At 39.3% G+C, this 144,179-nt stretch overlaps 1 protein-coding gene across 2 annotated transcripts; it reads right to left on the bottom strand.

The window, feature by feature from the left end:
* Positions 1 to 16,228: 16,228 nt before the first annotated feature.
* Positions 16,229 to 110,225, bottom strand: LOC131436505 (knirps-related protein-like). Of its 2 annotated transcripts, none has more exons than XM_058605246.1 (3): positions 108,951 to 110,225; positions 32,722 to 32,799; positions 16,229 to 19,940 (listed from the first exon to the last, which is right to left on the bottom strand). In XM_058605246.1, the coding sequence occupies exons 2-3, from the start codon at positions 32,797 to 32,799 to the stop codon at positions 18,633 to 18,635; spliced, it is 1,386 nt and encodes a 461-aa protein (XP_058461229.1). In that variant the 5' UTR covers positions 108,951 to 110,225; the 3' UTR covers positions 16,229 to 18,632. The 2 variants fall into 2 exon arrangements, with proteins under 2 accessions (XP_058461229.1, XP_058461230.1); XM_058605247.1 differs by lacking the exon at positions 108,951 to 110,225 and adding an exon at positions 32,904 to 33,150.
* Positions 110,226 to 144,179: the final 33,954 nt, after the last annotated feature.

Here is a 144,179-nt window from a genome sequence, read left to right on the forward strand (position 1 = left end):
TCACAACTATCTCTGAAGAGCAAAAAGCATCTGTGCCAAGTGTGATAGCAATCCGCTCAGTTGTTTCGAAGTTATGCCGTTGCATCCGCCTTTTTGAAGGCACTTGCTACATCCAACCCCCATATATATCATACTTAAGGTATGGAAAATTTTTGCTTGGTCTTAAAAAAAATCTGTTAATGATACTTGCTACGCTTCTTCCCCTACAAATATACCCTTTATTATTATTTCTGAAGAGCAAGAAATATCTGTGCCGAATTTTGTAGAGTTTAAAAACAAATTACGTGGTAGAATATGACAAAGTCATCAGTGATTGAAAGTTGATAACAGAGCTTATTAAGAGTAGTTTTAATTGACTCTAAATATACGAAAAAGACGAAAAATAAATGTCACTCTCAGCTCCGCTTGCAAATTATAAGAACGAGATCAATTTTCAATCTACGACCAAAACGGAATAGTTTTTCAAAATGGTTATATTTCTTTCGCTTACTCTTTCAGTTATCTTCGGTTTGCAGTGTAAATTGTATACGGTACAGTATTGATATTCAACCGAAGCTTTGAGAATCGTTAATGACAGAAATCGATATACAATGATTTTTACCTGTTCGTGTTCCTTCCTATCTATAGTAGTTTAGGTTTCAAAGATAATAAGATAATAAGACAGTATAATAATCTTGGTTTATCATACTTTAGACACTTTCCATGTCCAAATTTCACAACTATTTAATATATTGAAGAAAACATAGTAGTGCAATGATGTCTCTCTCATATCAATCATACGGTGAGATTCTTCAAAATAATTTTCTTCGATTCTTGAAAAGATAACCGAAATCGGTTTGTTTGACCGTCTACTGACAATGACTACCGATTAGAGTAGTTTTAAGGCCGATTTAAAAGGTTGTAATACGGTTTTTGTTTCGCCCCTTTAAATGGTATAAAATTTTTAACACACTTTACAATATTATTCCGAAACCGGAAGTCGGATCCAGATGTAATTCAGAAGTTTTGTATAGGATGGTTTTGTATAGGAATCATTTGAATCTAAGTTTGTAAAAATCGGTCACACAATCTCTGAGTAAAGCGAGTAATTAATTTGAAATTGGAATTTTTACACTACCCAAGTAACATTTTTAATATTATTAAATACTTGTAGCTGTCTTCAATGCTACATAATAAATCTTGCAATAAAACTTCAAACTCCACGAAAGCCTACTGAAAACCTATATAAGAGCATGTTCCTGCCAAGTGGACCATTCTTCATAAGGTTTATAAATCAAAATGAAGAATCAGCATAAACCTGCTTGAAAATTCCAAATTCAAGAAAATTTTGAAACCAGCTTTACGATCAGCATTAAATTTCTTTGGATGGAATGAATTCCGTTATGAATAAACTGTCGTTTTGATGATGTTTTTCATGACTATGTGTGTCATGTCTACTTTGAATGCACTCAGTAAGAATATATTATATTTTAATTACGAGTTTGAGACCTTTTCCGAACGTAAAAACATCATGCACTTTTATTTTTATCGTGAATGTAAGGATAAAAATAAGAATTATTACTAATCGCCTTGAAATAAATGCGGTTTTTGCGAAAGTCTCCATAATTTATGAAAATAGGCAAAGGGTTTTATAGAAGCTTTGGAAACTATGATATTACTGGTTAAAAGAGACACTTATTATAGTTGTCATAAAACAGGTAGTGATTGAAAAATCAATTACAAAACTCCTATAAATTATAATCAAAACCATAAGGCATTCAAATTGTTACTTGGGTAATCACCCTATAATCCCGGAACCGGAGGTCAGATCCAAAAGCCTAAAGTTCTAGACAGAACTATTGAACCATTCTTTTCAATCTAAATTTGTGAAAATTGGTGACGCCATCTCTAAGAAAGGTTAGTACACATATTTTTAAAGATTTTTTGCACATTTTACCCCAGAACTCTGGGACCGGAGGTCAGATTCAAACCAAATTTAGGAATTTGGTTTCGAGCCATAAAAACTTTCATTTGAATCTAAGTTTGTGAAAATCGGTCCAGCCAGCTCCGAGATAAGTTATAGCAATTCGTGCAGTAGTTCCGGAGTTATGCCGTTACAAACATCACATTCCCTTTTTTATAGGCACTTACTACACCCTTCCCCCACCGAATATTCTTATAATCATATCTTAGTTGTGCAAAAAGTATCTATGGTCTTCAAAGGGTACCGATTCGTCAAATTAGATAATTTTTTTATGACCTCCTTTGTTAAGAGCACTTGCTACGCTCCCTCCCTCCATGAAAATATTCTTATAGCCATCTCTGAAGAGCAAAAAGTACATGCACCAAGTTTGATAGCAATCCGTTAAGTAGTTTCGGAGTTATGCCATTACAAACATTACACCCCCCTTTTTAAAGGCACCTGCTACATCCACCCCCCGTATAGTCATATCTAAGGTATGCAAAATGTTACCATGGTCTTCAAAACGCATCGATTTATGTCAAGTTATATGAATTTTTTCATGACTCCCACTTGTTTGTGACCCTTTCTACGCACCCTCCCCTATAAAAATACCTTCTCTGAAATGCAAAAAGTACTTGTGCTAAGTTTGATGACGATCAGTTTAGTAGTTCCGAAGTTATGGCGTTACAAACATACAAACTTACATTCATTTTTATATATGGGGCATTCCACGCAAAATCAGCCATCCAAATTTTTTTTTCCATCTAATTTTTTTTTCGCTAAAGAACTCGAAAATATTCGAAACGTATTTTTTTATTTCAATATGGTACGTGGAATTTTCGAGATATGATTTTTTGAAATTTCGCTTTTTCAAAAAAGAGCCTTTTTTCAACAGCCTATACTGTAAAATCTAATAAAGATACAAAAATTCGTCCAAGACATGGAATGTGCGTTTTTTCCTTAGCTTTTAAATAAGCGATTCCAAAAAAAAATTAAAGTTAACGTAACGAAAAAAGTTAAAAATTTATAAACAAATAAACTAATTTCAAACTTGGGCCTAATTTTTTTCTTTTTTTGTTGTTGAAAAAAGAAACCTTAGGGGTTTAACTCAATCTTGGCAACGTTTCAGAGTGGAAAGATCAATACTTCCGGAGCAGTAAATTTTTCAATTACGACCCGCACTCACGGAGCGTACCGCAGCGCGTAATTTCGACAGATGTCGCGCCACAGATCGAATCCTAACTTTGTCAGTTTATTGTTAGCAACGTTTCAGACAGAAAACGAGTAAAATTGGGACAAAGGATTTACGTGAGGTTTACAAAAACTCAATACTTCAAATGTGTCGTGGGAAGAGAAAACTTTCATTTTCAATTCCTTGTCTCCATGCGGCTCGACTTAGTGAAACGATTGTGTTCCAGAAATAGTTTTACATTTTTCATATGTACAATTCATTCGCGGTCGAAATTTGACAATCATTGATCATTCGTAAACTTGCGCGACGTGCCATTCTTTTGATATTTCCTTCAGCACCGTCGCATGACCCTCTGTGAAAACGATGAAAATCATGCTCGTGATGAAAAATATTCGCAGTGTTTTATATTTTTGAATTGCTGAGGAGCGCCGTCAGAAAAATAGATGCACTTGCGTATATTTGGATAGTATTGTGAAAAATATTGATTAAGAGTTTCGAGAAAAACATACACAGCTGTTGCGTCATGTTTCTTGCAGTCAGAAATAATTACTAATGTTTTATGATCGATTTTGATGTACATTTTATAATAGAAAACAAAATATGAAGTTTGTTTTCGAGCAATGAAAGAATGCATGTGCAGCTCATTCATAGAAGAAGGAAAAAAATCAACACCGGAGAGCTCGGATCGGTCGGATCGGTATAATGCGGATAGCCTTTTAAGTCCGTATCCGAGCGAATTGCGCTGCGGTACGCTCCGCGGTTGCGGGTCGTAATTGAAAAATTCACTGCTCCGAAAGTATTGATTTTTCCACTCTAAAACTTTGCCAAGATTGAGTTTAACCCCTAAGGTTTCTTTTTTCAACAAAAAAAAAGAAAAAAAAATTAGGCCCTAGTTTGAAATTTGTTTATTTGTTTATGAGTTTTTACCTTTTTTCATTATATTATCTTTAAAGGTTGTTTTATAGAATCACTTATTTGAAAGCCAAGGAAAAGACGCGCATTACATGTCTTGGACGAATTTTTGTATCTTCATTAGAAAAAAGGCTCGTTTTTGAAAACGCGAAATTTCAAAAAATCACATCTCGAAAATTTTACGTACCATATTGAAATAAAAAAATACGTGTCGAATATTTTCGAGTTCTTTACCGAAAAAAAATTGTTAGATGAAAAAAATTTTTTGGATTGCTGATTTTGCGTGCAATACCCCAAAGATAGATTATTATAGATTTTTTACCCGAGAATCTTATTCCGATTTGTTCACGTTTTGCCTTCGGCTCATCAGTGTTCTAAGCAGTTCAATCAAAGCGTTTGTTAGTCGGATATCAGCCTCGCAGCTTTTGATTGACATCGACGGACTCTTGATTTTAGTTTTTTTCATGGAACATAAGCAAAGAAGAGTTCAGATACCCGGCGAACGATCAAAATTAGGTTAAAGCCGGGTATAAATAAACGATATAAAAAAAAGAGTTCAGATATGTATTCAAAACAAATAAACGGAATTTGCTCCACATACCCACCTTCTTCGTCCCATCTGGGCGGAAACTGTTCACCTGGGCGACGATACAATCCGAGCGGTGCGAATTCCGACCTGTTGTTGCAAGGAGTGAAATAGGGGCCGGAAACCTCCAACGCCACCGTGACAGCCGGTGTGACGTCGACCGTGGTTTCGATTAGCAAGAATCCTTCCCGTGTCGAGTTGAATCGCATCGTTGTTGTTGCTGTTGTGGTTTCTATCAAAGACTCTCTTATCTGAATGTCCGCGCAGCATCTGACAGTTGCTGTATGGCAATTAAAGCACAGGTAAAGTGCGCACTAGATGTTGGCGATGCCTCGCCACAGTCGGTGCAGGTGAAAGATGCAATTAATTTTCAATTAAAATACTTTTATTACACTTTTCATCTGATTGTAGATTACTGGTTGCTCTGTCAGGTTGATTGCAGTGGATATGAGTTGTAGAAACAAGCACCCAAATGGCATCCGGAACGACGAGTGGGAAAAGTTGCTGCTGACCTCTAACCCAGGCGGAATCTCATACGATTTCCTATCTTGAACGAATTCTTGTGCACGTCTTCACACAACGTTTGCAATAACGGAAAGTGCCCTGCCGAGGCCGCGGATATGTATTTATGTAGTAGCTGCAAAATCGTTTGCACGATCGCACCAAATGATGTCCTGGGGCCTTTTCTCGAGCAGGACGGTACATAGTCGATCGAACACAATGCTACTAATGTCTCTATTTCCCACCGAATTGGTGCAGAATAAAGGTCGTACCTACTACCGTCACGCTTTTTCACTTCATCGCATTATCAAAAGTTTCTCATCAAACTTCAGGCCAAAAGATTATTATATCTTTTGTGGGATCGAGTGGGCTATCCAGTTCAGTGCTAATTCTTAGGACATGATTTGTGTTACATCTCGTACATTTTGATTTAACGAATATCGAATTGTAACAATTCAATCCATTCGTACAAAACTGAATGGTTTTGCGGATCCCATTCGCAGATATACGCAGAAGATGCATTATGATAATTCACGAGAATCACCCGAGTTCAGATCGTCAGATAATGGAATAACCAAACACTCGACTCTCGGCATTGGCGAAACGTTGAAAGCTAATGATTGCAGCGGTAATGCACTTGCAGACCCGACCGAGAAAACCTTCATCATCCCCTATATCTCAATTTGTGGTGTACTCGTCATGTTTACACGTTCAAATATGTTCAACACTCCACTAAGGGCAGAAAGTTCCGACAGGGAACAGAGGCGACTTTGCTCATTATTTCGATATTCGTGCACCAGTCCGTGCACGCCTTTCTTTCATCATTAAAAATGCTGGATGCGTTTTACAAAGGTCGGTGTAATGCGGGTCAAATCAAATTTAGCAGATTTTCCGCTACTACTCGATATTACTGCGAAATTTCTTCGGTGTATACAATCATGGATGAATTTTCGCATAGCGAGCAGCGTTAGAGCCGGAGTTAGACACGGCTTACAATCAAAGGATCAAATTGGACATGTCATATTTATTCTTCACATCGGTCTGTGCTTTGAAGTTGGATTCTGTTATTAGTTGTATCATAGAAAAATAATTTGATGAACCTTCACATGAACGTGTGTGGTAGGTTCATGCTTCGTGTCATGTCGATATGCAATCCTATTATCATGATTATCATCAATAAGACCGCACCAATCTGCGGTAAACCACATGATTTTCCACGGCATCAATGGTATGGTTTAAAGTTATGCCATAAAATGTATTTGATAAACTCGAGCCTTGTGAGATACCAACTTACAGTGTATTACGAACTAATGTTTCAGAATCGGCTTGTGCGGACTTGTGAGTATTTTCAGTCTGAAACTTCAGTTCCATTTACGAGTTTGATTCATTTCAGATATCTAAATTTAATTTATACATTTCAGCTTAACCGATGCAATATCCAATTGCAAAAACATGCTGTCCCTTGTATCATTAGTTGTTTAGTTGCTCCAGTGCCGTAGTAAGGGTGAGGCGAGTGAGGCATCCATGGGGCGCCAACATCCAAGGGGCGCCAACATCCAAGGGGCGCCAACATCCATGGGGCGCTAAAACATGATAGCATTGGTAAAAATTAGTTGTATTAATTTACGATTTTTTTCCGGGAAACCCATTTAAATTGTATTAAGTTTCAGATAATTCAGATAGTATCACCACTGTTACCAGCAGCCATTAATAATACAGAACCGCCATTCAGTGACCACCGTAACAATTAATTTTCATGATTGTTATTGTACACTTGGACCTTCCCAAAGAGCAAACCTGCAAACCTATTGAAGAGCTTTGATTTTCTGAATGCAAAGCAGATAGGTGGGTAATGTCGTGAGACATAACCGGATGGCATGAATACGAATAAAATTGATGGTTCAGTTTCTTTGATATTAAGAAATCTGAATTCCAGGACTCGTCCACATTTTCGAACCAATATGCTAGAGCTGAATTCTAAATCTGAGCTCTGAAACTCAATTTTGTTGCTACACGGAGAACCCTTTGATCATAAAATTGCGATATCGCAGTTTTTGATTTTTACGATAGTTGATTTAACTAATTTTTTTTTATTCAACCAATATGGTTTTCGATTTGCATATATTCACGTAGTTGAAAAATATGTTGTTTTGAATGCTGTCAAATGCCGGAGACAGTTGAAAGCAGAACAATAATCGCATTGCAAAATCAACAACTTTTTCAGTTGAAATCTGTTCGCGTCGCTTCAAAATGTCAATGAAAACAACATCGATGATTAAAGCGTTTGGTGAAATTGTGTCCATACGATTTGAGAAATTTATGATTCCATAACAAGTGTTTATTTAACAGCGGTGTTGTGATACAGTTATCCTTGTTTAAGATGAAAAAGATTTGGTGACAAATTAGAACATGTTAATGAATGATCATCTCGTAATCTTTCAGGTATGCGCAAAAAATTTATGCTTCAAATTCGATAATTGATTTACTTCCAGCAGACAGTTTTTTACTTCCAGCTGTTTGATACCGATGATGATGTTCATGCATTAGCAATAAAACGTTTTTTGACATGAATTTTATTTATAAAAGTAACAGGAGCGAAGGGTTTCAAACACACAGAACGCGCTGCGATTGAATGGCGCGTTTGAATTGCCGTCGCAAAATTCTAATTCCCAAGCTCATATAAATTGACTAAAATTATCAGTGCATAACTTTAGTTCAACCGTTTGGAGGCATCATCTTTAAATACTCATTTTAGGTAAATTTAATAATTTCGCTAATTTACTCGCCCCTCCGGGCACTTTTGCTGATTAAAAACGTTTTTTTTTGTTTCAGAAGTATTTTTTTAGAATTTAGATCTTTACTGATCTCGACTTGACATGATCATGATCATACAAAAATCAAAATCACTTAGAGATCAGATCAGTTCTGATTCCTTGGTTAAGATCACATGAAATCAGTAGTGATCGGTGGTTTTCCCAGCCCTAATGATATTACATGTCAATATAAAATACTGTTTATATTTTAACAGCGATATTTATTTCATGAATCTCAACATATCGAACTTATTTAAAATAGAAAACGTGTATCAGTAAGTATATTTTGATTATTTTTGCAAATCAATAACATTGTTCGAGTTGATTAAACTATTTGCAATGTCTAAAACAAAAAAAAAAACGGATTTATTTTTCAAATAACAGAATTTTGTTACAATAACAACACCAGTTATTTCAACTAAAATATTTGTTGAAATTGAAAGGTATGTGTCTTCACTAATTGATAGCATATTTTTCAAACAGTTAAATTAGTTGTTTCAACCATCGTTTCTGCTAATCGAAAAACAAAAATGACAGTTTATAACACAACAATCGATTAGTTGTACCAAAGGCTATAGCAGGATAAGCATGTAAAATTTGCCCCCAAAGGGAATTCATATTGTTATACCACATTCGAAAGGTCATAGACTGTATACAATTTTCTCAAAGTTTCAACCCTTTAACTGTCATATTGACGGAGCTAGGGTGGTTCTATTGATTTTTATTTCATTTGATTTTTGAAGAAACTGCTTCTCCGAAAAATTTGAAAAAAATCAGGCATGTTTAAGGCATTATGGGGATGCTTCACAATTTTTTTTCAAAATTTTTGAAGATGTATTTCTTTCATTAAAAAATACTAGAAAATTTTGAAACATATTTTTTCCCTCTTCCAATTTTTGCACCACCCTGGATTTTTTAGTGATAAATAAAGAATTTTTGGACATGTTAAAGTGGTATGTTTCCATATTTTTTAAAAAATGTGGACGACCAGAAAATTTGATTTTTTTCTAAAAAATTAATAACAGTCGACCATGCGTCCCCATCAAATACTGAGAGAAGGAAACGCATGGTGCTTTTTTCTAGTAGTTTATGCAACTCAAGCGCAGGGCTTAGAAATCAAAGTAACGAAAAGGAGGAAATGAGTTTCAACCTTAGCATAATACATACACGATCATACTTCGGGTACAACCTAGAAAGCTACAAAGCAAGAACTTACTGTTATGTGATTCATATATGAATGGTAGTAATATATGAAAGTCGCGAGTATCACACATATGCAGTTCGGTTACGGCAGTCAAGAACTAGAGCGGGTGTCAGTTTTTTATGTGTTGCTGATGGATGTAATGAAAGAATAGTGAAAGAAAGAATGAAGATTTCATTACAGCGTCAAAAGTTATCATAAAGATATGTTATCGAGGGATGTCTATAGTTTTCTGGAAAAATGTGTTATAAAGATAAAGTTGGAATTTTGTATTTGAAAACGTCAATCGAATATCTTCATGATGGTTTTCATTGTTTGTAGACTGATAGCGCTATATATTTTTATATTTATTCTAAAATTTGAAACAACAACAGATATAAAAAAAAATAGTGATGCGTTATTTTTCGTTTTTGAGTTATAACCTTTGCCTAATTTCAAATCAAGCATTTATCGACCATGTCTATTAAAAACTTGATTCGCTGAATCGATCTCTTTAATTTTTGGGCATATTGTGTTGAAAGCTCCATATTTTCCAGAAAATATCTGAGAATACATAATTAACTCAGTAAGTGATTTTCACTCTCAGAGGAACGCTTCCAGGTTTTTACAGGTTTAATAATTTTGTTCAAATTGCGAACGGGAAGTTCTAATAAGATAATATTATCAATCCGAGAACGAGAGCAACAAGTATCGGAATATCGTAGCTCTGGAATAGAAGCTTTTGAAAAGGATGTTCTGCCAAGTAATTTTGGATTTAAAGCTTTATCACGAGATGACCCAATTGAGACACATAGATCACAAAAAAACTATTCGGGCCGGTAATAAGTCTAATTTTTAAAAGCTTACAAGTACTATATCGAGTACACTACAAATTCGACTGGATATTTGGGAATCTAGCGCCGTTGCTGTGAATGCGTTATTGGCAATAGAACTGTTGGTTGCTGTTCACACGAGGCCGCCATTATTCACTACCTTTCCTTATGCTCGGTTTTTATCCAGAATTGTAAGACCGGCGAAAATATTGTCAGAAATGCTTAAATCAGAATAGCTACCAAGTGACGATGATAATTCTATAGAATAAACGTAAAGAATCAGAGAGAAAATGTGTGTATTGAAACAGCAATGTATTTTTATAACATTTTTATCCCATTTCCTATTTAAATGAAAAATACAGTCAATAATTTACAGAAATTTTTTCGTGACCTTTCTTACATGAAACTTCTTAATCATTTCATAAAGACAATTGAAGTTTCAATTTAATAATTGACCCTTTTGAGTCTTAGTTCTGACTCCTACTGCGTCCATTAGTTCATCCAGAAGCAAAATTTTATTAAAAATGATGTGCTGATAAAAAAAAACTCCAAGTGGGTTATGAAATCAACCACAAAATGTATAAAAATTTCAGCTTATTTTAAAATTTATAGCAGTTCATCGTTTGGTTTAAATAATATGATATTTAAAAAATAAGAGGAATATGCTTTATTAAACTCAAATTGATGTGACTATATTAGTATTATATTAGGATGAGAATTCTATGTAAAAGTGATGCTACGGCGAAGAACAACTTATGTAAATTGCCTTAAAAAATAAACGTATTTATGGAAAAACAATTCTAAGAAATCTATTCCAACCTTCATTAGTGGCCACTTTTGTTTGACACCAATATAAAAAAAGAAAAAATTAAATTCACTGCTGTTTCAACTCGCTATGTATTTAGTGAAATGTACAGAGCTGGTAAAAAGAAAACCGCGTTGTACGAGACCCAACAGTGCAAAACGATTTGAACATTTCATGAAACACTATCCAATCATCGAATTATATACAGTCACTCGCTCTAGTTCTTGACTGCCGTAACCGAACTGCATATGTGTGATACTCGCAACGTTCATATATTACTACCATTAATATATAAACCACATACCAGTAAGTTCTTGCTTTGTAACTTTCTAGGTTGTACCCGAAGTATGATCGTGTATGTATTATGCAAAGGTTGATACTCATTTCCTTCTTTTCGTTACTTTGATTTCTAAGCCATGCGCTTGAGTTGCATCATAAACTACTAGAACAAAGCACCATGCGTTTCCCTTTTAAGAGAACTTTATGGGAACGCATGGTCGACTACTACTAGAAACTGCTAAGATAAAGCACCATGCGTTTCCTTCTCTCAGAATTTGACGGGAACGCATGGTCGACTGTTATTGATTTTTTAGAAAAAATGAAATATTTTGGTCGTCCACATTTTTAAAAAATATGAAAACATACCATTTTAACACGTCCAACAATTCTATATTTATCACTAAAAAATCCGGGGTGGTGCAAAAATTGGAAGAGAGAAAAAATATGTTTCAAAATTTTCTAGTATTTTTTAATGAAAGAAATACATATTCAAAAATTTTGAAAAAAAATGTAAAGCATCCCCATAATACCTTAAACATACCTGATTTTTTTCAAATTTTTCGGAGAAGCAGTTTCTTCAAAAATCAAATAAAATAAAAATCAATAGAACCACCCTAGCTCCGTCAATATGGCAGTTAAAGGGTTGAAACTTTGAAAAAATTGTTTCCAGCCTATGACCTTTCGAATGTGGTATAACAATATGAATTCCCTTTGGAGGCAGATTTCACATGCTTATCCTGCTATAGCCTTTTAACCAATCGAATTCAGAAAATTAACTAATATTCTGGTTGAAATTGGATCCGTGTAGGTAGATTTAATTTGATTTCATTATTTTCACATCAACTGAAATTATACAATTGCTAAGTTTTTATTTTAAAAAAAATCAGTTATTGCGAGTTCGATGTTGGTTCTAATGTCAGTTTAAACATTAATTATGGGGACGGGTTTTCACGCAGCCCGCCTGGGTTCGATTGCCAACCTCGCACATAGGGTCAAAAAGTTGTTCTGACCCGAAAAAGCGGGTGTCCTAAGTTTTGATACGATATCTAGATTCTCCGCGAGCAAGAATTTGATTGGTTCTTTTCGGCAAGCACTAATTGGGAGAGGCGAAAGATATGAAATGAAACGACGGATAGGTATTCTAGATTGAATCAGTTATAAATTTAGAACGAAAAAGATAGCCTAGATAGGCTCATAAAAGTATGATCAGAAGAAAGAATTGAATTTTATTTTACCTTCTGCTAGAACGGGTCGAACGATCTCATATCTTTTGCGCTTTTTTCAGTTATCTTAAGATTCGGCGCCCTTCTGTATTCAATTTTATTTTTTGTGAAACTTTGTAGTTTAGCCCCCCAGTTCCTAAGCATTGGATTATGAGTTAGTCACTTCATCTTGACTTTTAACGGAAACTAATGCATATTTTTCCAAACCGCAAATTGTAAATAGTTGAAGGTTGAAGCTAAACGAAGGTATAGATAACTTTGGTAAAAACTTAGATGTAATAAATGAAAAGGAATTCAATATAGAGGAACGGGTATAGCGTTTTGGGTAAGTGGATGCCCTTTACGCAACTCGCCAGGGTTCGACACCTAACCCCGCATATAGGGTCAGAAACTTTTTCTGACCTGAACAGACGGATGACCTAAAGTTTTTATAATCGACAAAAAGAATTTTATGAAATATATCCAAAATAAAAAACACCACGCGGCGCTTTTCAACATTTGTGTAGATTCTTTCAACCACAAGCGGGTCAGTTCGATCTATCAGAACTCCAGAATTGTAATAATTTTTTTTAAATATGAAAGGTAAATTATGGGGATTATAGAAAAAGTGTGATACCATAGATTATCTCTATCAAATTTCATAAAGACTGTCCCAGAAAGTATGTGCGCAACCAAAAACCGCTGCCATTTCGCAATGGTTCAGAATCTGTCAATTGTTATGGTTGCGTCCTGTTGTTTACACTCTTCTCTAACCACTTGTGCAGTTGTTTATTCGTTTTCATTAGTTTGTTTCTAAATGCGTGGACTTTCAGCTGAACAACGTCGAAAAATTGTGTACAAATGGTGCACAGAACGCGGACTGTCACTGAGAAAGATAGCAAAAATGGAAGGAGTAAGTGAAAAAGCCGTGCGAAATGCAATCAGGAAGTTCGGTGATGATAACACCTTTGAGGATAAACCGAAAACGGGTCGAAAAAAAGGTCCTGCTAACCCTCAGTTGGATAAACGTATACTGAAGGCGTTCGAGCAAAAGAAGAAGGTTTCTGTTGGGGTTGTGGCCAAAAAAAGTGGTCAAATGTTATTCGTGCTAAAGAACGGTTGAATCTTCGAACCTGTAAGAAGTAGAAACAACCAAAACGTAGTCCGAAACAAGAAGCATCGATCAGGCCAAGGGTTCGATAGCTGTACAATACGATTCTTGCTGGAAATTTGAACTGCATAATCATGGACGACGAAACCTACGTGAAACTTGATTACAAATCCTTGCCGAGACCACAATATTATACGATGCGATAAGGGCAAGTGTTAAACCAGTTCGAGACATCGATTCAAATCTAAAAATTTGATACGAAAGCTATGGTCTGGCAAGCAATTTGTAGCTGCGGTAAGATTTTGAAACCCTTCATCACCACTGCTTCAATGAACAGCGAAATATACATCAAAGAATGTTTACAAAAACGACTTCTACTCATGGTTCGAAGCCACAAGGGTCCTATTGTGTTCTGGGTAGATCTTACTTCTTGCCACTACTCGAAATCAACGGTAGAATGGTATACTACCAAAAATGTCACTTTCGTCCCAAAAGACATGAATCCACCAAATTGCCAACAATTTCGACCAATTGAGGAATTTTGGGTATTAATGAAGGCACATCTTAGGAAACATGTCTCGGCAGCCGAAACCATTCAACAGTTCAAAAAAGATTGGAAAAAAATGTCAAAACTTGTCGCCAAGAAGTCTGTACGGAATTTAATGAGGAACGTTCGCAAGAAGATGCGCCAGCTAGTCTACAATGGCTAAGCAGCAAATGTTGAGAATAATATTCTGTTTTTGTAGTGTAATATTATCAGTATATCGAATAAAATTTGAATATCTAACACATGTGAATTATTTACAGCGAAATCAAAGTGCGTTCATACTTTCTGGGACAGTCTTTCTACTTATTCCTATTCATGAATTTGGGGGAGAGGGAGGCATGACCCCTCCATTTAAGTTTTAGGGTGGGTAAAATGTGCCTTGCCCCCTAGTAGCTTAGTTGCTAGAGCATCTCCACGGTAACGAGAAGGCAACGCGTTCGACTCCCTGTCTCTGGCGATCTTTTTCGCGAATTTTGGTTCTTACTACTGCATCCAACGATCTCCCCTTTCGGTCTGATTCCCTTTGTTGTTGTTTTGTTGTTCATAAAATAAGATTCAAATAAAAGGTCTCATGGTCCCATAGCCTACTATTGAGTTTTATCCCGATCGGAATTCTGGTTCCGGAGTTACATGGTAATTTGTGAAAATACCCCCGAGGTATAATGCACCTTTTGCTTTTCTCAAAAGTTACGAATTTTTTCACTGAAATTTTAATGAAACTGAAAGTCCGCCATAACAACAGATTACTATAAAACTTATCTAGCGGTGGTTCAATCATATCTGAAAAAAATATAAAAAACCAATTATGTCTCTGTTATTAGTAATTTTTGATGTTCATTCCATAGTAATTTTCTAGGGTGAGGAAGACCAGTATGTAACCAGTGAACTTCTTTGCCAATCAATCGGATTTCTAAATTTAGTTCCAATACAGACGATGTATTGACAATTTTATGGAAAAATCGTCAAATTTATCGTCTCATATTTTTGGGGGCAAAACGACCCGAATTGTGTGAGGCAAAATGCTCAAGTAGTCGTTTACAAAAATTATTAGTTATCAATTTAATGAATAATTGTGACCAATTTTCCACCTGGCATATATTTCGTCAACGAAAAGTCTAAAGCTTTCATTAAATAAGAAGAAGAATCTTTATTTGGGTGCATATTGCCCCGTGGTTGTCATGAGCTTTAATCCGTTGTTTTGATGGATGTTTACCCGTTGTTTAAGATCATCCTGCCTCTATGTTCAGATAATCGCACTTCGCACTTTTCCACGATCGGGCGTCATGCCCCGCATATATTTCAATAGAAAATTTTTAAGGGTTTTGGTAAATAAGATATTTCATGTATTTGTCAATGCATTCAGCGAGTATTTGTACGTAATTTTGAGAAATAATGATTACGGAAGATATTCATGCATGAAACTTTTCCGTGTTATTATCTATTGTTAAGATATAGCAACATTTCCTTAGGGGGTACGTTTTACCCCATCTACCCCTAGATTGAAAATATATAACACCGAAAGAAGAAGTAAGAACACAAAACGAACGATGCGTGCTTTGTTCTATTTCGTACACGCTATGAAGAAACGGTTACGGATGTCTGCTGCTGGTGTGTGATATTGGTAAAAGACGGTGCTGCGGTTGATAATAATTTTAGCTATTCCATGATAAGTGCGACCGAAAGAATAAACGAATGTCATTGAATTAAAAATTCTCATTCTACCGTTCCAGTTCCGGTTTCGGAAGAATTGGAAATGGTGATTAAAAACTGCAAAAAGGATCTAACTCGCTTCCCTTCATGATGGTCAAATCGATTTTCACAAACTTATAAATTCATAGGAAAAGTCTTACAGTTTCATGCGGAATTTCTAAATTTCTTGTAGATACTACTTCCAGTTCCGGAACTACAGAATTTGTAGAGTTTGTGAGATTAGGTCCGAACAAACTTTCCTATTTCTATTCAATGAACAATTGTTTTAGCGAATTCCTTAGTAATATTTATGATGTTATGAGTAATATGAGAAAGGCATCATTACACCACTAGGTGGATTGAAACAGGTTTTTATTGAAGGCAATATTTTGCCTAGATTATATTATACTTACGTTTTTGAAAAGACACCGAAATTCGAAGTGTCCATATTCTCAGTGGAGCAGAGATTAGCATGCTTTCGAGGAGAACATTGACACAACTGAATTATTTCAAGATTGTCGCAGACTGCAATCTTGAAAATCAAACATGGGTTTTCCGGATTGTTCAAGCATAGGGCAAGAAGAAGCACCAGTTTCAAATTAAATACTTTCCTTCAACAGGACGTTTATTTTCATGTTCGATAACCTTCAATCGATATGGTAAATAGTTTTCAAAATTTTTCTTTCTTAAAATTTATTTCTTTTTACAACAATCAACAATTTTTTTTATGTTAAACCTTGGCTTCACTAAATCTAGGACTTGATATAAAATATTGTTACGATATGCATCAACGCTATACTATTGATTAAAAAATAACCATTTCACAACAGTAATCGTTAAGCAGTTTGACTGAGCTTTCTCGTTTGCGAACCAATAGATCACTTTTTTTCCTCTTCGTTATGCATTCGAACTTGTTTTCACTCTTCTGCTGCTACGATTGATTGTTTATGAGGCGAATTCTCACACACCGCAGTTCGTGTTGTTTTTTTTCATTATTTTCTGTCTAGCAGTTTTCTTCTCCTGTTTGCGTAAAAATTGGTCCCAAATTAAAACTGTACCACATCTCCGTGTGCCTTGCGTATGTGTTTTATGGGTTCCACTTAAAAACGAAATTAACCTACACATTGGACTAACTAACCTTAATTTAACAACTCTGTTTTTTTCTTCTTTTTCTTACTTCGTTCGTTCATTTCGCATTTCTCTGCGCTCTATTGCTAGATGTTTGTCTACCTGTTCGGGTTCCTTGGTCATTTCGAGCAAGTTTACAGCTTTTATTTTATTTTGCAGCACATGATGAGAAATTGGACTATTAAACAGTGTATGTTGTCATTTGTGTGTATAAGCGCTTACGACAGAGAGAGAGAGAGAGAGAGAAAGTAAGAGCAAGCCAGTTGGCTACAGATTTGTAAGATTTGTGTTTTTCGTATTCGGCTAAATGTGCGATTTATGTGAACGGACGTATTTTAATTTAGTGTAAGCGAGATTTTTTTCCGTTCGTGGAGATGAGTAGCCTGTAAGATAAACTGGATCTGGTCGTGAAGTTTGCAACAGATTTACCACGGATACTGCGGGAAACAGTCTCGGTTTATGATGAGAAAAGCAGGCTCTCGGGGTCCAGTGAGTTAGTTTGGCTGTCGCTTAGCCTCTACTATGCAGATTTATTAGAATTGATGCCCTTGAGCGATTTTGGGATCTTTGCTCGTTATATGAGGATCAAGATGCTTTTATGCTTTTTGCACACTTGTGTTTTCTTGTCAGTTCGCACCTTCGGACCCGGAGGAGATTTTACACGGCGAACGGATCGAGCTGGAAGATGCGATTAGCTCGAGATGGACCCCGGTGGAGGAGGACGAAAGAAAAATTATGATTATACTGAATGAGAACTGACATTAATTTGTATGTGCTTAATCAGCGGGGACCAGTTCTCGGTTGGCAGCACGAGAATTCCAGTAGCCGCAAAAATGGTGCACAGACACGCAGACAGCAGCAGCTGTAGGGTTTTTTTTTATATGTAATATGTTGCAGTTAAGTACGTCGGTTACGATGACAGAAATGACTGCAGTAGGCAAACATCTTGGACATCTGACGAGTTAAAGTGGGGCCCACCTTAGAGGACGCCTTCGCTCTTCAAAGGATTGAAGAGTCGATGAAGTGCTTAGACGAGTGCATCCGTAGACCAGTTAAACTGATCGAGAGGGACCCCATGAGGAGCTTTGTTAGGAATATACAATATGAGGAGGTGTTCAGCATGAGGGTTGTCTGTCACTGCTAGCGAGAAATAAATATTTGGACTTAAACATGATACAAACTAGTTTGTTGTTCAGTATACTGATGCATTGTACAAGTTTCCCTATCTAGATAAAATTTGGTTGGTTTGTCGAATCCGTTTGTCGCGGAAAAAGGAAACCGTTTTCTTTTTTTCTACTGACCGTGTTGTCCTTTTGTCTTTTTATTTTGATTTCTTCTTTCATCAAATCAGATCAAATTTAATACTACAAAACTAGACTGTTTTTCATATATAAATTATGCTACTGGCACATATTTTCGATCGTTCGTGAACTGCTGGCCGAGAGCTACGAGACTATCTTTTATAATACAATTTTCATTTGCAGTTTGCCATTCTAACTTCATGGTCATGGGATTCTCTCAGTTTTAAACTCATCGCACTCATCAATGAGTTCGATACTATTTACAAATTTAAACTACATCTTACACGAGGACTTTTATTTCTCATTCCAGTCATTTTGTGCGATGACAATACTTGTTCGTTTATTTGGTTGATATGTCATTCTTTTAATCTCCTAACAAATAGATATGTTCAGTTGTGCGCAGGTTCGGGCTACGTAACCGGAATGGTGCCATCCCGTGCCAAATTGCACCGTATTTCGAGCGGCACATTAGTGTACTAACTAGTTTAACAAAGAACACTAGCCCAACGTTCCGTAATATTATGATTATGTTTTGGTGGGTCCACACGACTTTTGTCACAGATTCTGATTGTTTGTTTGTTTTTCGAGCACTGGATAGCGAACAGTTCGTCTCAGACTTTCGTTGTCAGATCCAGTGGGGTTGTACCCTGCAGTTTCATGCGTTTCACTTCCCGTTCGTATTCGGTTTCGGTATCTTCCATATCTGAGTCACTCCCGCTCCCTCGCACCAGTGACGAGGAGCTCTGATGTCGCTGGTGGTGATTGTTGTGATGCTGATGATGATGATGATGATTCAGATGGTGGTGATTGTGGTGGTTGTTGTTGTTACTCGGAAGGCTATTGTTATTCGTGTATTTCGGCAGCAACGAGGCACCCACCGGTGGAGAGTTTCGATCGTTGGAGACCACCACGAGCTGTTCGTCGTCGCTGTCTACGCCGGACATGGATGTCCTGTGGTCATCGGAGGAGCAACTGCTGCCAGTTTTCATGCTGAGATCAATCGGATTATCCTGCTGAACTGCACGGCTTACCGTGGGTGATCGTGGCGGAGTCATCGTAACTGGAACTACCTCCTCGGGTTCGGGTTCCAGTTCCTTAGCGCTTCCTGCGGTTTCGTTGCTTGGACACCGCTGGGACTCCAGAATGGCATCCAGGTAGAAGCGTTTGGAAAACGAGTCCGGCGATTTGGTTTCTGTCGGAGTGGAGTTGCTGTTGTTGGTACTAGTGTTGTGATTTGGTGTGTAGCGACTGTTGTTGTTGGCAAGCGGTGAGCTGCTGAGAATTGTTGGATCTGCTGGTTTCAGCAAACCCTGATGATGGGGGTACAAAGCCGGATGGAAACCAGGAAACATTAGATGAGACGGCGGAAGGAACCCTGGCGGTGGCATTAGTGGCAGTCCTCCGAAAGGAATTGGTAGGAACAGCTCTTTGTTGATCGAAGGCGAATCATGGAGTTTACCTTGGCGCAGCAGCGCGTTCCGACGGTCGTTTATTTCATTTGAACTGTCTGAATTGTGACTGTCGGGTGAGCTCACGGACGGCGATGCCGACGGGTGCTTTCCGTATTCTTCCAATCCGAGGAGCATCAGTTCTTCCTTGGTGCAAGGCGGCCGATACATCGCGTGAGGGTACGCACCGGGAGGACCGAACATTCCGTGCACCGGTGGTTGACCAGCCTTCTGATTGTTTGCAGCCTGCTGCTGGGCGGCTTGCTGTTGCTCCTGCAGTAAACAGTGAATCTTGAACCAGTTCGATCGTCGTCCATAGCGGGAACCACTTTTGGACATTCCGACCATGAGACACTTGCGCAACCGGCAGGCTTTGCACGCCGTGCGATTCTTTTTGTTGATAATGCATTCTCCGTTGTTTTTGCACTCGGATATCGACGAGAGGTTGTTGTAGGATCGACCGAAGAACGACTGAAAAGAAAGGCAGGGGAGAAGATACAATGTAAGTGTTTGGTTACGAATGGTGTTCTGGTAGGAGTAAAACTATTTCTGTTCCTTATTAAGATTCGATGTAACAGTCGCTGGGTTCCGATTTAGGGAGCAATGGTTCAAAGGCAAGCAAAAACGTTGGAGGCTCATCGCCACCCAACAATTACCCCGCGAAACTTACGCAATTGAGTCATTTGTCAGTGCTTGTAAGCTCTTAATACCGCTCTAGCGAGGCCCAGCAGGGGTTCAAGTGCTCGGCACCGTACCGGCAATAGCCAGTCCATCAGTCAGACCGATTTCTAATCAACCAACCTGCGTTGCACTATTAATTACCCACGCTGAACCTCTTCCGAAGATGCACATAAAACATACACCTCCACGAACGGTGAGGATTCCAGCACCGGTGCCGGCAACGGCTGGTGCCTTCGATTGCGCACTCCAGTGACTCTCGATTGAAGAAAGGAGAGAAATCTTACAGTTTATAAAGTGTCTCTAATTTATCACCACTTGTATGCACTACCATGACGGCGACGGCTGCTGCAGGGTTGCGTCCAGGAGCCCAAGAAGTAAAAACGAGCAGCCGTTCTCATAATTAATTGCTGATCATGGTGCTCATTTGCGCCCAGCTGATTGTTGCTGAACTCTATGCATACCAAATAGCTCTTGAGACCCCAGCAGCCACCGTCCATATCGCTCAAATTCGCTTTCGTAGTCTGGATATTCTGAAGAAATCCGTTCCGACCGACAGAGAATACGGTCGGGCACACAAGATGAATAGGGCGCTAGCACGAAGAGCGCTAAATACCGAATCAATCAATCACTCAACCGTGTTCGAACGGCTCGGCTGGTTGGGGCTCAGTGCGGCCGTCATCCGTGCACTCTTCTCGACAGAAGCTAAATTACACAAATCTGTAATTATATAGCTTCGAAGATATTGAGCGCTGGCGTTCCATTGTTGCTGCCGACCTGGGGACCGGCAGGAGTAGGCGTTCTTTTGTCTCTAGTCACATCCGAAACGAGACTGGAAATGGCTAATCGCGAGGCTTACTACATATCGAGATCACTGGATCGGAAATAGCTGACCGAACGAAGGGAAATTGCAACAAAATACCGGCCTTGTAGTTGAGGGCCTTTACCATTACAGCCGGGCATCCGCCCGCACTCTTAGTTTCACAATTGACAAACCAGAAACCCATACCCGCGGACGTACACGTGCAACCCTCGGTTGAATTGGGTTGCGTTCTGGCGGATCACCGATCCGCCATGAGTAGTGAATCACTCACACCCGTAAGCTACTGCAGCCGCAAAAATTTCATAATCATCATTGTTAAATACGCCTAAATTAAATTTATATACTTTCCGACATCGCGGGAACGCTGCGAACGAACCGAGCAACGAAGGTAGGACACGAGTTTCTGACTTTTCGAGATCATTTGGCATGGCATCCGACAAAGGTGTGGTGCGCCCTCTCCGATCGCTGCCGAGCAGAGCAAAGGAAGAGCACTCCGAAGTTCCGAGCCGGTCGGTTCGCGCCCAGCAAAAGTAAAGCACTCAGCACAGTCGATGGTGGAGGTGGTGGTGGCGGAGGATGGAGTACTCGAAAAATAATAATAACAACAACAAAAACTCTATTGGCTCGTACTACCAAGAAGCAGAACGATCCCTCGGAAATAACGAGTGCAAAAATTATAATAAATTACGATCTTTAACGATACTCCTTCGATCGCGTAAGTTTAGTTGTTGTGGTGGGCATGTAAATTTTGCTTCCCGGTGAAGGGAAGAAGTGTGATTTGAAGGCAACAGAAGAAAAAAATGGAAGGAAGAGTATTTCTACTTTTTGCGATGCGCAGATTACCAAAATGGATAAAATGAGGAATGGGTAAGTAAGTGAAAGTTCAGAATAACCGACAGAACTTGAGCGTGATTTGTCAGCTTAATTATAATTTGAAGTATTAAATCATAAATTTCTTTAATCTAAGAACCAGACCAATCTATACTAGAATTATTTAGTACGTTGAATTGCAAAACGCGCTTCAGAAAACCCACTACACATTCTGAAAACTTACACACCATTCGTAACCAGGTCATACCGTACTCCATCCAACTCGAGAAGCCAACGGGTGACGAACGACACCTTTTGTCTCATTACTTATTATAATGATGAGAATCAGAACACCTTTGCCCGGATTTGGAGCATCTGGGAGCGTCGTCAGCTCGGGCTGGTAGAACGGTTGGTTCGAAATGGATGGAAGGATGAATCATCGTCAATCCGTTGCACAGGATCGACGAGCGACACGTTCTCCGTTCTTGTGCAGGAATGACAATGAATGCAATGTAATGGTGCAGGCAGCACCTCGCGTAGTATGCACCATTCTGACATCCCACTCACAGTGCAACAAAAAAAATAAAATAAGAGTCAGACGAAATCACGCCAATCATTGGGTAACCCAGCTCTAGCAGCTCCTCTAGACTGTTTGGCCGCGGAACCGTTCGCGATACAATCGAAATGATGAGTTCATTTAAATCGCTAATTAACATATGAATCCTTGCCAGGCGAGCATGCAAAACTGCAGCATGTACCTTTTCGGGGTTACACTTTTTGTCACTCACTAGATCGCGTACCCGTAAATCAAAGTTCTAATTAACATTTGTCTTTCGGTGGAGTGTTCGGCGGACCGACTGCAAAACAAGCCGAACAATCACTTTTCGCAGGCTGAAGCTGGTGTGTAGTGTTTTATTAAAAAGTCGTGAATGCAATATCATATTTATTGAACAACCAACCGAAGACGAGGCCAAGCACGGAGGAAATCTTTTCCTTTTTTGTAGTGCGAACTACACCGGTCCGTGCTGGAGAACAAACGACGACAGATGCGATGCGGACACAATGTTTCCATAAATCATAACAAAATCCGCGCGGAAGGTGCCGCGAAAAAGAAAAAAAAACCATAGACAAATAGATCGACCTTTACGATCAAATCTCCGTGGACGATCCGGGGGCTCCATGATACGAAACCAAGAAGGGGACGGAGAACAATCGGCATCGAATATGCAACGTTCGACAGTCCGAAAAAGGGGGCAGGAAAAACGTGCAGAAAAATATCAACTCCATAGCCTGAAGGTCGCCAGACCAGAGCTACGCGTTCAGTCATCAAGTCGAAAGGTGATCTTGATTCATTCGTCTTTAACAGGTGATATCTTTATGAGATCGAGTTTAACGGAACGGAACGGTGGGCTTCACTTTGGTGTTGGTTTGCGGTGATTGGAAGGAAAATATGGGAATGAAGCCAATTAAATCAAGCAAAAAATTATTTTCTTGGAGACTACTAGACATGAACGCAATTACATTTTACGTATAAAACAGTTAGTAAACTACGTCTTTTAAATTAATCTATAATCTTGTATAAACGTACTGGTAGTAGGTCTACACACTGAACTTCGTTTGGTAATTCTAGCATTTCGTTAACGAGATTTGATCACCTGAATTATCTTATACCTATATTCAAGGATGGCTTTTATCGTATCAAAAAACGTTCACTGGCAACTTTTCAACGATTGAATCAGTGCCATCAAAGAGAAACGGAAATCATCGCAACAACAAAAACCTGGCATGGCTCATTTAACATAGAATCGACACCAGTGCGAGAGCGAATTTCTCTCGATGACATTTCTGAGAATCAAAGGTTAGCACACTGCTGTGGGGATCCTCTCTGAAGCAACAAACGGTCGCTTATTCTCGTTTCGCGATCCGATTCCATACAGGCAGTTGACAATTGCGATAGAATCATTTTACTATTGCCGCTTATTTTAACTATGTGCATATAATCTTTGTACGAGTTGTGTCTATGAAAATGTCTATGAATGCTCCAAACAAGGATTTTGTAATATTGCAACCTAGTATGAGAATCATCAAGTTGAATCATCGATTCGATTTTCTGCGATAATTGTCAAATTGCGATTCTCTCTTGGGAAATTCCACACAGCAACGATCATTATCAGACTGTAAATTTTTTTGAAGGGCGTGAAATACTCAGAGTATGAAGTGGAGCGAAGAAATGTAGCAAAATTCTCTCACAGTTGATGCATTGAGAGACTCGAGTTATTGTAGCATCTTCTACCGGATTGAAAATGTTGTATACAATATAGATAGCAATAAAGCATTTTCTGTCAAATTTTCGGCAATCACCAACATTGCCTATATTAAATCTACTGATATGTTAGCACAAATAAACATTGGTTGACAGCAGTTTTTCATGATACCACAGTGGCGAAATGTTATTTTTACTAAAAAAAAATCACGCCAAGAGATTTACAGCTGAGATCGTTAGTTCAAAATAAGTGGATACTTATCTTTTTTGGTTCAGTAAAAGCAAATATGTTGTTATTTTACGCGAAATACAGGTATGTTATTGTTTATTTGAAAACAAACGAACCGGCCTTCCGTTGGACGATTTATTAGACCGAGGGAAAATTTCCGTTGGACGTTTTATTCTTAGACGGTAATATCGGAAGGTATCGCAGAAACGAAACGCCATATTCTGCGGAGAATTCGGCTGAAAATTACTAGTCGCAACATCTAGGATCGGCAATCGAATTTAAGTGTGTACATATCGGAATAATACTTGCATTTCGAGGATTGCGAATACTGCGAGTTTTGAGAATCTAGCACTAAAAATTTTGACCGGAACTTTTTGCCTACACGCTAAATTCATTTTCGCTAATCAGTTTAGCCCTGGTTTGCAGTTCAATGCATAGGGCGCTGGTTTTACAAGCCCGTGATCATCTGTTCGAGCTCCGTACTGATATGATGCATAGTGTCAGAAGGATCGTATTACTAAAGACTGTCCCAGAAAGTATGAACGCACTTTGATTTCGCTGTAAATAATTCACAAGTGTTAGATATTCAATTTTTATTCGATATACTGATAATATTAGACTACAACAACAGAATATTATTCTCAACATTTGCTACTTAGCCATTGTAGACTAGCTGGCGCACCTTCTTGCAAACGTTCCTCATTAAATTCCGTACAGACTTCTTGGCGACAAGTTTTGACACTTTTTTCCAATCTTTTTCGAACTGTTGAATGGTTTCGGCTGCCGAGACATAATTCCTAAGATGTGCCTTCGTTAATGCCCAAAATTCCTCAATTGGTCGAAGTTGTGGGCAATTTGGTGGATTCATGTCTTTTGGGACGAAAGTGACATTTTTGGAAGTATACCATTCTACCGTTGATTTCGAGTAGTGACAAGAAGCAAGATCTGGCCAGAAGACAACAGGATGCTTGTGGCTTCGAATCATAAGTAGAAGTCGTTTTTGTAAACGTTTTTGTGTCTTGCCGCAGCTACAAATTGCTTGTCAGACCATAGCTTTCTTACCAAATTTTTCGACTTCAATCGATGTCTCGGACTGGTTTAACACTTGCCCCTCTCGCATCGTATAATATTGTGGTCCCGGCAAGGATTTGTAAGCAAGTTTCACGTAGGTTTCGTCATCCATGATTATGCAGTTCAAATTTCCAGCAAGAATCGTATTGTACAGCTTTCGAACCCTCGGCCTGATCGATGCTTCTTGTTTCGGACTACGTTTTGGTTGTTTCTGCTTCTTATAGGTTCGAAGATTCGAACGTTCTTTAGCACGAAGAACATTTGACTTCGAAGTGCCCACGTTTTTGGTCACATCCCGAACTGAAACCTTTTTCTTTTGCTCGAACGCCTTCAGTATACGTTTATCCAACTGAGGGTTAGCAGGACCTTTATTTCGACCCGTTTTCGGTTTATCCTCAAAGGTGTTATCCTCACCGAACTTCCTGATTGCTTTTCGCACGGCTTTTTTACTTACTCCTTCCATTTTTGCTATCTTTCTCAGTGACAGTCCGCGTTATGTGCACCATTTGTACACAATTTTTCGACGTTGTTCTGCTGAAAGTCAACGCATTTCGAAACAAACTAATGAAAACGAATAAACAACTGCACAAATGGTTAGAGAAGAGTGTAAACAACAGGACGCAGCCATAAAAATTGACAGATTCTGAACCATTGATTTTGAAAATTATTCCATTCTTTAACATATTAGACATGAATATGTACTTCACTTTTATTATAACCAAAAATATAAGTGCCGGGCCAAAATACCTCCGATACCCTATTTGACTCAATTATTCCGTTTGCCAACAATACGGATATGGGTACACTCAAAAAAATTCACACGTTAACCTTATGTGAAAAATCACGTAGATTCCAAAAAAAGGCTTTGTCATCAGGGTTCACGTGATGTTCTTACCAATCATCGGATCATGATTGAATATGAAATGAACCATATGTCAGAATTATTGCTGTTGTCACATATATTTTATGTGTCACGCACTTATTTGAATTCATTTTGTCATGTTCATTTTGTGCTCGCAATATGGCGTCAGTTGAAAAACCTAGAACAAACAACATAGGCCAAATCCCTTTTGACCCTTCTACGGTATTAATCACAGTGATTTTAGGGTAAATAATTGCTTATTAATTTTATCGACAGTTATGAAATCTAGCTAATTTTTATTATACTTTCAGATCTAATACTAGTACCAAGCAGAAGTATAATTTATAAGCAAATGTACCATTTATTGAGTTTACTAAATGGCTCTGCGAACTCAATCCTCAACAACTTATTCGCATGACCAATTGGCGAATTACGCGAATTCTGTGCACCAAAAATACGGAACTGAAACACAATTCAATTTTGTTTTTTTTTTCTACAGCGGAGTTCAAAAGGCAAAACCTCTAGATTGTGTTCCAGCACATCAATCGCATCTTGAACTACTAGTTCCAGCTGAAGGCATTTCTTGAAGGGAACAATGTTTGCTTCAGTTTAGCTGCTCCGGAGAAAGGATCAGATCGTAAATTTAGAACAATGCATTATGGTTATTTCTTATATTTTTCTCCAGTGATTCAACAGAAACGTAAAATTTGCAGAATATCTGCGTGCAAATAAAATTTATCGCAATTTTATGTCCAACAGACTATGTAATCTATTAGTTTATAGTACCAATATACATTATTAAGATTTAATATAGAACTTTATATACTTTAACAATTACATGAAAATAATGTGACTATTATGTAAAATTCTGGTCAAATCTAAGTTCAGATGATATAAATTTTACAGTATAATTTAAATGAATTTTGTATAAATTTCACAAAATTATTCTATAGAATCTACGAAAAAAGTGACGTAGATATTACGTGATACAAATGTGGACTAAGAGTTCATGAGTTCATTATGTGCTATCTATACTTCACATAAGTATTACAAGAAAAGTTCGATGGATAAAAATCACATACATTTTCTCGTAGCAATGAAGTGAGGATTTTTCTGAGTAGAGTATTTAATCCAGTTTTAAATGTCAAGAAGTATCCTACTTTTGATCAAATCGAAGTCGGAAATGGGTATTTGTGGTACTAATAAATGGGTGTTTTTACATCAACCGTGTACAGTAATATCGTCTGTCAGAAGGTTCGGATGTGAAAGTTACAGCAAGTGCAGCAGTGCTAAATTCTGTGTGGGAGATTGATCATAGAACTGAAACTTAAACAAACGTGTCGAATTGACGTTCTATCAGAGCGAATAGATATCCAAGTTGAGTAGCCCAGCTATCGCTTATGGGCTCGTGTATGCAAGTTTGCTTAAAATTTTAATTCATTTTCATTTGTATGCTTCACATAGGTTTTCTTGAAGATGATAAAAATAGGTTTAACTTATTCTGTCGTTTTCGATCCACAGCTTGAATACGCTCTTGAATTCTAAGCTTTGTGATTCATTAATTAACTTGGTTGCCCCTTCGGAAGTGAATTAGTGTCCAGTTAATATAGGTTACCTGTTGACATCACTTGTTCAAGACAGTAAATAGGCAATCTGTTCCTTAAATACCGATCGGAAAGGATTCAATCTAAAACAAAAGACAAAAGTCATCATTTTCAACCTTCTCACTGGAAGCGCAACCTCATTTGTGCATTCTTGTTGATCAATCGGCACCTTTCATAATCCGTTCAGACTAGTGCACCCAAGGTTCGGAAATCGTATTTTAATTTAATTAACATGGCAAGCCAATGCAGTACATTGGTTCGTTCAACACACACCTCAACCTGATTTTCCACGGGTATTCATCGGTGTTATAAGAATAACAATAATTCCCCCAGTTGTAGTGACAGAGCGATCATGCTTTACGACGTCGATACTCCCATAATTGCAACGATCTTGCAGCCTGTCGCCATGATCATCGTCATTTAACTTACACAAGTTGAGCACACCAACAACATAATCGTATTGCGCTACAAAGAAGGCATTAGAATCACTGCCTGTTTGCTGTCGAGAGGTCCGATTAGAGTGTGGTGAAATTTATATATGTCACATCATGGACGTGTTTGGCTTTCAGTTTGCTTCAACATACGCCGTCACACAATGCGGGTGGTTGTTGCATAAGCGGCACCTAACTGCGGCTGTCCACGGGCTTAACCCGCACCGTCAACGTATCATAAACGGACGACGTAGGGCATTAAACAGGTATTTGCGGACACAAAGTTTGCTCACATACGAACATCCACCGCCCAGGGTACTTGTGACGAAAAAGACAAATGGCAACCGTACTTCGAGTCGGTTTATTGTTTGACGGTTTTGTCACTCCAACTACCGGGCGGGCTTCTTACGGGTAATTGCTCGTAAACTTGCCGGCTACACATGCAAAGTTTGTTGCTTATTCTAGGCTTTGGCTAGACTTAACCAGTGCAGGCAGGGAAATCGGTGAAAATAATGCTGTCATATTATACCGGACAGTTTTTTTTCCCCTCGGAGACACAGGCAATTGATAGTGTACAAAGTTTTGTCGCTAAAAGGGCCAATTTTCCGCTAGCAATTTCCTAAGTGATTGCACCACCATCACGCGCGCCGGGCTGCATCGGTCGCCGGGGGAAGGTTATATGCACACAAATACACACATTAGCACTGGGTGGTTTGTTGTTTAGCTATTACTTTTTTGCTGTTTCATTGTTCGCCTTAGATTACTCAATAGTAGATCATTACAAAGGTTGTAGTTTTGAGTAGTTTGCGGCTTGAGGAAAATCAAGGTCTTTCATTTGTGGCCAACAAGGGGAGAAGGGGGAGGGCTTTACGGTTCGGAGGTTATGTGGGACACCAATTGTCAATCGGTCGGAAATGAGTTTGAGATTCACTAGAACCGGAACGACATGATTGAGTTCTTGTGAGTGACACGCGATACGCGGTAATGGCAGTTGAAAATTAACGATTCGATTATTATTATATGCAAGTATTTTTTTAAATATATTTGACTAATTGAATTGCTCTTGAGCAGAATCTTTATTTTTACATCTGTTTGATAATTGACTTCAAACGGGAGTTGTCATTTTACTACCTCCATCGTTGCTTATCAAATAGAAAACGCAGCCAAAAGGGTGACAAATAAGAAATAATAATTTCCCGACAGCAAAAATATCACAATTTTCTGGTTAGTTCTGTTTATTCATTGCTATTTTCATTAATGAGAATTCTGTAAAGCATTAACTTTCCCAAATAGAACAAGTTTTTCTTATATTATCTGTCCTACTCTTCTCCGAACTATTGTGTGATTGGAAAAGTGCACTTTGATTGGATGATGTGCAAAAATCTGCTTGTTTCTGAAAGATTTAACGAATACCAAATGTGAAACTACTCGAATCAACATATTGCACAATCGCATTCTGAAACCGTTTTTAGCAGAACTCATTTCGACTTTTGAATAAATTTAGGCAGTAATATGAACTTGTTTAAAAAAAACATTCGAAGAGGAGTTCCGAAAAAATTTGGTTCGAAACAACTAGTTTCACGAGCGTTACAAATGCACGTTAAATTATTTACCAAACGTTTCTAATAACTACAACTAGTCTGAAACAATTTTGAAACCTACAATTTTCAGCAAGTTACATATGCTAGCTAGCTTTTCGTCTGCTTAGCGGTTTATGCTGAATTTTGGGGTGGCATTGGCAGGTCATCGGATACTGCTAATGCACTGATGAGTCGAAAACGAAACGTTCATAAAATCTATAAATTTAAATAATTCTGAGATCGGTTCTGAAATATTTGAACCAATTTTGTGTCATTACTTGTATGGCGGTTCGAGTTAATTTAAGCTAGAACCGGACGTCGTTTCCAGATAAAATGGAACGGCAGTCAAAAGGACTGTGGAGCGTTTCAGTTTGAAAAAATCAAGTTCGCCTCTGAGAAATCAATGCTAGTTTCGTTCTGAAACATTCAGGCCTACTACTTCCGGTGCTTCCAAAACTAGAAATGTATAGTTTATTTGGCTATCAACTAACAAATCCAGTGAACTAGAAGAATGTGCGCTATGAAATTCGTTCCCATTTACATCGATACTTATAAGACTGAGTTTTTTTTAACACCGACACTGTATTTTCGCATCCAAAAGTTCGTAGAAAAATCTCCTGAGAAAATTGATATTATTTTCATATGCCACCCTGAAAATCTGAAACCGGAAGTTGGATCTAAACGAAATTTAAAAAGAAGACAGATGGATTGTGTCAGATATACAACGCGAATACGAATAAAATGTATGGTTCAGTATTTTTGATGTTGAAGAATCTGAATTCTGGAATCAAATTTCGGAGTCGAGTGCTAGAACTAAATTCTGGACCTTGATTTAGAAAATGAACTCGGGATCTAAATTACAAATTTTGGAACTGAGTTCCGGATTTGAATTCTGACACTCAGTTTTTTTTCAGGCCGATTCGCGTACAAGCTTTAAGTGGCCGATTGAGTCATGTTTTTATTAGATACAATAATTTTTTTACAATTGGACCTCGTTGTCACCCTTTTTCTAGGGGGAGAGGAGCTTCCAATTTTATCTTGCGATGATTGAGGGACACTTTGTTCGTGGCTCGTCTCGTCATCCATTGCCGCATCGGTTGGATCGTTGTTGGTTTCCGTTTTTTTCTTCGGTTTTCTTGTAATTCGCAGTCTTGAATTCGTTGTTAGTTGATGTAGACGCGCCTTGTTGTACATTAATTGCAGTTGCTGGTTGGTTTGATGGTGAAACAGGAGTACTGCGCTCACTAGTTTCCGTTGTTGGGCGGTTGTTCTTGTTTTTGTCTGAAGTTGTCCTTTTCGCAGTTTCAGTGCAAGGTTTGCTGTAGTGTGCAGGTTGTCACATGTAACCAGTCGATTTTCATACGTAATCAGCGTTTTACATGGATGTATCCCGTCTTGATCACAAATGATGTAAGATGGAATTGCTTTACGTAGTTGTATATGTACCACTCGCACGGCATTCTGGATACCCGAAAAAATGTGTCAGATGAGATGCGAGCACGAACTGTAACTCAGTTTTGATGCTAGATTCTGGAACTGAATTCTGAGTGTAAACTTGGAGACTGAATTCTGAAACTGGATTCCATATTGTTGAACTGATCACTGAACCTGTGTTCTGGGACTAAATTTTGGAATCAAATTCCAGCCCTGCATTCTGGAACTGAACTATGAACCTGTATTCTGGAATACATTTTAAGAATGAATTCTGGAAATACACCTCAATTTTGGATCTTAGTTCTGGTCCTGGATATCGGTCTGATGTTCCAGAGCTTCAGGTTCAGAACATAGTTCCAGAATTCTAAATCTGAATTTTGAACCGGTTCTCTAATTTTGAAATACGGACAGATATTTAGGAGTTGTATTCTGCTCTGAACCTAAATTTCAGTTCCAGAATTCAATTTTAAAATTTAGATCTCGATCTAAAGTCCATATTCTGGTTCCAAAATCCAAGATTGGAATCAATTTTATCACAAATGTTGATCATATCTCCAAGATAATGACGATACAAAATTTTAATATTTTCTACAATCAAATTTTAGTTCATGCGTTATGATTCGCATTAACTACAATCAAGAGTTTCTTTGCATTGCATTGGAGGTCTTTAGTACATTTTATTTCTATTCAAAAAAATACCCGGACCAACAAAAAGGTTGAAAAGGCTTACAGAGTCCATGGATAGCAAAAAAAAAAAGCTTGAAAAAGCTTACAAAGTTCATGGATAGCATTCTAATGTCGTTTTCGCTTGATGCCAAACCTAACCTAGTTTCCACTCTAACTGCTATTAAATCATTTGTTTGAAGCTAGTTTCGAACCTAGTTTTAACGTTGTTGAACTGAAAATCGAGTGAGTTTCGGACCTGGTTGTTATATCAGGTTTGCTCAAACTCCCGTTGCTAAGTGCGAAATCAAAACAGTTTCGTGAAAAGTGTTTGTTTGATGAAACTACCCTGGGTCAGTTTCAGTTTTCTCAAGCGAAAACGACATAAGTAGCCCGTTTTATAAGTAATTATCTACACAAGAAAGTTCACGTGATGCAACCGAGTGAACTTGTATGCAACTTCTAGAATACAACACAGAAAACTTGTTCTGTATTTTCGAAGTGTCAAAATAACCACGTGTTGCATGAAGCAGCTAGAAAATTCATTAGGAACTTATTATGTACTTTTGAGTTATCAAAAGCTAGAAGCTAGAAGTAATTTTGGAACATTTGGTTTGAATTGGACCGGCACTGAAATTCTGTAAAATTTTTCCAGACATTTTGCTTATGAGCATTCATTCCTATATCCAAGACAATTATCAAGAGGACATTTATTATCGGATGTAAATCGGATTGACGCATGTAATCGAACCTCAATTCGGAACAAACCGCAATTATTAAGACTGCCGTAGAAAATCAACTTACCTTGCATCCCTCACAGGTAAACGCTCCAAAGTGGAAACCGGCCGCAGGCTCACCGCAAACTTTGCACTGTTGGTTCATCTGAAAAAAAAAAAGAAAAGGGAAAACTAATTAAAACTATGTCTGTTACACTAAACTAACGTTTTGAGTGCGTGGCCGAAACGTCCCACCGCGCTTAACCATACTTAAATATTCCATCCGTTCGTTAACTTTTCACTTCACCGAGATTCCATCGGAAGAAACAATGTAACCGGACGACCGGGGAGCTCCGCCGGAATTCATACCGGGCATCGTGAGGAGGTGGCATGCGCAAGTGGCATGATTTAGAGCCCGCCGGAGCAACATATGAGAACCCATCAACTCGTGTGTCCAGGGCTGTCGTAAAACTGCTCTCTGTCCGATCCTGAACATGTCCATCGGTTTCGCTTCTCTTGGAAGTCCCAGTGAAATATGTTTCACTTTTGACACTGCTTCGAGCCGTAAATTTCGCTCTACTGGGGATGGCTGGGCTGCGCCTGGAGGCGCTTGACATTGATGAATTTTCCGAACCGTGTGACTGTCATTCGTTCGGACGGTCAACCGAAAGCCGGAGGCTGCTTTTTTCTCTAATTTGGATAGATGGGCAAGTTTGTTTTGCTAAAACCGAGGACCATGGCACGGCACTGGATGACGAAAAAAAAAATGACCACTCATTAGCGCGAGGTGGCAAAGAACACAAGTGTTTAGCGAGATGTCGCGAAGTATCGATGGATGTACGATCCGATGCGCTGCCGCCGGCACGCAAGCAACGTGAAGATGGCCGATGAACAAAACGGTCGTAATTTATTACCATAATTCAAGCCCGGTAATAATATTCAATATTGTGCGGGACCAGCGCGAACGCGAACGCGAATGACAACATTTTCAGCCTGGTGAGTGAGTGACTTCGGACCGTCCTTCTCCGGTACGGTCGGAGGAGGGGGCTCTCTCAGCTGCCGTTCAAGATGGCGGCATCGGCAGCGACCTAGACGGATGCTGCTGAATATGGCGTTTCGTGTGATAATAATCACTTTCTCCGTCCCAATTTGCTGTGGCATGCCGCACGACACGAGCATCTTCGTTTCGCTTCTAGCTAGCTCAGTTTGGGGACCCACGGTGTCCATCAAAGTTGGTTTTATGGCAAAGACGAAGTTGGCCGCCTTCCCTTGCCCGCTGGAGTTTGATGTCACGTGCGCTTATCGTGATACGTGCGGAAAGGAAAGATGGCGCGATGGAGATTAAACACATACAGTCATTATTTGTAATTCAATTTAACATTTTTAATCCATTGGTACAAGCGTGTGGTCGAGGGATGGGGGGGATCTCGAGGCAAAGTATGCGCGTCAATGCGATTTTTATAGGTTGTTTCAGTCTGATACGACCCGGAGAGGTGAACGAGGATCAGGGGAAATACTTGCATTTTTATTACTTTCAACTCTGACTGACCGGGACGGCCACTGCAACGGTCTACGGTGACAGCTAACTGTCTAGTCAGCCCAACTGGTGGTGCTGGTGGCGTATTTTCCCCCACAGAATCCGAGAAAGAAGTAAGCTACAGGTGCAGCCGAATGGCTCGAAGAACCTACTGCGAAACGGTTTGCTGCTGTGACGAGATTTGCACTCTGAAACAAGCAGAGGCTTTATGTTTACAATTTTATAAACTTGTTTTGAATGTTGGTCTCCGCCGGCTAAGCGTCGTTTTTCCTGATGTACTCGATAGTCAATTAATTTTTCTGTTGAAACAGCGATCGATCGAAACGGGCTGCTTGCTGACGAAACAACTACGGTTTCCTACGAGATCAAGATAGACCTAATTGAGTCGTGATGAGCCACCAAATGCTCCGCATCGGCTTCGGTTTATTTTTTTTTTCACGTTCCGGAACGTTATAGCGAAGGGATTGTACGTGTTGAAAAGTTGATCGTCCAGAGTGTAATGTTTCATTTACCGCAAAGTCTGCTTGTCCGGGAAATTGATTATCAAGTGCGTCACGAAGCTAAATGGGGCACTGTATATCCGTAGTGATCGAAGTCTCTTTTTTTTTTCTAAAGTCCAAGAAAATTTAACAAATTCGAACGACAAAAAGACGACTCGCTAGACAGCAGACCTGAAAGATTCCACTCAGCGGAAACAACTCGTTCGGATGCATTCAGCCTGCTCATCATTCCATTAGATCACTCATTAGTAAGAAATTTATTGCAAAAACATTCACCTCGATGTGCGACCTCCTGCCGTGTGACGCCTATTGCCAGCCACAAATCAGTTTACTGGTGCTTGTTGTTTTCGCCCATCAACACACGCCTCAATTGTGGCGAGGAATGCTTTATCCACGTCACCCTCCCATCGGCTGGACCGTCGGACTCCGTCTTATTAATTATCGTTGTGACCTGCAAACGAAGAACTACTTGCTGATGTAACTGACGAAGGAAGTTCGCTCAAGTCACAATGTAGTTGAATCGAATTTTACTAAGAAGATTTTTTTTTTCGAGTAAATAAACGAATCTGATTGGCGCCGGTGCGCTCGAGCAGAGCAGATATTGCACCGTAGCAAAGACCACGCACTTCCGTTGGTTACGTTCAAGCAAGGGGGGGTCATCCGATAGGCAGTAAACTAGTTAAAGCTAATCACCTCGCATGTTGACAGTTTAATGGATGCCACTTGGATGTACGTAGCTGCACCCACCACAGCCGCCACGCCATTGTGTAATTGATTTCAGAAAGCAACGACTGTGCCGAGAACGGTGCCAATTCCGCTCGTTGCATTGTTGTCTTAGTTGTCTTGATCAGCCGAGAGTGCGACACGATTCCATGACTTTCAGACAAAAAGATTTACCCCTAATGAAACATCTCTTTATTGCACTTTTGGCACATTATCATAATGCATTTAAATTTTATTCCTGCACTGGCTGCTGCCGCTGGAGCTGCATGGCTATTTATCATATACGTGAAACACCTTCCGGAGACGTGCTCGCTCTCCTCTCTGCCTCGTTCCGCCGTTCTCACTAGCGTTTCCGTCGCACTGCCACTCATTTGCGAATCGCGAAACTTGAATTCAACCGAACAGGAGGAAGAGATCCAGGTCAGTTCCACAGCCCTGGCCGCGTGATAAACGATTTATGGGAAAAGTCATAAACCGTGCTAAATAATTCATTTTCGTGCATGTGTCAGTGCAATTTCCATCCGCCAAGTCAGTGCACTGTTTCTGGCGGACTGTGGAGAACTCAGGGGAAAAAATCGCTAATGTGCCACGGTCGAAAAAATTTGAATAAATTTGAACATCAGCAGCAGCAGCAGCATGCACCCAGCGGTCACTGCTTACCTTTCCGTCACGGGGAAGTTCAATTTCCAGTGGTCATAAGAAGTATCCCGACTCCAGAACGAGCAGTGATCAGCTTAAAGTGTTGTTAAAGCGAATTTTAATTGCCATTTTTATTGGTTTTATCAGATACGAATATTAATTGTATTTTTTTTTTCGGGACTTGAACCGACACAACGGCGGGGGTCTCCGACAGACGCCTTCAAGTGGAACCGGTACACGGCGGGTAGTGTTTACGTTGTTTAATTTGAATTATTTCGACAGTAGGACGGATCGGATTTGCATAGGAAATAAGTTGCTTGATTTACAATAGTCTCGGTTTACCGAAGTCAGACTACTAATTCAAAATTTTGCTTTACTAAGAGGGTGTAGAATTTTTCTCTCGGATAATTTCAGTATTAGTTATTGTTTTCTTTCTGGACATCAGCATACATATATCTATGAGCGTTCAGATTTGTTAACATTAGTAATGGATTTGGAATATAATTTGAAAGAAACTCAACAGAAATAAAAAACCCCCGGCGTAGCCTACTTTGCCGTGACAATCGAGAACAGCCTCAATTGGGCTGGGACGATGACAAATGATCAACATTTTCAGCATCATTGATTTCCAATAGATCCCGTAGCGTTCGTGGTTCCCCTCGATGAAGCGATTGAACGGAATCAGATCAATCATTACAAAAAAAAAAGCAGAGATGACTGACTGACTCTGCTAGCCAAGCCGGAGCACTCCGCTCACATTTGCCACGGTACGACGCGCGATACACAGTTGGATGATGGACCAGCAGCAAATGGATGAGAAAATGATTATCCGGTCGAGTTCTGTCTGTGTACCAACCCGAAGGGCCCCTGGGATTCGGCAGAGTGATGATCCAAATAAGATTTCGTGGAATAAAAGATTACCGACAATTTGTCAAGCGGGAATTTAGCATCGTTACCATAATCTGATTTTGTTTCGTTCCTCTTCGGGTCCCATTTGGTTGTGATTTGTACTGCCGTTGAAGGCAGTCTTGTGTTGAATTAGATTTGATGAGTCATTTTCGAGACTGTTTGTTTAGCCGTTGTACCCCGAACGGATGCATGTCATGATGGCAATCACTGAATGGAGGCTAGAGGAAACAGATGCGCGAAAAAATCGTCCCATTCAACGACCGATTACTTTCGCTGGCAGCTGGGTGATTCGACGTGGATGTACATACTGGGAACTGAAGTCACATTATGGGAGCGTGGGATTCTGTGGAAGGAAGTCCGTTGACCTAACTAGCGCTTTTAGGTTTCACTGATCGACGTAACGAGAGCTGTCGTTTGCTATGCAACTGCCCATGATAGCGGGATCCGATATCAATCTAGTCGAATTTTACTGCTGAGTACAAGTGTCAAGCAATTTCCCTCTAGCCAGCAGTACAGGAAAGCGATCTGTGATAGGTTGGTAGAAAATCTCATTAAATGTGATACGTTGGACATGTGCCATTGTTCTACGGCGAAGGACACCGGTTAGATCGTTCAGCCCATTCCGCGACGATCGCCAAGCGTATCAAGATCGAGCAAAAGTTTGATGGGACATGTGTGTAAATAGGCTAGTATATCATGCTATACTATTTTTGCACTTATCGCATCCGGTACGGCTACTCTTGGCGACACGTGGATGTGGACAACAATTGCATGGAAGATCCAGCTCGGGGACAAAAATAACGAGTTGAGTGAACAATTCACTTGTGGGATGATATGGAAAATTAAACTATTTAACGACGGCTAGTGATGTTGTTCTAGACGGTGAGCCGAGATCGCATCACAACGGCGAATACAGTGTCTCGTTCGGGTATTCACACGGGCATTCACAGCTTTTACGAAAAGCGGGAAGATCGTTGCTCGAATAATAACAGAGTAATGAAGAAATAAACACGATTCTTATGACGATAGTTTCTCACGAAATAGGAACTGGAGTGTACGATTAGATCTTTCTCCGGTTTGCCTTGCGGCGAATTCACGAGTACCACTCGATACGGCACGGCCTTTTTGCGCAAAACCGAACCTCGCCAGCAATTATAATTATTATTGCCTTGCATTTTGTATGATTCCCCGTGCATTTGCCCATACAGTTTCCAGCTGCGGACCAGGGAATTCCACATTAGCTGCCGGAGCAGAATCTCTTTATTCTAACTTTTTGAGATCACACCCTGCACACCACTAATGAATACGATTCCGCCATAATCATCGCAACGTGTGAGCGATGATCGTCAGCCGTTGCCGGCTGGACGGGGAAATAAATCAAAAAGTTGCATTTATTCTCGAACGTTCCGCGCCCGACACAGCCAGAATGCAAAACTACTTCAGGCACCACCGTCATCGCCCATCGAGAACCGGTGGCGTCCTCGTCGACGCTGCTACAGGGAAGAGCAGAAGGTGATCTCATTCCAACCCAACAACCTGGCAGCGCTGGCGTTGATTTTATTGGGTGAATATGTGGAATTATTACCTAATAAAAGTGCAATAATGAACGCTCAAGTATGTATTCGTGGCTGCACGAACGGTGAAGGATGATGGCGCAATTCCGCGAATAAAAACTATTTATTGGGGTTGATGAGCTGTGAGACACAGAACCCAGAACTTTGTGACCTTTCTGGCTTGGAACCTTTTTTTTTTTAATTTCGAGGCGACAAAAAAATTGGGTTACAGTTAACTTAAAAAGATTAAGTCGCATCGATTCGAACATGAATGCCGAGATCGTATCACATCAGGTTACTACAACCCCCGACCTCATGACAGAATTTATTCGATTGCCTATCCAACGTAGTTGCGCTGCTGAGTTGAAACAAATGCTACAGTTCCAGTGTAATTATTACAAATCAGTGCAACAAACCGGCAATCGATTTCCAATTTCGTATTCCCGCGTCGCACACAGTGCCATTTAAATATTCTCGCGCAATCGCGCACGCCCGCGCTCTTGCACGCTCTATTTACTATCACCTTATTAACTGGGCCCCGTCTCCGTGTTCTTTTCCGTTTCCAACTACGTCCAATTTTACCCCATCAATCGGCACCGAGACATTGAAACGCCAAGACAAGTGCCTACGTTGGCAAGCCAGTTACGTTTATTGTTCTTTCGAATCCGTAACCGACGCGCTCGCCGAACCAATCGGCGTTCCGTTCCTGACCTAGGCAAAACGGTGACCAAAGTGTGCCCGCGATCCGACTGGAAAGAGAAACAACAAACAAATCGTGGAAACAATTTAAACTATATCAAGGTGAAGCCGCGTGGTCCAACTGAAAGCGAAACTTAGCCTCGGTCGGTGGCTATAAGAGCAAACCAAGAAGACGAAACAAAAAAAATGCATAACCACCGGTAGCTCCTCGCACAATGTGGATTGAATTTAAAAACAATAGTGCGGTGGTTTTTTTGTTGCTTTGTGCTTTTCGCGGTCTCGTCGCAGTCGCCCACGCTCGTACGCTGCGGCTCGGCCGCAACACTTTCAATGCTCTAGCCTAGACAACGATGACGACTGCGAGCTCGCGAACTTGTCGCAACATTGTTTCCATGCTAATTGACAAATTGATGCTTTTGCTATGCATTATGTTTTATTGGTTCACACCGCTGTCTGCCCGTGCCACTGGCAGCCGAACCGGACCGAAGTGGTGAATCCAATTTGTTGCAGTATGTTGCAGCCTCAAGCTCGCAGGCCCGAGGACCAATTATTTCGCTGTAGGGTCTTAATATTTTAATCATCAGTGGAACTAATTGTTGTTGACGGATTGAAATTCGCTCGGCGAGAAGGCAGAGGGGATAGCGGGAAAAGCTTGATATGGAAGTTTCTTGCTTGCCGCCTGATTGAAGTCTTTTGTCGAAGTCGGACTCGACTCGATGCGCGCGCAGGAATGACACCTGGATGACAGATGTGTGGTGATGACCGAGAACTTGTAATGAGCGGAATGTCCCCGGAATGATTGAACGTGAGCAACCGAGAATCCGGCGCTACGAAGACAAAGGTTGGAATGTGTCGCAAGGCGATCATTAATCTTGCGAGCTTTGCCGATAGGGTTCGTAGTTTGATGATCGTTGAAGTCTCGAAGGATGCTTGTGAACCGCTCGGAACGGGGTGGGGCACTGCCAGAGCGCATTCCGATGGATTAGTGGAACTATTTCTAATGGATCGATTTATTAGAAAAGGAGGGGGTACAGGGGCAGCATATGCAGCATTCGAAGCATAAAACTTTCGAACGATCCGAGTAGGTGTCTCACGGTTGAAATGAGCATTGGAATGTGAATTTATTTGAATAATGCTACATTCGTTGATTTGAGTTCATCAGGTCAATATTTTTAAGAAATCACACCTAGAACCCACAGAATTCATGTAAAATTACGCCAAATTTAATGCTTATGAATGACACGCGATATTTTGCCTAGCGTGTATTAAAATAAACTCGCGCGATTGGAATTTTACAGAAACGTGATGTGATTTTACAGGAATGATAACAGAGACACCAAACATCGTGTATTTTTCTGTTAGGTACACTTGAAAACAGTTTTGAGTAAAACTTTGTTTCACATTCATTTATTTTTTCGATTTCACTTCCGAATTTCCGAAGCGATGGTACGAAACTTTTTTTTGAAAACTAACAGACGGGCACTCATGCAATATTGCATTCCGACGGGTTTACAAGTCTTTTTCTCCACTGTTTTTGTGCGACATATCGTGAATTCATTTATTTCTTCCAATTGAAATTTATCTCTAAAACATTCAACAGCTGCCAAAAGGAAAAGCGAAATTCAATATGGCGGATGTTCAACTTTAACGAAAGTCCTGAGTCAATAACGTTCCACGCAAAATCGTGTAAAATCACATATGAGTTAGTTGGAAATCGAGCAAATTGGGTAAAATCTCAATAAAGGTGCCAAAGGTGCTCTTCGTAGTCTTCCTTGGAGAGATCCCAACAACCTCCCAAGTTATCAGGAACGCTGTAAACTGATCGATCTACACCTGTTATCTGTTCGCCGAGATCTCTCCAGGGCAATAATCGTAGCAGATCTGTTGCAATCTCAAATTGATTGCCCCGAATTGTTAGGCCAATTAAATTTAAATATTCATTTTCGAAATCTTCGATTTCATCAATTCCAGAGAATTTAAACCGCTCGCACTAATTATGGCTATAATGAACCTTTCTCCAGTATGTGTCGTCTATTCAATCGATTATTTCATGTATTTGATTTTACCCTGTCTCGCAATACCATAAAACAATTTTTTTGAACACAATCTCAAACAGTCCTTCCAACTCCAATACTTAAATTCTAGATTTAGCTGTAGGGTTAATTTAGTATCTAATCAACAAGTTTAGTTTAGTGCTCCCTTAGTAAGTCTGCTTCCATTCTCTATCGATTATGCAACCAAGAATAATATTCACCATTAGGTTTGTTTCTAACATCCGCTCGACTCTCTCAATCCCCCGGCTGTCCACCATCTTCTTCGGAACTAACTAGATCTTTATGATGTTACTAATACTTTTTGCATGCCCCCTTCTTCATCTTTTCACCATCTATTGAGACAATTAACTTGATCTTTTGCCGCTTTCAACTTCTTTCAACACCCCCCCCCCCTCCCTTCCCGCTTTCCACCCCTTCATAATTCCATTTACTACAATATTCACTTCTCTCTTTTTCTCTCCTTTCTTTCCTGCATTGCTATTATTCACCGCTCTCCGAGGGCCACTCTCTTTGATGTCCAGCATGCGGGACACCCGCCGAGTGTTTGTGACTTAGGGGTTTTCCCGCGGACCCTCACGGACACGAAGGATGCGGCCTTCAACGTCACCGTCCAGTCACTCTTGACCCCCGCCGAGAGTAATTTCATTTTAAGCCCTTAGTATTAAGCAATATATCTGTTGGATCTTTGTAATCTGTTGGTATAAAAAGATGAGGAGGTTTTATGCCTGCAGGAGAGAGAGATTGTAAATTTCAGCTCCAGCGCGCTTTTCCCTGCTCCCAAATAAAATAAAATAAAAATAAATATGTGCGAGATTAAACAGAAATTTACATGATTCAAGGCATTAGTTACATATTGATTTTAACGTGATAATTCTTATTATGCCGAGGTTAATTTTCATTTTTTTAAAACTGTGTATTTCTGAAAGGCATTGAAGGAACGAAACTTTTTTTGACATCTAACAAACGGGCATTCATGTGATCTTCTGTTCCGATGAGTTCAGAAGAGTCTCACTCACTGGTTTTGTACGACAGATCGACAGATTTGTCTATTTGGAACTTGTTTTTAGCCGACGAAACGAAAATTCAATGTGGTGGGTCTTCAACTTTGACATACCTTATGATCGAAAAAGAACCGGAATTTTATTAAAAAACTCAAAATTTCAATTTTTAATAATCCTCCTGCGGCAATACATGCATTCCAACGCTTGGTCCAATTTTCCATACGTATTATCGTGAAATTCAGCTTTTTGGCACCGGCCGAGAAGCGACGTGTTTCAAACCCAAAACATGAGTTAGTTAAAATGTGTTCGGCTGATCCATAAGAGATGCCCAACAACACAGCAATCTCTCTAATCGGTACAGAACGATTTTGCAACACGATTTGCTTCGCCGATTCAATGTTTCCTTCAGTAACAGATGTTGTTGGGCGGCCAGGGATCTCATCATGATCCAAGCTTGTACGACCACCTTTGAAGCGTTTATACCACTCGTATGCCTGTGACACGATTCACCAAAGGCCTTTTCTAACATTTTCAACGTTTCGGAACACTTAAATCCATTTGAAACACAAAATTTGATGCACGCACGTTGTTCTAAATTTTCATCCATTATAAAAATCGCCACACGAAAATTCTTCAACTTCTTTGTATAGACGCCAAACAAAAACTAATCGTACGATATGCGTTTAAATTTTACAGAATGTATATAAAAGTGTTGCCAACGTGGAGAAAATAAAAGTTTACCGATTGGACGAGCGCGGGAATTTTAAAATGAAAATTTCGGTTATTTTTTTATCATAAGGTAAGTCAAGCGAAATTTACATTTCTTGAAGTTTTTATTATACGTGCATGATACATAGCTGAAAAATACACAAGAGGTGTAATAACACGGTCAATTTTCACATGATGAATATTATTATGCCGATTAATTTCCATTTTATTCTAAATTGGGCACCAATCACAGAATTGTAACTGGTGTTTCTAGACAGTTTTTTTTTTTAAATTATGTTAGATGGTACAACTCTTTTACGTATACTTCAAACGTGAGGTAAAATTTTAAAATAATAGTTCTGTCAAAATTGAGCTGAGTTTCAATTGAATTAATAAAAAAATGATGAAAACTATTCAAACGCTAATTACATTCCACTCATACAAATTTTAGAATTGATATCTGATTACGCAGTTTCTACTTAATGAATTGCTGATTGTTGATTTAAGTCGATGCAAAACTATCAGCATCAAAAATTTAACTAAAGTTTCACATTCAAAAGTTAGACTTTGAAAGTAAAAATGAAAACTGAGAAGGAAAACCCAAACCGATTAGTTGTGCCAAATTTCAACCACACTGTAAGAAAATTGCAGATGGCGCATAAAATGATTATACAAAAATGATTTGAATATGTGTCAAACATATCTAACCTTTTAAACAGGCGTATAAATTCACTTAAAAATACATCAGAATGCATTAAAAACGTGTTAGATCAACGGTAAATGGGAGTCAATTTTGATGTTCGAATATGGCTTAACTAACTTTTTATCACAACCCTGTAAATAACAGAAAACAATGGATGAAAGATGTTATTAAAAATGGATGTTTGTAAAAATATCCTCGAAAAAATACCTTAATATTAGTAAGAAAGAAATTATTGAATTATCTAAATATTATAAGAGAAAGTATTGAGCAATTGTTATAAACTTTGAATGCATTTCTACACACCAAAAAAAAATTGAATAATATAGGTGACTTAATTTTTCATACGATGTAATTCATAAAAAACCTAATTCGTCAAATGACGGAAAATTTCATTTGTATTGACTTAATGTTAGCTTGAATTTTACTGATTTCGACTGTAACTTGTAACTTTTTTTTATGCTAGCAGGTGTGACTGTATGAATTTAAATGCACCTTTTACCAGCCAAGCAGACGAATGCTTCTGTGGATCAGTCGATTAACAGACGTACTTGCGATCCAATGATTCTCGGTTCAAGTCGCGGCGTTGCTATCAGTATTCTTTTTTTATTTCAACGATTTTCATGTCATGGAGTCTTAGACACAATATTAAATGTTCTTCGACGTAAATTTGCGTGAACTGCGACTCTCCATTTATGTGCATCTAATAAGATGTAAAATCACAGGGTTTTTTTTTAAGTGTGTAGTGTGTATTTTATGAGCGTGTAAGTGACATTTCCTTAGTTTACCAGGGACTCATAATAAACTTCAATTTTTCTATGTGAACAATTCACATTAATTGCAAGAGTACCGTTATACACTCCAAAAGAATTTGAATATTAAAGGCGACTTAAAAAAAGCGACGACGTAAGTCATAAAGACCTAATTTGTCAAATGACGGAAAATTTCATCTGTAATGACTTAATGTTAGATTAGCATGAATTTTACTGGTATCGACTGTAACTTGCAGGTGCGACTGTACACATTTGAATGCACCTTTTACCAGCCAAGCAGATGTATACTTCTGTGGCTCAATAGACTAACAGACGTACTTTGTGATCCAATCATTCTCGGTTCAAGTCGCGGCGCTCGCTATCAGTATTCAATTTTTTTATTACAATGATTTTTATGTTATGGAATTTTGAACACAATATTAAATGTTTTTCCACGTAAATTTGCGTGAACTGCGACGATCCATTTATGTGCATCTAATAAGATGTAAAATCACAGGTGGTTTTCAAAGTGTGTAAATATTTTTGCCATCTTTCAAGTAATCCCTATGATACCTTGTCAGTAGAACTGACTGTTTTTGGCGTTGAACCAACTCGCCCATTTCCATAAACATCAATGCGCTGATGGCAATCGGATGGGGCCTGTTCTGGGGGCCGCATGGTCAAGTACTTCCCACAGAAGACTTCCCGGCGTGTCGCGAACACCTTTCAACTTGTGCGTGGTGGTGCTTTTTTTTGGGAGAGAAATTCTAAATCTAATAGTTGTTTGATTTTGTTAAAAGATCTACGGAACTACTAGAACTCAGGTAAACATTCTAAATGATGATCATCTTACCAATCTCGCTATGCACGCCCTCATCATTCAAGGCATTCGTTTATCTATCCATGATTCCATGGTTCGATGATTGGCAACGATAAAAATAATAAAAGAGTGTATTATTTAACTGATCATTTTGCGGTGAAGTTGCTCTCCGGGATCAGCAATGGTATGAACAAATGAAGCGTCAAAGCAGTGCTACCGGAGATCTATCTTACAAGTATTGACACGAGAGTGAAAACTTCGCTGTCATGATTGATTACCTGCCGCTCTGTTCGAAGTTCACGTCAGCTTCGCTAATCACTTATTGCGTCATTCGCAGTGATGTCAACTAGGAATTTTTTTTTCTAAAGTTCAATTTTCTCGGAGAAATCTGACATTGCTTCAACAACAAACTCCGAATAAAATACTTTTCTTCGTTGGCATTTTAAACTATGGAATTGAATTATAAAATCAAAAACCTAAGATTTGAAATGATTAATTCAAAATGCTGTTTACTAGATGGTAACAGTAACAGAAAATTCAAGTACAAATCACGGAGCATTTCTCCAGTGAAAAATCATTCCCTCTCGGATCCGTCATTCTAACGCAACGCAATTACCCTCCATCTCGACGCAACTGTTAATAATATCACCCAACAGGTCAAACAACACACATTTTAACACATTGAGAAGGCCGGATAACCAGAAGCATTGAGAGTTGAGCGTCTGACCAGGACGGTCATCTTCAAACAGAATCATCTCGTGTCACAAAAGCACCGCACGTCGGTCCGATGGCAGCCGCTAACGGTAACCGAGGAAGGATTGAGCCTGCGGGTGAGCGGGGCGACGCAGGGAAGGTGCATTAGGACCCTTCATCGCCACACCGCCCACCACCGACCGGCGGCAGCTGTCGTCATAGGACAGGGCCCAAGGGCCCCGGTAGTACCCGGTAAGTAAATAAGCTGCGACTGCGCAGGTCGCGCATTCTAATGTTTGTCTTAATGCACTTTACTCTTTGTTTGAAATCCATTACTCTTCAATATATTTAGATTAGAACGGTTATTGAAAGAATGGAAGGGCAAACAGCGTTCGAGCTCTCTCGGTTCGAGGGCATTCTCTAATGGCATTCAAGTATCACCAGCCACTTCCTGCGTGCTATTTAGTGCAGTTGCGCGGCGAGCTTAATTGCTTCGATGCGGGCATCCTCGTTTCAGGTTTGCACCACTAATCCGTAGGCACTAACGCGACAACGACTGATTAGCAGCCGGAGTACTTCGGAATGATCCGATTGATTGCAATTTTTCTGTTCGACCATCGTCGAGCTGCCGCCGATGATCCCGGTTGAAATATTGCACCACCACCAAATCGGAACAATGCCTGACTGTTGGGAAGAAAAAACGCGAGCGCAATTACGTTGAGATCGAGCAGAAATGATGTAAAAAGATTTATTTGCGTCAGCCACGCTCTTCAGCTTTCTCAGCGCTGATGGACTGGATGGGGGGTTAGGGAAGAAGGGTTCGATCCGCTCGACTTGTCAGTCAGTCAGTAGCGAACAATACCATTGAAGATGAGTGTATCTTGAATCTGGGGGCCGCACGATGGCATTTAAGGTCCCGGCGACAGTCTCCGTCGCCAGCCAGTCAGTCCCTGGAATGATGAATGTTCCTACCAGTAAATCAGTTTGCTCGTTCCGTTCGCTTACTCTATTGTGGCACGAAATTGAACTAGATTAACTTTCCCATTCAGCTGACGAGTTCGGTTTGGATCAATATTTTATCGAGTTTATTGACGGTGCGGTGAGCCAGCGATTTATGAGACCTCCCCGTGCAAGACGAAGGAAAAGGAAAGCAACAACAGCAACAACAACAACAAAAAAATAACTTCTGCAACTGGGTGGCAGAATCGCTCACAGTCGGTTTGTGCTAGACAATCGGTGCTAAATTAGATCAAACTATGGCGCTCGCTTCAGCCGAAGCGTGACGATCGTGCTCAAATTGAGTCAATTATTTAATTAAGATCCACATTCTTCCAATCAGTCGACCTACCCGGACTACTGTGCCGCCGTGCGCGATCTTCTCCGAGAGTGCCGGGAGTGCCCCGGTTACTTCGCTTTTCCGTTTCACTTTCGTTCTGTTGCTGTGATTTACATTCAACAATAGCGGGTTAATTGCATAATTAATGCCCTCTAGTGTCTACACCGATTAGCGCCACAGTTTGCTACAGTGCAGGGCAGGTCAGCGTAGCGCAGCGCAGCTAAGCCCCGTCGCATTGGCCGAGGCAGTCTTTGGTGGAATCTTCGAGACTAGCCGGCACTAATCAACCGGGTTGAAGCCGTAACCGGGGTTTCGCGGATGGGTTGGTTGGAGTGGTGCTAGTACAATACGCATCCGATACCCGATGCAAACCAACCGTAATGAAGAGCACCGTGGATTTTGAGCTAGTTAAACAAAAGGATAAACGATGGTTTGTTGCGCCAATAAAGCGGTAGTTGGAAGGATTTGTTTTGTTAGATCATTTGCTGGTCTAACTCAAATTTATTTGATGTCAAATGTGATTAATAAGCTCGGCAAATATTAGTTTCCAAGGACGTGGTATTGAAAGGCGAGTGAAAGAGTTTGAACAAACATGTCTGAGTAGGATTCCGATATTGAGAAGGAAATTGTAGCAATAATCCCGTGACTGCTGGTCTAAACCGTCATGCAATAGTACTATCTCGAGATGCGCGAACTAAGAGCACAGAGCACTAAAATCCAAACTAGAACAAAAAAAAAGCTTTTTGAAAAAACTGTGTTTAGCGCTTATCTGAAAATTCGTGACACGCCACCATTGCGAATGCAAATACCCCTAAGCGACTGTAACCGGGCCTCTATAGGCCAATTGCTAAAAAAAAAGTACGGGTGTGTAATGTCTGAGACAAAACTGGATGTCGTGAATACGAATAAAACTGACACGTTTTCTTTATACTTTCGAATTTGAATTGATAGCTGATCGATTGTGTGAATTGTGAAACATTTGACGTCGATTATCTTATTTCGGATTTGCATATTTCATTGAAAGAATCAATCAAGATGCAGTACAGGAGTCATTTCTACCTTTTAGAAGGACCAAACAGTGGAATTCTCTACGATATTTGGCACAGTTCGGAACATTTTTCTCGATCGATTTGCAAAGAAGTAATCCTAATAGTTCTTTGGATAACATTTAGAGCCATTAGAACGGCTGATTTCATATAATGTTGTCCACTCCGTTTTCTTTCTCTCCAATGCAAACGACCAGGAGCTTGGCTGCATGATGCAATCGATCTTGTTTGAGTCGAAACGAGCTTTGCATACAAACCACAACACTTCCGCTCGCAGTGCCAAATGATATCAAACTGGTTTAATGTGTCTTCTCGGCTTGACGATCGGATGGCAAATCTCGGTTAATTTTTCAAATTTTTACGCCCTAATGAAAAATCAACCGAGAAATGAGAACTACGACCTTAGCGTTTGAGGTTTTCAACCAGGCAGAAGGTGCGCTCTCCGATGCCGCTGTTTGAATGCGTCTTCTCGCCCCGCCGTCTGCTTCCGTCCAACACCCAAGAAGAAATGAATGATTTTCGACCGCGGTGTTCCCCTTTTATAACGTTCAGTTGAAGATTTTCAAATTTTTACGCCCTAATGAAAAATCAACCGAGAAATGAGAACTACGACCTTAGCGTTTGAGGTTTTCAACCAGGCAGAAGGTGCGCTCTCCGATGCCGCTGTTTGAATGCGTCTTCTCGCCCCGCCGTCTGCTTCCGTCCAACACCCAAGAAGAAATGAATGATTTTCGACCGCGGTGTTCCCTAATGAAAAATCAACCGAGAAATGAGAACTACGACCTTAGCGTTTGAGGTTTTCAACCAGGCAGAAGGTGCGCTCTCCGATGCCGCTGTTTGAATGCGTCTTCTCGCCCCGCCGTCTGCTTCCGTCCAACACCCAAGAAGAAATGAATGATTTTCGACCGCGGTGTTCCCCTTTTATAACGTTCAGTTGAAGATATGTGCCTGACTATCTCAAAATCGTCGTCCTTGCTCGAAAACCCCAAGCGAAAGTGAAGAATTTTCCACGATCTTTTCAAATTTTGAAAAAACTTAATTTTTGAGTTGTTTGTGGTTATCTCACACTGTTCAAAATAATATCCTAAATTCCTGATCATATTTTTGATGAATTAGTGAAAGAATTATGTTGCTGCTATTAATACAAGTCGAGATAATCACGATTAAGTTCTGCCCATTCTTCCATATGGCTAATTTTGAAAAGGCGCCCCATAGTAAAGTAAGTCATTAATTTTCCGAAAATCCCTGTTCTAGAACGATGAATTGAACAGTCTTATTTCTTTTTTGAAGTATGTCCACTATGCAGTCAAATGGAGAACACATGATTCTTCCAATTAATCAAGTGGAACACATCTATACAGGGGTGCAAATTAGAAATTCAAGGAAAAACTACAAGGATCAGCCCCATGGGGTTGTTCGAGCCATTGATGTGGAACAAGGCAACCAAAATTTCTAATGATCTACAATCAAACAGTTCAATCAATCGTCACACTTTTGAATCCGCAATTGCACGAGAGTCTCTTTAGATTGATCTTGATTAGGAACCAAAACTGAACATTGTTTGTTTTATAGCCGACGAAATTACACCAATATCCCAAATGCATGCAATTACATCTTTGTACATACTTGCGATACGTATTTCGATATTTGAGCTTCTCTTCGCCAAGCTTTATACGCAAGCAATTAATTTTATAGCGTTAAGTTTCTCTACCATTCTGCGATTTCGGTTGAAGCGATAAACTATTTCTCATTATCAATCAAGTTCATTTTATATTAATTAGAAATTAATCTTAAGCACTCAAAATTTTCCCTAGGGTAGTTGTCAATTTCTCAGGTGAAACGACATAACATGGAATTTTATCCGAGCTTACATGACACAAGATCAGAGCATAACAATTAAAACTTCAAATTGTTTTATGGCACTCTTTGTCTTGCTGTCAACCAACATCCAACGTAACAAATAGGACACTGCTCGCTACTAATCAAAATTTCAATAATTTATAATTGAAAATACGTGGCTGGATACATTCAAATCGAAACTTAGAAATGGTTTCAATTAAATGATGAAATAATATCAATAATTGATACAAAATAGACTGAGCTGTGAGTGTTTAAAACCTGACCACATTTCTACGTGTATTTTTCCTTGAGTTTGTGATTTGCACCCCTATATAGAAAATAAAGATGTGTGGCACATCAAAAAATCCCTTGAAACGAAATTTACACACGGAAACCCTCCAATCAAAAAATTACTATCTCGCAATTTTTGCTTTTTGCAGTTGTTGTTTTAACTAATAATTAATTGATTCAACCAATTTGCTATTTGATTTGCACATATTGAAGTAGTTGATATGTTGTTTTTAATGCTGTCTAATGTCAAAAACAGCACAAAGCAAAACAAAAATCGCAATGGAAAATCAACCATTAGTTTAGTTGAAATTCAAACGCGTTTCTTAAACATTTTCATGCAAACGAAATTCGCTTGTTATACGTTTGTAAAACACGTGAAGAGTAACTATTGAATGATAGTAAAATTAATGTTGTCAGAATAATAATGTGATGATAAATTATCTACATCTTTACTGCTCTGGTGTTACAAGAAGAAACGATTGATATAAAGTAGTGGTATGCACAGAACTGATAGCCATTAGAGATATTGCAATTAACAAAACGTGTTTAACCAAAACTAGAACCCAGTGAATTGTATGCGTTTGAATTAAAATCTTAAAATCAACTTGATTCTCCATCGTGAAATGCATGTTAATGAATGAGCATCATGTTATCTTCAAGTCACGTACAAAAATTGTATGAACAAAGTGATTAAATTGAAAATGTTTCATATTCATTCATATAATCTGTTGAAACTGTAAGATGCAATGGCGCAAAAAAAAAAAATTCGGTTTGTCATTTTCTTCGTAAGTGATATAGTTGTCACAATTAGAAAGTTTCGTTGACACCAGCACTACTAAAAGACAGTATATTATTTATATTAAATATTACATATTTTTTATGTATTTTAACATACCGAATTTTCATTTAAAAAATCAGAACGTATATCAATAAGAAATATTTTATTGTCATTCAAAATCAATAATTTTGCTTAAGTTGAAATAACTAATCGTAATAAAACAAAAATAAATCAAATGTGCATTCAAAAACAAGGTCGGTTGTTTTAACTAAAATCTTTATTGAAATTGAAAGGTGTGTGTGTCTTGACTAAGTGACAGCATCTTTTTTTCAACCAAAAATTGTGTTATTTCAACCATAGTTTCTGTTTATCGAAAAACAAAAATGACAGTTTAGAAAAAATAGCAATCGATTAGTTGTACCAAATTTTAACCAATCAAATTCAGAAAAACAACTAATATTTTGGTTGTTTCACGATCGCGAGGGGTTCCGTGCACGAGTGTTCAACAAGTTTTCAAATCAATTTGAATGAACATTCTATCAATTATCGAAACACATTTGAAAAGGGTCGCATGCGTATTTTTTTGTACTTTTACTTCTTATCTAGGATCAGATTGAAACAAAGAAACAATTTGAAGTGCGGTTGTTCAACAAATCTAGACTGAACCAAGATTATCGGTTGACTTTGTGATAACGCAATAATTTATTCCAATGAATCCCAATCGTTTTGTTCACGAATATATTCCTACTCACCGACAACCTTTTCAAAAAAAAAGTTGTGGCTCATCTCTTGAAACTTAATCCAAATACAACGAAAAAAAAAATGCTCGAATAACCACCCATCATGGTAAAGTAAAGTAAATCACCGGCACCACTCGAACCAAGGTTACCCTCGCAGACAAGTCGCCGGTACAAAGTGTAACAGGTGCTCTCCGGCGATCTCGCTGGGATATGATTGAAAATCACTTCCCTCTTGAAAGAGTGCTCCAGCGGGCCGAGTCGAGTGGGGCCCGAACAAAAGTTCTGGCAAAGTTCTTGTCGAGTGGTTATGCCCATTCCAGAATACTCCGAACAACACTCGTTTCATTGGACCCGATCCGAGTCGGAGTTCGGAAATACCGGATAGGATGCATGCACTTGAGCCCCGATGCGGAGATTGCTGGGAGCTCTTAATTTTCGCGTGCTAACACGTCGTGTTCTGTGAGATGATGATCTGCGCAACTGCCATAATGTTTGCGGTTCGAATAATTGAAATGGGTGCCCGGCTTTGTTGCAATTCGATGCAATTGGCGCACTACGCTGCGCTGTGTGGATCCTGATGATGCTTGTTGTTTTTTTTTCTTCTCCTATATATATTCACGTGATTTACTGGTAATTGAAAATTAGAGACCAAACGAACTGTTCGACTGTGTCTGCCAGCACCCCGAGGATCCGCTCAAAAGGTGCGAACGAGGTAATGAATCCGTGTACCGAGACTCGGTATTTGCTGAGACAGAGCGCATCTTCGGTTGAGATGCGAAATAAATTAATAAAATTGAAGGTTTGCCAGCTTGAAGTCGCGCTCGTACTCGGTAAAAAAAAACATGGTGCGATCAAACAAGATTATTTGATCGCAACCTCCGCTGCGTACCAGCAATTGCTTGTTTCGAAAATCGATGTCATTTCAATTAGAGGGAAGCCCGCTGCGGTACACACGCTGCAGTCAGAGGCTTGGCCTAGTTGAGCAAGGCACAGAAATTGAAATACAAATTTAATAAGTAATATGCGGCCCAGCACATTCGGGGACGACTCAATTGGATCTCGGTCAAGTGGTCACTTTGCTCGAATAGGCACGCATGGGAGACGCTCGTTTGGCGCAGGGCCATATTCGATCGTAATCAATACTGTCGAATCCATGCCTTCCACGGTGTGCAGCAGGTAGAGCAAGCAGGAGAAACGAATTTAATACAACAAAATTAAAACGGCGCGTGATTCGGGTGTCCTCTGTCGCATTGAAATTCACCGGTACAAATTACTACGCGTCGAGGTCTGTTTGCACTACTTTGCAGTACACGACACGGTGGCTGTGGCGCGACGTCGCTGATGGCGGTAAACTTGAGCAAATACAACCTGTAATCGTTAACATAAATTATAGAGCCAGGAACCGACCGACCGACCGGTGAACGCTGCGGTGGACAGAGGGCGGAAAACGATGAAATCAAAACAAAAAAAAAAGTATTTTCAAGTGGAAAAAGCGTCTCAACCTGGGTTTTTATTCGCCGGTTTTTTTTCTCTCTCTCACTTCTCGGCTTGAACCTGCTTCTCAGACAGCAGCAGACAGCTGACCCAGTGCGCAAAATGAAACAAATACGAAAGCATCGTGATTTCGCATCCGCTTTTGTGTTCGACTAAAATTACCGTAATAAGTTCAAGGCCAGTCGACGTCGCCATCAACGACGACGACGACGACTGAAACGTAACAATTTTCGGTTTCCCGGTTTCAATCCCACCCCAAGCCGGTCGCGATCAATTTTCTGCAAGCGAGTAGCATTGTTGGACCCGCGGACACAGACTCCGACAGATCCCCAGATGATGATGCATCGCAACCGAGTCAGACAAATGTTCGTGATCTTGAAAATCGGAGCGTATTGTACGGAATTGTGCCGAACGATGTGCTGCGTGGAGGCGAGCTGCTAGACAGGAGGCTAAGGTCACTCACTGATGCATTCCTTGCCGTCTTGAGATTGGAATTCGGAGAACTGAACTGCCTTGGCAATGATTAAACGATGATCATTCGTGAATGGACGATTCAAAAAATAACCTGTACATTGTTAATACGTACGAAGTGCAACTCATTGACAGCAAATGCTGAAATAAGGTTAAGATTCCTGAACCAGCCAATCGGGCCACCAACCGCTTCCCAACTAACCAACCAAGCGCCAAAGTACAGTGGCGGTAATACGACTCCGTGGAATGCTTCCTGTACCTTACCAACCGAAAAATTGAATCGCTACGGAATCGCCGGCAAAGTCCCACACGGGAGCAGAAAAATTAAACCAGGTAACTCACGACGTACCTGTTCGTGTTTGTTTAACTTTCTTTAGCCCGACCTCCCAACCTTCCACCGGTCCTACCGGCGTTAGGCCGGGGTTGGTCGTTCGTGCAAGGCCTGCCCGGTGCCTGCCTGTCATCGAATTCAGCCACGGTACCGGGACAGAGCCCTGGCTGGCTCAGGCCGTCCGTCTCTATATTTATGTTTATTTATTTTAATCTAAATAATGATTTACATGCGCGCTCATGAGAACGCGGGAAAGCGAGCATTACCGATCGCTCGGCAAACGGTAACCATCGCGGTGGAACCTGCTTCGAGTCGCTCTCACCACCTGGAAGAGCATATCCTCGGATAATGGCGCGGGTGAGTGAGCGCGCGCGCATAAAAAGATCATAATTATGTGAAGTGCTTGCCTATCTTCGTTCCGGCTTCGAAGCGGGAACCGGCGAGCCAAAGTACGGCAAAAAGGTTAAACGATGCTCTCGTTGGCAAACTCGGCCATGTTGAACTTGTTACCTTTTAGTACCCTTCAGATAGCACAGCTGGCAGCAAGAGGTACGGCTCGGCACCGCATCGCACCGCACCATCCTTCGTCGGACGAACGGATTATAAATTACGGATGGATCAGGTTTTTTTTTTCGTTGGTGCTGCCACAGAAGGGTTGCTTTTGATAAGTCGCTCGTGTAATAGCTACTGCACCGTTCTGCACTCTCGGTTGATGGTGGAAAATTAAACTTTCATTAGCACCGATGATGATGGTGATTAATTTAAGCACTCCATAAACTGTTTTAATCGATTAATCAATTTGCCATTCGCGGTGCTTACCGTGGCCTTTGGAGCAAGAATAATTATCGCCCCGCAGATGAAGAGGTTAGCGCACTCCAACCGTCCAGGTTCAATTCGACTAATTTATCAGTGGTAACTTTACTTCCTGGCAGGCCGCATCAGATGAAAACTCCCCAACCATCGGAGGCTACCGTACGACAGTCTAATTGTTCAGGTAACAAACTAACAGGACTCGGATGGGTAATTTTCAGTGGGAATCATTGCGGGATAATCGAGCTAGAATTATTTTTGTAGGTGGACATGAACAATGATGAACAAAATGAACTCAGAGGCGGGAATCAAACCCACAACTTTGTCTTGATCAGGAAATTGTTATACCGGTTAAAATACTCTAAATATTATAAAACACTTCTTAGAAAGCAGCGTAATATAATTGGCAAAACGATTTTTCCGGATAGGAAAAAAACACGGGTTGGAGTTCCGTCTCTGTAGTATTTTTCCTTTATTGACACAAAATTTCACTTCACACAAATGCATTTCATCAGCCTTTTCCATTCTCTATTCTCGATAGGTATTGATAATAGTAGAAACCAAACTCAAGGTGGCCCTATCCTCTTAACAACAGGCAGACTAAACAATGAACCACGTACCGACCGTGCAAAGTTTGAGCATGTCCGTAAGTTCTGTACAATTGGGTTACTTTCCAAACATTTGAACAAGTAAAATAATTTTCTCGATTAGGTAAGATATACGGATCTCGTATCTGCTATTTCATTAGATTGTTTTTTTTTCATCTGATGTCGTAAACAAATTAGATATTACTCGATCAAAAGTAAATTTTCTAGGAATGATACGCGAGACATTCAATGAACGAATAAATAGGGTTAGTACTGTTACCGGAGTGATGCAAATGAACAATTTAAATCCTTTTAAATCTCTGGTAAAATACGAAGGCCAGCATATTAGAAGCAAATGTTGTACGAACATTTATGACTACGGCAAAACTTGCACGGAAATTCCCGAAAAGAAGAGTCCAATGGAGGTAAACAGGAATTCTTCTTCGCAGGTTTTATGCTACTCTATTTCTTTTGAGACGTCTAGTGGGGGCAATAATAACGCAAATACTGAATGTAGAAAAAGTTTTATTGTTCTTACTCCGGTATGTTTTCGAATTACAATGATATGAGTTTAATTTAATGTAAGTGGTGGAGTTAAATAAGCAACCTTTTTGGAAATAAAATGTTAATTCCTTCTTCGGTTATAAAATTGTATAAGTCTCTGGACGAAAGTGTTTCAGAAATAGAAAATTTACCTCTTTTATGTAATTAATTAGCAGGTGTACAACTTTGCTTCCGCCGTTTTCCGGTAGGTGGCTGTACCGGCTGAAACTGGTCAAAATACATAGGTTATAATGCCTTTAAAGTGAATGTGTACAGTGCCTAACGAATTGTCATCGCCGTTTCAGTGACAGTTGTTCTTGTTTTCGTATTATTCACGCTCGAAAATGTCTGTTTATGTGCCCAATTCTCGCCATTTGCGGGAAGTTTTACTTTTCTGTTACAATTCGAAAAAAAAAAATGCAGCTGAAGCGCATCGAATGCTCTCAGAAACTTACGGTGATGCTGCTCTGAGTAAAAGAACATGTCGGGAGTGGTTTCAACGTTTTAAAAATGGTGATTTTGATGTCAAAGACAAACATGGTGGTAGAAGAGAAAAAACCTTCAAAGATGAACAACTAGAAGCATTGCTTGATGAAGATTCGTGCCAAACCCAAGAAGAGCTTGCCGAATCGTTGGGAGTGAGTCAGCAAGCCATTTCAAAACGTCTCAAGGCCCTGGGCATGATTCAGTAAGAAGGAAACTGGGTGCCATACGAGTTGAAACCGAGGGACATCGAGCGCCGTCTATTTGTATGTGATCAACTGCTTCAAAGACTAAATCGTAAGGGGTTTTTACATCGAATCGTAACCGGTGATGAAAAGTGGGTTCGATACGATAATCCTAAACGCAGAAAATGGGGAAAGCTCGGGCATGCTACTTCGTCGAAGGCAAATCCGAATATTCACGGCGCCAAGGTTATGATTTGTATTTGGTGGGATCAGCTCGGTGTGATTTACTACGAGCTCCTAAAACCGGGAGAAAACATCACAGGAAATCGCTACCGAACGCGAATAATACATTTGTAAGGACTTTTTCGTACTAAAGTTTTTAATTTTGGAAAAAAAACGGCGGAAGTAAAGTTGTACACCTGATATTATAAGTGTCTAACGAGTAAACAGACTGAAAACACCGTAGCTACGGGTTCGAGTTATGTCTATGTGTTTTTTTTTCTGCAAATGTTCACTTTTACGAACACATTTTCTTAAACATTTTTGTAGCTTCAAAATTAAATTGATCCCTTTTGCGAATAATATCACAAGATGGTGATTGACACAGATAAAAGTATTTCGGTGTGTATCAATGTATCAGTTCAAAGTCTGTTACAATAATTTTTGGATGTTTGTTGCTGAACTCAGAACCTGCATGATGGAGCTGAGTTCTGGACCTGGATTTCATAGCGTAATTCAGTTTCGGAATTCAAATTGAGAATTCAGTTCAAGAACTGAATTACAACTGAATGTTGAGCCTGTTTGGTTCATGAACTCAGGTTCAGTTTCTGAATTCTATAAATCGGTTCTTTTTAATTATTAATGTATTCCCAAATAACTGTAAGATCGATTGTGTCATCCTACTGCTGGTCATTTGTACTCAAGCAAAATACTAAGAAAAGTGGACAACTATGGGAAACATTATGCAAAATCAGCCCTTCTAATGGTTTCAAGTGTTAGCTAAAGAACTATAAAGATAGCTTCTTTGCAAATCGGAGATAAAAACCATCTTGAATAATTTGTTGAGCTTTCAGCAATTTTTTGCAACGCTAAATTCGCACCAAACGAGTGCAAAACCAGCATTTGACTGCTTTTCGTTCGATAAAAATGATCCGAACAGTGTTTGATATCGTAGAGAATTCCACAATTTGGTTATTCTGAATGCCAGAAATGGACCCCGTACAGCATTTTACTAGTTTCTTTCACTGAAATATGTGCGTTGCTATTTTTTTACTCTCATTTGTTCCGCATCGTTCAATTGTGTGGCAGAAAATATTTGGCGCCAATAAGTCAATCTTTAGTGTGAATGCACCGTTACAACTTTGGTAGCGAAGCAGTTAAAAGTTGCGAAATTAACACAATCAACTAATACGAACCATTTTCATTACTCATCCGCTTTTTTTCGATTAATTATTAATTAATTAGATTTGGGAATAGATGAAAGCCCACGGGAGTTAAATCGGGCGAATAAGGGTAGGGAAACAATTGGAACTCTAGATCGTTGATTTGAGTCTTGTAAAAATACAAGAAATTTTTCGTTTCAAGTGAGGCCGGTAGTTAAAAGAAAATATGGCATGACAATCAAAGAAAACTTAATTGTGTGAGTCTTACTAGATTGTTCCGGAGCATTCGTGTCAGCTTCAGACGATCGTTGGCTATCGTTGGTTACCAATCGACTCCAAAGGTCCACACAATTCCGTATTACAGGGTCCGGCACTCGAAGTGTAACCAACTTCAGACCTTCGAGCCTGGCGTCAAGGTAAATGCGACATATTATCGGGAAAGTATTCTGGAGGTTGCTTTGAAACCGTGGGCAGACAAACATTTCGGTGGCAGACCATGGACGTTTCAGCAGGACTCGGCACCGTCTCACAAAGCTCGAGTGAACCAAGAATGGCTGAAAAACAACGTTCCGAACTTCATCACGTCAACACAATGGCTCTCGAATTCACCAGATGAGAATCCAATGGATTATTCTCTTTGGGCCATTTTGGAGAGCAAAGTCCGAACTAAAAGATACACCAGTCTCGAGGCGCTGAAAAAAATTATTGTCCGCGAGTGGGCCAAAATACACCTGCAAGTCACATTCGGGCAGCTTGCGATTCGTTTTTTGACCGTCTCAAGGCCATAGTCAAGGCAAAAGGTGGTCATATCGAGCAAAAGTGACTTGATTCTGAATTTTGTATTATTTTTACACATTTTGTACTTTGAATTAAGTAAAAGTAATTTTCCAAACTGAATTTATGGCCTTTTTAATTGGTTACACTTCGAGTGCCGGACCCTGTAGCATTGTCAAACACGCTTCCGAAGCGCACTCGCGTTAGTGATTTTGGTCTGGAATCATGAGGATTAAGAGGCTTTCCAATCCATGTCCACAGCATAAAATCTCTTGGGCACACCCGAATACCTTGGTCCCAGCTTTATTGTAAAGCATAACGATCACTTACGGAAACCGATCGTCACCCGGAGACATTGCCTAACGGTGGTAATTGTTCCGCAAAAAGTACAGCAACCATTCCAGTAGATATCAGCAATCTCAGACAGATCGCTGCTCGATCCAGTCCTCACATCCGGGAACTTTCAGACGAAGTGACATACCTACGGGCTTGCTACTCCTTTCGGCCAATCTAACTACCAAACATGATGCGTATCGCGCGCTAAGCTCCCGGTCACACAAAAGTTCGGAAGAGTGCTGATTGGGGTCGATACGAGCGCACACCTACTATGGCCGGTACGGATTATGCGTGTCTTGTGCCAATACCGCACGAACCAACGAACGACCGAACCGACCGCAAAAAGGCAACCAATTAACGACAATATTATCACCAACTGCTGAGGCTGGCATGTCGCTGCCGTTATGGCGTAAACGTAAAAGTGCAGATAAAACGCCACGTCACAGCAGCTCTAGGATCTAGGAACCCTAGGCGAGGCTCCCTTTGCTCTGTCGTTGTTCACTAATGAGGCAACTGACCGCTCCCAAGGATTGCTGACGGGATCTAACCGGGACAGGCAGTAAAAATCAATTGAAAAATATTTTTCGCTCTATTCCCGAGCCAGTCAGCTTCCATCCAGCCACAAACGGGCAAACTCAGAAACACGCGTCGAATAGATATAAACTTCTAGATAAGCTGGTTGAAGTGACAAGAAAAATGTGTGCGTCTCCTAGCTGCAGTTCGGTTCGGTCGTAGGATCGTGTGCTTTACCGTATCCGTACTCTTCAAGGAGGCCATATCACATTGCGGGATTGTTCGACCTCAGTCTCGACCTACGGTCGCATCAGCCAACGATCGAAGAAGCCCCTTGGTTAATTTTTATTACCTTGTAAAGGTTGTCTGTTTTACCGTGTTCCATCAAATTCCCCGCTGTCACCGTTGTCTCACCACTGATCGGACGGACGACTTTTGAAAGACTTATTGGAAAGTATGGTCACAATATTTTCGAACACCTTCGATGCAGCGTTGGATTAATTAAAACAAAACGATTTTACTACCGCTGCATGCCACCGAACAGCCACTACTGGTTTCAAAGGATCACACCTTCCCCTACTTCTTCCACCCCATAACAGCATCCAAGCCCCGGATCAGAAGCGATTCGTGTCGTAAAATGTGGATTTTATTCGATTTTTATAGCCCTCGAGAGTGCTCCGGGTCCACAGAAACAGTTCGTTTCGATTCTTCAAAGAGACTAAACAGAATAATTTCCAGTTCTCCCGTAAGCAAAACAGTCTTGCCGATTATCGATCATCGTCAGTGGCTGCGTTACAAGGAAGAGAAAAAAATAAACAAAGAATAATTTGTTTCCAGAACCTATAAATGCTACGTTCTAAGTTGGCTTTAGTCGCTCATTAGATTTATTTATTTCAGCAAACATTCCAACCGAACCGGAGCCGTAACTTGGTAACTTTGGGGAAAAATTGAAGTCATTCTAAAAGAGGCCACCGTCCTTCCCATCGAGTTTCGCATTACGTCATCGAGATCGAGCATTCATTTTCGACTCGAAGATTATTCATCGCGATCCCGTTCGGGTCTGCACAGTCATCATCTCGCGTGGTCATGGGAATTTGATGCCCTCGTGCTCACGGTTGGATTGCTGGGCAGAGCATTTCACACCTGACTCGACTGTTGTCCGTTGGCTGTTGGCTGTTGGCTGAGCCTGGTGCCAATGATGAACAACACCGCGCACAGTGACGGGCAGCACACGATTGATTAGCCTTTCGGTGATGTCGGCCGGTTGAAGCTTAAATCCAATCACCCTTCCTCCGGTGTTTTTGTTGTTGTCGTTGTTCTTGTTATTATTACAGTCGATGATAATGACGCTGGTGATGACTGGAGATCCGGGTTTGTGCTAAATGCAACCGTCACGACACTACCATTCGACTGGTGAGTTGATACCTAGATGCGAAGCCAGTTGACCAAGCTCGGGCAACGGGAGCCAGCTTCGTGCTCCAGATGATGTCAGCCGGTTTGGAATGGGCACTTTTGCCGTTTTATTGGGTGGTATTTCACTGCGTGGCCTAGGAGAACTGACGAGATGGGATTGGGCAAAAATACAGGGAGAATTGAATAAACCGATTGGTTGTTGCAACTTTGAAATGGTGATCCATAGTTGGTCAAACACACTTGAGAGGTTGGTTTGGATTGAATGTGTTCCTACAATAGCAGATCACCAAGAGTTTATTTAATGATTTTTATTTCTATTTCTCAGAGGCTACTGAACAAACTGTCAATGAATTATCGCTGATTTTATCTGTTAAATGGACCGAAAAGCACCATTGTTTTAAATCAACTGTTGAACAGTCATTTCATTTCACCATTGTTTTTCCGTCGTTTGGTTTAAAATTTCTCTCTGCGGTTTTAAAACCTGGATTCGAAGCAAGAGATCTAATGCGTCAAAAATTCTGCTCACGCATTGCGAAAATTCAACCAACATATCCGGTGACATATAACATATTGAATATGACCAAGTCAAATGTCACCAACATTATAGAAGCCTACTGAGAGCTTTTGTCGACAGCCGGTAAAACTGGATCGAGGCGAAATCGAAAGCCGCGCATTGAGCTGGACAAACAAAAATGAGGATACTCCAAATCGTGACGATAAGCATATAAAATCGACCTTTAACGTAAGCTGTTAATGAAGATGCCAATGAAGTTTAATTGCGCGGTATATGATAATGAAATCTACGTCAAGATGACGTCAAATGACAGAAATTACAATTTGAAATGACCTAATGCTGGATTTATTTGAACTACTTACCAGCCAAGCAGATATGTGCATCTGTGGCTCAGTCGAATAACGGACGTATTTTGTGATCCAATGATTCTCGGTTCAAGTCGCCGCTGTTGCTGTCAGTATTTTTTTTTTGTATTTCAATGAATTTCATGTTAAGGAATTTTTCAATCACACAATATTACATGTTTTTGCACGTTAATTTGTTTGAACTGAGACGCTCCATTTATGTACACCTTATAAGATGTAAAGTTAAAAGGTTTTTTCGAAGTATGTTCACGGTAACTATGAATGTCACGAAATTAAAAAAAAACATTTAGCTGTCAAAGTTCGCAAAGAAATATCTTGTATGGCAGGCAATCTGTTTCTGTGGCTTGAAATGTGAAATGGTTGTTTCACTAGATTTGGCATCATGCTAATACGGAAAAAATGGAATGGTATGCCATGATGTGCAAGCTCACAAATACAATACAGAGAAGCACCCAATAGAAAACTGTTGGACTGTTGTCGATCCCCAAGAAAAAGGTAAAAGAAAGTTGCCAGTTAGACTACACGATAAGTTTTTTTTTTTATTTTTTTTTATGTGGAACACATCTTTATTTTCTATATAGGGGTGCAAATCAAAAACTCAAGGAAAAGTACACGCAGAAATGTGGTCAGGTTTTAAAAACTTACTGCTTAGTCTAATTTGTATCAATTATTAACAATATTTCATCATTTGATTGGAAATATTTCGATTTGAATGTATCAATCCACGTATTTTCAATTATATTTGATTGAAATTTTGATTCGTAGCGATCAGTGTCCTATTTTGTCTGCTAATAATCTCCGGCATATTGGTTTTCCTTGTCATAGACGGCGGTTTTGAAGGAGTAAACGATATATCGAAGGGAAAGCATCGCTCTGATTGGTTAATCGATGCAGAAGCGAAGCTGTTGGAAGCACGCGAATCTATCAATATAAGCGAAATTATAGCTAATGTTTCAGTCCTACGCGTAGCATGCTAGAGGTAGGGTGTTGGTTGTTGCTAGACAGCAAGACCAAAAGTACCATAAAACGATTTGAAGCTTTAATTGCTACGCTGTGATCTTGTGTCATGCAAGCTCGGATGAAATTCCATGTTATGTCGTTTCGCCTGAGAACTACCCCAGGGTAAATTTGAAGTACTTAAGATTAATTTCTAGTTTATATAAGATAAACTCGATGGATAATGAGAAAAAGTTGATTGCTTCAACCGAAATCGCAGAATGGTAGAGAAACTTAACGCTATAAAAATAACTGCTTGTGTACAAAACTTGAACACAAGCTTGGCGAAGAGAAGCTTAAATATCGAAATCCGTTTCGCAAGCATGTACGAAGATATTTGCATACAATTGGGCTATTGATGTAATTTCGTCGGCTACAAAACAAATACAAATCAAGACAAACAATGTTCGGTGTTGGTTCCTAATCAAGATCAATTTAAGCAGACTCTCGTGCAATTGTGGATTCAAAAGTGTGACGATTGATTGAACTGTTTGATTGTAGATCATTAGAAATTTTGGTTGCCTTGTTCCACATCAATGGCTCGAACAACCCCATTGGGCTGATCTTTGTAGTTTTTAGTTCAACTTTAAAACGCAAGACAATTTGATTTTTTTTAATAAAAAGTATAAGCGGACTAATTTTGAATTGAAAAAATCATGGCTTACAATTAAACAGTATCTCGCTAAACTCGAAGAGTTAGGATAATTTTGAAACAAAAAAGTTGTGTCAAAATGAGATGCCTTAAGTCGCTGCGAGATTGAAATATCTACGGTCGGCTAATTAATTTTCACCCGAATTCATAGAATTATACATTAGTAGCAGGATTGGAAAGTGAGTGTCGAATATTAATAGTAAAAAAAAACAAACTTAAAAAATCAATTTGAACTGCTCTGCACTGATGAGTCAAAGACGAAACGTAAAAATAATAAAAACGGTTATGTGCCCTAGCACAAAATTTGGCTAACCCCTAAATGACCATACCTGCATCGGCCAGAAATAGTCGAAAACACGTTTTCGTTCGGCACGTCAGAAAAGACATTGCACTCCGTTGCAAAACAAAAAGTGTTCTGTAAGTAGCAGAAACTTTACGTCTGCTTAGCGGTTCAAATTGAACTGCCGAGTTTAGCACTAAGCAGTTCAATTTGAACTGCTCTGCACTGATGAGTCAAAGACGAAACGTAAAAATAATAAAAACGGTTATGTGCCCTAGCACAAAATTTGGCTAACCCCTAAATGACCATACCTGCATCGGCCAGAAATAGTCGAAAACACGTTTTCGTTCGGCACGTCAGAAAAGACATTGCACTCCGTTGCAAAACAAAAAGTGTTCTGTAAGTAGCAGAAACTTTACGTCTGCTTAGCGGTTCAAATTGAACTGCCGAGTTTAGCACTAAGCAGTTCAATTTGAACTGCTCTGCACTGATGAGTCAAAGACGAAACGTAAAAATAATAAAAACGGTTATGTGCCCTAGCACAAAATTTGGCTAACCCCTAAATGACCATACCTGCATCGGCCAGAAATAGTCGAAAACACGTTTTCGTTCGGCACGTCAGAAAAGACATTGCACTCCGTTGCAAAACAAAAAGTGTTCTGTAAGTAGCAGAAACTTTACGTCTGCTTAGCGGTTCAAATTGAACTGCCGAGTTTAGCACTAAGCAGTTCAATTTGAACTGCTCTGCACTGATGAGTCAAAGACGAAACGTAAAAATAATAATAAACTTAAAAAAGTTACTGATAAATTTATTCTGCACAATTTTGAAATATTTTCCTTAGCCGGTAGTCATCATATAGGAATTTTTCAATTTATTTCAAATATCGTTTTCATTCCAGCTCAGTCTTCTAAAGTCAGTTTCAAAAGTGGGCATATTGTACAGTTTTCGAAAACTATAAGAAGATCGGCGGTCGCTATTTCGAGTTATAAATTGCTTTTTCATTATAATTTTTAATCTTCTACACGTAGAAGCTGTAACAAAAATACTAATATTTAGAAATTTTCGATACAAAGTAATCATTTAAAGCGAGTAGCACATTGTTATGATCACGTTTTGTATCCCTTTCATTTGTGCATTAGCAGTTAAAATTAAACTGCCATTACCACTTAGTAGTTCAACTTTACATGCTAAGTACCTATAGTGAAGAATAATGTAAAAATAAATAAACTCCGGGTAATTCAAAAGATTTTTTTTTGTTTAGTATAGAAGCAATAACAATTGTGGTTTAATTCAACCAATGTTTTTTTTTAAACAAACAACATTTGTTTGGAACAACTATATTTCTGTTTAAAATAAGCATATTTTGTTTGAATCTGAGATATCATGGTTAGAAACAACTTTGTCTTTTCTGGCTACTAATCGGGATTTCCCTGGGCTTACAATAAGTCTGTTTGGCAATTTGAGTTCAACTGCAAAGTGGTAACAGTAGCTCAATTTAAACTGCTAACGCGCATTGATGGATTGAAAACGAGATGTGAAGAAAATTGTATCATTAGAGTTCTTAAAAATATTCCTAGCAGCAGTCAACCATTAAATTGTAAGCCTCTTTCCCAAAATTTATCCATCCTGTGCCGCTTACTACTCGAACAGCGTTTTTCCAACTGTATCCAAAAAAAAAAGTTCCAATCCGAAATTCCATTCCTAGGTTTGAAAATTTGTTCAAAAGTCCAAATATTTAACTGTTCTTAGTCTTTTTTTATTGTATCCATTTTTTATTTGGAAATGTTGATGAGCTTGTCCACAAACGATCAGCATTCTAAAAGTTAGGGAAATGTAGACTAAGTCTAAGCAGAATTTTCGAAAGCTCCTATCTTCGTCCAGTCTTCTTTATGTAACGAAAAATCAGAGTACCAATCAAAGTAGAATGGAAGGGAGAAATCATGTCTATTTTCGTTAGCTTCAACTCTGACGTTGACAGAGAAAGGGGGAATGAACTTTTGTATATACATTTTTACCATGCCTTCGAAAAAACTCCTCATCGATTCAATTTCAGGCCGACACAATTCAATTTTTCTTCCTTTCCCGAAATGACTTCAATCTGTCAGACGATATTAGACCATGCCGAGTTTAGGACCGGAAAAAAATCACGCACTTTCCCACACCTAACTCAACTCATTTTTGCGGCACAATACGCACAGGGAACGAGTTCGGTTAGCGACCACGAATCCGCTGCCGATTCGTGAATCAAAAAATCATCAATCTTCAGCGAAACTATGACATCCGTCATGCGGTGACGCGAAATCGCACCTTTCCATGCCTGAGCGTAGTAGGATTGCTCGAAAACTGCACATCCTTATTGAGCGAAACTAGAGGAACTCTGGTCACGTTATCGGACCGATGGAAGTCGTGGCACGCCAAAGCAAAGCGCACCAAAACGAGCAAATTACTTTTTACCCACAAGCATTTTTGTTTCGCGCGGGTAGGCGGACAACCGTTCACGAAGCTTTTGGTTCGCCGGAGAAGAATACATGATAATTACACGTGAGGAACCCCTGCTCGAGCCCGTTCGCTAGTCACAACTGATTTGCTTCCTATCCACTTTGAACACGCGACTCCAGCCGCCATGGGAAAATGAGTCTCGTTTTCCGGCGGTTGTCTCACGCATGACGAAGGTGATAAACATTTTGACACTGTGCATCCTTCATGCTACCGCTGGGCAGCTCAGCAGCTCAGCAGCCGACACCGACTCTCTGACTTTCCTGGCAGAATTTCGACTCGGAAACTTGAATGCCCCCGGACGCTGATTAGACGACGAACCCCGGTTAGTCGGGTTTGGAACGATTAACTCCCCCGACCGGTCGGCCGGTTTTTGTGCACCGAAGGGCATCATAAGCGAAATCACACCTACGCCCCTGTAGGGCAGCACCACTCAGCCATCAATACACCTGATGAATGGTGGCACATTAGGGGCGCAACAAACTTCGTTTTGCATCCCCCGTGCGAAGCTGACGATGCAATGCTCGGCTTGTGAAACATAATGACAAGCACATAAATAAGATAAATTAATATATTCTTCGGTTCCCTATGGAGCTGACTGGCTGGTTGGTTGGTTGGTTGGTTGCCCTTCTGGTCACCTCACGAGCCACCTCAACCCGCCGACCCCATGTTTTCGGCGTCACTATCGAGACATTCCGCGTTCGCATAAATGGGCTGTTATGTTTGCCCTTCGCGCTGGTCCGCGTGAGTGCGACGACGTCTGCGACTGCGACTCTGAGTGGGCTGCCACTGACTGTACTTATCCACTCGAAATCGTAATTGAGTTATCATCATCACACTCGCTCCCGGGGTGTGTGTGTGTCTGTTGGCTTGCATGTATGTTCTGGTTTTTTTTCACAGGCTCGACAGACAAACCCGATTCTACGAAGGGGGCAATTAGCCTCCAAGGAAAGTGTTCGCAGCGGCTTGTCAAGTGGAGCTGGATGAACACAGGGGAAGAGAGTGTCTGTTGGTTGGCTTCGATGGGAGTGGCTCAGTCAGTAAGACGAATTATATCGCATTGATTAAAAGTGAAAATGTTTGCCAGTATGCAAATCTGTTTAATTTAAAATAGATTAATTTCCATCGCTCCAGATCCGACATAGATCGATCGATGGTGGAAAATCTGCAGCCATAGCCGCCTAATGATGTAAATCGAAATATTGAAGCGGCACTGGAAAGACCGAGGGCACGCATTGGCGCCTGACGCAGACTTTGATCAAAGTTTGCGCTGCGGTAATGGGAGATAAATGGACCCGAGTGCGAAGCACATGGCGGATAATTGAGAGATATTTCATATTTATTACAATTGTCTAAAAGGTTGCACTCGGTCACTCGCGAATGGTCCGTCTTTGACGAAGAAGGATCGATTCACCACTCACCGCAAGCCGACCGGCGGTGTCGGCTTCGCTCAAAAAGTAGCTAAGTTTCGCACTGGTTGCAGCACTTCATTCTGCAATGTCCGGTCCGGTTCAGTCTCCCGGATTGCTGATACTATTTTTACATCATGTTGCCAACGCGAAAACGAACTTGTTTGAAGGTTTCCCGACGTAAGGTTATTAATCAGAATAACGTGTTTTCTACTTCACGGATCTACCAGGGACGGGTGAGTGACTCACTTGGCCAGGAACAAACGATAACCATTGGGTTGCAGCAGCACTAGATGTTTAAGAATAGTGCCATTATAATCAATTTCATTATTGAATCATTAGCAGTCCAACAGACTGACGGTTTCTCACCATCCCGATCTCATCCGGTGGCAACAAGATAGTAGATGTTATAACCGTCATTTAAACAACGCTGGTATCGTTCCGGCCTTAAACCCGGAAAATTGTGCCAGGCATTAAAATCAAATTCATTAACTGTTTCACATTTCACCGTATGCATCCCTTTCCCTTCGTGTAGACCGTATTACTCAATGTACCCGTATTTATTTCCTTCTTTCATCGCCGTTGGTTTCAGCTCTTCGAATCAGTAACGACAGCAAAAACGACGACGATCGTGTGCGCTTCCTTGCAACCGGCGAGCCACACGAGGATCACGAGCGACCGGGGCAACTCCCTCTCACATATGCTCGCGACCTGTTGCTTACATAGCGGCCCAGCTACATCTAGATACATGAAGTTTTAACATTAAAATCTAGCCTCCACTCGGATACTGCACTGCAATTGAGGATTTTTTTTTCTCTTCCTTCTGCAAACCAGATTCGACTTTCGGCAGGTGATCCCTATGCAGCAGTAACCATCCGAACCCCCGAAGCATGCTGCTCCCCTCGCCGTGAGAGAAACGATCGCGCACGCCACCGAAGCTGGCTCTGATCGCAAAATAAACGGCTTCGATCGTCGCCGGCCGTCGTGTTGCTACATCCTTTCCCCATGGGCACCATTCCCGCTCCCAACGGCAACCATATTGCTAGTCGTTCGATTGACTCGTGGGAACTAGATCACTTGGTGGAAAGAAAAAAAAAGTTGCACGCGGTCCTCCACCCTCGCTCGCTTGATTCCGGTTGAGACTCGGCGCGCGCGTTCGTTTCTGGCCAAGTAGAAAAGCACACGGTGCATCGCGTTCATTGCTTGCTAGCCGGGTTCGCCGGGATTGCGAGGGGCGCGTGCGAGATCGGTATGGACGCGGCTGACGATGATGGTGCCGATGCCAGCGAACCTGCCATCATCGCTAGCGATGAATATGAACTATAAAATAATTTGAAACGTTCGAGGGCGTTCTATAAATATTATAAAACATTGCCCTCTGACTTTTTCGCTCCTTCCCCGCGGGTGACCGTGAACGGGTCGGATGGCGATCCTATCGATCACATCGATTCTTCTCGCCCCCTGAAGCCACGAATTCTAGCATCCAAATCGACGCTCTGCGATCTTGAAATAGTTTAAATTACCTTCGATTATGCTGCGACTGGTCGAAGCAGGGACCGTGTGACTAAGTTCGGTTGGTACCTGCGGTGAAATCGGCCACAGCAGCCTCGGCGGCAGCAGCAACAGCAGCAACCATCAGACGGAGATGATCTGTGTGCGATCGGTCCTGTTGATTCAGTGTCCCTTTACTCTGAACGCCCCTTCCTCCCCCCAACTACCCACTTGCCTTTTTCACCACCCCCTTTCCGATCGGTGGAGGTGTTTCGTGAAGTTCAGTTGGGCAGAACAAAAAATGCCGCAAGTCGTGAAATATCACGGCGATGGAATTGTTTAACTCACCTGAAAAGACAGATAGATGGAAACGAAAGATCTGGATTAGTTTTTTTGTTGTTGTCATCGTCGAAGATTGCGATGTAGTTGATAGTCATTTATTTTTCATTGGTAATCGCAATGAAAGTATTTTTGTTTGGTATGTGGGAAAGCCGAACGAATGAAAGATGATCAGATCGCTGGAAGCTGATGAATTTACAGGATTCATTTTTTAATCAGGATGAAAGTTATTTTCACGAAAACATCATTTTACCGATATGATGTTACTTGCAATCAGAAACACAAATTTCAGGAACAGAATAAAGTCTTTCATTACCCGGTTCATAAGCTATCAGAGAGGCCAGGGAGAATAATATGACCCTGCAATAACGCATAAACTTATTATTGAATAAGTTTTCTAATTAAAAAATCTATTATTTTTTTGAGGGTTGCAATTGCATTTGTCTCAAGCGGTGGTATGAAAAATGAAAACTTTATAATAAATGACTAAATGTTCCTGTTTGTTCCAGTTTTGCCTTTACATGACAGAAAATCTTTTGCTTTTGAAAATGGAATCATCCTACTAAGGCAAAACAATACGCATCGCCCAAGCCTTGTGTTGATTACTCTCTACGGGGTGCCTCAGCTGGATGTAATTCCCTAATTTTGCAATTTTTAATCGATTTTCAAGAATACAAAACCTTGCTTGTGATGTGCCGTGCCATTTATTTCATACCAGGTTGTATGTCGATTAATTGACCTCCCCCATTCGATACATAAAAAGCTATTCTTTTGCAGGCATTTTGCATTACATTGACTGGCATTTCGAGCTTTGCGTTCACTAATGTTCTTCGGTTTGCTGGAATAAATTTAACTTTTTTTTAATAATCCCTAAGCAACAAATTACGTCAAATAGTCTCAATCGCACAGTTTTCACAAATGAACGATCGTTTCGTTTGTATCGCCTCATAGCTGAATTGGCACTGAAAGACGTTTAAGAATTGAGTTTATCTGTCAAAATTGGAGTTATTCAGTGTTGAAATCGGATACATCCCAATGGCGTACCCTGTAGATTCACAACTACACTACAGAAGAATTTATCCAAATTCCATTTTGCTGTTTTGATATCTTTTGTTGAAATATTCAAAAAAAAAAAAAAGGGGAATAGAAAAGGTACCAAAAATATAATAATTCAACTGTTAGTAGCAGATATCGTGAAGCATTCATATCCATACAAATAAGGTAGTTTATTACATGACAAGACAGTACTAAAATTTAAATGAGAATCTTACTTACGCAAATCCTTCCCGAAAATTATTTTGAGCTTGCCAGGCGAAACATGCATCTATGGCGGTTACTCAGGACCACAAAATGTACTCCATGAATTTTCTTCTCAATTCGACACTACAAATATCCGATGCAGGGATGCCAGGTTGAACAACACATATACATAGACAGTTTGCGCACTCAAAATTAACAAAAAAATTATCAGTTTTAATTTTGTGCGTCAAGCTAACGATTCAAAAACATTTATTGAAAATTCAAATTGAACAAGTCTACAAAACCTTTGAAAATTTCACTCGAGAGGTTATGAAAATTTGCATCTTTTGAAAAGAAACGTGCAGAATTTTAATTGAATATATATTTTTTTGTATAAGCCAAAGAACTGCTAAATGTTCAAAATTTATTAATTTTTTGACGGCATCATGCTGTCAGAAGATTGAACTTTTGCTTGAAAATGTCAAACCACAATAATCCAAGACACCAGAGGTTATCAATGACATTTTTACGATTATTGCGTACATTTAGGCGGATTAATAAATCTATGATTCAAACCATTGGAAGGATTTTTTTTTGGATCTTGGCTCCAGAGTTTGTTGAAATAAATGAAACTTCAAAACTTATCATCAATCAGTCAATATATCAACAGATGCGTTCTCCGGTAGTACCGATAATTCACTGTTCATACAGATAAATGCCGATTTTCGAGTTTTTCGTGAATTATCATGACAAATGGTGGTGATGGAACCTTTTTTTATTTTTTTTACTCACTGAAATGAACCGCTGGTGACATTTTCCTGGTACATATTGAGTTCAGATTTTGGTACGAATAAATTTTTGTGCTTGATACAATTTAAAAAAAAACTACAAGGATTAGCCCCATAGGGTTGTTCGAGCCATTGATGTGGAACAAAATTTACCCTAAAGTAGTTGTCGATTTCTCAGGCGAAACGACATAACATGGAATTTCATCCGAGCTTGCATGACACAAAATCAGAGCATACACGCTTAGAAAAAGTTACGCAGAGTTTGAGTACTAGTTACTCATTTTCAAATGATACATGGAAACGTAAAAAAATTGAGTAGTTATCATCAATGATATTGAGTAACTCCTACTCTAAATTTGAGTTTAACGCAAGAACTCGTTTTTTTTGTTACTATTCGCAAGATCAGTCTAAAAGTTGTAATAACCATTTGTAGCAACAGGTTGTATTTTTTGTTAGTGAGATCGCGTATTTCGAGGGTGAGTCGCTCAACACAAACGGAGTTGTGTCTACAAAAACCGGAATGATAAACTCCGTGTTGTGCTTTAGAATGGAAACGAATATGCTCAAATGTCATTTATGAGGAATAAGTGTATGATTGGTGCCTGAGCATAAATGACATGTATGTTAATTTGCGATTGACACACTACTCCAAGCGACCACCACTTGATATAGTATTGAGTTCAGTTGTTTAATATTTTAATACAATAAACTCAGAAATATAAGAAAATGCCCTTGGCATCTAAGAGCTTAAACAGTGTGCCTTCAAATATGTTACTATTGAATAAAAAACTCAGAAATAGAGCATTTTTTTGCAAATTTGGTATATGTGATAGTTGCTCTATTTTTGGTACATGTACAAATAAAGTATTACTCAGTAAATGAGTAGATTCTACCCAAATATTGTTTCCAGCGGAAGAACTCAAATTTGAGTAACTTCGGAGTTACTCTAAATTAGAGTTGTTCCACTTTTTCAGTAGATGAGTGAGATCTTACTCATTTTTGAGTAACTATTTTTAAGCGTGTACAAAATCTTTAAATCGTTTTATGGCACTTTTTGTTTTGCTTGCACCCTACCTCTAGCATGCTACGCATAGGACTGGAACGTTAGCTATAATTTCGCTTACATTTATAGATTCGCGTGTTACCAACAGCTTCGCTTCTGCATCGATTGACCAATCAGAGTGATGCTTTCCCTTTGATATATCGCTTACTTCTTCAAAACCATCATTTATGCCAGGGAAGTCCGGTATGCCGGAGATTTTTACCAGACAAAATAGGACACTGCTCGCTTCTAATCAAAATTTCAATAATTTACAATTGAAAATATGTGTCTTGATACATTCAAATAGATACTTAGAAATATATCCAATCAAATGATCAAATAATATCAATAATTGATACAAAATAGACTGAGCAGTAAGTGTTTAAAACCTGACCACATTTCTACGTGTATTTTTCCTTGAGTTTCTGATTTGTACCCCTATATAGATAATAAAGATGTGTTCCACCCTCAAAAATCATTCAATTTTTCGTCAGGGCATATTTGTTTAGAGTGTAAAACTGATTTCGAGCAACATTTTTCTGAACACCTTTTTCGTACAAGTATCAGTTTCCGGGTTACAATGGTTTTTTTTAATCGCAAAAATTGCATTCATTCAAAAGACTTGTACAAAGTTTTATCCAAATCGGAGTAAATCGATCCTGATTTTACCACGACTTCAACAGTTAAAGTCTGGAATTGCTCCCGAGTAAACAAAATGCGATAACAGTGCCATGCATCGCACCCCGACTATCAAGCAACAAAAAGGATATGACAAAAAAATTGCTGATATAAGTTAGTAGTAACAAAATTTTCTAAAAAGTAACAAAAAGAAAAATAGTTTAAATAATCGCAAGACGTGTCTACTCACTCTGCCAGAGACATATAAGAGCTCAGAGCAGTAAAATTATGAAATCTCGATAAACGAAAAGGTCCCAAGTGCAAATGACAGTTTCTTTTGGTTTACTTCCCCTTTCAATTATAACGGCATATTTCTGTTTTTTTCAACAAATTCATAAGTACAGATCGAAAGTTGAAGGTTTCAGTTATTATTTTTTGTGAAGTGATAGAGAGAATGAGAGAGGGATTGCCGATAGGGCCGTATCGGAAGAGAGAGTAAATAAAGAAAAACTGTCATTTAAACCTAGGAACTTTTCTAGTGCTTTTCTTCAAATATTGAAGTGAGGCGTTTCGGAAAAATGTAATGTTCACCCTATGTTCGTTGACAGACTTCTTGTTGATCTCGACATAGTTGACAAATTTAGCAGCATACGGAAGCGTTATTAATAAATCCTAATTCCAATTGATTAACCAAAAAATTATAAGCTTATTGAAAGTGTGTTTATACTTTCTCACTCCTGCTGTTAAAAACTTTCGGCCACTAATTGAAAGCGCTTAAATGTATTTTTTATTTCTATCTTTTCGTGCTCCAAAATATGAACTTTTTTAGCTTACACTACTTTTGGATATTGTAACAAACCTGGTTCAATTTCCGTTTGAATAATACATTGCTCAACATTCATTGCTAGTCATCGAAATTAAATAAAGTTTTGAGACATGACGTGCGAAAAACGTAGCGCATTGCGATTTTGGTAGGCACAATTTCACCATCGAAAATCTGTTTCGATGCAATCCAGCTTCCTTCCGAACGCACTCCATCAAACACAACACCTAGAACAAACAATGGCCATTGCCCAACCGGAGTGGAACCGCCCGCCAGAGGCTACATCAAACAACAGCCATCGAAGTATAACATCTGCAAAAATCCATTGAAATCTGATTTGCGTCTGACGGTCCGCCGGCCCCTCCGGTCAACCGAAGATCTGCTGAGCTCCGATCGGAAGATATTCCGATTTCAATCAACTCTTCAATTACCGGTATTGTTTATCTGCAAGGCAAATCCTTCGCTGAGTTCGCCAGAACCAGTACCAGACGGTCGGATTGCCAGATAGAAGACCGATCGACATACAGACAGAAGCTTCCTTATTTAGCATTCAGTTCGAGCGGATTTTCGACATAATAACAGCCGACTAACCTCGCTGAACCAGACCCTGGCACAAGCCGGTGTGAGTACTTCGCCCGGGTACCGTACGTACGTATGTATGTACAATGAACTTATTTTTCAATTGACCTCCTGCGTCAGCCATTGTCCTCCACCCGCGCTAGTGCTAGCTGTGCGAATCTACTGCCAATCGAGCGCCGGGTAGCTGCAGCCGGTATTGTTATTTATTTTATCGATCGATCCATTTCACAATCCGCGAACCGTACGCGAACAAATGCAAAAGGGTAACAACTCGGCGGCAGTGTGCGCTAGTCGTTGCAAAAGGAATGCCGCAAAGGACGGGTGTGGCATCGCGCTGAAGATGTACCGCTGCTGCTGCTGCTGCAACTTGTTTGAATACACCGCACTCAACTGCACCATGACAATAATTTATTGGTTATTATATTCGTTTCAATATATTCCGAATGCGTAGAGACTTAGAGCGGACTGCTACTAGATCGGCAGCGGGAGTTGTCATTTGTCCTGACCACCGGTAAAGAGACAAGCTTCTTCAACTTGTCAATTCCTGGGAGTCCATGCCGTTCCGGACGACGTACATTATGGCGATCGGTGAAGGGTAAACCACACGCAAATCTGCACCGTCGCACTGTCGAACGCGTCTCTCCGAAGACAGGTCGGGTAGACGTTAACTGTTAAGTTTGATGCTCGTTCCTTCGGAATCTGGAGGTCCATATCGATAAATTTGAGAATAACCGACATTTGAAATGCCGCTCTCCGCCTTCCGTCGCTCGATCGCTCGAGGATTTTCAAGCACTTATCGTCGTTGCGCCACAAATTGGAGCGTCGTCTTGTGTGGCATCGGCATGTCTTATCGCGCTCAAAATTGGTGTATCATATTCACATCATAATCACAACCCCGGCGGGATGTGGAACCCGATCCGACGATGAAACTCGCTGCAAAGCCCTGCGGACAAGTGGAGCGATCGACGAAACAAAAACCATGTAATAAAATTAAATGCTCAATAAAATTTTAATTAATTTTGTATTCCTTTTCTTCTTCACCCCACTTTGGGTTTTTTTCCCCGCCCCAAGTGGTGTTGATTATTTCGCTTGGTGCTGCCTTCACCGGCGGAGTTTCACGGCGATCAGTGAGTTGCGGAGTATAACACGGAACCAAAGTTGAAACGAAAAATATGATTTTGAACCGCAGCTTCCCCATCAGCAGTCTAGCGATCGATCGAAGAGACTGTGGGGTTGATCGGACTCACTGCGTCGGTGTGGGCGGTTGGGGAAAAATTCCACATACATTCTGCAGATTATGAGAAAATGGTCGGTGGTACCGACAAATACATGTCTATCAATTTGCTATAGTTTATATGCCCACAAGTTTTCCACGAGAGGGCATAAAGGTCAACTGCGGCTCAGCTCGAGCAATCAGGGAACCAAATAGAAGAGCAACACAACAAAAAAAATCTATACGAGGTCGAAAAAAGCACACCTTACACGAGCGGCCAACTCGGAGGAACATTTTTTTCCATAAATTATTCCCATTCCAGCACGTTTATCATTATATTTTTAAACGATGTACTAAAATTGAATACATGTTGTTCGGTGCTCGTTGGTCTGAACCCACGAGTTCCCCGAACGGGGGACTTCATTTCGAAACACTTGACTTCACCGCGTAGCATTTTCGAGTCGAGTGTTATTTATTCATAAGTATGTGGGGAGAACTGTATCAGAACTATGCTACCGCCGTTTCACGATCACGATCGCGTTAGCGAGACTTCGAAATGAATTCGGATCACATACCGGCCACCGGTTGTCGATGATGATTTGTTTTGCTTTGTAAGAGCGGTGTATTGGTAAGCCGCCGCCGCCGCCTCTACCTACTACAACCTACCACCACCGGGTGCAGATGTCACAAGCAAACAAACAAATAAACACCAAATCCGTACACCGGTGGCTGACAAACGTGATCGATCCAGACCTCTGCCCACCTCGCACTGACTACACGTAGATTTATGAAACATTAAAGTCATTGTCACCTGGGCGACTCGTACTCGAACTCGTACTCGGTAGCGAATGTATTCCGAACGGGACACGTACGTGTCCCCGACTGGCCCTGATTTAGATTTGAACGATCGGTTTGGCTGATAAGCTTCGTTCGGACACTGTTTGCGTTACAATTTATACAGAAATGAATGGAATTAATTATTGATTGAAAAATAAAGCCTTTACCAAATAACTAGAAAATGAGAAAATTCAACGAAAAGAGTAAAAATGCAAATCGATTTGACACTACAACCAGAATTGCGTTACGAACAAGGGAAACTTAGTTGGACAAATATACAGAACATGTAAGTTTAGTGCCTGATACAATCCATAGTCTAATTTTCATTTGGATATTTTTTTATTGGCGGCTGAAAGCAAAAATCGGATAAGTGCAATTTAATTTGGAAAACCCAAGTAAGTATTTTTGAAATGTTTTATCCGGTTTTTAAACGATTCTTGCATTGCAGAATCCGTATTCGGTTGGTCTTCACTTCAGATGCGGAAATTTTACTTGTTGACGTATCCATTCAACCAGAAATGAGCTTCGTCTCTGAACATATTTTTTTCGAAAGAAAAGTGGATCTTCCTCCAACTTCTCCAGCGCCCATTCATGAATAAATTATGGATCAAATGACGAATAATGATTAACTTATAGACCAAACGGAACAAGTTTGACAATGACACAAGAAACAATTCACGCGTGAACTGTCAAAAACAGTGTTGCCGAAAAGATACCAGAAAAAAATCCTCCGTTATTTCTACGTTTTGTCTTCGAGATTCATCCGTGCGTTAGTTGTTTGCGCTGATCAACTAGAACCACCTAGACAGTCCAAAATGAACCACTGGGCAGACCTAAAGTTAATGCTAGCTAATTTTAAAGCCCATTAAACTGTAGCTCCGGAACCAGCAATTGAATCCTGATAAAATTTAACAGCAATTTTGTAGCGCAAGATTTGTTTCCCTAAGTACTATTTCGAGTTCCATTTTGAACCGTGCCATCAAAAAGGAGAAGTTTTTCATTTATCATAATAAATAATATATAAGTCTCGCTCGCTTGTTATAAGTGATAGAGGGCTCGAGTCCCAATTCTGAATATGTTTTTCATTTCAATTTTTCAAAATAAAAAAATTAAACGAACAGAAAAATGTACGCAAATTTCGTAATGTCATATGAATCTTCAAATCACCTAATGGTTTCAATAAGATTTTAGAAAGTTTCGACGTAAGCTTCATTTTTGCCTTTCTCATATAGAAAGGTTATGCAATCACTGTGAAATCCGACTCAAATGAAAGATCTTGTGGTCCCATACAAAATTCCTGAATATTATTTGGATCCGACTTCCGGTTCCGGAATTATGGGGTAAAAAGTGCAAAAAGTTGTGAAAATAAGTGCACTAACTTTTCTCAGAGATGGCTGAACCGGTTTTAACAAACTTAGATTCAAATGAAAGGTCTGGAAGTCCCATAAAAAATTCCTGAATATTATTTGGATCCGACTTCCGGTTCCGGAGTTATGGGGTAAAATGTGCAAAAAAAGAAAATATGTGTTCTAACTTTTCTCATAGATGGCGCGACCGATTTTCACAAACTTAGGTTCAAATGAAAGGTCCTGCGGTCCCATACGTAATTCCTGAATTTCATGCGGATCCAACTTCCGGATCCGAAAATATAGAGTAAAGTGGGTTAAAAATTGTATGCCATCACAGAAAATGGGGAAAAACCTTAAAAAAATTTCTAAATCGACCTCAAATATTTTTCAATTGATAGTTTTTAACATTAGACGGTCAAACAAACCGATTTCGGTTATTCTTTTAAAAATCGAAGAAAATAAATTTTTTTTCAGTATTATATATGATAGTATGATTGATATGAGAAAAGCATCATTACACCACTAGATGGATTAAAACAGGTTTTTACAAGCAATCAAAGTGGTCGTGTTCGCTTATAGTATAACATATGAATATCAGTTAAAACATGTACTAACAGTACATGGTACGTTTATTTTTCGTATTTTGAAAATTTGCGGTTCGTTATGAATTTTGTTTTGAATGTTTCGGATTTTTACCAAAAATATGATCAATTCGATTGAAAATTTTATAAATTTTTCATTGCATTTATGATGAATTCTTACTTACATAATAAATTAAAATTGAAAACACCCAAAATCTTTTTCCTGCACTATAAGTCTGAAACTTCTATTGATATTCAGTTATTTTAACAAAATCTATTTCAAGTATTCCTCAATATCATTTTTAACTTTCAGGTCTAAGGTCTGAGTTATTGAGGTCTTTAATTTATTTATAGTACGTACCACGCAAAAAAAAAACAAATAAATTCGGTAGTCCGCGTAAAAAAAAACCTTCTGAATCCACCTAGTGATGTGATAATGCCTTTATCTTTCTTCAAAATAGTCTCATGATTTTTTAAATCTTTTTATAAAATAATTTCTGACACTAATTTGGGTTAATTTTGGATTTTGATTTTTAACTTTGAGAAAAGTGACGCTAATCTAAAAGTCCCTTCTTAGTTCACTTAGTGGAATTTTCATAGATCTTGAAAAATCACCATTTACATGAAATTTTCGAAATCGAAAAAACATTTTTGATGCCAAAAGTCTTAGAATTGCATAAACGTCAAGATTTAGTGTCATATCGGAAATTTTTTTTTCGAAAATATCGACTTTCTGGGACTTAGTAAAAATATCAAAATTATTCTAGTTTTTTTTGAGATACACTAAATCTCGACGTTTCATGCAATTTTAAGATTACTGGCATCATAAAAAATTTTCGATTTCGGAAATTTCATGTACTGTACCCTATGGTGCTTTTTCAAGATTGAAAATTATCAAACTTTAACCGCTGGGCAGCACCCCTTACCCATGTCCGATTCAGCTCAAATTTTGCATGAGAACTTTTTTCGAGATGCTTAAACTTTTGAACAATAGTGCTTTACGAAATTATGAGTGATCCCAAAATATTGGCACCCTTATATACATTAGAGCGGTAAAAAACAACGTGTTTTGTCGGTTACATCACTTATACCATTATATCTCCGGAACCAAAAGTCACAGCTATTTGGTCTTCGAATTTAATCAATGGTCCGATAGTAGCTTTCAAACGAGCTCAACTTCGTTAAAATCGGTTCAACCATCTCTGAGAAAATTGAGCGCGTCGAAATACAACGCGTTTTGTCGGTTACGTCACTTATACAATCATATCTCCGAAACCAAAAGTCTCAGCCATTTGATCTTCGAACTTGATCAATGGCTCGACTGTAACTTTCAAACGAGCATAAGTTTGTTAAAATCGGTTCAGCAATCGCTGAGAAAATTGAGCGCTTATAAATATCTTCGAAAAGTGCACACACACAGACATTTTCCGATCTCGTCGAACTGAGTCGAATGGTATATAACACTATGGGTCTCCGAGGCTCCGTTCAAAAGTCGATTTTTCCAGCAATTCTAATACCTTTTTATAGAGAAAGGCAAAAAGATCTGGTGTTTTTTTAAAGGTTGCCTCTTGGAGACTTTTTGTGATTTCCTAAATCGAAAATTTTTTTTTGATGCCAGATGTCTAGGAAATGCATGAAACGTCGAGATCTGGTATAATCTCGAAAACTATTTTTTTTTAAATATTAAAAATTTCCTAAGTGCTAGAGGGTAGACTTAAAAAAAATTTCACGATAACACCGGATTTTGACGTTTCATGCATTAAAACCGCGTAAAAAAGGCCTCAGAGTATTGAAAAAATGTAATAAATTCAGTGAACATATATTTTCAACCACTCGAAATAAGTTTTGTAAAAATAGAAATATTAACAATAATTTGCTAACGATCAAAAGATTTTTAAAATACAAACATGAAACTAGCATAATGTTATCCAAAATTTACAAGAAAATATACTAACAAATTTGAAATTTCATACCACAATTACTTCTTCAATTCTACCAAAGTTCTCATTAAGATTTTCAGACAGGTTTGGTATCAAATGCACAATAGAATGATATTTAAAAGATATTTTTTTAAGCGTTTGTTGCTTCAAAATCTTTGTTTTCGTGTTAATTTTTGAAATAATTTTTTATTACAAAGAACAAAATCGGTCGTACCCGTTTGCAGTATGACATTTTTTGTACATTAGTTTGAGACTTACTAAAAGCACTGAGAAAATATGAAATGATTAAATAAATAATTAAAAAGGATATTGGGAACTACTCGAAGTAGATTTGAAGAGAAGAAATGTAAATCAACAGAAGTTTAAGACATATTTCAAGAAACGGATTTTGGAAATTTATTTGAAAATAATACTCAAAGTAAGTTTAAAAAAAATAGAAAAATCAACAAAAATTTTAAAACGATCCAACAATTTCCAAAATTCTCAAATGGACATAGTGTGTTCCAGGATTTACTGGCAAATGTATATGTATAGGCAAATGAATTTTCGTATGAGTAATTCCTTTCTCTTTCTAACAAAAGTTTCAATGCTAAGGTTGTTGTTCCACTTTCATAGTATCTATTGTGCTTTCATTTGAGATTTATTAAAAGTACAAAGATTATATTGCGCAATTTTTGACTCCTGCGACAAAAAATATTAGCAGAATCTGTTTCCCACAGTACAAATAAGCAAATAAGCCCAGTATTTGAAAGCAAGTGATGCAACGGAAGGAGAGTTATCTCTGAATTTACAGATATTTGATTAGCGCTTCAGATAGCTAAGGATTTTACATATTATCACATGCTAAGTTAACATTTCCGAAATTTACATCTTTGGAGCATTTGAATTTCTATTTTGATCGCAAAAAAGCGATAAAACTAAGGAGTGTATCGAAAATCAGCTATTCACAAATTTTTCTTTTAAATTATGATAAAAAACGATATTTTATTCAAACTAAAAATTGATCCTTTATTGTACGAGGTTAAACTTGAGCATAAAGAAAACCGGTTGAAATTTAAGTTATTCCTTCACGAGTTTTCGAACTTTTGATCGAACGCTCTTCATCAAGTTCCGGACAAGGGTTGCATCGCATTTTTTGGACGCTTGAGCCCAAATTTTTTTGAACTCCTGCATGTTCTCAGCTGCATCACCAGTCTTCTTGAAGACCCTCTTCACTATTGCCCAGTAACTTTCGATGGTGCGAAGCTAAGGGTAATTTTGTGGATTGATATTTTTCTGAACGAAATTTATACCCTTTTCCGCAAGCCAATTGAGAGTGGTTTTGGCATAGTGAGCCGACGCCAAATCCAGCCAAAACAGTGGAGCTGTACTATGCTTCTTATATAAAGGCAGCAATCTCTTCTGGAAACACTCAGATCGATAGATTTCTGCATTTATAGTTCCGGTAGTGTAAAAAATGGTTGACTTCAAACCACTGGAACATATTGCTTGCCATACCAGTACCTTTCGACCGAGTTTCTCCACTTGAATTGACCTGTCCGCATCGCTTACATCCTCCCCAACGACGACAGTAAAGTATTCTGGACCTGGAAGGGTTTTTGAGTCCTCTTTTACATAAGTCTCATTGTCCATAAAAATGCATGCATCCGGACACTGAAAAAGACGCGAATACAATTTCCGGGCCCTTGTTGCTTCTCGCTTCTTCTGTTTTACACTTTGTTCCGAGATTTTCTGCTTCTTGTAGGTCTTCAGGTGATTTCGCCTCTTGATACGCTGGACCATTCCGACACTCGTTCCTGCTGTTTTGGCAAAATAACGTATTGACATTGATTTGTTCTTCATGATTAGAGATACAACTTTCTGGTCCAGTTTCGGGTTGAAAGAACCGGGTTTTCTGCTCATCCTAAGAATAATGTTCCCCAAACTTATCAATGATGTTTTTAACACTGGTATGATGAATTCCAAACCGCTTCGCCAATTTTCGCATAGTAATACCCTTCTCACTTAGCCATGTGTCCAGAACTTTAATTTCCACTTCCTTTTCAATACGCGACATTTTGAAAACGCAGAATTTTAACCGCACAAACAAGTAAATAATCAAAAGCTGACAGCCAAACGCACAGCATGCTGCGATCTGAGCATAAAAAACCATCACAAATACATGCGTACAACACAAATGTATGTGGATAGCTTATTTTCGATACACTCCTTAAAACAGTTCGATTGCAGTGATTTTTTTAAAAACTGCCTAAAAATTTTACCTGCCTGGTATTTGTACTATTATTAATGTGTGAGCAAAAAGTTCCTACCGCTAGAGTCTAAAAATTCATAACATTGGCCATAAAATAGTGACATAATGATTGCAAAAAAGATTTCTGATTAAGTAGTTTTGGTTTAAATAATTATTATTCACAAAAGAGGGGTACATATTTTACAGTAGACAAAGAGATTAGTAGAGATTTTGACTACAATCTTGTGGTTTTCAAGAGAACCAAGAGTTATTGAGAAATGTTTCAGTAAAAACTTGAAGTAAAATAAAAACAGTGGAATTAGTGTTTAAAAAACTTAGCAAAACATATTTCCGAGCAGTAGGTGTAATGCAATCGATACTCTGTTTGAAATACAGTTTTAGTTTATTTTGCACAGTTTTAGTTTCCGTATTCTGAATTCGCATACCTAAATAGAAATCTAAAACATAGTCCAACGTCAAAAACTAGGAGAAAGGAAGTATTTCTCATGATTTTGGACAAAACATTCCCCTTAAATGAGATAATTCGTCAAAGGTCCATTCGCAAAGAGTTTCGCAAGAATTTTCTAACTCTCTGGGTAGGAAAAGTTTTGTTCGAACTGTACTTGAACTGTTTCATTTGGATTATCTAAATTAAGTGGCGCGTAATTCGATTATTGCATTCTGCGTTCGCTCAAAAGTATGTAGAGTTGAGAATGTTATGGAAAGGCGGCAGATCTTTTAATTTTTTCAAATTCAAATGATTACGGAATACCTTTTTCCTAATTCACGTCTGAATAGAAACAAAAAAAAGTTCCTTTTTCATTCACTTGCTTACATACGGATCGAACCATTGAAACAAAAATGCTGAAAAAAACAAGTACCAATATCTTCTCATCTACTATCCCAAATACTTGAGGTCATCCACTAGCCACACTTGACATTCAACCCAGTTTGTTACGAACGCAAATCGCTCGTAGCTCCGTTACCGGGTGGAAAATTTCCTGCACGCGCAAATTATGCCGTGAGCACCCACGGCAAGCAATCATTCAGTTTTCCCCCACTTCTAGCAGATTCTCCCACGAAAAAAATATAGACTAAAAACTCATTGAATTTAATGGTAATTACAGCCCATTGGCCAAACTCTTTCTTATCTCTGGAAAAAAAACTTCGATATCTATAACACTTTTTTTTTTCGTTCCTTCAACTTAAACTTCCCACCCTCCCCTTGACGTTTGGAGTGCTTGCGATAGCGCCAGCGTGCTTCAGATCGTTCTCAATCCGTACACCCTGTCTGGTCCCGCCGGAGATCCACGCGCATGTAAGACTGACAGAGGGAGAGAGAAAGAGAGATAGAAGAGTAAAAAAAAAACAGCGCACAACTTTTAGGAACTTTCTCATCGCACTCCACCCCAACAGACAGCCGAAAGCGCACAGCAGACAGGAAGTGCCGAAAAATGAGGCGAGGCGCTGAGAAACTCGCCATTAGAGCGGGGCGCGCAGTCATCGAATCGAATGTGGTGGAGGATAAAACGGGATGGCGGCCAGAAAAACGCTCCGAATGTGTACCGCACAGCAGTGCCTAGGGTAATTTTATTATTTTCATATTTCCAGCACATGAATGAACATCACAATGCGATTAGGTCCGGTGTGGAAGGGACCATACTCGGACTCTGAAACAACATCCCGTTCACAGAAAATGACGGGACGACCGCGGGGAACTAATTCGAGCACGGAACGTTGGGAAAAAGATGAGCCGTTCTGTGTCGTGAGGAAGAGAAACGGTAGCCAAACGAAGAAAAAATAATAGACTAATTGATGATCCTAAATTATAAATTATTATTAAATTATTGAAGGTTTCGGATGAGTCGCTTTTTTGTTTCTTTAGTTCGGTGGAGCCCCGGGGGCATCGCCGGTGGGAAGTGCGGTGAGTGCGAAATATTTGCTGCTCTCTAATGTTTCCGATCATCGAATCTGCCAAGGTTTTAGGCTTCCTGCCACTGTGGGCACTGATTGCCAATGGCAGGAAATCCCTCCCGAAAAAGAGAAACTCGTGGGTTCCGTTTTTCCCTCCTCACAGCTGACGACCTTCAACGGCCTACCGACCAACAGCACCAACATGAGCCACTTTTCATCAGCATCTTGCTTTACTCTTACTTTACACTGGGTATTCTAATGTAGTAAAAAAAATTAATTAGTCAGCCTAACGTGACCGCGCTGACGTGTGAAGGTCTTCGCGATTCGATTTTCGCTATAAAGCAAATCGCTCATCACGCTTTCAGGCAGATGAGACCAGGCAAGGCACAGGCTCTGTTGTTTGCGCGATCCTTGCCTGAAACATCTGCGGAGATATGACAGGGCGAGACCAGGAGGCGCATCTTCATCCCCGTTTCATTTATCGCTTTACTTGACGAATTAATTTATGGGATTTGTTTTCGTGGCAAAGTGCTAAGTATTGAAACTGTGCATTCTCGCTCGAATCTCGTATCATCCTGCGGAGGGGCTACCGCAGACGGGTGGCACGTATTTATGCCTTCTTGTTGCTTTAATGGGTTATGATGAGCTGCTGTTAATTGTCAGTCAACGGCAACGGCATCCACTAGCACAAAATTGAGGACAAGCTAATCGATAAATTTGTAATCTTGTACGGATGAGGTCGGTAGCCTTGGTAGAAGACTTGAACGTTCACGAGTGAAACTCGTTGCCAGGGGTCACCTTTTGATCGGTTCAAAGCTGTACTTTTGAAAATCTTTTACTAGGTTTAGTACAATTAAAACGATTCCGTTACAAAATCCATAAAGTTCAAGGCTTTCCAACGTTTCGTCTTACCATAGACCACCGTAGAAGAAGGTCCCATGGCAAACAAACCAGATGGGACCCACCCGTTCGTGAAGATGTGTGTGTGTGTTTGTGGGGGTCGGCCGAGGCTGATGACTAATTCGTACGAGGGCATGTTCAATTGCTGTACGCATTGCATCCGAACAAAGCACAATTAAGGCACAAAACGGCATCGGCGGCTTTTTTCTTTCACGAGTTACAGACTTCAGTGATACCTACGAAAAATGACAATCATCATGCCGCCCCGTTGGACCGCCTTAAGAAACAGCAATTAATATCGTATTTGTATCGAATCATAATGCCACAATGACTTTCCACATGGGCGATGATTTCGTACCCAACACGCTGCTGCCGGTAGGCGGTCCTACATACCTTTCCTCCGCGGAAACTAGATACTCTGACCGTTCCGGCAACCGGTGGGAACTGGACCGCTGCGTAGGCTCGCTGATGGCGAAAGGGCGAATGTAAGACCGAAATCGAAAGTCAATTCCGAAGCAATTAGTTCATATTTTTTGTTTAATTTCATCTTCGTTTCCGAGCCACCGAGGGCCATCTCAAAAAAAAGCTCACTGTTGCTTTCCCAAGACTTACTTAATCTAATTTTCGCTTTTCATTACATTTTGATTTGTTAGGTCCAACGAGAACCGTGGTGTTCTTCGCATCCAAATACACACGCGCTCGGCAGTGCATTAGTTTCGGGGCGATTATTACAGATCGGATTAATTGGGATGATTGTGTGGGCCATTTCACGCTCTCGGTCGCGGTGGTCGTGTGAATGTGAGAAAGATCACGGTTGAACCGAAATTTCCGACGCCGTTGCTGCTGAAAGCAGATCACATCGTGGTAGGATAAATTGACTGTCGGTCACTTGGAATGCTGAAAAATCGGTCAAATCTGTATCATTTATCACAGCTGGCGAAATTCCACGGCCGGATTGGCACAAAATGGATCCCCTGATTGGGCCAATCAATCATTTGTATCAACAAACTCGCGTGGAGTCGCGTGTGAGTGAATGTCCAAAATCGCCAGCACTAAATCACCGAAAGCGATTTCCGCTCACGAATTGATGTATCACCCATTTTTCGTCGAATCCGTTCGCTCAGCAGTCGTGCGAAACCGAGACTCGATCATGTCCATCGATCGGGATTCGCTAGGTGTGATTCAGCTAAATCTAACAGATGAGATAATTCTGCGGAATTGCAGTAACGCGGTGACTTAATTAATTAGAACAACTAGCCACCGGCCTCAGGTTTTCGAATGCAAATGACTCAATCGTCGTGTCGGGATTGGCGTGAGAACCGTTCGCTCTGTGATCAATTATAGCAACACCTGTTTCTAGTCGCGCTAAGCCCGCCGACACCTGTGTGCCGTTCGAGTGTGATCTAGTAAACTAATTGGCTCGTTATGGGCAGACGTTGAGCCGCCTGGGGTCTGCCCGGAGCCGCCTTACCGCCTGTTCGGTAACGATCGTCACTTGTTAACAGGCTTGTAGCGCATTTTTTCTCCGTTCGAACGTTGGCCGTCGCGCTGCCGTACACAAAAGCATAGCGGCTGAATTGGGTTGCCCCGCGCGATCATCGGAGGGAAACCAGGGATTCATCAATTTTACCTCATCATTTCCTCTATTGTGTTTACCGAGCGGCGATAATAGGGTTCGATTGGGAGCGCATTGCATGTTAGCTAGGTCAGAATAGGTTGATTGATGTTTCGAAATATTTGCTCGGGTCGGGAACCAAGAGATCATACGGCCGGCGTTTTGTAGCTTTTATGCTCGAAAAACTATATAAATCATAGCGAAATCGCAGTGAGGTGATTGCACTTCAAAAAGGGGACAACTCGCAGTGTCTGTTTACCGAATAACGTTCCGTTTTTTTCTTTGTTTGTTGGCTAAATTCAGGATAAAATCAAGTCGTTTCTTGTGTTTCATCTACTAATTACCAACCAAATTATTCAACCCGTTAATCACAAAGCACAACGTTAGGCGAAAGAGTATTTTACTTTTATAGATGTAATGTTGAGTTTAAAATGCAGAGCCAATGAGAAATCTTTCTTTCCAAACCTTACTCAAATAGTTTATAGCTGAAATCAACGTTTCTGAAATGACCAAAACAGCATTTCTACACAACACATCTCTTTTTGAGTTACGTTGTTTTGGTTTGAAAATCCGGTTTAAAAAAATCAGATTAGAATTCAAGCGATTTTCGGTTCAATGGGGCAGATTCGCAGCTCTAACCTCGTTTCAAGAATACAACTACCAAATTGGAAACTGGGTTAAATTTTGTATCACTCCAAAACGGTTAAAAGAAACACGAACACTCACGCCACCTAAACGAGCGGTGGCTAGCGTAATGACAATAATGAATAATTATACGCCTGAATTTATTGCAGAAATGCTCGCGTAAGTTAGCAGGGAGCTGAGCTTGAATACTAGCTCCGGCAAACATGGTTGTCATTGGTGCACGTATTTAGTGTTCGTAAGATATTTGCACGAAGTGTAAGAATAAGGAGTGTATCGATAAGTAGTTAGCAACATTGAAATAGTTATTACTCTGAAATGGCTTAATTTTTTGCAGCGTCTTGCGGTGACATGTTTGTTTACATGTCAATAACAGCTGCGCAATCGATTGGTTTCGGTACGGTTTATCGTTTCAATGATGAGTCGAATTGATCCGGAAACGCGAAATAAAAGTGGTTGAGTACATAAGGAAAATCCCATCGGCGTCGACGCGGGATTTGGCCAAGCAGTTCAACACCAGCATCGGGATGATTCAACGGATCAAAGTTTGGAGCTCCCTGAAAACGTACAAGAAACAGAAGATGCGGAAAAGTCCCTGGTACAGTAAGTTCAGGCCAAAACAAGAGCGCGAAAACTGTATAACCGGATTCTACAGAATAAAGACGGATGCATCCTGATCGACGACGAAACCTATGCCAAGGAAGACTCTTGAGCGCTGCCCGGACAGGAATATTATACGAAATCGGTGTACCAGAACCTGGACGACGCTGACACCACGGTGGCGATGGAAAAGTTTGGGCAGAAGGTGTTGGTCTGGCAAGCAATTTGTACCTGCGGTTTGCGGTCGTCCATTTTCTTCACGGAGGGCACAATTATCGCCAAGGTGTACGAGGAAGAATGTTTGAAGAAGAGAATGCTGCCACTGTACAGAAAGCATAAGGCTCCTCCTCTCTTCTGGCCGGATTTGGCTTCAGCCCACTACGCCAACTCCGTTCTACAGTGGTTGTCAAAAAATAATGTACAATTTCGTGGAAAAGGACATCAACCCACCGAACTGCCCGGATCTTCGGCCAATTGAAAGGTATTGGGCAATTGTCAAGCGGCACTTTCGGAAGAAAGGTACAGTGTCCCAGAACATGCAGGAATTAAAAACAAACTGGACAGCTGCCACCAGAAAAGTCACAAAAGTAACTGTGCAGAAATTAATGAAGAATGTCAAGTCCAAAGTGCGAGCGTTTCACAGAAACAAGGATTTTCTTCAACATAATCAGTGAAATGCATAAAAATGTAATTTTTGTACAATATATCGAAAACTGATGTCAAAAAATGTTTTTTTTTTTCGTTTTTTTAAACAATAATCAATGTTGCTAACTACTTTTCAATACACTCCTTATTAATTGAAAAAGTGGTAAGATGCTATTCAACGTTTAGGGCCTATTCGGTAGTGTTCTAGTTCTAGATACATAATTTATGATCTAAATTGGTTTCCAATGGAAAACACCCGATTTTTTATCAATCGAATTAAGTGTGTGTCACGTGGCCCTTACACAACCACATTCATAACGAGTGCTAAAATTCAGCAACATTTGAAACAATGTCAATGTCAATCAGACTGCTCGAGCACTCAGAAGCGGGCCATCGAGTAAGAATTCTGTGTTAGTGCGGAGAAAATTCGAGTATTTCGCCAGAAAGAAAGGATTATCATCCGTACTTTGACGACTCGACGCAGCCACACAGCGAGATTTTCGCTTGTAGTCCAGTGGAAAGAAAGTCCATTGGACTATAAACGAAAATTAACTGGCAATATAGCTTAAGTTTGCTGTGTCATCAAATCGGCATCATCTCAAGTGAGATGACCCCAACCACCCACAATGTATTCCGATTCACTCCGAATGATACTTGCCTTCAATCGATTGGTTCGGCAAACTGTCGGAATTGAGTGAGAAAAAGCAGAGTCTTTGTGTATCCTAGATGCCACAAACAAATTTCGTCAAACTCTTGATTTGTTGAAATTTATTATCGTTGGTAAGGTGCGGGAGGGGTAGTTTGAGAAACAACCTCTGCCCATTTCGTTAGTTCTAGAAATAAATATTCCCTGAAATTTAACTCGTTCCAAGATTTCCTTTAAAACTTGCATGAGTATTTCCATCTATCCGAATTCTAACGCGCCCAATGACTGTCCAAAGTGGAAAAGAAATCGTTACACTGATAAAAATAGGTACAATCGATTCATATGCACTCCAATTTAATATCCATTTTCATTTCAATCCAAAAACAAAGCGATTTTTTAAAGATTACATGTGCAAGTTCACAGAGCTGCTAGTTTAGTGTATTTTTCACAGCATAGATTTGTTTTTCTTTTAGCTATTTTGTGTTTTGCTAGTGAATCGAACTACCTATGTTAAACACTTAATTTTCTACACACTTCGAAAAACCCTGTAATTTTACATCTTATTAGATGCACATAAATGGGCCGTCCCGGTTCACGCAAATTTACGTGGAAGAACATTTAATATTGTGTCCAACATGAAACTCATTTAAATAAAAAAAACGAATACTGATTGCGAGCGCCGCGACTTGAACCGAAAACCATTGGATCGTAAAGCGCGTCTGTTAATCGACTGAGCCACAGAAGTACACAACTGCTTGGCTGGTAAAAGGTGCATTTAAATTCATACAGTCGCACCGTTAACAGAATGCAAGTTACAGTCGAAACCAGTAAAATTCAAGCTAATCTAACATTAAGTCATTAATAATGAAATTTTTCATCATTTGACAAATTAGGTCTTAAGGTCTTGTAAAATTAAGATTTTTTTGGTGTGTAGTAGAAATGAGCAAAAGCACATCATTCAGTCAAGCGTGAGTCAATTGAAATCTTCATGAAAAACAATGTGAAATTTATACAGAATTTGAAGGCAACGATATGTCTTATTTTTTTAATGTGCGTGCTAAAGATTTTCTGTCAAAATCCACAGTTCCCACACTCATTTTATGAGTTAAGTTGAATTATAAAAAATTTCATGTATTGCCTAAATACTTTGCGCATGACTCCTACGTGTATATTTTCATCATTTTACAGTATCGTTTTTCAAATCTTCGGTTACATTTCTCTGAATCTTCTTTGACTGTTGTCTTGAAACCGCCTTCAACAATCTTTTCTTAATCTTCTCTGTATATTATCGTAATGTTCCTTTCAGTTTCTTTCTGAATCCTTTCAGTCGATGTCTTCTCTTTTAAATTTACAATGAAAACTTTCTCTCAATTTTTTTGTTTGTCTCCGCTAAATATTTTTCATATCTTCTACAAATCTTTTCCAAGTATTCTCCATCTTACTTGCAAACCAGATCCTATTGTAAAATCTTCTTAGACCGTGGACCATCTCGGGAATTATCAAAACTTTTAGTTAAAATTTGACAGTCGGGCAGTCATTTTCTGTCGAATAGTTAAATTTAGCTAAAGTTAAACTAAACTAAGTTATAACCTTGGGTTCATTTTGAACAGAAAATAAAATGATATGAGGCAACCAAGCTGTGTGAAAGGCATCGTTGCAATCAACATGCTTCACTCGTCCCCGAATTGAAAATCATTCTTAAAAATTGTCTTGATATTCTCTTAGGTCAGAATGTTTGCGATTTGCGAAACGTGAAAGCTTGCTACATTCAATTAAAGCAAGCATAGCAGTGCTTCGCATTCAATCAAAGCAAGCATAGCAGTGCTTCGCAAGCGTCACGCGAAGCGTCTGGACGCGCGTGTCAGCTAGTTACATTTGATCAAAGCAAACCTGTCAGAGTACATCGCATTGAATCGCTCCGCGTTCCGCGCTCACTTTGGCATCAACCTTAGGTTGGTGTCAGAGTGAGCGCGGAAGCGGAGGGATTCAATGCGATGTACTGAAAACGCATCGCTTTCACTCTGACTTGTTTTGATCAAATGTAGTTTGCTCGCACGCATGTCTTGACGCTTTCACTCTGACAGCAACATTAGGACGAGGCCATAGAGAAAGCGACACGCGAAGCGAAACTTGGCAGATCGGAAGGATTCGCGCGACAAAGATTCGTTCATTAATGTTTGTTTTCTTGAAATGTTCATAGAATATTTTCCAAATTCTATTTCAGTTTTTTTATCATTTATAATGAAACGTTTCTGCTTGATATTGAAAGATAATCGAATCTCATTTTATAAAAATTATCTACATGTCTCCGAAATCATGGTCAATTAATTATTTCTACACATGCTAAAAATCTTTTAATTTTTCTTTAATTCTAACTATAGTTCAATAAGAAATTAAACAGTCAAATAAAGCTTTGTATTCAAAAAAAAGTTTTTGTTTTCCTATTTAAAACTAGAATTATTTTTGACCATTTTGCAGCATTTAATTTGCTCTCAGCCCCGATCAGATCGTCTACAGTCTCGTTTATTTTCATCACCACTCCGATCTTTAGCGAACCCATCAGTACCGGCATCCAGATCATCAACATCACCACCACCACCATCACCACCACCACCACCACCATCAACAACAACAACCGCATCCAACACGGCACATCAGAAGAGGCCAAAACCCGTGGCCCCGGTCCGATCCGGCGGGCGCGGTAATTAGTGTATCAAGATTAGTCAAGCATAAAAGGTGCTAATAATCCAATTTTTTTCAAATCTTTATTTGATATCACAAACGCGAGCAGCAGCCGCCGACAAAAGGTATGCGCCCTGCCAGCCATCCGACCGAAACTGGTGAGATTCGTTTTGACTATTCATCGTGTCCAAAAAAAAAAGAGATCCCGGCTCATTCCGAAATCGGCTGATTCGTATCGTAACTGCTTTTAAATAATATTTTCATTACAAACTGCTGCCAGCGCGGCCACTTTTCTCTTCCTAAATAACCCGCATGTTTCTCCGTCAAACCAATTCGAATGGATTTTTATGACTATTGAAATGCCTCTCCTAGCAATATGTATGTAGAGCTCTCCGCTCGCAGGCACCGATTTTCCGATATGTCGATCGTTTTCTTTACACTTTGCTGACTCAAGAGGACCCCCCTTTCGCAAGCACCATTTGGGAGTCCGAAAAGAAACGAGACGGTGAGATGCCGACAAAGGAATCGGTTGTATTTTTATTGCTTTTATTGCTCCAAATATAAGCCGTGCGTGTGTGTTTCTGGGCTTTAACAGATTTTTCTGTTCTCTCTCATTGCTGGCGGTTCCTTTGAGGTTGCGCTCCATGCAAGCGCACTTTGCGCCCGAGTTTCGAAGATCCTTAAGAGCGAGCGAGGGCTCTAGGGTTGTGATTGTTGAGGTGTTCAAGAGTCCTGTTTTTCCGAGCAGTGGCCCATGGTCGGTAGGTTTGCTCTTACGCGTCTAATTAACACGTTTTCTTATGCTTTATTAAGAGTGCGGTGCTTCGCGATGCCTTGAAGAACTGGCTTCCCCACGCCCACTCCTAGAGCGCATTCGATTCGAGTGCGATCTGCAGACGAACACGGCTGGCCAACCGTTGTGACGTGCAGATGGGAGAAGGAATTTATGGGTGGGAAAATGTTGACTGGGCGTGCGAAAGAGGAGGGTGCCATAAATGGCAGAGCAAAATGTGTGAAGATTTGGTAGAAGAATAAAGTTAACGGACCCGACCCGAATTGATCACATTTTTGATTTGTTCGCAATTAGTAGTTTTTAATAAAAGAAACGTAGCAAGAATTTATCATCATTCCAAATAGACAGGAAAGCCAGTATGTGATTGCATCGAATTTGTATATTAACACATCTTCTGTGGGAAACAATTATTCATCAAATTTGGCCCACCAAAAAGCCTCTTCCTTTAGAAAAAAGGGCGTGTGAAAAATCGTACTCCCTCTCCGAACACAATTAAATTTTCCTTTCGCGAAAGCGGTGAACTCGAAATCCGTGGCATTTGCCCAATTTTCCAAGTGTTATTTCGGAAAGCACTGCTCCGTGATGGCGAGTGGCTTTGGCGATTAATTTCGATTGAAACTGCAGCCGACGCCGCCGCCGGTAGCCGTCCTAGTAAAGGGCACTCATTTCGGCATTCGATGGATTTTCATGGCTGATTCGCGGTGAGACTACTCGCTTGATGGATCCAAAACCATTTGATTCTGGCCGCAATCAAAACAAATATTTTGATTAATGATGTTGGTTTGGTTTCATGTTGATTCGAGCTTACTTCACGTGGTCGTTATTTTTCTGCTTTGTCGGGGTGAGCAACTCACTTTTTTCACACAATTATTGATTATCGAGGTGAAGCGAGGATTTTTTTTATTATTTCGTTGAACTACATTCCCCGAAGGAATGGGACCACAGAGTGAGTGAGTGTGTGTGTGTGTGTGTGTGTGTAGGAGCCTTTATCCGAGAAGTGATCTGATCGGGATTCCGAAACGGACAGAAATCGATGACGAACCGAAAGAGACTTACCCTTTTTCCGAGCGACGAACCCAAATTCCTCACAGCATGATAAAGCTCTGTGACGGATAATTTCCATCAATCACGGGCCTATTCAGAAGCAACACGGCAGATTCCATTCGCATTCTTCCGGCAGTCCGGCGGAGCGGACCGTGGCTGAAGAAGAAGCCATTAACGCGCGCCTTCGTAGTCGCACAGCTTGTGCAGCGCAGATAAAATTATTAATTGAAAACAATTAACAGCACGCAATCGCAATTTCTTAATCATGTCGTAAAAGCGGAGTGAAAGAAAAGAAAAGAGACAGAACAGCGAGAACGAAAGAGAAGGAGTACGTGTAAGGGCTTGAACTGTACTGTGGATGGTCCCTGGACCGAGCAAGGGAGAACGCTGTGGGCTGCTTGGTTGGTATGATGCTTCCCGTTCAATTCAACCGCAGAACCAATGCAGGACACCTCGCATGGTCTCGCTCATTACGCGCACTGAGCGCTCTGTTCCTAATTAAATCGAATCGCGATACGCTGCATGGGCCCTTTTTCTCATGGGCGGGGATGTATTTATTTACGGCTATCCTCAAAGTAGAAAAATGTTTGAAAAATTTGAGAATATCTGATTTTGCAAATGAAGATTGTCTGTTTCACTTGAATAGAAGACTTCATGTTTTTGAAAAATTCCAACCCTTTTGTAAATCTGAAATATTCGAATGTTTGCAGAGTTTAGAGATCGAGATTATGTTTCATTAGAAGAAATGTCCGGGTTAAAATATTTTCGGCAGACAATACATATGAGCACTTGAAAACTAAAAATTAGTTAGTGTTTGTTCAGATTCAGAAATTTCAGATTCAGGACTTTTCAAGGCTATAAATGTTTTTTGGTTTGATATTCATTTAGTTTTCATAAACTTGACAATCGTCTATTAGTATACCGAACCTTTTGTACGGCTAGTACTGCGTTCCTATTAACATTAACATAACTTGGAGAAATTTTATCCGAATCCGAGCACTAGATTTCAAATGACAGCAGTCCGTATCATACTGGCGAGCGAAACTATAAATGCGATTATTTTGGTATAGTGTTATTTTAGAAAAGTACCGTTACGGTGAACGTGATATTTAAAAAACCAATCAACCGATTATCATCAACTTTGTTTCAAATTGTACGTATTTACACACTTGTATACTAGAACGGCACCTTTTTTATCTGAAAATTTTTGATAAAGTGCAACGCATTTTATTTTTTATTTTCAACACCTCAAAAATGTTTTTTTTTGGTAAATGTTACTTTTTTATCGCAAAAAAATTTTTTTTGTCGAACCGAACCATTCAAGTACACCATAACACATTTTTACTTTATTGGTTTTCTATTGAGCGGTTCGTCTTGAAGAGTGTTCAAAACAAGCCTCTGCAAAAAACATGCTTCGAAAGAGGAGCCTTAACTCTAACAATATTTAATATTTTTTTGATAAGTCAACTTGCTTATTCTTCTTCGATAGTACTGTCAACAAATTTCGCATATTAAAACAAAATTTTCATAAAACCCTTAACAAAATTAGCCACCTTCGCTCATTTTTCGCTCTCAACTTTGTAAGAGCTTAGGTGGCACATTCGACGTTGAGGCTGACTGTGCAGTTACAAAATTTAAGGTGCATTTATTTTAAGGTCCGTTCACAAAAGCGCTACAACAGTGTTAGAAGTTAAAATCTGTGTAGATTTATCGATGCTGTTTATAGATTGAACAATTTCTTGAGCCTTTTGAAAACACCGTAACTTTGCTCAAAATGCAACGATACCTTCTTTTCAATACCAAACAAACCGTCGTAATTGTCAAAAACGTATAAAATCGACAATCTCAAAAGAAACGACAATTAAACAACAAACGAACGTCCTAACACGGATTTTATAGTTTGAATAAAAGTGAGTAACCACACAGTTTGAAATGTAGCGTTGCAGCTCACGCAAATTCACGTTTCACCAAACGAACAATACGTGGATTGGAAACTTTGTGAATGAATTAATCTTTAGCGAATGCATTATAAACCTGACATCTAGGGCGAGCAAATTATAGGTTCTTATAAACTACATTGTATGTAGAATTTGTACACCTATAAAATTTCATTTTCGTTCTTTGCAATATTGGAAAAAGCATAAAATATTGAAATAACATCGAGGCTGAACTTAATGTTTTAAGAGAACGATTATTTCACAATTCTGCGAAAAACTTATGTTTTTTAACTACACACACACACACGAGAAAAAATCATGTAATTTTATGTTTCTATACATGGACATAAAAAATGTCATGTCAGTATTTTCATAGCGAATTTTACTGAACTTGACATCAAAGCAGACATAAAGCTCACTTTTCAATGTTAACCGATGTGATATCAAGTCATTGCTCCCAAAAATAGGGTGTGCTATATCGCACGTCGTGTGTTATTTTAATTTTTTTAACAGTGCACACACACTTAGAAAAATCTACATCATTATAGATGCACTGAAAAGGAGCGTCGCGATTCACTTACATTCACAATACGAAGCATGTACAGATAAGTCATATCATTAACTTCACAGTCGTTTTAGCTGAAACTCACATCGATACAGACGCAAAATTTATGTTTACATATTAGTAGATGTAATATTGTGTCATCGCGGAAGAAATTACGGCATACTTGAATTCACGTCAGGCGTAAATTTCATTTTTTCTAAAAGTGTAACAGAACAACAAAACAGATTAGTAACAAGTGGAACTTGAACCAAGAATCAGCAGATCACAAAAACGCGTCCAGGTATCACTTGAGCCACAGAAGCAGATATCTGCTTGTGAGATAAATGCACAGATAAAAATATTTTGTGATTTTACATTTATTTTCATGCACATATTTGGGCAAGGCAATTTAATGGAAATTTACATCACAAAACGGAGCGATTTGTAAATATACAGTCTTGTTCAATGAAAAACTAAATGAATTTTAATGTAATTTTGCATCAATCATGGTTTTAAATCAGATTTTCGTTTCAACTGATGTCTATTTCATAGTACTATCGGTTTACATGTCGTGTAAGTTTCATCTTTTCTTTCTGTGTGGTACATATAAATTCTTGAAGTCGCTCTTGTTAAATTTACAAGAGACAGAATTCTATAAACGATTCAATTCAAAACTACTTAATTTTTCAAATGACGCAATATTCCAGCCGCACAGAATTTTACACGCTCCGAATGTAATTTGCACTCGGCTACCAAGCGCTGCTGTATGGATTTATATTTATCAATTATTAAAAGAACAGATATGAGCTCTGCGGTTCAGTCGAGTAACCGATGTGCTTGTGATCTAATGTTTCTCGATTCAAGTCGCGCTCTGCTCTCGATCTTTTGTTTTTTTATTTCATTCGAATTCAAGACATGTAATTTTCAAATCACTCAATTTTACATGTTCTTGAATATAAATTTGTATGAAATACGACGCTCCATTTATGTGCATCTTATAAGATGTAAAATCACAGGATTTTTTCGAACTGTGCGTGCAAAACGTATAAATCCCAATCACTCATGACGGAAAACATAGTTGATAGACAGAAAAATGCGTTTTGCTTATTTTGAAAGTTACACTGCATAAATAAATTGATTCTAAACGAACTTAATATGAATATGAGAATAAATTTATGTTACATACAAGTGAAATTTTTGTCCAAGGGTAATGCAGATTTTCATTTACACAATTTAAGTCAGCATAGACATTCCGCCATATATAATTTTCAGATATTTTAACTGGTTAAATGCGGGTCAAAATAAACGATATTCAAAATACAATATTTAAACTGCGTAGCATAGAAATGTGAGTTTACAAAACTGGTTTCCATGAATAACAGTAAAATAAATTTGATCATTAAAAGGTTTTATCTCATTACTGCCTACATAGTTGAAAAAAAAAACTGTAAAATTACGTTGAATCAGCCGTAAAAAAGGAATTCCCATCACATATAACAGAATGGATGCTTTGAAAATAAAATGGCATAAAATTCAACAAAACAGAAAAAAAACAGCAATTATTGGTGGTGCGGTTGGGATTTGAACCGATAATCTTTAGAACATGAAAAGTAGATTCATTTATCTACTGAGTCACAGAAACACATATATGTTTGACAGGAACATGGTACATATAAATTGCTGCTGTCAAGCTAGCTATGTGAAATGTGAAATTTACCCTATGTCATGACATAAAATAAAACTGATATGATTTTTCAACACATCCTAATATCACAGATAACAGATATACAGGCTCGAACAAAATTTTTCAAAATCCTGTGTAAATTTCAAATTTGCTGTACGTTGGAAACACTACTGCCACCTACTCGACTGTTCGCCGCGATCTTTCAAAACGTTCCACTGCGTTCCGGAACGATAACAAAATCCTCCTGCATGTTGTAGAAAAATTCCAACTATAACAATTTTAACACTTATTACACGATTTCCCTAAGTGTTGAAGGCAATTTTATTTCCATGTCGCATAAATCACACGAGAACTCGATCGGAATAAAACAAAAATAAACTTATCATTTTAACCAACAGCAAAACAAAAATCTAGCGTAAAGTTAATGTTACATCCAAAACTGCGGCTCATGTGAAAGCGGCACCCAAATAGTGGTGACACCTCGTGTCGATCGTGGTGACATCTGCAAGTGTTCGCCACGCTGATTGAGCAAATCTTACACACAGTTCATATGTGAGCCTGTATATCTGTTATCTGTGCTAATATCAAAGATAAATAATAAAGATATGTATGTGCTTACAAATATTTTTTAAAAATCTGGTTCGTTCCCGGTACTTTCTAAAATGACCGCACTCACCGCTTGGTGGAGCGCGAGAATAATTGCATTGCTATCATAACTGAATCATAACATCATAACTGAATAATTGGTTGAAACAACTGAGACATTTTCTTGCTTTCATGCATATAAGTAACTTTGCTGGGATTGTGTCTTTGCTCAATTGCACGAGTGACACCTCATTGAAACCTTTCATTGTTCGCTCAGGTTGTTTTGCATTGATCAACTGAAACGTTTCATTACTTGTTTGTGGTGCGTGTCTTTGTTGGGTGTCGTTGCTAAGCTGCCAGCACGACAAATCAAAAAGGACAGATTAGTTTAAACAACAGTCGATTAGTTGTACCAAATTTTAACCAATCAAAATCAGAAAAACAACTAATATTTTAATTGTTTTGCGATCGCTGGCTTTTCCCTGTGATATCATTCCGTCAAGCGTGGACAAAAAGTATCTAAAATTCGGTCGAAAATTCATGAGAAATGGGAAAATATTATTCACTTATGTGCAGTGCAAATATTCCGTATTTCTATGTGTCGGTTTTGCGTGATACGTTTGGTGTGATGATTCGTTCAATTCATGCGGTTGGAAATTTGCCCGCCATGTGTAGGCACTAAATTTCACCTTAATGCTCGCTCATACCAAACATTTGAGCAAAGCTTCAATTTCAAGTTAGTTGTGGTTATCTCATACTACTGAAAATTTTATTATAAATTACTTACCATATTTCCGACGATAAGGAGAAAAAGTTATGTGGCTCTTCTAAATACAACAAGAGATATTAGCGATTAAGTTCTATCCATTCTTGTACAGGGTAAATTTAAAAAAGGCGCCTCATGTTAAAGTAAATCGTAAGGCAATATTGCCATTTGTGATAGATTGAATGGAAAATTATGTTTGATACAGATTTCCGTATTGACTACTTTCTTTACTTTAAATTCATTATAATAAAATTTTCATGTACATATTTTACTGTGTACTGTCACCTAAGCCGTTCGAAAAAAAGTTGTGAAATTTGGTTTAGTCGGCCGTAAAACAAATCAGTCCAAAACAGTACGTGCAATTTGAAAAAAGAAAACTGTTTGTTTAATAATTGTACTCTGGGTGCGTTTTTAGTTTTCTCCACCAAAAACGACAACAATCTAATAGGTTAATAGATGTAATGATCTGCCACAGCCTTCAAAATCGCGGCATGCTTGGAGTTTTATGTATTTTTTCTACAGTATACTTGCGAACCGAGGGCTAGGTAAGCAAAAATTACACAAGAAACATGTAAAACTTAATCATTTAGCATGGAAAATGCAGTAAAATTCAGGATGTCTACACTCCTGGAAAAAATGGAATTTACGCTTGACGTAAACTCAAGCATGCCGTAATTTCTTCGGTGATGACACAATATTACTTCTACTAACATGTAAAAATAAATTTTGCCTCTGTATAGATGTAAGCTTCAGCTAAATTCTCTGTGAAATGAAAGATATGACTTATCTTTACATATTTTGAATTGTGAATGTAAGTGAATCGCAACGTTCCTTTTCTGTGCTAGATGCAAGGATGTAATTTTTTCTAAGTGTGTGCAAATAAATTTTGATCGTCAAACAGGATCTAACACATATTAAATGAATTCTGACATATTCTTTGGTGCTGAAACAAGTAAATTACACGTCTGCTTGAAGGGCGGAGTATGTTTGACATAAATATTTTACGAATTACGTTCTTATGAATTTGTCCCGGGTTGGTGGTTCAATGCATAGGACGCTGGTCTTACAAGCCAGTTGTCGTATGATCGAGCTTAAAAAATCCCTGTGATTTTACATCTTATAAGATGCACATAAAAGGAAGGTCGCTGTTCACGCAAATTCACGTGGAAGAACATTTAATATTGTGTCTAAAACTCCATGACATGCAATTAGTTGAAATAAAAAAGAATACTGATAGCAATCGCCGCGAATTGAACCGAGAATCATTGGATCGCAAGTACGTCTGTTAATCGACTGAGCCACAGAAGCATGCATCTGCTTGGCTGGTAAAAGGTGCATCAAAATTCATACAGTCGTACCTGCTAGCAGAATGCAAGTTACAGTCGAAACCAGTAAAATTCAAGTCATTAAAAATGAAATTTTTTATCATTTGACAAATTAGGTCTTAATGAATTACATCGTATGAGACATCAAGTCACCTGAAATATTCAATTTTTTTTTGGTATGTAGTGTCAGTAGGATCCATAGTACTAGCCATGCAATGATTCTATACACTAAGAATCGGCTGCGAAGTCTGTTGAAACTGAAAGGCCAAATTCCACAAAAGGAATGTAATGCCAAGACTTTGCTTGTTCTTATGAATTGTGTCATATGTGAATTTGCATCACCTGAAAATTTAGTAATTTTTTGCTGTATAAACAGTGGGAGAATACAAATGCGTCAGCAGTGTCATATCCAACTTCATGTAAAAACTGTGTTAGCTAGTTTCATATTTAATCGATTTTCAGTTTTGTTTTTTTTTTTGTTTATAAAAATACTATTGTCCAATTCCGAAAATGTTTACTTCTTTACAACAAAAATGTCACTTGACGGCAGCTCTCCTTCCTTATTTGTTTTTATTTGTAAAAAAGTCACTGTTGTGCCAAGCATATGGGAAGCATCATCCAACTGTTCAAACCTGTGAATGCTGGTTTAGATAGTTCAAAAATGTTAATTTCGAGAAGATCGTAGAAAAAGCTTCCAAATAATCAAGGTGCAGAATATGATCATTTATTGGACAACGATAGTTCCCAAAATCAAGTGGAGCTCGTGCAATCATTAAATGTGGCTAGTGGTTGCACTTTAAATCCATGGGAATAGTTCAAATGTGGATTGTGTAAAACAAGGAGTGTTACTTCACCCGCCAAACTGCCCAGGTATGGCACTCACGGATATCTATCTGTTTTGAAAAATGACGCACAATCTTTTGCAAAAATTGAGAAATTTCATCGATTGGTGGCTTGACTCAGAACCATTATATTTATAAGGGTGATAAGAAAATTCCCTGAAATGTAGACAAAAGTAGTATAAAGCGATTAGAAAGAGCAAAGTCAGGATACTACATTCCGATACCGAACTTGACCTTCTGTTTCAACAAGACTTCGCAGCCGATTCCTAAGTGTACCTAACTATTGCATGACCAGTACTACACAGTTCGAAAAATTCTTGTGATTTTACATCTTATCAGATGCACATAAATGGAGCGTCATATATCACACAAATTTATATTCAAGAGCATGTAAAATTGTGTGATTTGAAAATTACATGGCTTTAAAACGAAAGGAAAAAAAATCAAAAGATCGACATAAACAACGCGACTTGAACCGAAAAACATTAGATCACAAAGCACACCAGTTAGTCGACTATGCCACAGAAGCACATATCTGCTTGGCTGGTAAATCGTGCATATAAATTCATACAGTCTCACTTGCTAGCCGAGTGCAAATTACACTCGGAGCCAGTAAATTTCCGTATGAATTGAATATTGTGCCATTTGAGAAGTTAAGTAGTTATGAATTGTATCGTTTGAAGAATTATGTCACCTGTAAAATTCATAATTTCTTTTTGTGTACGTTCCTACGGACACTAAGAATTCTTTTAAATCAGGACTGGGACATACGACGTCTGTCTAGCTTATTTGACCAATGCCACTACCAATACCCAGATACATTCTAAATTTGAAGTAAACACTTCTGATGCGACCAGAAATTTCAATTTTCGAATTTTGGGTTCATTTGTGCAGCAATTTTTCACATCTTCACGTTTCAACCCTGCTACCCACTCGAACACCCGGCGCTACCATGATGCTCACGAGCCGTGTTGTAACTAGTTCTACTTTTTTGCCTCTTCTGTTGTGCCAACAACTGCAACAACAACAGCAGCAGCAGCAGCAGCTACAGCAGCAACACCCAGAGGTGAAAGAGGTACCGTATTGGTTCGCGATTAACAAACCGTGGGAAATGAACCTATTTAACGCCTTCGAGTTTGCTTTTATGCCTACCAACCCGCTCTTGCTGCTGCTGCTCCTTCACAACGTAAACGTAATCCAAATGATCAATACTCTCGATTCCTCCCGGCCTGGGGACTAGGTGTCGAGCCATTTTTCTTCCTGCTTCTTGTTGTGGTAGGGCTTTCAAGTTGCTATCAACTTCACAAAAGGAAGAAGCCAAAGGTCCAGACGACAACCTCGCTCCGACTATAAAAGTGCTCTTGTTCGAGTTCTCCCGATCCCGCCGACAGACCTCGCTGGCAGCAGAAGCGCCACCTCGTCGTCCCTTGAACTTGAGCCACACTTCGGTGTGTGCGAGATGGTGGAGATCCCGACGGTTGAGCCTGCCACAAGGTCCAGACTCAGGCAGCATTAAATGCAGTGTTTACCTTCTTGTTACGTGCTACTCTTTTCCCTTGTACGCTCCTTCTACGGTTATTGTCTCGATTCCGGCCGCCGAAGGTGCTCCAGTCTACCAGTAGAACACAGCAAATGCAGCGCAATTACGAGCGGGTGTTGATGAATGACGGTAATCAAATTTGAAGCACCGATCAATGAGTGCATAGGAAAAGAATGATGGACAGTGATGAGCAGGGCAACATTGTTGTCGATCTGTGCTGAGCGGTTGGCATGGCAACCCTTCTGGGAAGGTTTTCGCATATGAACACGATCTACTCTTCGGAAGGATTAGCGATTTTGATCATTCTTTGTTTCGCGAGTTCGGCTAATGTAATTAAATATAGATTAAAAACGCTTCCTGCAATCGTGGGAAAAGTTCGCGGCAACTACCGAAATGAAATGTTGCACCACCATGCAACCGAAATGGAACACACAGTCTTCGAAGCTATTTCGATTTCTCAGAATTCCTTCCAGCCGTGAACCGAGAGCACACGATTAGCATCACAAATCCAGGAAAACAAAGACACGGCTTCCGTCAGCTTCTCATGTATGATAAATATACTATAATCCTTCGTGTCCGGCCCTGCGATTCGGAGTGCATCACATTAGCTGCAACACCTGTTACGCCTTGCTTTGGCTTCCCTGATAAACCATTCCTCCCTCCCACCTTTCAGTGGCATTAGCCCGATCAGCTACTTTTGAATCATCAGCAAAATTATAATTAGCAAAAATGACTCGTTCATCATATCACTGGCCGCGATGCAAGAATTATGGCCACTGCCGCCGCCATCGGAGTCGAACAATGAAACGCAACAATCCTGTTGCGGAGAACCGCGCGGATCAAAAGTGTGTAATTGAGATTGTTCATGGTTCCTCGGTTGCACTTGGCAGCACCGAAGTGAATGTCCTCTGTGTCCATTCGGTGGATAAGGTAGCGGTTGCGGTTGACTGCAACGGTGAAAAATATATACGCGCACGCGAACAACCGCGTAGTCTTTTGTCTTGTCTTGTCTCGTGGACTTCCCAAGCAGAGTTGGGATCGTTGCATTGTTGCAGGCAGCAAACAATCAGTTCTGCTTAGTTACCTGAGATTGTGACAGATCGTATGACTTACGACCGGAGGTATCGTTCTGTGCGCGCTGTGTGTTCGTTTGTGGCTCCCTTTCAGCATGATCGAGTTATGATTTCGTTGCTGTAGACAGGAATAGCGTTTTCTATTTATCATTGATCGAAATTGGTTTCATTTAAACTCAATGCTGGTAACATCTAGTGAGAGGTTTCCAAAAGCATCCAGCAAGTGATCCCCATTCTGTAATAACCCGCTTAGTGCGCGCGATCAGGGATCAGATCTACAACCGAAAAGTTCAACCCCAATCTTGGTCGCTGACCCGCGGTCACCTTTGGAACGCGTTTCTCCCACCCACCGACCGACCGCGTGGCACGGCAATGGTAAATTGCTCATTGTTATTCACGTGTATCTTGAGCAGCGCCTTGCTTACGAGTGCACTCGCGAGGGTACACACAAAAAGTGCACTTATTGTTCTGCGGTTGCTGCCAGTTTCGTTCGAGCTTTTTTTTACGCCCTCTGTTGCACTTCTACCTCTTTCTCGCGGTTTTCCAACCCCGAAGAAGGAAACCCGACACGGACCGGGTGTTGGGTGTACTGCACAGGTTCGGCTTGTGGCTCTGTTATGATTTAATACGGTCTATTGAGAATAATTAAAATGTGATTTATAAACACAGTGGTTTTAACACGAAGCCGGAAAGCTCGATGCGTCGCAAAAAAAGAAAAAGAACCAGAAACATTCAGTCATTTTAAAAAGTGTAATTTTGTGCAACTTTAATGACGACCATCAATCGATTAGCATATCTTTGTGTGCGGGTTCCTGATCACCGGGGCTAGCCTGTACCAACCGATTCCAAATTTGCACTTTAATTGTAATTCGCAGTCGTTTTTTTTCTTCGCCACCTTAGCGTCGGGTTCGTCGCTTGCAGTGTCTTACGAGTCATGCTCGGCTTCCCGCTTCTCACTCAAAACGATGCGATTTGTTCCGGCTTGCCTCGGTGCGCAGATTCGAATCTCCGTGTAACGTCAGGATGCCTTTAAAAATTCGGTGTTTTTGATGAACCACATTAGTTAAATTTAATTGTTTTCCACTTTGAGGCCGTTTCGCGACCGACACCCGTGGCTCGGTCTTAAAATCTATAACCGTTAATAAATGTTAATTGAACAGAGCCGTAAATTCTCACGAAAACATGATTTTAGCGCCGCAAGGCTACCCAAGGCGATCGTCGACAGGCGGAGAATTTTCGTAGTGTTAATTAACATAAATCGATCTTTGTTTGACTTACGGCAGCAGTCCCGCGGTCAAACCAGATGAAATCTTCGTTTAGGGTAGGCAAATTAATTGATCGATTTCGTCGCTCGGTTGAAAGTGTTTGGAGCCGCTGACATGGGGCCCACGAGATTAAGTGATCAGTTTTTTTTCTCCACTGGACGGTGGGGGTTTGAAATGTGAGAAAACGAGACAAATTTGGTGGCGAAGGTGACCGGTAAATTAGTCTTTCCTAGCGATAATAAGGTTTTCGCGAATATTGGGGCCATATGAAAACTTTTCTTCGAATCAACAGGAGATGAAGAGAATTGTTGAATTAATTCAGAAACTTCTGAAGGCAAACGAAAAAGAACGGTTTGCTTAAATAACATTATTTGGCATATCCTTAAACAGCAACTGATTACAATCTATTTTAAAAATAAAATCTAAATTGAATTCTAACAATCGGAAGTATCATTTTCTTCGTCTTCAGTATATTAACGCTTCAGCATTTAATGCCATTACCATCCAATAATTCAACTTGAACCAAACTGGCAGCAAACGAAAAAGAACGGTGTGCTTCGATTGCCTTCTTTTGCACCTTCTTAAATAGTAACTGAAAACAATTTAATTGAAAAATAATTGAAAATTGTAATTAATAATCGAAAATTACATTTTCTTCTTGTTTTGCTTTCGGCTCATCAGTGCTGTAGAAGCCAAAATTGAGCTACCATTGCCATCTAGCAGCTCAAGAAGAACCGCCCAGCACACGCACTACTTTGGTAAAACTTCTAGGATACCAAAACCCCTAAATATTCACCTTTTGCGACGACCAGTCGGTAGTCAATCGTCTGAGCCATCGGAATGGGTATTGCACCTCGGATCGATCATAATTAGGGTAAAGCCGGTTCCAAATAAACGATCAAAATAAGGTTAAAACCGGTTCTAAATATTTCAATAGTATAACGTAACTAGTGTAAACTTTGTGGCTGCTACACAGAAAAAAATAATGAAATTTACACGAAATGTAAATCAATAGAATATGGAATAAACATGGTTGAATCGAAGGTTGAATGAAAACCATCATCGATGTAAAGCTAAATTGGTTTAAATTGAATTATCAAAGAATAAAGCCGTATCTTTCAATTCACGCTTAGTTTTGCGATCAAGTTATATTGAATCGTAAAGAATTGAAAAGTAACTTTTTGTTCAATTTCCTGCTCCAAATATGTGCATGAAAATAGATGTAAATTAACAAAATATTTTTATCTGTGCAGGTGGCAATGACAGTTTCAATTGAACTGCTAGAGCATAGATAAGCCGATTATTAGTTCATTGATGAGATTAGTATTGTTATTGATATGATTGTGGTTAGTTACTGTATGAGAAGATGCCAGAGAATGTAATTTAAACAAACCGTTCTATTTTGATTACTTCAAGTTGAACTTCTAGGTGGCAGTAGTAGTTCAATTTGCACCGATAAAGCACCGATTAACCGACGACAAAACTTGAAGAAATCTAGATAAAAAGATGCTTTTTTGCACAAAACGATTACTTTGTTCTCAACAAACCCAAAAATATTCAATCGAAGGTAGTTAAAACCCCATTTTTTTTTTGAAATTGATTCTAAATGCTGCTGTTGATTCCAGTGTCAGTTCATGAGTTTATTTATTTTTATCCTCATTTTTTTAAATATTGATTATTTTATTATTTTTTTTACTCCTCTCATTATTAAAGTAAAAGTAGCATTCAATATCATGTTTCACTGAGAACAGCGCCTTGAACATTTTACAATTGATTTTTTGAATGCTAAAAATTACCACAGCTAGAAAGCCGGAACTTTTTTCGTCTGAGACGTGCGATCAGACGTTGCATTTCGATGCAAAAGCAGAAAGTGTTTAGTAAATAGAATAAACTTTACGTCTGCTTAGCGTTTTGTTTTGAACTGCTTGGTCTCGTTATCAGTTCCGTATATACTGCTAGCGCACTGATGAGTCGAAGACGAAACATAAAACAAATCTTTAAAATTTGTTGCATCCAGCTTACTCTCTGTTACTTCAACTAAACCTTCCATCGATTCGTACTAATGTCACCTGGATAAAAGTAGATCCGGGCCGCAACCCCAATGCGACTTTATTACAGTAAATGAAATTATCCTAGTTTTAAGTAATTAGGTAATTAAAATTAGTATTTTCGAACCTGTTTTATTTCATCTTAAGAAGTGTACCTCAAGAACAACAGCATTAAATTAAAAAAAAAAACTAAGCCTTCAGTAAAGTTTATAAAACTATATTTGTGAAACCTGGTTATTCTGTTTCGCAATAAATAGAGCATTTCGTTCGTATATTAATTCTAAATTTACAAAAAACGGGAAATTTCTACATCTGGAATCGTTTTCCTATCAGAGCTATGATCAAGCTTAGAACTGTAAAATTTTACAGCAACACTTCAAGAATTTTCACGTGGTGATAGATAAGTAAAATTTCTAAATCCATTCTTTTTTCTCAATCTTAATGAAACTAAAACTTCATTCTGTCAACAGTTCTTCGTCTCGTACGAAGAACTATTACTATTAAGTACGCATAAAAACTTCACCCAAATACTTTTTTTCCGCATATTTTCGCACGGGTCTAGAACGTATGAACTTCATTCTAATTTTTTTTTATTCAATAAAACTGCTTGAACACTGCTTATGCATTTTCTAATTTTAATTAACGAATAACTTCAAAATACGATTGTATCATTAGGCAATGCCGTATTGGGGTCGCAGTGGTCGCCTTTGGAAGATCAATCATAATTCTGATTGTCACTACGGTCTCAACAAAAATGTTTCGCCTCGAAGAATATAACAAAATTAAAAAACAAAAAAACACTCACCTTGTTTCAATGTAATGAGCAGCAACTTGACGATAGTTCGAAATTGATAACAGCAATGGCAATTTGGAGTCGCCTCTCGTACCGATAGAACACGTCTCAAAAACTTCACACGATTTTGGTCTGTCTATCCATTCTCTGGTACACCGCTAAAATGCTACAGCAACACTATACGATATCACACTAGTTCAGATTCAGTAGTATCTTAGTTAATGGCCAGTTTCACAGTAGATTCAAACGATTGTATGAACTTTCAGTTAGCTGCGTTATCGACTTCTCGCTAACCACTGTCAAAAGTCAGGCGAGCGCAATCAGCAAATGTTCAAAATCCAATTTTCCAAGCCAAACAAACTTAAAAAAAAACAATCCAGTTCAAATTTACACCATCCACAATTGGAACTGTGTTGTCACTATCAATTTTCGTTCCAGATCAGGCCGAATGGTTCGATTTGGTTTCACCGAGGCGTGTGCCAAGCCTGCCGAGCCTGCAATTGTGGCAAACAATTAGCACCGGACTGATAAGCGGTTCGCTGCTCTGGTTGTTCTGCTTTTGTTCGCCCAGCACAAACACATACACTCACACACTCGGCGGTACTCAGTGGGACCAATTTGTAGCAATGCGTTAATTTGCGATTCATTCACTGTTTACCTGTTATGTTGGAACGGGCTGTCCTGACAAAACGGGATAATCACTGTTAATTGCTATCCAATCACCTAACCCTTGAAGGAGTTCACTTTGTTTATATCACTGTTCGAAAGAAAAAAAAATCGATTTTTTTATTGTTTAAATTTAAATTTTGTTTATTCCCGGTATCACAAAAAGTTCGGCGCAGATTACTGGAGTAACGAACGCGTGTACTTAATCGGAGACACTTGGACACATGAAACACGTCAAAGTTATGCGTTAGCAGCACGAGCCAGACTGGAGCGGAAACTGTTCCGTTGAACCGGGGATTCGGAACTGTTAACCCCGCGTGCTCAGATCACTGCCAGAAGGGTTCACCAGCGCAACAACACCACCGTCACCACCAACACCACTACTACTGTTGCTACTAATACTACTACTGCTACGAATCACACGCGCGCTGCCTCGTTATCATGCCCAGCTGGTCACCACCGCCCGGCTACATGTGTCGAGAGATGTTGATCGTAGCATAAAAACCTTCGGAACTTGGACAGCAACTGCCGAGCAGCATAAGGCACCACCACTCGCAACCGGTTGAGGAGATCGAAACAACAGCGACGACAACAGAAGGCAACCCCAACAGCACCAAGCATGTGATCGAGAGCGCGCACATTCAGTAACTGAAACCGAAAATCACCTCCGACCGCTGCCTATGCTACGGAACCACAATTCGCCGGGATTCAGCAGCCAACCTGGTAGGTAGTGGTGTTGGTAGCCCTCCGTATGCGATACACTGTAGCCAGCCACCCTAGCCAGCATCGGTACAGACCGAACACAGTGGGAGAAGGAAACCGTGAAACACCCGCTTGCTCAATCGCCCAACACTCCACTAATACACACTGTGTACGGGCGAAAAATGAAGAAGGGGATTTGATCGAACCAATCAGCAGACGGAATTAGCCGACTTCGGGGGCGGAGTTTCATGCTCAACTCTATCAGCCTGCCGCTTATGCACCACTGTACAAGGGGCGATATTAGAAACAAGGCGGAATCCAGATTTATCGCTGATCTGGTTTGATAGACAAGTTGCTTTTTTTTTCCTCTTCTACCCGCATCAATAGCTGCGTTGGTAGTGTTGGTTCTCACAAGCCCCGATCAGCGGCAGGTCATCGAAAGAAAATACACAACAAATAAACGGTCGCAATGATCGCGGGGACTGTTCAACTATAACGGAGTCCCTGGTCCAGGAAAAACACTCGTTTATTGTTTTATGGTTTGTTTTGGGTCCCGGTTGATTTTTATTGACGCCCTCCTTCTTCTGTCCTGCACCTAATGGATATGCATATGCGTTCGTCCTTGCTAATTAAGGAAAGAAAACAGGACGATCATTGCTAGATCGACCCCCAAAATGAAGGTAAAAAAACTAATTCGTCCGATAGAAAACAACTTCACTACCCGTGTTTGTATGACAAAACGTGTCCATTGAATGTACGATGTTTGATTTTTTCTGCCCAAGCAGGTCAATTTTGTTAGTTTTTTGCTGCTTGGTTTTATTGTACCGAATGTTGTGGAGGATGGTTGAGTTTAGTACAGTTCAGTTTGTTTTTTACTGCCCTTCGTTTACTTTAGAAGTGACAGTTCCCCTATCCGAACGATGTACTCTGCTGAACAACAGTGTTTGAGATTCGCATTAGGACTTTTGCTTATTTTTAGAAGTAGTTTTGGTTCACAGGGCTGAATTTTCGTCTAGATTTTACTTGGTTCCGAAAGATAAACTCCTCACCGTACTTTCGAAGCGGGTTACAAACTTTTCCGAACCTCACCTGGTGAAATATGATTGCAGCTGCACTTGATACTCACAAATTTACAATTTGATATTTAAACAATAATACACACTAATTATCAGTGACCAATTTTGAAGATTTCATTTGCAAAAGACTATTAGACCATTAATTTGAGTCTAAATTAATGAAAATCGATTTGGTCGTCTAAGAAAAAATGAATTCAGCTCCACTTTTGAACCCGGGTTGATGGTTCGATGCATGGTCCTACAAGTCAGCTGTCGACTGTTCGAGCCCTGACCTGGAAGAATTCTTAGTGTCAGTAGGATCGTAGTACTAGCCATTCAATGATTCAGTACGCTATGAATCGGCTGCAAAGTCTATTGAAATAGAAAAACTAAATTCTATAAAAGCCAAGACTTACCTATTTCCAATTTAGAGATAGTGAACACTATTCCCGAAACCAGAAGTTGGGCACCGGTAAAATTAAATTCAGTTAGTTTAACCACTAACTATCATGAACTTCGAAATGAAAAAGATTCTATCCCAATTTAGAAGAGTTTTAGGCACATGTTCGTTTCACATGAAGGTTTGTACTTTTAATAACTTATTACCTTGTAGTTTCGGAGGATGAATCGAAACAAACATTTAAGAATTTTCTAAAAGATTCATTCTAATCTAAGTGTTCGAAAATCGTGTAAGAATTCTATAAGATGTGAAGATCTCCGTTTTAGAGTTTTTCTGTGCAATCACTGTGAAAACCGACTTTTTAACTCGACTCAGCTCGACGAACTGAGAAAATGTCTGTGTGTGTATGTGTGAATGTATGTAACACTTTTCTCGGAGATGACTGAACCAATTTTCACAAACTTAGATTCAAATTAAAGATTTCAGGGTCCCATAGCCTGCTATCAAATTTCATCAAGTTGCAACTTCCGGTTCCGAAGTTACAGGGTGATATATGAAAATTGAAGAAAAAATGTGCACTAAATTTTCTCGAAAACGGCTTCACCGATTTTCACAAACAAAGATTTAAATGAAAGTTCTAAATTTTTTTTAAAGATTCTAGAACATTTTATCTAAATCCGACTTCCGGAACTAAAGCGTGATAAGTGAAAATTTTCAATTTCATGAGTATTTTGTCACAAACGTTCCACTATCGTTTGTGACAAAATACTCATGAAACAGGTACGAAAAACTGAATGATAAATTCTTATAGTTTGCAGAATTTGTTAATTTGTGGGCATACAAGCTAAATTCGGCACTACTGGTCCTCCTTTTCCTGTTCCGGAAGCACCGAAAGTGATGAAGAAAAACTCCAAAAATAGAACTCACTTTGATTTCTCAGCGATTCTTGAACCGATTTTCACGAATCTTGGTTTAATTTAAAACTCACATTGTCTCAAAAGCTACTGTGAAATTTCATCCGGATCCGGCTTCCGGCGATGAGTGTGTAATGTACAACATGTACAACACCAGTGAGTGCAAGGTTTTACGGGATTTTTGCTCTTCTCATATGGGAAGGTCATACAATTACTACGAAAACCGAACTTTGCACCGAGACCCGAAGGCATGAGTGTCACATACCATTCGAATCAGCATTTTATTGCACTCGCTTTTCTCTGAGATGGCTTAAACGATTTTCACTACCTTGGATTCAAGTAAAAGTTCTTAAGATGCCACAGAAAATTTCAGAATTTCAAATCCCAAACTGTTCCAATTTGTAAGTTATATTTGTTACTTGCCATACGAGCCGACTTCGACTATTACGGTTCTAGAACTACGGCTCCCGAAGTATTGGAAATAATGGTGCATTTTTCACTTTTCTTCAAGATGGCCAACTCGATTTTCACAAACTTATAGATTCAAAGCAAAAGTTTTACTGTTTCAAATGGGATTCCTGCATTCGTTGTGGATCAGCTGCTGAATACTGGATCTGGATTCGGGAAATGAATTTTGGAATTATTTCTGTAATGAATTCTAAAACTGGATACCGAGTCTAAGCCGATTTATTTGAATTGTGAACAGTTCAGGGCTAGAATTTACTTTCAAAACATTATTTCATATTCCATAGTTTGCATGCTGGATTTGTATTGCGGAGTTGAATTCGGTATCGGAATTCAAATTTAGAATTCAGTTCTAGAACCAGTTTTGGTGATTGCCGAAAATTTGACAGAAGTTGCTATATTGCTACCTATATTGTATACAACATTTTCAATCCGGATTAAGTAGGGTTTTTTTAGATTAGCATCACTGTTCTCATACAAATAGGCAACGCAAATGTCAAGCACTAGTTTGGAAAAATGATGCTGACTGTGTGACATAAACACTGAAGCATGCTTTTGTGAATTACTCGAATCAATCTGAATCAATTGGTGTCAAAATTAGTATCCAAATTTATTTAATAAAAGTATGAAACATATTTTCATGAGACTGTTATGAAAGAAGAGAAAGGCATTATCACACCAGGTAGAAGATGCTACAAGAACTCGAGTCTCTCAATGCATGAACCGTGAGAGAATTTTGCTACATTTCTTCGACCCACTTCATACTCAGAGTATTTCACACCCTTAAAAACTTTACAGTCTGATAATGATCGTTGCTGTGTGGAATTTCCCAAGAGAGAATCGCAAGTTGACAATTATCGCAGAAAATCGAATCGATGATTCAACTTGATGATTCTCGTACTAGGTTGCAATATTTCAAAACCCTTATGTGGAGCATTCTCAGACATTTTCATAGACACAACTTATACAAAGGTTATATGCACATAGTTAGAATAAGCGGCAATAGTAAAATGATTCTACCGCAATTATCAACTGCCTGTATAAAATCGGATCGCGAAATGAGAATAAGCGACCGTTTGTTGCTTCAGAGAGGATCCCCACAGCAGCGTGATAACCTTTGATTCTCAGAAATGTCATCGAGAGAAATTCGCTCTCGCACTGGTGTCGATTCTATGTTAAATGAGCCATGCCGGGTTTTTATTGTTGCGATGATATCCGTATCTCTTTGATGGCACTGATTCAATCGTTGAAGAGTTGCCAGTGAACGTTCTTTGATACGATAAAATCCATCCTTGTCTAGAACTTAATTTCAACTGAATTTTGAACCTGTTTAGTTCATGAACTCAGGTCCAGTCTCTGAATTCTATAAATCGGTTTTATTTAGAACTGTTTGTATTTTCCCAAAGAACTATACGAAGTTTTCCTACTATGTAAATCTACATAGAGCACTTATAACATTGTTGTATTTTGACTGATGTTTGGACGGCCCTTTTGTCATGAATACAACTAACTTCACTATGGGATGCCTTTTCAAAATTTACCCTCTGAGAGAGTGATAAGTTTTTGAATGTGAATATCTCTTGTTGTATCTAACGCATCAACATAAGTTTTGCTGCACTCCTTCGGAAATATGATCATCAATTTATGATGAAATTTTCAGTTATATGACATATTCACAAATAATTTAAAATTAAACTTTTCTTAATGTTTCGGCTTACACTCGTCAGTGCAGAGCAGTTCGAATTGACTTAAACAGCAGACGTAAAGTTAAAACTATTTGCCGAACACTTTTTCAATTGGCACCGAAGTGCCATGTCTTTTCTAACGTACCGTACAAATACGTGTTTTTCGGCTAATACTGGCCGATTCAGGTATGGTCATTTAGGGGTTATCATAAGTTTGTGCTTAGAGCACAATTTGAACTGCTCTGCACTGACGAGTCTAAGACGAAACGTTAAGAGAAGTAAAAACGGATATGTGCCCAAAGGGGCTGTCCATAAAAGACGTCACGCCGCAAGGGGGAGGGGGGTGTTTCATAAAACGTGATCTTTTGTGACAGGGGGAAGGGGGGGAGGTTTTTGGAATGTGACGTCCAATATTTTCAATGAGCGCATTTTTGAAGTATCTAATTAAATTACTTTGCCCTATTTCCTGAAAAAAATCTCCACAATAAACGTTTACATTCTATGTATTTGTTGATGGAAAAGCTTCTTCTTGTAATTTCGGGAATGAATGATGCAGAAAATTATTTCTGTTGTGATCAGCAAAAGTGCACAGAGGAGCGAGAAAAATAAGCGAAATTAATAAATTTTGCCTAATATGAGTAAAAAAGAAAAATATGCCTTCAAACGGTTTAACTTATGTTATGCACTGACAATTTTTTCAGTAATTTGATTTTCTAGCATTTATAAAAGTATATCATAAGAATTTCTCTTATCTGATTCTGATGCAGTTTATTCAATTGTACTCCATTTGAAAAAAGGCGGGAGAGCAACGATTTCAGACGTAGATCATGTTATGTCTTATCTTGATCATATGTGATTTTCCTCCACCAACATCAAAGCTTATCGAAACGTCCAATGATTGAACTTACATAAATCAAGAATCATTTTAGCTCAAAATCACTACCCATTGTGTGACGGAAGATCAGTACCAATATTGATCGATGTGATTTAAAATTCACTGATCAACTGATCATGAAAAGATTCTCCGGTGGTGATCTCGTTTTTATGAGGTTTTGGTCTTTATTTTCTCAGCCCTGTATGCTACACTTAGGAAATATTATTCTTTGCCTAAAACAATAATATATCTGTGTACCCCTAGGAGGAATAAAACAGATGATTTAAATGTATCATCAATTCCAACTAAATACTTTTGTTAATTTATATAATTGATATTAATAAAATAATTCCGATGATTTTGTAGTTTTAGGGATATTTTTTAATCTAATGACAGCATGTAATAAATCGATTTTTCCCTCATTTTTGTATGGTTTGTCATACATATTGAGAATGTATTGAGATTAATTTTATTTATTTTGAATTCGTGACATGTGACATAGGGGAGATGGGGGGTCTTTGCTTCTGTGACAATTTGTGACAAAGGAGGGATGGGGAGTCAAAAATCGTCAAAAAAGCGTGACGTCTTTTATGGACAGCCCCTAAGCACAAACTTAGGATAACCCCTAAAATAAAATTAATTCTGAAATGTTTGGTATCAACGAGTATCGAAAAAGAAAACTCATGACGCCTATTTCGTTCATTCCTGCCTGCGCAGTTGACTGAGCAAGTGAAGCAAGTGCATAATGCCGGTTGGTTCAGATCCAGAGCTCAGTTCCAGTTCCAGTATGAAGAATTTAGTACAGTATTGAATCGATTGCGGGACGTTCGCGGAGCCAGTTTCCCTTCAAAGAAGATCGATTGCGTCACCCTGCTGCTGGTCGTTTGCATTGGAGCAAAATACAAAGAAAAGTGGATAACGATGGAGAACATTATGCAAAATCAGCCTTTCTAATGGCTCCAAATGTTGTCCAAAGAATTATAAAGAATGCTTCTTTACAAATCGGAGATAAACACCATCAGTTTAGTGTAAATCTGGAATAATGATTAGCTTTGCATACTTTTCGCAGTGCAAAGTTAGCACCAAACGAGTGCGACAAGAGTCAAAATTTTACTGCTTCGCGTTCGATAAAAATGTTCCACACAGTGTTCAAAATCGTAAAGAATTCCACAATTTTTACCTTCTGAATGGCAGAAATTATCCCGTATAGCATTTTAATAGTTTTTTTTACTGAAATATGCAATACCGGAATTCTGGAAGCGAATTATTAAAACTTGCGAAATTCACACAATCAACTAATATGAACGATTATCATTTTTTTTTTTCGTATTCACGTCCTCCAGTTATGTCTGTGACATTACTCGCTCGCCTTTTTGCTGAATCGACTATCGATCAGACTCTCGGATACCCATAGTGTTATATACCATTCGACTCAATTCGACGAGATCGAAAAATGTCTGTGTATGTACACTGTTGGTCATTAAAATAGGTGTGACATGAAATTATTGGAAAAATCAATTGTATTCGGCGTATGAGTACTTTGTCTAATTTTTACTATTGTAATCAATTGTTTATGGAAAAACGAACAATTCAGTTAATTGATTATACGTATCACAATGTTCTTGGACAGTACATAAGGTGTACCTTATGATAAAAAAAAGAACCGGAATTTTATTAAAAACGTGATTAATCCACCTAGCAGTGAGATGACACCTTTTTTTTTATCAATCCGCATGTGTTTTTTGCATGGATATTCTTAGGTGTTTTAGTTCTCATGGCATTATTTTAATTATCGTCGTTTTAAACGGCAAATTGAGATTTTAATCACTCATTACCCTGTTATGTCGAAACTGCAAATCGTATCGAATTTCAATCTTAACGTGTGACAATCGATTGAACATTCCATGAGATGTCGAAGTAAGTTCCACTTTAGAGTTTTTCGTCATTATTTATGGTACTTCTAGAGCCGGTATTCAGGAACTAGCATAACCCAAAATGATTCAAATGGCCATAAATTAATACGCCAAACAATTTACACGTTCTATATCGGTATGAATTTTGAAAACTCATCATCTGTAATTCCAGAATCGGATAAAATTCACCCATTTTGTATGTGACCTTAAGACCATAAATTAAGGTTTTGTTTATGAAGTTCGATTTGGCCTTTTTGAGAAAATGATTGATTTTTGAGAAACGATTCGATACTGGAACCTGAATTCTAAAATCGGTGGAGCCGAAATCAGTTAAATTCACCTGAGGAGTGTGTAGACATCTTTGAGAAATTGTAGTGCGAATTAAAATTTGACCGATTTTAGCACGGTTCGTTTTTGGCAACATAATCGGTCCCATTAAGGTCCCATACAAAATAGGTGAATTTTATCCGATTCTGGAATTACAGATGATGAGTTTTCAAAATTCATACCGATATAGAACATGTAAATTGTTTGGCGTATTAATTTATGGCCATTTGAATCATCTTGGGTTATGCTAGTTCCTGAATACCGGCTCTGGAAGTACCATAAATAACGTCGAAAGTGGAACTTACTTCGACATCTCATGGAATGTTCAATCGATTTTCACACGTTAAGATTGAAATTTGATACGATTTCGAGATTACAGGGTAATGAGTGATTAAAATCTCAATTTGCCGTTTAAAACGACGATAATTAAAATAATGAGAACTAAAACACCTAAGAATATCCATGCAAAAAACATATGCGGATTGATAAAAAAAAGGTATCATCTCACTGCTAGGTGGATTAATCACGTTTTTATATATATAAAAAGGTCAAAAGGTAAAAACGCAACATTTCAATTTTTAATAAACTTCTTTATTATCGCCTTCAAAGTACTCTCCTCCTGCGGCAATACATGCATGCCAACGCTTGATCCAATTTTCCATACAAGTTTTATAGGCCGCCGAAGGCATGGCCTTTAGTTCACGCAGCGAATTCTCTTTTATGGTTTCTATGGGCTCAAAACGCGTTCGCCGCAATGGCAATTTGAGTCTTTGGCCAAAAACTGCGACACGTAAATAATTAATAAATTATAATGTTAATTCAAATTGACCCGTTCTTTTTTTTTTAATTTTTACTAAATAACATTGGAGAAAACTGGATTCGAAGGCGTAAGCATACAATCTAGAACGCACCTGAGTTCATTATTTAAATATCAGAATAAGTATTCTCTCCGTAAAATTAAATAATCAATGACTAGAAATTAATATAAAACACAGATACAGTAGATAAGTACCAAACAATTTGGATGGCAGAAAATACAGCTATTCACGGCATCGATTGATTCCCATTTCCCATGCAATCCTTTTCCACGATTGATCACATTAACGGTATTCCAGACGGCTACAGTAGCCTTGACCGATTATTAGGTCTGATTCCCCTCATCAGTCAGTGCACAGTGATGAGCTTAAATCCGACTGGAGGAATGCTATAAATCAATTGACCTAACCATTAGAGGCAAGAAAAATATTGTTCACTCAGTCCAGCAACCGAGAGCTGAGCATGGGACGACCGATCGAACATAATAAAGTCATAAAAGTCTCCGCTTGGCTGCATGTACAAAAATTCGTATCAATCCAGCATAGCAAATGGATTTCCTGCCAAATGGAAATTAACTGTCAGTGAAGACTGCCGTGCGAACAGCAGGTCAGTACCGACAAGCTTCCAGTTTTGACCTATTTTCCCCCTTTCCGTTGTCGTCCTTCTATGGACGATGATGGACGATGGATCAGCAGCAGTGATCAGCGGGCAGTCTTTTTTCCGTTCGGATCTAGCACTAGCATCTAGGCGAAATGACCTGGCCACCGCGACTGTCAGGAGCGAAATGGTGTAAATATTTTCTCCTGAAGTCATAAATTAAGATAGAAAAACTTTTACGACTAGCATCGGCTGCTTGTTAGGGAAAAGGGTTGAAAGTCAAACTGGTAGCGTATCCTGGCCACGGAGAAGAAGGAAAAGGATTATCTGTTTATTGCCTCCCTGAAACGATTGTGTATCGTGGTCAGGCCCGAAGTGGCTGGCATGTTTTCGGCTGTTGAGAATCTCCGTAGCACCCCGGACAGTGTCAGTGGTCACCCCTTTCGAACTGAACAACTGAACAGTAACGGAAACAAGAAGAAAAGGACGCAGTTGAATGAAAGGACAGGAACCACAAAAGCGATAAGGATGAGAAAAGGGACCCAAATCCGTAATGACCGCATGCTGTTAAGACAAATAGAATAATGGGATACAAAAAATTATAACAGTTATGAATTATGTATATTTGTTTAGAAATCACCGATGATTGCATATGGTTCTGGGCTGGTTCACAGCGTGAAGGGTCAACTTTGCTCGGTTAAAGATCGGGAAGGGTTTTCGTTTTCGACGAGTTTGGCTAGGATCCTTAGGTCCTGTGTTTTCTCTGTGGTTTGGTCATAATAACTTAATCGCTGCGAGAAGTGGGTTTTTTGCTTGTTTTCTTTTTGGCTGATTTGGACTGCATTTGGGTTCTCGGTCCCGGTAAAATCCGGGAAAGTACGCATAGGTACCAGAATTGCACGTTTCGTTTTTTCCTTAATGTTTGTTATTTTTCAGCTTTGGGTTTTTCTTTGGTGTGGACACTCTTCAAGAAGATGACACAAATTCCAGTTTTCAAGCATACCAAATGACCACTCAAAGATTGGAGACAGTTCTCGCAGTGAGGTGATATTTTCCACTAAACAGAGCAATGACAGAAATGGATTAAAACAATGTTAGATTGAATTCCACTGGGTTGCATTCTAAAACTAGATATTGTTTCTTATTAATTTATATTAAATTTTTTATATATTTCCATCAACAGATAAAAATAAATCCTAATGATTATTACTAAGAATATGGAAAAAAATCACTTTTATTCAGCTACGAGGAAAATGGAAATCGATACTAACAGCACCGTTGATTCCGTTGTTAGAACGACGTAGAGGCATTCTGAGGAGGTTGTTGTTGCGAAGAGTTCTGGAACGAACATTGATGTTAATTTTACTAAGTAGTGCAGGGCAATCAATATTGTTCGTCAAAACATCGACAATTAGCATTACACGGAACAGATCTCGGGGCACTTGCAGAGTATCGAGACCGATCAGTGTCCCACGGCTTTCGTAACTAGGCAGCTGATGAGGGTTATTCCAGGGCAAATGACGAAGAGCGGAACGAACAAATCTGCGCTGTATTAATTCAAGTCTTAGAGCCCCATTATGAAAAAAGGGTTCCATACTGCCGGGCAATATTTGAGCATTGACCGTACAAGCGAGCAGCAGAGAGCCTTCAAACAGTATATATCGGTGAAGTTCTTAGCGGTTCTCATGACAAATCCTAAACAACGAGAAGCCTTTGCCACGATGTACGAAATATGCTGCTGGTAATTCAGTTGTTCGTCAAGCAGAATGCCAAGATCTTTGTCACAATTGACTCTATCAATCACTGATCCTCGAATACAATAATTTAAACGTATGGGTTTTTTCATGTGAATATGATAATCGAGCATTTGCTGATATTTAAGAGTCTTGATAATTTGGAATATATTTAGGTCGTCAGCAAAAGATAATCGTGGACCTTTCAATGAAAAGCTCACGTCGTTTAAATAGTAGGAATATCAGGGGTCCGAGATGACCGCCTTGTAGAATACCAAAAAAAGTTAAAAAAAATTCCTTGGAAACATTCTCATTGATCGCCAGCCGTCGATTGCAAAGATACGATTGAATCCACCGAAGAACCAAAGCTAAGTCTGTTCAATTTGACAATTGTGATTAATTTGATCAAAAGCAACACAGAGATCTATGTAGACAACGTCCGTTTGATAACCTTTAGACATAGTATCCGTTATAAGCGTCGTGAAAGTTAGTAGGTTAGTGTCAGTTAAGCGTTTCAACTTCATTTTTTGTTCTAACTTTTTTGTGTAACGTTCTACGGAAAAAGTTGTCTTGAGAAGAGTTATTCAACTAGCTATTGCGCACAATCTCGCTCAACCAAGCTTTTTCATATGAGCTACCAGTAAAAAGTTATGATTGTTTTTTCATCAAAAACTAGTGAAGTTTCAAATATAAATATTCATTAGATGCCAGATCGATAAAAATGTATCCTATACGGTTCCTGAAAGGTCATAATGTAAGTAAAAATTTAAGAAAAAATTAGAAGGGTGTTATTTTTTTAACTTATTTAAAGTCTTAAAAATACCTTCAAAAATCTCAAAAATATTGCATAACTCTTGAACGCCTTAACGTACATACTTCCTTCAGCAAAATAATAGTATCAAATTAGTTCTACAAATGTTCCATACATTGCCCTTTAGAGAAATTAGACACACAAAAACTTCCGTAGATCGTTACACAAAAAAGTTAGAATAAAAAAAGTGATTTTCCAGGAACTACCCTACTTTTACTCGGGAAAATTGATGTAACTCGATCAAATGAAGAGCTAAAGAGGTGCTTTTTTCAACAAAGTTGCTTAAAATTAAATTTCCTACAACTTTATTGTACAACAAAATCATTTTTGAGTTCAATTAAGAAAGTTAGATTTCAGATTTCAATCTAAATGAGGATCACTCTAGTAACTTTTTTCATCAAAAGGAGCGCCATTTGATTACAAACAACTTTTGTGAAGACACCAACTACAAAAAACCAATATTTAATAGTGGAAATATTTTTGTCACGCTAATTTCCCGTTTCGGACCATAGTGCAGTGAACGGAGTGATTGTACCAGTATTCAGTTTATTGTTCGAGTGTATGCATAAAATCTCACAACTAATGGTTTTCAATCCACCAGAATTCACCCGACGCGAACGAACTTCAGCATACTAAATGTAAGGCGTTTGCTCTTTGTTTGATCTTATTATTTAAACAGCAGAATCCTATCATTTATTCGTACAAACATCGTTCTATAATGTGATTTGTTCAACTCACGCCTACGATGGCCAACATTAATCATCTAACTGATTACATTGCACACAATGCATCTTCTGGTAAACAATATCAAAACTTTTGATCCTGTTTACGGTATAGCTAGAACACTCATATGCGTTCCATCATTAAATCATTTGGCAAGCAATAATGTTGATACCCAATTAAGCACGTGGCTCGGAATGACGAATCACATGAATCCCGTATGCATGTGAAAACTTCACACAAAACAACTCGTTACGCGCCAAAAGATTCTTTCAACGATCTAGTATTCCTTTCTTTCGACGACCAAACACTTATGCAACTCGTTGCCCGCCAAACATCAATTGTAGATCTGGAAATCATTCGCGACCTTTTCAGTGGAAAATTCCATTGGCCATACAAAACAACTTTAGAAAATTTTTTCGATGCCCGGAGGGCCGTATGTTGTATACCATTCGATTCAGCTCGACGAACTGAGCAAATGTCCGTGTGTGTCTGTATGTGTGTTTTCAACAAAGAGGTCGAGATCTCAGAGATGGCTGGACCGATTTTGATCAAACTAGTCGCAAATGAATGGTCTCCCCGTCATTTTGAACGCAATTGAATGGTTTTGAGATCGGATATTCACTTTTTGAGTTATACAAAGTTTTAAGTCAAAATTCAAAGTTTTTTTGACAATAATTGTCACAATTGACCTTGAAATCGGAATATGTTTTTAGGCTTAGATTCCGCAAGGTAATAGCTATCCAACAAGCCTTAGATTGTTGGAATCCATTAATTTTAACAGAGATATCGATATTGTTGTGTAAGTGACCTTTTGCCTTATTCCAGTAGTAAGAGTTTTGAGCACTGAATGACGAAGTAATGTTTGGGAGCAACGTGGAACACGATTTTTTATACAATTGTTTCGAAGTACCAAAAAGACTGTGTACAGCATACTTTTTCGTGAAATTTTGCTTAGGACCGATTTTAGCACGGTTCGTTTTTGGCAACATAATCGTTCGAATATGCCATATGTAAACCAGATGATGGCAGCATTTTCGAGTTGAAAGCAATTCCATAAATAAATTGATTCAAACTACTTACAGCAATATATGCTGGAATAACATAACACCCTTATATTATTCGAATCAGTTCGTCGAGATCAGCAAATGCGTGTGTGACAAATACTTTTACTCAATTTTCTCGGAGATGACTCGACCGTGTTCTACAAACTCAGATTTATATGAAATGCCGTATGCTCCCTAACAAGGTTCCTGAATTACGTTTGGATCCGACTTCTGGTTCCGGAACTACAAGATGATATGTGGAACGAAATTGAAATAGTGTTACTCATTTTTCTCGTAGATGGCTAAACCGATCTAAGATTCAAATAAAATCTAAGAACAATCTAAGATTCAAATAAAAGGTCTTAAGGTCACAGGTCTACCGGGTTTATAGATTTGGATAGCCGATATCCAAATAAACTGATTTCAGTTTTAGTGGTATTCAGTTTTCGATTCGAAAGGTATTTAAACATTTAATTCGCGCTACGATTTTTCAAAGATGTCTACACTGATTTTTAAACATTTTGAATCAAATGTAAACTATACAGCTTCTCAGGTGAATTTAGCTGACTTCGGCTACTCCGACTTTCGAATTCCGGTTCCAGTATCGAATCGTTTCTCAAAGCTCAATCGATTTCTCAAAAATGGCCAAATCGAATTTTAAAAACAAAAATTCAAATGGCTCACACAAAATTAATAAATTTTATCCGATTCTGGAATTACAGCGTGTTATTCATACCGATATAGAAGATGACAATCCAAAAAAGCTTCAAAGTTGGACTCAAAACTATTGCAATTTATTCGTCATATTCACCCATATTCTGAATAATGGCGTATTGATTTTCTCTTCATACTACGCATAACGATGCGGTGTTGTTTATGCATGACGCAAAGCCTCTTATGCCGAACAAGAAATTGACGTTATTTTGTACAACTGGGATTGGTGGATGCAAACATAGCTCGATTCTAACTATTTTTTCAATAGTATGCTATGTTTAAGTTAAAAGTTTCCGAATCGATTGGTTGTTAAATTATATCAATCAATCAGCAAATGACTGAGTTAATAACGTTCACAATTATGACGAAAAAAGGTTACGCGGCTATTTTTGAAACTTTTAATTGACAGCCGGTCCCGTATAGCAAAGAGTAAGGCATTTTTAACGCCAAAACGTTTTAATGAGACTATGTCAATGACAGGATAAAGGCATTGTCGCACCACTAGGTGGATAAAAGAAGGTTTTTTTCTAGTTATCACTACTTACGGTGTTTCCGGAACCGAAGATCGGGAACAGATACAGCCGAAATAAGTTTGTTCGACCATGAGCGTGAAACACCAACAAAGTTAAAAATGCAGTTGTACAGATGCCAAAAATTCGTTGCAAAATATAAATGAGAGAAAGATTCTGTCAACAGGCTGATCTGTAACTGAAAGGCTAGATAGTTAAATCGTGGTGCTCCATAAAGATGAAGCGATTGTGGTGTGAATCCGAGTAACCAAAGCTTATGTTAGGTATTGGAAGAAAATTTTGTCATTTCATCAAAACCGAAACAAATCATGGGACCATTGATATATTCCGTGACAGAGCTGTAAAAATCTTTCCCTACAAGAACCATACCCGAAAATGTCCTTGCAGCTTACAAATTGTGAGAAGTTTTAAATTTAGCTTGAACTCGTGTCAGACTAATCAGCTTCGTTCGGTCGTTGGCGTCAAGGGCGGCTAAGCGAAGTTTGTTTTTTTTTTTGCAGACAAATTGCTCGTCTCCTATTTCAACTACGAAAATTGCACCATAGAAACCACTGAAATCATCAGGAATTCACTTCATTCTTGAACCAAACAATGATCAAATACATACATGAACGTTATTGTACACGAAATTATTTTCCTTGCAAAACATTGCATAAGTCTATTGACACGTACAAAAACATTTATTGCCGAAAACTGCAATTAGATTAGATAACGTACCTGAAAAGCAAAAATTATATTGCAGTGCACAAAATTGCCAATTTTTTACAACACTGCGAAAGAAACAGAAATCTTTTTTTGTTTTCGTCCGGCAGGGACCTTGCAAGGACAAAATTGCACACGGGTCCGTTTTTACGACTGTTTCAATAATGTACAAATATTTACTCTTGCCTCGACCGCTGCTGCTCCCGCTCTCCGAAGGACCACATTGGACCGGCTGCCATCGGGGCATTACCTGTTCCCGCTGTAAATGTCTTTCCCAAACCGGGTTCCCCGGAAGATTTGCGTTCCCGGATTTCTTTGTTTGGTTCTTTCCGCTATAAAAACCGATGGTTGCTTTTAAAAAAGTAACTGTTTTATGGCAGAGTAAAGAGCAATTTTACGACTATTAATGCAATTTTTTCTGCATCTCTTTTCGTCGCATCGTCCGCATTGCTATGCGACTCTTGCGAATAGGATATTTGAGACAATAATGCATGCAAAATGATGTGCCTTTATTGCCGACCAGTGTCGGAGGGATTTTTTTAGGGCAAACAGAAACCATAAAGATATTTTTTTCGCAGACTTCGCTTTAAAAAACTACAGTTATGGAATGTTGCCAATCGATGCGTTTTTGCAATCTAAAGAGATTTTTTTTGGTGTGCGGTACAATCAGTTTTATGATAACCAAAATACCGACCGAACCAGACTGGATGGGTGAATGAGTAATCGTCACTGAGCAAATTGCCATTTTGTCGGTCAGCTTATCTGCCATCGCTTTCAGCGGGTTTCCGTTCGACAACCAGAAGTCCGAACGAAATTCCAGGAAATCAGTTCAGAGACGTGAGAAGCATAAACCGGGCATGTTCGAAGCAGAAACCAACGACACAGTTGGGAAGCATGTGCTGCGACTTGTAAATGCTGCACGGGTTTTACCGGAGGGAATACTTAATCCACTGGAATTATTCAAATTATTTCTCAAATCCATGGAAGACAAACTTTACTTCCTTTCTGAGCGTTGTTGTTTTTTTTTCGGTTTCCTATGACCGTTCTTGGGATCGCAGCGGAAAAAAAAGAACTTGCACCCTTCCACCAGAAAGCACACGTTTACGAGGAATGACTTTTGACTGCTATGTGCACTGTGTCGTTGCATTTTGGGAAGGTGAGAGCCTACAGTGTTCCGGATAATGCGACCGTGGTGGAGAAACCGAGCAACAAGAGGGGTTTCGGATAAATAAACAAACAACGAACGATCACAAGAGGCAATCAGTGTACACAGATCTACCTGATCTGCACCTTCGTTATCGGGAATTGGGCTGCATATAATTATTCCGAGTTTGTTCTAGGTTTTTAAGATAAAGCAACAGAATCCCGATGAAAACAACAGACGTGTTAATCGTGGTTATGTTTCTCGAACAACCAAGCAATGTTTTGTTTTGTTTTTGGCACGACCGTTTGTGCGTTGGATGTTTCCTCTGTGGCCATTTGCTCTAAATCCTGTTTACAAACACCGAACACCGGATGAAATAGTTGTAGTGTTTGTTTCAACGGGAAGAGTTGCTTCTTGAAGTAATTATTACCGTAATTATTCGTGCTATAGAATGCCTAGAAAAAATCATCAATATCAGGTTTATTAAAACAATTTTGTTCAATTCAAGAAAAAAAAATTAATAAAATAGTACAACAAGTGTTATGATGTAATATTTAAAATCGAATGACTTGATCCTCTAACTCGCAAGCCGGTAGTTTCTCACACAATTTATCATTACGTCTGAACGAAACGACGGATTGCGTACGGTGATGCAGAAAAATGCAAATTTTCCTGCTTATATTTTCGACATAACTTTTTCGAAAGGCTGCCCTGGAGTTAGAGTTCAAGTTTACGATTCCTACGAAAAAAAGTCTCAATTTTGCAGTTGATTCAACATAAGATTCTGTATTTTGAGAATTTTTTGATAAAATGGCCATTAGTATTAAATAACGACAAATAACTCAAAATGATAGTTTTCTAAAATGTTTGGAGTTAACAAGTATTGAGGAGAAGAACTAATGAAAAAAGTCAAGAGTTGATTAAATTTACTGGAAAATACAGGCAAATCACCATCTTGTTAATATTATTTACCCATAACTGGTTTAAAAGTAATTCAATAATTTACCTAGATTCTGAGTTTGTGCACTTTTTTTTATCTTGGGTGAATTCTACTAAGAATCCAACAAAAATGCACAAACTCAGAATTGAATGAGATACTTTTTAACCAGATATAAAAGAAGATATCAACATTTGCTCTTATATTTTTATAAACTTTACCAAATTCTAGATAATTTTTCCACGAGTTTTCTGAGCTTCAGAGAAGTGTTTATTTCTAGGTGCATCTAGTTTAGCGTGTAGGTTACTTTTCTCACCTAATAGCTATAGTCCTGGGGTGTCCTTAGCTGTATCAAGCATACATCTCCACATAACTCGGTCCATGGCTGCCACTCAATACACGGATTCATCGTAAATCACCCTCCACTTGATCGATCCACCTTGCCCACTGCGCTCCTCTTCGTCTTGTCACAGTCGGATTAGATTCAAGAACCATTTTCATTGGGCTGTCGTCCAAAAAAATGATTGGGGTTCAAAATTACCCTGTAGGTATATAATGTGCAAAATGATACGTTTCCTTCATGCAAGCCTGCGCAGTAGACTTATGATAATATTTAATTAACAATTAATAAACATTTTGATATTTTCTTCCATTATTGTAATTCGTACCGTTTGTACTTCTGCGAGCGAACATTTTTTTGATGTGGAACACATCTTTATTAGGGGTGCAAATCAGAAACTACACGTAGAAATGTGGTCAGGTTTTAAACACTTACAGCTCAGTCTGTTTTGTATTTATTAAAATATTATTTCATCATTTGATAGGAAATATTTCTATGTTTCGATTTGAATGTATCAAGCTACGTATTTTCAATTATATATGATTGAAATTTTGATTAGTAGCGAGCAGTGTCCTATTTGGCTGCTTAAAATCTTTGGCATACCGGATTTCCCTGCCATAGACGACGGTTTAGAAGGAGTAAGCGATGTATCAAAGAGAGAGCATCGCTCTGATTGGTCAATCGATGCAAAAGCGAAGCTGTTGGAAGCACGCGAATCTATAAATAGAAGCGAAATTAAAGCTAACGTTTCAGTCCTACTCCTAGAATGCTAGAGGTAGGTTGTTGCTAGACAGCAAGACAAAAACGTGCCATAAAACGATTTGAAGTTTTAAGGGCTAATGCCAGTTGTTAGCGTAAAACCGTGTCGCTCGCTGTGCGTATTACATTTCTCTTCATGCACTCTCGTAAATGTGTAAAATGACTCTCGATGTGGCCGGGTTTTGATATTTTCGGTTACAAGTTTGACTACATCACATAAAATCCAATAAAGCTACCGCTTGTTTGGCAGCCTTGATGAGCCGATTTTATTTCTCTCTCATGTTTCGTTACGTTGCCAGGATGCAAGAGCAGAAAAAATGGTGCCGCCATAGAAACGTACTTACCATTACAAAAATAACATTCAATTAATTTTTATCGAGACAACATATATGTTTTTCTGCACTAATCGCATCTAAACTAAATTATCTAGACATTGCCAGGATAGATTTTTGATCCATGCTTTTGAAGGCGTGATATTCAATGAACAAGTTGAAAGTTGCCGTCTTCCGCTATGCAACTCTTCCTTCAGAAAAAAGACTTTCCCGACCGCTAAAGTCAAACAATCATTTTGAAATTTTCACATAATAATCTAAACTAAATTTCTAAGAGGATGTCTGTTGGGTTTTTTGATATTCGTCACCGTTTCTGAGAAAATCAGATTTGAAGCGTTAAAATAGCCCTTTAAAACGCCCTAAAACGCACTGGCCTCAGCCCTTAATTGGTATGCTCTGATTTTGTGTCATGCAAGCCCGGAATTCCATGTTATGTCGTTCCCCATGAGAAATTGACAACTACCTCTGGATAAATTTTGAGTGCTTAAGATTAATTTCTAATTTATATTAGATGAACTCGATTGATAATGAGAAATAGTTTATCGCTTCAACCGAAATCGCAGAATGGTAGAGAAAATTAACAAAATACACGTAGAAATGTGGTCAGGTTTTAAACACTTACAGCTCAGTATATTTTGTATCAATTATTAATATTATTTCATTATTTGATTGGAAACATTTCTAAGATTCGATTTGAATGTATCATGCCACGTATTTTCAATTACAAATTATTGAAATTTTGATTAGTAGCGAGCAGTGTCCTATTTTGTCTGCTAAAAATCTCCGGTATATCGGATTTCCCTGCCATAGACAACGGTTTTGAAGGAGTAAGCGATATATCAAAGGGAAAGCATCGTTCTGATTGATCAATCGATGCAAAAGCGAACCTGTTGGAAGCACGCGAATCTATAAATAGAAGCGAAATTATAGCTAACGTTTCAATCCTATGCATAGCATGCTAGAAGTAGCGGGTTGGTTGTTGCTAGACAGCAAGACAAAAAGTGCCATAAAACGATTTGAAGCTTTAATTGGTACGCTCTGATCTTGTGTCATGCAAGCTCGGATGATATTCCATGTTATGTCGTTTCGCCTGAGAACTACCTCAGGGTAAATTTTGAGTGCTTAAGATTATTGTCTAATTTATATAAGATGAACTCGATTGATGAGAAATAGTTTATAGCTTTAACCGAAATCGCAGAATGGTACAGAAACTTAACGCTATAAAAATAACGGATTGCATACAAAACTTGAACACTAGCTTGGCGAAGAGAAGTTTAAATATCAAAATCTGTATCGCAAGTATGTCCAAAGATATAATTGCATGCGTTTGGGATATTGGTGTAATTTCGTCGGCTATAAAATAAACACAAATCAAGCCAAACAAAGTTCGGTGTTGGTTCCTAATCAAGATCAATCTGAGCAGACTCTCGTGCAATTGCGGATTCAAAAGTGTGACGATTGATTGAATTGTTTGATTGTAGATCATTAGAAATTTTGATTGCCTTGTTCCACATCAATGGCTAGAACAACCCTATGGAGCTGAACCTTGTAGTTTTATTTTCTATTGCCTGTATTATTAATTTGTGTAATAAAATCGGTGTGTCTTGGATTGCATTTCATGGTTCATTCGCCTTCTCTACGTACCGTCTTCCATCCGCCCTCCGAAGATGGTTCGCAACACCATTCGTTCAAAAACACCTAGTGCGCGTTGATCCTCCGCAAGCATTGTCCAGGACTCGTGCCCGTAGAGGATAACCGGTCTAATCAGCGTTTTGTAGATAGTTAACTTCGTACGACGGCGAATTTTGCTCGATCGAAGCGTCCTGCGCAGTCAAAACTAAGCACGATTTCCTGACAATATGCGTCTCTGAATTTCTCTCCCATAAATCCTGCCTGACATTGTCCCACGAATTCGTTTGCAATCGGTGAAAGTCGACGGCATAAGATTTGGAAGAGTACCTTGAAGGCGACGTTCAGCAGAGTTTTCGCGCGGTAACTGCAGCAATCCAGCTTGTCGCCCTTTTCGTAGATGGGACACACGATTCCTTCCATCCATTCCTCCGGTAAAATCTCGTCCTCCCAGATCTTGGTAACGACCCAGTGCAGTGCTTTCACTAGTGCATTACCACCGTATTTTAGTAGCTCGCTTGGTAGTTGGTCAACGCCAGCGGCCTTATTATTTTTCAACCGGCTTACCACTTCTAGGAGGTCTGGTACCGGCAGTCTATCGTCCTCCGCACGCGTTCCCAAGTTCGTTACCGCGTCGCCACTTTCGTATTCCACCACATCGCCATTGAGGTGCTCGTCGAAATACTGCCGCCACCTCTCGATCACCTCACAGTCGAGAAGATTCCCGTTGGTGTCCTAGCACATATCGGCGAACGGTTCACCTTCTCGTAGAACTTCCTAGTGTCATTAGCATGGAACAGCTGTTTCATCGTTTCGCGATCTCGATCTTCCTGTTGGCGCTTTTTTCTGCGGGATACCGAGTTTAATCTGTTCAGCGCCTGTTTGTATCGCTCCTCGTTTGCTCGTGTCGCAGCCTGCGAAACCTAGCGACTTGCAGTTCCATGTTCAAAGTTTCCAATCGTAGTCCTTATCTCGTCGCGTGGGTCTATGCCGATTGTTCCGGGTCGTATTCTCTCCTGTATTATATTTGTAATAAATATTTTACGGGCGGCTTATTAGTCCTACGCCAACCTCCTGTCTTGCCTCAGGATCATCGTGCTTGCTCTGTTTAACGTTCAAACTAGCACTAGGACGATCCCTTTGATGGGGTTGCCACCTTGGATTTAGCTGGACGGGATGCTGCATTTCATATTCAGGTGCTGGATATCAGAACAGACGCTGTTTGAAGCCGCTTCTAACATGGAGTACAAACGCTCCGACATCCTCTAAAGAGGACCCCGTTCCCTGTCAGCCCGATCTTTCCTATGGTTGCTCGTACCCCAGCCGACACCGCGGGGAGGTAGGGATAGGAGTTACTGGACAAGAGGCTAAGAGCCACACTGGGGCTTGAATTATGCAGTCGTTTACCAACCAAGTTGTTGTTTCACCAGGAGTAAAACGCTTTGAAAAATTCTCCTTAGTTTAGTATAAATCTAAGTTATCTCAAGATAAGGCGATCTGTGGTTTCACATTTATCATTTGAATAGGACTTCTCGATGAACTCGATTCACTACCAGTTTCAGTTCAATTATTATTATTTGCATCAAAACAACAAGCGTCTGATCGCTATTTGCGTTGTAACTATGTCAATGTTCATTCATGTATTCATAACATCAAGTTACAATATGAACAAAACTGCTAAATTTTTCTTTTTTGTTGCCATAGTATTGATCGACACTTTCCGAAGATTTGTTTACACTTTTTAACGAAGGATCAGAAAAATTGCACCATTTCAGAGTTTACTAGTTCTCCGTTACTGATTCAACATTTCTAGATCTTAATAAATGAAATTTTTTTTTAACCGACTCACTTTATATAAAATTTAATAAGCTTGTTCGTTACCTCGCTCAAAAATTATTCATAAAATATTAAATCGTTTCATTTGCCCAGGTTAATTATTATTTTATATTTATGATCTTTTATGTAACTTTTAAATTGTCATATATGACTTCCAGTTGAAAGATATTTTTTAGAAACAATATAAAAATTCGTGCTATCTCTTACCAAAATAGAAGAGAATCAATTATCATAAAAGAATATAATTGTCAATCTTATCATTCGAAAACTGTTTGAGCGCTTAAACTGTATAGAGTTTCTAATTGGAATCTCAAATATGGTTTTAGTTTAGTCATTTGTGTTTATATTCTAAGAATCTTTGAATTGTTTCATTTTCAATGTAGTTGTGCTTGGTCCTGCTTTTTGTCTTTCTCTATAGAAAGGTAATAGAATTGCTGGAAAAACCGACTTTTGAACGGAGCCTCGGAGACCCATAGTGTTAACAGTTCGGCTGAAAAGTTCGTATCGTTTAATAGAAACACACATTTTTTTGCCAAAATTCGTTTTTATTATTCAACATAATTGCCATCAGAGGCGATACAGCGAATATAGCGATCTTCCAACTTTTCGATACCATTTTTGTAGTACGATTTGTCCTTTGCCTCAAAATAGGCCTCAGTTTCAGCGATTACCTCTTCATTGCTTCTAATTTTTTTACCAGCGAGCATTCTCTTGAGGTCTGAGAACAGGAAAAAGTCACTGGGGGCCAAATCTGGAGAATACGGTGGATGAGGGAGCAATTCGACGTCGAAGTAAACAAATTTTATCACATTATAAACAAAATATTAGCCGAAACTTTGCCTATGAAAAGAAGAAGAAAAAATCATAACAGCAAATTACCTGTATGGTTCAATTCACAACTAAAACATTTGAAAAATAGGAAACAAAAAGCACACAAAACTTACAAACAAGAAAAAAGTGACGCTCATCTTCAAAATTACTTAATTCTATGCAATCAACTTAAAATAGCCATTAACACAGCACATGAAGAATATAACCGCAAAATTGAAAACGAAATAAAGACTTGTCCTAAGAACTTTTTTAACTACACAAAAACTAAACTAAAAAGCAACAATTTTCCATCTCAAATGCACCTCGACGAACATGTAGGGAAAAACAGTACAGAAATCTGCAATCACTTTGCAAATTTTTTCCAAGAAGTATATACATCTTATTCTGAAACTGACCGTGACCGTGAATACTTCTCGTTCATACCTGCATTTTCCAACTCCATCTCTGTAAACTATCTATCAGAACATGACATTTCGACAGCACTGAAAAACTTAGACGCCTCAAAAGGGCCTGGACCTGACAGTATACCACCAATATTTTTAAAAAATCTTGCTGAAGAACTTACACTACCACTACAACTACTTTTTAACCTATCACTTAATAAATGTAGTTTTCCTAAAGCATGGAAATCTTCCTTTCTAACATTCGGAACTACCGTCGAATAGCCATTATCTCATGCATTCCAAAATTATTTGAAAAAATTGTAAATGAAAAACTTTTTCATCAACTTAAAAATGTAATAACAAACAAACAACATGGCTTTTTTAAAGGCCGCTCAACTACAACAAATCTCTTAGAATTTATGGCATTCACTCTGAATGCAATGGACGCCGGAAACTACGTAGAAACTCTTTACACTGACTTTAGCAAAGCCTTCGACCGTATTGACATACCATTACTTCTACACAAACTACAAAAATATGGCATAAAACATACTCTTCTGGAATGGCTCAAATCATACTTAACGAATCGTGTACAGGTAGTCCGCTTCCAAAACATTCTGTCTGAACCAATTAATGTAACTTCTGGCGTACCTCAGGGTTCTCACTTAGGGCCTCTCCTTTTCATTTTACATATAAACGACATTTCCTTCATACTCAAAAATCTGAAAGTGCTTATATATGCAGACGACATGAAACTCTTCATGGAAATTAAAAATATTAACGACGCTGTAATATTCCAGAACGAAATCAATCTATTCCACATTTGGTGCTGCAAAAGTCTACTCCAACTCAATGTAAAAAAATGTAACTCAATAACTTTCAGTAGGAAAAATGAAACTATACCTATAAACATACATCTAGGAAATCAACTTGTAGAAAAATGTAAAATTGTAAGAGATTTAGGCGTAATCTTAGACTCCAAGCTCACTTTTGTGGAACACTACAATACCATAATCAATAAAGCTAATAGCATGCTGGGCTTTATTAAACGCTTCAGTCATAACTTTCAGGACCCATACACAATTAAATTATTATACACTACATATGTCAGACCTATTTTGGAATATTGCAGCCTAGTATGGAATCCATACAATATTATTCACGAAGAACGCATCGAATCTATTCAAAAACAATTTCTTTTATATGCACTTCGTAAATTAAACTGGACAGCATTTCCTCTACCATCATATGAAGCACGCTGCATGCTCATCAATATACAAACACTTAAAGAACGCCGCGACTTTGCAATGCTTTATTTTATCAGCGACATTATTTCTCAACGCATTCAATCAGCTCCATTATTATCACAATTAAATTTTTATATACCTAGCCGTCAATTACGTTCCAGGAAATTATTTTTAGAAAAACAAGCTAGAACAAATTATGCAAAATACAGTCCAGTCAATCGAATAATGCGCCATTACAATCAATACTGCGAACATCTTGACCTTACTATGTCTAAAAATCAAATCAAATCTCAGCTTTGTCGTAGAAATAATGCGTAGTATGTAAGTGAACATTGTAAACAATTTATATGTAGTCTACATTTGCTTGACGAAAAATAAATAAAAAATAAATAAATTCGAAGCCCAATTCGTTCAATTTCAGCATGGTTTTCATCGACTTGTGACACGGTGCAATGTCTTGATGAAATAAACCTTGTTTCTTCTTCAAATGAGGTCGTTTTTTTGAAATTTCGTCCTTCAAACGCTCTAATAACGCTATATAATAGTCACTGTTGATGGTTTTTCCCTTTTCAAGGTAGTCGATGAAAATTATACCATGCGAATCCCAAAATACAGACGCCATAACCTTACCGGCCGATTGTTGAGTCTTTCCACGCTTTGGGTACGGTTAATCGCGTGCAGTCCACTTAGCTGACTGTCGATTGGACTCCGGAGTGAAGTGATGGAGCCATGTTTCGTCCATTGTTATATATCGACGAAAAAAATCGGTTTTATTTCGATATAACAGCTCCAAACACTGCTCAGAATCATCAATTCGTTGTTGTTTTTGATCGATTGTGAGCTCACGCGGTACCCATTTTGCATACCCATTTTTTTCTCATATCCATATTCTCCATATTCGTGAATAATATGTCCAACACGTTCCTTTGATATCTTTAGGGTGTCAGCTATCTCGATCAACTTCACTTTACGGTCATTGAAAATCATTTTGTGGTTTTTTTCACGTTTTCATCGGTAACAGCCTCTTTTGGACGTCCACTGCGTTCATCGTCTTCGGTGCTCATATGACCAGTACGAAATTTTGCAAACCACTTACGAAGTGTTGCTTCGCCCGGTGCAGAGTCTGGATAACACTCATCAAGCCATTTTTTGGTATCGGCGGCACTTTTTTTCATCAAAAAGTAGTGTTTCATCAACACACGAAATTCCTTTTTTTCCAATTTTTTCACAATAACAAAAGTAGCTTCACTCAAAATGCAATATCTCACAAACTAATAATCAGACAGCTGTCAAATTTATACACGTATCTTTTGAAGGTTGGTACTAACTGAAAATGGTATGGATTTTATTCTAGTGGCGCCCTCTCATAGAAACGATACGAACTTTTCAGACGATCTGTTAATATAAGTTATACAGTCAAATTCTGTGCTGAATTACCAAGTGGAATTAATTTCTACCAGTGCTAAAGAAAAACTTTCTAGACCAAACTGGCCAACTGATGCAGAATCCACCTACAGGTATTTTTTTTTAACCGTACAGTTAAACTAATTTCTCTCACACATAAAATCAGCCTACCCGTTCAAAATAGGCGGAACACATAATAATGAGATAAAACCTACTCTGCCTATTTCTGTAAACAGACTTTTGTCTTTCTCAACATCACGCGATGTTTGCAAATCCTAAAAAACAGCCACTATTAGGGAAACACATTTCGTTAACCTTCTGGCTACTACCTGATGAAATATCCAATAGAACTGACCTGCAGAAAGAAGAATTGTTTGGGTATTCCAAGAAAAGTACAGTCTAGTAGAGAAAATGTGTGTTTTTTTTAAACGGCGTCAGTTTGATCATGTTTGATGTTGAACTCAACTACTTCATAATTCAGAAACCATGCAATGAAGAACCAAAATGTCTTGGTTGAGTTTGAGTTGAGATTTCCATAATCGAAAAATGATGACGCTATTAAAATCGAAACACTTGATCGCATTTCAATTAATCAGCAAATATTCTGTGCTAGGATCGGTTCGAGTGTGCAGGCAAACAACATTTCAACGTTGACTCGGTACGTGACACCTCTTCCGTCTCCACCAGCAATTATTTCTACAAGAAGTGTGTTGACAATGGGGAGGACACGGTTGGGTTGAATCCGCATGTGAAGTGCTATATTATTTTAGCACTTTATGCTAGTTCACAAACATCAATATTAGGCTAGTGATCATCATCGCAGTCATGGAGTGCAGGATCAGGAAGACTTAGATGGAACTGTCACAGAAACGATCTGGAATATAAAATACGTTGATAGCGGAAGGATTTTAAAGAGAGTGCGTCATTCTGGTTCGGTGCATCAACAAACGTCAGAAAATGTTTCATTGCATTGCGCTTTTCGGAGCGGTAATTAATAATTCACTCACACAGTTGGATTGTAAACGGAAACAGTATCCTCGCCCAGTAACAGCAACCGGTAGCGATAAGTCAAATGCACAGGGAAAGTATAAACACGAATGAAACTAATACGACACGAATGGGGGTACTTTCGTTCCCAACCAAATGTAGGAGCTCTGACCTCGAATGGTTTGATCTGAAAACAAACAAAAACCCCGATAATAGCACATTCGGCGAACGATCGGACGGGGTTAGGAAACGAGAAGTCCACTAAGTACATATCACCCCACCGACAACTGATCGTTTGTTTGCCAACATGAATCCGATGGCGTATCGGCGTCGAATATGTGCGTTGTTCATCTTGGATTTGCTGTACAAATTTGGACAATGTGGGCTGTTTGCTGAAGCAATAATCAGATTTGGAATATACGCGGTGTTATTTTTCAGATAATGAGATGATGAGCAAAGCGATCGGTAAATTTTTTTTTTTTTTTTTATTCAATATTATAATATAATTTTAAGGCACACTGCTTAAGCTCTAAGATGCCAAGGATATTTACTAATCTTAATTACGACTATATTAAAACTAGAATAGTATCATTATGTAATGCCGGTGAATTGGATATTGCATATGGGTCTTCCATATGGCGTTTGCAAATATCCATGTTGGCCGCATCCTTCGGTCCGTGTGGGTCCGCGGAAAACACCCCCAGGCTACGAAGGCCTGGCGGGTGGCCCGCATGCTGGTTTTCGACTGGAGCGGTCTTCCCTGGACGATGATGGTGATGTTACGGAAGAGATGAAGAAAAAAAAAATAAATATTGTGGAAACGGGGTAAAACAGGGGATGTGGGGACAAAATGTCTGAAAACGATAGAGATCTAATTAGTTGCCATCGAGATGGTGAAGAGACAGGGAAGGGGGAACGAAAAAGTTAGTGACAAAAAAAAAGATCTTGTTAGTTCCAATGAAGATGGTGGACAGGGACGGGGATCGAGAGAATCGGGCGGATGTTAGTGTCGAACCTGTAGGTGGAGTTTATACTTTCTGAACGAGGATAAACACATTACACTTGTATATCAATGTGTTTAAGGTACTGGTATATGAGAAGCATATATGAACTATCCCGACTCGCCAACACATCCCGAACCGGAACCTCAGGCGGTCTACCTCGGGCCCTAAGGGATTCCAGTAGCTTCGACCTGGCGTCACGATACTCTACGCACGACCACACGACATGCTCGATGTCCTGATAACCGTCGCCACAGGTGCAGAGACCGCTCTCCGCAAGCCCAACACGCCGGAGATGTGCGTTGAAGGTGTAGTGATTTGACATGAGCCGCGACATAACACGAATGAAATCGCGACTCACGTTCATCCCCCTGAACCAAGGTTTCGTCGATACCCTAGGGATAATGGAATGTAGCCATCGTCCCAGTTCGCCATTGCTCCATGAAGTTTGCCAACTTTCGAGAGTTTTCTGACGAGAGATACTGAAAAATTAATTGAAGCAGATTGGTCTTTCATAAATATCACCTTCCAATGCGCCCACTTTAGCCAATGAGTCTGCCTTTTCATTGCCCGGAATGGAACAATGCGAAGGGACCCAGACTAACGATATTAAATAAGACCGTTCAGATAAAGTTCTCAAATGTTCCCGTATTTTCCCCAGGAAATATGGGGGATACTTTCCTGGCTTCATTGCCCGGAGAGCTTCTATTGAACTTAGACTGTCCGTGACAATGAAGTAATGGTCTTTGGGCATGGTTTCAATGATCTCGAGGGTGTACTGAATAGCAGCTAATTCTGCGACGTAAACTGAAGCCGGATCACTGAGTTTGTAAGAAGCGGTGATGTTTTGATTGAAGATGCCGAAGCCTGTGGACCTGTCGATGTTTGATCCGTCAGTGTAAAACACCTTTTCACAGTTGACAGTTCTAAATTTATTATAGAAAATATTTGGGGCCACTTGAGGGCGCACGTGATCCGGAATTCCATGAATTTCTTCTCTCATGGATGTGTCGAAAAACACAGTAGAATCAGAAGTATCCAAGAAATGAGCACGGTTGGAAACAAACGAAGAAGGATTAATATTCTGAGCCATGTAATCAAAATACAAGGACATAAAACGGGTCTGAGAATTGAGCTCGACAAGCCTTTCGAAGTTTTCAATCACCATCGGATTCAAGATATCGCATCGGATAAGCAATCGATATGAGAGATCCCAGAATCGATTTTTCAACGGTAATACGCCCGCGAGCACTTCGAGACTCATCGTATGAGTCGACTGCATGCAACCTAAGGCAATACGCAAACAACGATACTGAATTCTTTCCAGTTTAATGAAATGGGTGTTCGCGGCGGATCGGAAGCAGAAGCATCCATATTCCATTACGGACAATATCGTTGTTTGGTACAGCCTGATCAGGTCTCCTGGGTTTGCACCCCACCAAGTTCCGGTTATTGTGCGAAGAAAATTGATTCTCTGCTGGCATTTTTGTTTCAGATACCTAATGTGACATCCCCAGTTGCCTTTGGAATCGAACCAGACCCCGAGATATTTAAATGTGAAGACCTGAGCTATGGTTTCACCCCCTAGTTGAAGCTGTAGTTGTGCTGGTTCTCGCTTCCTTGAAAATACAACCAGCTCAGTTTTCTCCGTAGAGAACTCGATACCCATTTGAAGAGCCCATGTCGACAAGTTGTCGAGGGTATCTTGCAATGGTCCTTGGAGATCGGCAGCTTTGGGTCCTATAATAGACACAACGCTGTCGTCGGCAAGTTGTCTTAGCGTGCAAGATGTGTTGATACATTCATCAATGTTGTTTACGTAAAAGTTGTATAAAAGGGGGCTTAAGCATGAGCCCTGAGGAAGACCCATGTAACTGAATCGTAATGTCGACAAATCACCATGCGCGAAATACATGTATTTCTCGGACAACAGATTATACAAAAAGTTATTCAAAATTGGTGAAAGACCTTGCTGATGCAGCTTCTCAGATAGGATGTTTATGGAAACTGAATCAAAAGCCCCCTTGATGTCTAGGAAAACTGACGCCATTTGTTCTTTACGAGCAAATGCCATTTGAATTTCGGTTGAGAGCAACGCAAGACAATCGTTCGTTCCTTTGCCCCTGCGGAAGCCGAATTGTGTATCTGAAAGTAAGCCATTAGTCTCGACCCAATTGTCTAGACGAAACAGAATCATTTTTTCGAACAATTTCCGGATACAGGAAAGCATAGCAATCGGCCGATACGAATTGTGATCGGAGGCTGGTTTCCCTGGTTTTTGAATGGCGATAACTCTTACTTGTCTCCAGTCATGTGGGACAATATTATCCTCAAGAAGCCTATTGAATAAATTCAATAAGCGCCTTTTGGCAGAGTCAGGCAAATTTTTCAACAAGTTGAATTTGATTTTGTCTAACCCCGGAGCTTTATTGTTACACGATAAAAGCGCAAGTGAGAACTCGACCATCGAAAAAGGTGTTTCGTTTCTGTTAGATGAGGCGACGCGCATGATCGTCTGTTCCGGAGCAGAGTCAGGACATACTATTTTAGCGAAATCGAATATCCAGCGGTTAGAATATTCCTCGCTTTCGTTCGTGGTGTTTTTGTTGCGCATTCGTCGGGCTGTGTTCCAAAGAGTACTCATTGATGTTTCTCTCGATAATCCGTCTACGAATCGACGCCAATAACCGCTTTTCTTCGCTTTAATCAAGCTTTTCATCTTAGCGTCTAATGCCGCGTAGTTTCTAAAATTATCAGGTGTTCCGTTTTTCCTAAACTCGATAAATGATGAAGTTCTCTCCGCGTTTAATTCCGAGCACTCTTTGTCCCACCACGGGTTGGGAGGACGGATGTTAGTTTTCGCGCCGGGTACACGTTTCGTCTGAGCTTGAATCGCGGTGTCGAGAATCAAGCCAGCCAAAAACGTGTACTCTTCCTCCGGAGGAAGTTCTTGTGTTGTTTCTAGTTTCTCAGATATCGAATTTGTGTAGCATTTCCAATCAATATTTCGTGTGAGGTCATACGAAACATTGATTGTCTCCGATGGTCTTAATCCATAGGCGATTGAAATCACGATAGGCAGATGATCGCTACCGTGGGGATCAGGGATCACCTTCCACGTGCAGTCCAACCGTAGCGATGTCGAGCAAAGGGATAAATCCAGCGCACTTGGTCTTGCTGGTGGTGCAGGAATTCGTGTCATTTCTCCCGTATTCAAGATTGTCATATTGAAGTTGTCGCAGATATCAAGGATCATAGCTGATCTGTTATCGTCGTGAAGACAACCCCATCCCGTACCATGAGAGTTAAAGTCTCCTAAAACCAACTTCGGTGCGGGAAGGAGCTCAATGATATCACTGAGCCGCTGATGCCCAACCGAGGCTCTTGGTGGAATATATATGGAAGCAATGCAAAGGTCCTTGCCTTTGATTGTAACATGACATGCGACAACTTCAATACCTGGTATCGATGGGAGGTTAATGCGATAGAAAGAATAGCACTTTTTGATCCCTAAAAGTACTCCTCCATAGGGATCATTTCGATCCAGACGAATAATGTTGAAATCGTGGAAGTTTAAGGGTATTTCAGAAGTTAGCCAAGTTTCGCACAATGCAAATGCGTCACATTTCAGATTATTTACTAGAAATTTGAAAGGATCTATTTTTGGGATGATACTTCTACAATTCCACTGTATAACAGTGATTGTATCCGTGACCTCGGTGGGTGACTTAGCCATCGAAGGATACGATCGCTGAAAGAAGGGGCCATTTTGCAGTCAACTGCTTCAAGAATGTTTTAACTGTAGGAATAAAAGCCATTATCAGGCTTTTAAGAGGTTCAGAAATATTGAAAGTAGACATGATCCAGTCCACAATATCAGAGAATTTAACAAACCCAGTATTTGGTAAATTCTCTGACTGATCTTTAGGGACTTTCGGGGGTTTTGAAGTCCCAGGAAGTGATGGAAATTCTTGCTCGGAATTTAATTTTCCAAGGCCTGGAGCTTTTTTCTCTGGTTTTTTGCCATCACTACCAGTTGTTGTAATTTTTCGAGACCCATCAGAGGACATCTTCGAACCCTTACTAGGGAGCTTTTGAGAGGATTTATTTCTTCTCTTTCTAATTGATGAGCTATGAGGGACAGCCGAAGATGTACCTTCGAGGGGGTCATCATATTCGCTCTCGTCAGTTGACAAGTAAGCGTAAGGATTTTCGGTAGGTGGCGTAGCACATTTCAACATTTCCGCAAATGAGCGTTTGGAATGTTGCTTGAGTGAACGCTTCATCTTATCCTTACGCAATTTATACACGGAACAATCAGAGAGGTCATGCGGCCCCTCCTTACAGTAGAGACACTTTTCATTGTCTCCACTGCAGGAGTTATCCGCATGACTCCCTCCACACTTTATACACCGGGATTTATTGCAACAATGGGATGCTGTATGTCCCAATTGTTTGCAATTGGTGCAGTTCATGACCCGCGGTACATAAAGACGAACAGGTAAACGAACTCGGTCCAGGAGGACGTAATTAGGCAAAGCCGAGCCAGCGAAAGTCACCCGATACGAGTCTGATGGGATATAGGACTTAGTCCCATCCTCAGCGGTCGATACTGAACGCAATTGCTTGCAGTCCAGTATCTTAACGTTCTTGAGTAGGGGGTTTTTAAATCCGCCTGCCCCATGCTTAAGAACGTCCTCGCAAGTCAGACTCGGATCGGTGATCACGCCGTCTATCTCGACTTCGCGAGCTGGTACGTATACGCGATACTCCCGCGTGAAATTCTCACTTTGAACGATCTCATTAGCCTGTTTTGCACTGGCTAACAAGACCCTAAGCTTGTCCGGGCGTACTTTTTCAATTTTTTGTACAGTATTGTATCGCGAGGACAGGTCATTAGAAAGTTTTAGAAGGTTCAATTTTTTACCATTCGCTTTGGTCCGGATGTAAACCGCATACGGTCCGGCCGAGAGTGCAAGCCCATCGGGATAGCTTCTAATGCGCGATTTATTGCCATCTGAAGCATCCATCTGATCATCAAGGGGAAGGTCAGGCAATTTGATATCGCCTGTCATGTCACGGACTTGTGTCCGTGCGGTCAGATTCGGGGTGCAATTGAATTGGTATTAAACAACAGAGAAAATGAAGTTTTACTTAGCTTAAGCTCCAAAACGGTGAACGGCTGCCAATACCCAGTCCGAGGCAATGGGTAAATATTCCTTCCAGTAGAGTGCAAAAAACCTCTTTCAGGAAAAAGCACTTTTTTTTGTCTCTCACTACACTGTCCAATGAAACGTTTCTCTTTTTATCACTATATATATTTATCACTGTTTCTAATGTACACGATATATACGCAGCGCCCAGCGCTGGCGCTGGCTAACGGTACCGCACGCAGTGCTGCTTCACACAAGCTCACAGTCGGCCTTGAGAACGGATTAATTCGAATTATCACTGATGCAAACAATAGAATACGGAATGACCTTGATAACGGAATAAAACAATTCACCACGCGATTGGAGAAAGCCGAATTTACGTCCGATCGATCCGATAGTCACGGCACGAATGATCGGTAAATTTGAAAGATGTTATGGTTTTCTGAACGAAGTGATTCTGTTTTGCATTTTTCAAGTTTTTTCCAACGATTTTGAAGGTAGATTTGAAAATAATAATTGAATTTAATGTAGTATGGCGACGATGATGGTTAGACATACTCATCGGAAACGAAATTATAAAATTATAAA

This window comes from Malaya genurostris, chromosome 3 (genome assembly GCF_030247185.1).
Source record: "Malaya genurostris strain Urasoe2022 chromosome 3, Malgen_1.1, whole genome shotgun sequence".
Classification (NCBI taxonomy): Eukaryota; Metazoa; Arthropoda; class Insecta; order Diptera; family Culicidae; genus Malaya; species Malaya genurostris.

Excerpts from the sequence above, each read along its gene's own strand:
- LOC131436505 (XM_058605246.1), bottom strand. The coding sequence starts at position 32,799 with ATGAACCAACAGTGCAAAGTTTGCGGTGAGCCTGCGGCCGGTTTCCAC. Across the intron at positions 19,941-32,721 it reads TTACCTGTGAGGGATGCAAG|TCGTTCTTCGGTCGATCCTA; the intron begins GTAAGTTGATTT and ends CTTTCTTTTCAG.